General features: G+C 41.5%; 2 pseudogenes; both read left to right on the forward strand.

The window, feature by feature from the left end:
• Nucleotides 1-19,276: 19,276 nt before the first annotated feature.
• Nucleotides 19,277-19,344, forward strand: LOC138845098 (U6 spliceosomal RNA; annotated as a pseudogene).
• Nucleotides 19,345-32,078: 12,734 nt separating this feature from the next.
• Nucleotides 32,079-113,680, forward strand: LOC138844899 (high mobility group protein B2 pseudogene; annotated as a pseudogene).
• The last annotated feature ends 30,499 nt before the right edge of the window (nucleotides 113,681-144,179 follow it).

A 144,179-nucleotide genomic window follows, 5' to 3' on the forward strand; every position in this document is an offset into this window, starting at 1 on the left:
GAATACAAAATTTGGGAAGGAAGAAGGCAAAACCAACTCAGACCCAGAAAACATTTAGGAAATTGCCACACAAGAAACCACAAATCGGCTGAGGCACCCAAAACAATGACAGCAAGCCAGAATTGGAGCAAGCCAACAGCTGTGCCCTGATTGAAAAAGAACCTTCCTCTTGTGCCCTGAACTCCATATTGCAGCCTCAAAACCAAAGCTGACATCAGAAAATTCATTACAAACCATGATAAATAAGAAAAAAGAGAAAAAAGCCAAAAAAATGCAAGAATCCATAATGATATAGGGCTTGATTTAGTCGCTAGGAAACCGGCTGTTCCCGGATTCATCCACCACTAAAGCTGACTGCCTGTGGAATTCTGACTGAATTAACCTGAAAATCGCAGTGAAACTCAGTTTGGAGGCAATTAATATCTGTCACCTCAGCCAAAGTGTTCCATTTTATTTTCATAAACACAAAAACTCACCTTGGTCATGTTACCTGTAGATTTCTAAGCTTCAAACGCGTATTTGTTGTGTTTTTTATTTCATAATGGCTATTCTGTACAAACTCTTCTTTGCATTGCATCAGAATACAAAATTTGGGAAGGAAGAAGGCAAAGCCAACTCAGACCCTGAAAACATTTGGGAAATTGCCACACAAGAAACCACAAATCGGCTGAGGCACTCAAAACAATGACAGCAAGCCAGAAGTGGAGCAAGCCAACAGCTGTGCCCTGATTGAAAAAGAACCATCCTCTTGTGCCCTGAACTCAATATGCCAGCCTCAAAACCAAAGCTCACATCAGAAAATTCATTACAAACCATGATAAATAAGAAAAAAGAGAAAAAAGCCAAAGAAATGCAAGAATCCATAATGATATTGGGTTTGATTTAGCTGCAAGGAAATCGGCTGTTCCCAGATTCATCCACCACTAAAGCTGACTGCCTGTGGAATTCTGACTGAATTAACCTGACAATCGCAGTGAAACTCAAGAAACCAAATTTCAGCTGAGGCACCCAAAACAAAGACAATAGCCAGAATTGGAGCAAGCCAACAGCTGTGCCCTGTTTGAAAAAGACCATTCCTCCGGTGCCCTGAACTCTATATTGCAGCCTCAAAACCAAAGCTCACATCAGAAAGTTCATTACAAACCCTGATAAGTAAGAAAAAAGAGAAAAAAGCCAAAAAAATGCAAGAATCCATAATGATATAGGGCTTGATTTAGTCGCTAGGAAACCGGCTGTTCCCGGATTCATCCACCCCTCCAGCTGACTGCCTGTGGAATTCTGACTGAATTAACCTGAAAATCGCAGTGAAACTCAGTTTGGAGGCAATTAATATCTGTCACCTCAGCCAAAGTGTTCCATTTTATTTTCATAAACACAAAAACTCACCTAGGTCATGTTACCTGTAGATTTCTAAGCTTCAAACGCGTATTTGTTGTGTTTTTTATTTCATAATGGCTATTCTGTACAAACTCTTCTTTGCATTGCATCAGAATACAAAATTTGGGAAGGAAGAAGGCAAAGCCAACTCAGACCCTGAAAACATTTGGGAAATTGCCACACAAGAAACCACAAATCGGCTGAGGCACTCAAAACAATGACAGCAAGCCAGAAGTGAAGCAAGCCAACAGCTGTGCCCTGATTGAAAAAGAACCATCCTCTTGTGCCCTGAACTCAATATGCCAGCCTCAAAACCAAAGCTCACATCAGAAAATTCATTACAAACCATGATAAATAAGGGAAATGTGAAAAAGCCAAAGAAATGCAAGAGTCCTTTGTGATATTTGAAAGGATTTAGACACAAAGAAACTGGCTGTTTCCAGATTCATCCCCCCCTTCCACAGACTGACTTTGGAATTCTGATTGAATTCACCTCAAAATCGCTCTCACACTCCATTTGGAGGGAATTAGAATCTGTCACCTCAGCAGAAGCGTTCCATGTCATTTTCCAAATCGCAGAATCTCATCTTGGTCGTGTTGCCTATGGATTTCTAATCCTGAAAGGGCAATTTGCTGTGTTTTCTTTTATTCTATCATAATGGCTACTCTGTCCAAAATCTTGCTTGTATTGCATCAGAATACAAAATTTAGGAAGGAAGAAGGCAAAACCAACTCAGACCCAGAAAACATTTAGGAAATTGCCACACAAGAAACCACAAATCAGCTGAGGCACCCAAAACAATGACAGCAAGCCAGAATTGGAGCAAGCCAACAGCTGTGCCCTGATTGAAAAAGAACCTTCCTCTTGTGCCCTGAACTCCATATTGCAGCCTCAAAACCAAAGCTGACATCAAAAAATTCATTACAAACCATGATAAATAAGAAAAAAGAGAAAAAAGCCAAAAAAATGCAAGAATCCATAATGATATAGGGCTTGATTTAGTCGCTAGGAAACCGGCTGTTCCCGGATTCATCCACCCCTCCAGCTGACTGCCTGTGGAATTCTGACTGAATTAACCTGAAAATCGCAGTGAAACTCAGTTTGGAGGCAATTAATATCTGTCACCTCAGCCAAAGTGTTCCATTTTATTTTCATAAACACAAAAACTCACCTTGGTCATGTTACCTGTAGATTTCTAAGCTTCAAACGCCTATTTGTTGTGTTTTTTATTTCATAATGGCTATTCTGTACAAACTCTTCTTTGCATTGCATCAGAATACAAAATTTGGGAAGGAAGAAGGCAAAGCCAACTCAGACCCAGAAATCCTTTAGGGAATTGCTCCTCAAGAAACCAAAACTCGGCTGAGGCACTCAAAACAATGACAGCAAGCCAGAAGTGGAGCAAGCCAACAGCTGTGCCCTGATTGAAAAAGAACCATCCTCTTGTGCCCTGAACTCAATATGCCAGCCTCAAAACCAAAGCTCACATCAGAAAATTCATTACAAACCATGATAAATAAGAAAAAAGAGAAAAAAGCCAAAGAAATGCAAGAGTCCATAATGATATTGGGTTTGATTTAGCTGCAAGGAAACCGGCTGTTCCCAGATTCATCCACCACTAAAGCTGACTGCCTGTGGAATTCTGACTGAATTAACCTGACAATCGCAGTGAAACTCAAGAAACCAAATTTCAGCTGAGGCACCCAAAACAAAGACAATAGCCAGAATTGGAGCAAGCCAACAGCTGTGCCCTGTTTGAAAAAGACCATTCCTCCGGTGCCCTGAACTCTATATTGCAGCCTCAAAACCAAAGCTCACATCAGAAAATTCATTACAAACCCTGATAAATAAGGGAAATGTGAAAAAGCCAAAGAAATGCAAGAGTCCTTTGTGATATTTGGCTGGATTTAGACACAAAGAAACTGGCTGTTTCCAGATTCATCCCCCCCTTCCACAGACTGACTTTGGAAGTCTGATTGAATTCACCTCAAAATCGCACTCACACTCATTTTGGAGGGAATTAGAATCTGTCCCCTCAGAAGAAGCGTTCTATGTCATTTTCCAAAACACAGAAACTCATCTTGGTCGTGTTGCCTGTAGATTTCTAATCCTGAAAGGGCAATGCGCTGTGTTTTTTTTTTTTTTTTCTATCATAATGGCTACTCTCCAAAATCTTGCTTGTATTGCATCAGAATACAAAATTTGGGAATAAGAAGGCAAAACCGACTCAGACCCAGAAAACATTTAGGAAATTGCTACTCAAGAAACCACAAATCGGCTGAGGCACCCAAAACAATGACAGCAAGCCAGAATTGGAGCAAGCCAACAGCTGTGCCCTGATTGAAAAAGAAACTTCCTCTTGTGCCCTGAACTCAATATGCCAGCCTCAAAACCAAAGCTGACATCAGAAAATTCATTACAAACCATGATAAATAAGAAAAAAGAGAAAAAAGCCAAAAAAATGCAAGAATCCATAATGATATAGGGCTTGATTTAGTCGCTAGGAAACCGGCTGTTCCCGGATTCATCCACCCCTCCAGCTGACTGCCTGTGGAATTCTGACTGAATTAACCTGAAAATCGCAGTGAAACTCAGTTTGGAGGCAATTAATATCTGTCACCTCAGCCAAAGGGTTCCATTTTATTTTCATAAACACAAAAACTCACCTTGGTCATGTTACCTGTAGATTTCTAAGCTTCAAACGCGTATTTGTTGTGTTTTTTATTTCATAATGGCTACTCTGCCCAAAGTCTTGTTTGTGGTGCATCAGAATACAAAATTTGGGAAGGAAGAAGGCAAAGCCAACTCAGACCCTGAAAACATTTGGGAAATTGCCACACAAGAAACCACAAATCGGCTGAGGCACTCAAAACAATGACAGCAAGCCAGAAGTGGAGCAAGCCAACAGCTGTGCCCTGATTGAAAAAGAACCATCCTCTTGTGCCCTGAACTCAATATGCCAGCCTCAAAACCAAAGCTCACATCAGAAAATTCATTACAAACCATGATAAATAAGAAAAAAGAGAAAAAAGCCAAAGAAATGCAAGAATCCATAATGATATTGGGTTTGATTTAGCTGCAAGGAAACCGGCTGTTCCCAGATTCATCCACCACTAAAGCTGACTGCCTGTGGAATTCTGACTGAATTAACCTGACAATCGCAGTGAAACTCAAGAAACCAAATTTCAGCTGAGGCACCCAAAACAAAGACAATAGCCAGAATTGGAGCAAGCCAACAGCTGTGCCCTGTTTGAAAAAGACCATTCCTCCGGTGCCCTGAACTCTATATTGCAGCCTCAAAACCAAAGCTCACATCAGAAAATTCATTACAAACCCTGATAAATAAGGGAAATGTGAAAAAGCCAAAGAAATGCAAGAGTCCTTTGTGATATTTGGCTGGATTTAGACACAAAGAAACTGGCTGTTTCCAGATTCATCCCCCCCTTCCACAGACTGACTTTGGAAGTCTGATTGAATTCACCTCAAAATCGCACTCACACTCATTTTGGAGGGAATTAGAATCTGTCCCCTCAGAAGAAGCGTTCTATGTCATTTTCCAAAACACAGAAACTCATCTTGGTCGTGTTGCCTGTAGATTTCTAATCCTGAAAGGGCAATGCGCTGTGTTTTTTTTTTTTTTTTTTTCTATCATAATGGCTACTCTCCAAAATCTTGCTTGTATTGCATCAGAATACAAAATTTGGGAATAAGAAGGCAAAACCGACTCAGACCCAGAAAACATTTAGGAAATTGCTACTCAAGAAACCACAAATCGGCTGAGGCACCCAAAACAATGACAGCAAGCCAGAATTGGAGCAAGCCAACAGCTGTGCCCTGATTGAAAAAGAAACTTCCTCTTGTGCCCTGAACTCAATATGCCAGCCTCAAAACCAAAGCTGACATCAGAAAATTCATTACAAACCATGATAAATAAGAAAAAAGAGAAAAAAGCCAAAAAAATGCAAGAATCCATAATGATATAGGGCTTGATTTAGTCGCTAGGAAACCGGCTGTTCCCAGATTCATCCACCCCTCCAGCTGACTGCCTGTGGAATTCTGACTGAATTAACCTGAAAATCGCAGTGAAACTCAGTTTGGAGGCAATTAATATCTGTCACCTCAGCCAAAGGGTTCCATTTTATTTTCATAAACACAAAAACTCACCTTGGTCATGTTACCTGTAGATTTCTAAGCTTCAAACGCCTATTTGTTGTGTTTTTTATTTCATAATGGCTACTTTGCCCAAAGTCTTGTTTGTGGTGCATCAGAATACAAAATTTGGGAAGGTAGATGGCAAAGCCAACTCAGACCCTGAAAACATTTGGGAAATTGCCACACAAGAAACCACAAATCGGCTGAGGCACTCAAAACAATGACAGCAAGCCAGAAGTGGAGCAAGCCAACAGCTGTGCCCTGATTGAAAAAGAACCATCCTCTTGTGCCCTGAACTCAATATGCCAGCCTCAAAACCAAAGCTCACATCAGAAAATTCATTACAAACCATGATAAATAAGAAAAAAGAGAAAAAAGCCAAAGAAATGCAAGAATCCATAATGATATTGGGTTTGATTTAGCTGCAAGGAAACCGGCTGTTCCCAGATTCATCCACCACTAAAGCTGACTGCCTGTGGAATTCTGACTGAATTAACCTGACAATCGCAGTGAAACTCAAGAAACCAAATTTCAGCTGAGGCACCCAAAACAAAGACAATAGCCAGAATTGGAGCAAGCCAACAGCTGTGCCCTGTTTGAAAAAGACCATTCCTCCGGTGCCCTGAACTCTATATTGCAGCCTCAAAACCAAAGCTCACATCAGAAAATTCATTACAAACCCTGATAAATAAGGGAAATGTGAAAAAGCCAAAGAAATGCAAGAGTCCTTTGTGATATTTGGCTGGATTTAGACACAAAGAAACTGGCTGTTTCCAGATTCATCCCCCCCTTCCACAGACTGACTTTGGAAGTCTGATTGAATTCACCTCAAAATCGCACTCACACTCATTTTGGAGGGAATTAGAATCTGTCCCCTCAGAAGAAGCGTTCTATGTCATTTTCCAAAACACAGAAACTCATCTTGGTCGTGTTGCCTGTAGATTTCTAATCCTGAAAGGGCAATGCGCTGTGTTTTTTTTTTTTTTTCTATCATAATGGCTACTCTCCAAAATCTTGCTTGTATTGCATCAGAATACAAAATTTGGGAATAAGAAGGCAAAACCGACTCAGACCCAGAAAACATTTAGGAAATTGCTACTCAAGAAACCACAAATCGGCTGAGGCACCCAAAACAATGACAGCAAGCCAGAATTGGAGCAAGCCAACAGCTGTGCCCTGATTGAAAAAGAAACTTCCTCTTGTGCCCTGAACTCAATATGCCAGCCTCAAAACCAAAGCTGACATCAGAAAATTCATTACAAACCATGATAAATAAGAAAAAAGAGAAAAAAGCCAAAAAAATGCAAGAATCCATAATGATATAGGGCTTGATTTAGTCGCTAGGAAACCGGCTGTTCCCGGATTCATCCACCCCTCCAGCTGACTGCCTGTGGAATTCTGACTGAATTAACCTGAAAATCGCAGTGAAACTCAGTTTGGAGGCAATTAATATCTGTCACCTCAGCCAAAGGGTTCCATTTTATTTTCATAAACACAAAAACTCACCTTGGTCATGTTACCTGTAGATTTCTAAGCTTCAAACGCCTATTTGTTGTGTTTTTTATTTCATAATGGCTACTCTGCCCAAAGTCTTGTTTGTGGTGCATCAGAATACAAAATTTGGGAAGGTAGATGGCAAAGCCAACTCAGACCCTGAAAACATTTGGGAAATTGCCACACAAGAAACCACAAATCGGCTGAGGCACTCAAAACAATGACAGCAAGCCAGAAGTGGAGCAAGCCAACAGCTGTGCCCTGATTGAAAAAGAACCATCCTCTTGTGCCCTGAACTCAATATGCCAGCCTCAAAACCAAAGCTCACATCAGAAAATTCATAACAAACCATGAAAAAAAGAAAAATGGGAAAAAAGCCAAGAAATGCAGGAGTTCTTAGTGATATTGGGCTTGATTTAGTGGCAAGGAAACAGGCTGTTCTGAGATTCATCCACCCCTCCATCTGACTGCCTGTGGAATTCTGACTGAATTAACCTGAAAATCGCAGTGAAACTCAGTTTGGAGGCAATTAATATCTGTCACCTCAGCCAAATTGTTCCATTTTATTTTCCAAAACACAAGAAATCACCTTGGTCATGTTACCTGTAGATTTCTAAGCTTCAAACGCGTATTTGTTGTGTTTTTTATTTCATAATGGCTACTCTGTCCAAACTCTTGTTTGTATTGCGTCAGAATACAAAATTTGGGAAGGAAGAAGGCAACGCCAACACAGACTCAGAAAACATTTAGGAAATTGCCACACAAGAAACCACAAATCAGCCGAGGCACCCAAAACCATGACAGCAAGCCAGAATTGGAGCAAGCCAACAGCTGTACCCTGTTTGAAAAAGACCATTCCTCCAGTGCCCTGAACTCCATATTGCAGCCTCAAAACCAAAGCTCAAATCAGAAAATTCATTACAAACCATGATAAATAAGGGAAATGTGAAAAAGCCAAGGAAATGCAAGACTCCTTTGTGATATTTGGCAGGATTTAGACACAAGGAAACTGGCTCTTTCCAGATTCATCCCCCCCTTCCACAGACTGACTTTGGAATTCTGATTGAATTCACCTCAAAATCGCACTCACACTCAATATGGAGAGAATTAGAATCTGTCACCTCAGCAGAAGCGTTCCATGTTTTTTTTAAAAACACAGAAAATCATCTTGGTTATGTTGCCTATAGATTTCTAATCCTGAAACGGCAATTTGCTGTGTTTTTTTTTTTCTTTCATAATGGCTACTCTGTCCAAAGTCTTGCTTGTATTGCATCAGAATACAAAATTTGGGAATAAGGAGCAAAACCAACTCAGACCCAGAAATCATTTTAGAAATTGCTGCTCAAGAAACCAAAAGTCAGCTGAAGCACCCAAAACAATGAGAGCAAGCCAGAATTGGAGCATGCCAACAGCTGTGCCCTGATTGAAAAAGAACCATCCTCTTGTGCCCTGAACTCAATATGCCAGCCTCAAAACCAAAGCTCACATCAGAAAATTCATTACAAACCATGATAAATAAGAAAAAAGAGAAAAAAGCCAAAAAAAATACAAGAATCCATAATGATATTGGGCTTGATGTACTTGCAAGGAAACCAGCTGTTCCCGGATTCATCCACCCCTCCAGCTGACTGCCTGTGGAATTCTGACTGAATTAACCTGACAATCGCAGTGAAACTCAGTTTGGAGGCAATTAATATCTGTCACCTCTGCCAAAGTGTTCCACTGTATTTTCCAAAACACAAAAACTCACCTTGGTCATGTTACCTATAGATTTCTAAGCTTCAAACGCCTATTTGTTGTGTTTTTTATTTCATAATGGCTACTCTGTCCAAACTCTTCTTTGCATTGCATCAGAATACAAAATTGGGAAGGAAGAAGGCAAAGCCAACTCAGACCTAGAAAACATTTAGGAAATTGCCACACAAGAAACCACAAATCAGCTGAGGCACCCAAAAAAATGACAGTAAGCCAGAATTGGAGCATGCCAACAGCTGTGCCCTGATTGAAAAAGAACCTTCCTCTTGTGCCCTGAACTCAATATGCCAGCCTCAAAACCAAAGCTCACATCAGAAAATTCATTACAAACCATGATGAATAAGAAAAAAAGAGAAAAAAGCCAAAAAAATACAAGAATCCATAATGATACTGGGCTTGATTTACTTGCAAGGAAACCAGCTGTTCCCAGATTCATCCACCCCTCCAGCTGACTGCCTGTGGAAATCTGACTGAATTAACCTGAAAATCGCAGTGAAACTCAAGAAACCAAATTTCAGCTGAGGCACCCAAAACAATGACAGCAAGCCAGATTTGGAGCAAGCCAACAGCTGTGCCCTGTTTGAAAAAGACCATTCCTCCGGTGCCCTGAACTGTATATTGCAGCCTCAAAACCAAAGCTCACATCAGAAAATTCATTGCAAACCATGATAAATAAGGGAAATGTGAAAAAGCCAAAGAAATGCAAGAGTCCTTTTTGATATTTGGCTGGATTTAGACACAAGGAAACTGGCTGTTTCCAGATTCATCCCCCCCCCCTTCCACAGACTGACTTTGGAATTCTGATTGAATTCACCTCAAAATCGCTCTCACACTCAATTTGGAGGGAATTAGAATCTGTCCCCTCAGCAGAAGCTTTCCATGCCATTTTCCAAAACACAGAAACTCATCTTGGTCGTGTTGCCTATAGATTTCTAATCCTGAAAGGGCAATTTGCTGTGTTTTTTTTTTTTCCTTTCATAATGGCTACTCTGTCCAAAATCTTGCTTGTATTGCATCAGAATACAAAATTTGGGAATAAGAAGGCAAAACCGACTCAGACCCAGAAAACATTTAGGAAATTGCCGCTCAAGAAACCACAAATCAGCTGAGGCACCCAAAACAATGACAGCAAGCCAGAATTGGAGCACGCCAACAGCTGTGCCCTGATTGAAAAAGAAGCTTTCTCTTGTGCCCTGAACTCAATATGCCAGCCTCAAAACCAAAGCTCACATCAGAAAATTCATTACAAACCATGATAAATAAGAAAAAAGAGAAAAAAGCCAAAAAAAATACAAGAATCCATAATGATATAGGGCTTGATTTAGTCGCTAGGAAACCGGCTGTTCCCGGATTCATCCACCCCTCCAGCTGACTGCCTGTGGAATTCTGACTGAATTAACCTGAAAATCACAGTGAAACTCAGTTTGGAGGCAATTAATATCTGTCACCTCTGCCAAAGTGTTCCACTGTATTTTCCAAAACACAAAAACTCACCTCAGTCATGTTACCGACAGATTTATAAGCTTCAAATGCCTATTTGCTCTGTTTTTTATTTCATAATGGCTACTCTGTCCAAACTCTTCTTTGCATTGCATCAGAATACAAAATTGGGAAGTAAGAAGGAAAAACCAACTCAGACCCAGAAAACATTTAGGAAATTGCCACACAAGAAACCACAAATCAGCTGAGGCACCCAAAACCATGACAGCAAGCCAGAATTTGAGCAAGCCAACAGCTGTGCCCTGATTGAAAAAGAACCTTCCTCTTGTGCCCTGAACTCAATATGCCAGCCTCAAAACCAAAGCTCACATCAGAAAATTCATTACAAACCATGATAAATAAGAAAAAAGAGAAAAAAGCCAAAGAAATGCAAGAATCCATAATGATATTGGGCTTGATTTAGTTGCAAGGAAACTGGCTGTTCCGAGATTCATCCACCCCTCCATGTGACTGCCTGTGGAAATCTGACTGAATTAACCTGAAAATCGCAGTGAAACTCAAGAAACCAAATTTCAGCTGAGGCACCCAAAACAATGACAGCAAGCCAGAATTGGAGCAAGCCAACAGCTGTGCCCTGTTTGAAAAAGACCATTCCTCTGGTGCCCTGAACTGCATATTGCAGCCACAAAACCAAAGCTCAAATCAGAAAATTCATTACAAACCATGATAAATAAGGGAAATGTGAAAAAGCCAAAGAAATGCAAGAGTCCTTTTTGATATTTGGCTGGATTTAGACACAAGGAAACTGGCTGGTACCAGATTCATCCCCCCCCCTTCCACAGACTGACTTTGGAATTCTGATTGAATTCACCTCAAAATCGCTCTCACACTCAATTTGGAGGGAATTAGAATCTGTCCCCTCAGCAGAAGCTTTCCATGCCATTTTCCAAAACACAGAAACTCATCTTGGTCGTGTTGCCTATAGATTTCTAATCCTGAAAGGGCAATTTGCTGTGTTTTTTTTTTTTCCTTTCATAATGGCTACTCTGTCCAAAATCTTGCTTGTATTGCATCAGAATACAAAATTTGGGAATAAGAAGGCAAAACCGACTCAGACCCAGAAAACATTTAGGAAATTGCCGCTCAAGAAACCACAAATCAGCTGAGGCACCCAAAACAATGACAGCAAGCCAGAATTGGAGCACGCCAACAGCTGTGCCCTGATTGAAAAAGAAGCTTTCTCTTGTGCCCTGAACTCAATATGCCAGCCTCAAAACCAAAGCTCACATCAGAAAATTCATTACAAACCATGATAAATAAGAAAAAAGAGAAAAAAGCCAAAAAAAATACAAGAATCCATAATGATATAGGGCTTGATTTAGTCGCTAGGAAACCGGCTGTTCCCGGATTCATCCACCCCTCCAGCTGACTGCCTGTGGAATTCTGACTGAATTAACCTGAAAATCACAGTGAAACTCAGTTTGGAGGCAATTAATATCTGTCACCTCTGCCAAAGTGTTCCACTGTATTTTCCAAAACACAAAAACTCACCTCAGTCATGTTACCGACAGATTTATAAGCTTCAAATGCCTATTTGCTCTGTTTTTTATTTCATAATGGCTACTCTGTCCAAACTCTTCTTTGCATTGCATCAGAATACAAAATTGGGAAGTAAGAAGGAAAAACCAACTCAGACCCAGAAAACATTTAGGAAATTGCCACACAAGAAACCACAAATCAGCTGAGGCACCCAAAACCATGACAGCAAGCCAGAATTTGAGCAAGCCAACAGCTGTGCCCTGATTGAAAAAGAACCTTCCTCTTGTGCCCTGAACTCAATATGCCAGCCTCAAAACCAAAGCTCACATCAGAAAATTCATTACAAACCATGATAAATAAGAAAAAAGAGAAAAAAGCCAAAGAAATGCAAGAATCCATAATGATATTGGGCTTGATTTAGTTGCAAGGAAACTGGCTGTTCCGAGATTCATCCACCCCTCCATGTGACTGCCTGTGGAAATCTGACTGAATTAACCTGAAAATCGCAGTGAAACTCAAGAAACCAAATTTCAGCTGAGGCACCCAAAACAATGACAGCAAGCCAGAATTGGAGCAAGCCAACAGCTGTGCCCTGTTTGAAAAAGACCATTCCTCCGGTGCCCTGAACTGCATATTGCAGCCACAAAACCAAAGCTCAAATCAGAAAATTCATTACAAACCATGATAAATAAGGGAAATGTGAAAAAGCCAAAGAAATGCAAGAGTCCTTTTTGATATTTGGCTGGATTTAGACACAAGGAAACTGGCTGGTACCAGATTCATCCCCCCCCCTTCCACAGACTGACTTTGGAATTCTGATTGAATTCACCTCAAAATCGCTCTCACACTCAATTTGGAGGGAATTAGAATCTGTCCCCTCAGCAGAAGCTTTCCATGCCATTTTCCAAAACACAGAAACTCATCTTGGTCGTGTTGCCTATAGATTTCTAATCCTGAAAGGGCAATTTGCTGTGTTTTTTTTTTTTCTTTCATAATGGCTACTCTGTCCAAAATCTTGCTTGTATTGCATCAGAATACAAAATTTGGGAATAAGAAGGCAAAACCGACTGAGACCCAGAAATCATTTAGGAAATTGCCACTCAAGAAACCAAAAGTTACTGAGGCACCCAAAGCAATGACCAAAGCCAGAATTGGAGCACGCCAACAGCTGTGCCATGTTTCAAAAAGACCATTCCTCCGGTGCCCTGAACTCTATATTGCAGCCTCTAAACCAAAGCTCACATCAGAAAATTCATTACAAACCATGAAAAAAAGAAAAATGAGAAAAAAGCCAAAGAAATGCAAGAGTCCTTTGTGATATTTGGCTGGATTTAGACACAAGGAAACCAGCTGTTTCCGGATTCATCCACCCCTGCTAGCTGACTGGCTGTGGAATTCTGATTGAATTCACCTGAAAATCGCACTCACTCTCGATTTGGAGGAAATTAATATCTGCCCCTCAGTGGAAGGGTTCTATGTCATTTTCCAAAACCCAAAAACTCATCTTGGTCATGTTGCCTATGATTTCTAATCATCAAAACCCAGTATGTTCTGTTTTTCAATTTCATAATGGATCCTCGTTCTAAACCCTTGTTTGTATTGCATCAGAATACACAATTTGAAAAGGAAAAAGGCAAAACCAACTCAGACCAACAAAACATTTAGGAAAAAGTTGCTCAAAACGAAAAATTGGCTGAGGCACCCAAAGCAATGATAGAAAGCCAGAATTGGAGAGAGCCAACAGCTGTGCCCTAATTGAAAAAGACCATTCCTCTGGTTCGCTGAACTCCTTAAGCCAGCCTCAAAACCACAACCCACATCAGAAAATTTATTACAAACCATGATAAATAAGAAAATGTGAAAAATGCAAAAAAGAAAAAGAAATGTAAGAGTCCTTTGTGATATGGCGCTTGTTTTAGTACAAGGAAACCAGCTGTTTCTGGATTCATCCACCCCTCCCAGCTGACTGACTCTGGAATTCTGATTGTATTCACCTGAAAAGAGAGAACATTTATAAGTATATTGGGACTATGGAAACTGTCATTTACAAATCACATGTTAGACTGAATCATAGACCAAATATAGGGAAGAAATCCTATGCATGTAAACTTTGTGGGAAGTCATTCAGTATTAAATTCTGCCATACCCTCCATCACAGCACTCATATTGTGGAAAACCCTCATGTGTGTAATTATTGTGTGGAAACCACTCACCAGAAGTCAGATCTCATTAGATATCAGAGAATTCACACAGGGTTGAAATCTTACAAATGTAATGACTGTGGGAAGTTCTTTGGCCAGAAGAAACACCTCATAAATCATCAGAGAATTCACACAGGTGAGAAACCTTATGAATGCAATGACTGTGGAAAATCCTTTGGCCAGAAGGCAAACCTCATAAATCATCAGAGAATTCACAGAGGGGAGAAACCTTATGAATGCAATCATTGTGGAAAAGCCTTTGCTGAGAAATCAAAGCTCACAAAGCATCAGACAATTTGTACTGGGGGAAACCTTATGAGTGCAATGACTGTGGAAAAACCTTTGCTGAGAAGTCAAACCTCAGAAAGTATCAGGGCCTTCACACCATGGAGAAAGCTTATAAATGAAATGACTGTGGAAAAGCCTTTGGTCCCATCCTTGCATACCAAGGATAAATCCCACTTGGTCTGGGTGGATGATCTTTCTGATGCATTGTTGGATTCAATTGGCCAGAATTCTGTTGCAGATCTTTGCATGTATGTTCATCAGGGAAGTTGGTCTATAATTACTTTCTTTGTTGCACTTTTTTCAGGTTTAGGAATGAAGGTGATGTTGGCTTCATAGAAAGAATTTGGGAGAATCGCCTCTCTCTCAATTGTTTTGAATAACTTGAGAAGAATTGCAGTTAGTGCTTTAAATGTCTGTTAGAATTCAGCAGTGAAGCCTTCCAGTTTTGGGGTTTTCTTGCTAGTGATGGTCTTTATTACTGGTATCATTTCCATCTGGTTATGTGTGTGTTTACGTTTTCTATATCTTTGTTGCTCAATTTAGGTAGGTTTTATGGATGGAAGGATGGTGGAAAGCCTCTTTGCTGTACTTCATAACTCATAAGATATCAGAGTATCCACACAGGGAATTTTCTACTTGACCTTTTTGTGGAAGTTATATCTCATGAAATATTAGAGAATTCACCAAGGGGAGAAATGCATGAATATAATACATGTGAATAGCCTTTGTGGTGCAAATCAGACCTCATCAAACATAAAAGAATTCTCATGGGGAGCAATTTTATGAATGTAATGACTCAGAGCCTTTTACCATAATTCAGCCCTCATTGTACATCATCAAATTCATATAGGGAAAAACTCCTTTGAAAGTAAAATCCCTTTAATTAGAAGCCATACCTCATACGACAACAGGGAATTCACGTGGGAGAGAAACCTTATGGGTGTAATGAGTGTTGGAAAGCTCTGCCCAAATCTCTCCTTATATCAGAATGCACAACATATATATCTAATGAATGAAATAAATGTGAGAAAGTCATTTCACATAGGTAATGCCTCATAATCCATCATGGAATTTGAACAAGGGAGAGACCTTAACAATATAATGAATGTGGAAGAGCTTTTCTCCAAAATTCATGTAAGTATTGTGACAAAACCTTTTGCTGGAAATCACATCCTATCCAACAGAGACTCATGTAAAGGAGAAAGCTTATAAATATTATTAGAGTCAGAAGTCAATGGTACATCAGAGAATTGACACAGGTGGTTTCTTAGGCGTATACTGATTGTGCAAAAACATTTTCTTTATTTCAGGCTTGTATAGATACAGAATTCACAAAAGGTGGTACTCTTTGCATGCTGTAAATACGATAAAACCTTTAGCCAGAAATTAGACGTCAACAGACTTCAGAGAATTCATAAGGAACAAAAGTCTATGCAATGAATTTGGAAAATGTATTTCTGCTATAAATCAGTCTTCAATTCCCATGAATAGACTCACAAATGAGAAAACATGCATGCATAGAAAAGTTTTGTACCATAAATTATCTCTAGATGGTAAACTAATATATCACACAAAAGAAAAATCATGAGTGTAATGGAATTGGGAATCACTTTGCTATAAGGCAGATTTCCAGAAAGCTTAGCAAGATTACAGAAAAGTCTCTGAAAATGTAACATGTCTGAAAGATTTGTTGGCATCACAAACTGGAGGATAGCTCAAGTGCATGTGTTTTTGTGCCTGGCATCCAAATTGATATCTCTTTTTCTTTGATGAATTCCATGTTTATTTACTTAGCAGATTTAGAGACAAAGGATTCCTGTCCATTGATTTACTACTATATGCCCACAATTGCCATGGTAAGGTCTATGGCAAAAACTGAGTGCTGGGGGCTGTGAATCTGATTCATCACTGATAACATTGAAGACATTGGTTCCTGGTTCTTATGCTGCTATGCATGGAAATGTTTCTCTAATTTCATTTTCAAATAGTTCATTGTTAATATAAAGAAATGCTTCTAATTTTTAAAATTTCATTGAAATAATTTGTGCTTAATGTGTCCTAGTCATGCATTATTACAGGGTGTAGTGCAATATTTGCACACATTTATGCAGTAAAAAGTGATCAAGCTAAGCAACTACAGTTTTATTAAGTTTTTAAAGAGTTATTTATTTGAAAGACAGAGTTACAGAGAGAAGTAGCAGCAGAGAGAGAGAGAGGTCTTCCTCTGCTGGTTCACTCCCCAGATGGCCACAATGGCCGGAGCTCTGCCAATCTGATGCCAGGAACCAGGAGCTTCTTCCAGATCTCCCACTTGGGTGCAGGGACCCAAGGACTTGGGCCATCTTCTACTGCTTTCCCAGGCCATAGCAGAGAGTTGGATCAGAAGAGGAGCAGCCAGGACTAGAACTGGTACCCACATGGGATGCTGGTGCTTCAGGCCAGGGTGTTAGCCCACTGTGCCACAATGCTGGCCCCCAAGCAACTACAGTTTCTAATTCTTCTCCATGATTTGAGACTACCAGCTCCTCTCCTTCAGTTCTTTACACAGAACCTAATATGGTTGAATGTAGTCATCTCATTATATTATGGAACACCAGAAGTTCTTTCTGCCTCTTTGATTTTTGATACCTATTATCCAATCCCCCTCTATCCCTAGCTGCTTCCCTTCTCAGCCTCTAGTAATCACAGTTCTGTGTTCAGATCCATTATTTTCTCTCACTTCCACATGTTACAAGGACCAGGTGACATTTGTGTTCCTGCTTCTGGCTTATTTCAATTAATTTAATAGTTGCCCTGTCCATTGTTTTTCACTGATGGACAGCTAGATTGGTTTCAAATCCTGGCTGCAGTGAACTGTGTTATAGTGGCTGTGTTATGGGAAAATTGCTGTATCTTTGATATGCTCTCCTCCTTTCCTTCTAATAAAATTTCCTTATTCTATATAGCCAAGAGCAAGATAACTCTCACATGGTAGGTCAATTTTTATCTTAGTTTAATTTTTGTTATTTATTTGAAAGAGTTACAATAGAGGTAGAGACACAGAGAGGTCCTCCATTAGCTGGTTCACTCTACAGATGACTACAAAGGCCAGAGTTATGCCATTCTGAAACCTGGAGACAGGAGCTTCCTCTGGGTCTCCCACATGGGTGCATGGGCCCAAGGACTTGGGCCATCTTCTACTGCTATCCCAGGAGATAGCAGAGAGCTGTATTGGAAGAAGAGCAGCTGGAACTAGAACTGGCACCCAAATGGGATGCTGGCCCTTCAGGCCAGGGCTTTAACTCACTGCACAATAGTGCCGGCCCCAATTTTTATCCTTTTTAAGGAATGACCATACTGTTCTGCATAACATCTGTACTAACTTGTGTTTTCACCCACCGTATATGACGCTTTTCTTTTCCCATGTGCTCTCTAGCATTTGTTATTTTTTATCAGTTTGGCATAAAAATGATATAGTATTGTTCATGTTTTTGTGTATTTTGAAATCAGTTAATTTGTTTATTAAATCTTTATTATTTGAAAGGTGGATTTAGAGAGAGAGGGAAAGACATAGATAGCTTTCATCTGCTGGCTCACACCCCAGAGAGTTTCAACAGTTGAGCCTGGGGCATGCTGGAGTCAGGAGCTTCATCCAAGTCTCCCACATGAGTGACAAGGACCCAAGTCCTTCGTCCATCTTCTGCTGGTTTCCCAGGTGTTTAGCAGTGAGCTAAATTGGAAGTGGAGATTCCTAAACTCAAAGTGGAACTCAGATGTTATGCTGGCCTCACAGATTGCAGCTTTCCCCACTTGGCCACAATGCCAGCCCCTCTATCAATTTAATTCCTCAAAAATAGCTCAGTAATGTTGGCATCTATCTCATTTTGTTTTTCTCTGTTATTATTCAACTTATTGATGTCTTATTTTTGTTCACATTATTCCTCTCAATTGCTCTACCTGAGGTGAGTAGGGCTGCTGTGTTGCTTAAATGAAGTGTATGCTTTAGATTACTCATTTAATGAGTGCATGTCATTCACATAGCACTTCACTGAAGTTCTACTATGTCCCAAATCCTCTTCTAGGCACAGAATTTAGACCATTTTTCTCTTAGGCCCAGATCTTGCCTTTAACATACTACTTGGAATTTAGTAGCTCATGAAATCTGCAGACTGCATAAATGAATGAATATCTTAAGGGCTGTGCTTTTGTGGAGGAACTTCATAGGAGACTGAAGGAATAAAATAAATCAAAAGTATCCACAGTATATAGAATGTATACTATTTTACAAGTCACAGAGAAGAGGAAGAAGAAGGAAAGTAGTAAGACTAGAAAGTTTGTAGCAAGACTAACAGGCGCTGGTCAAGAACTTAATAAGCACATTAGGAAAGCAGTAAGGTTTCTTTTTTTTTTTGAGGAAAAGTTTTTATTTCTAGTGATGAAATTGGCTACAGAACATTATGAAAGTTTAAAATTACAAAGAGAAATTGTCTATAATTAATAGATTCAAAATTTGACAATCAGTGAATATCATTATTAGTCATTACCAACAACAGTTATTGATTTGAAAGGCAGAGTGACAGGAAGAGGGAACCACTGTTTCACTCCCCAGACACTTGCAATAGCCAAAGCTTGACCAAGCCAAAACCAGGAACTGGGAATTCATTCTGGATGTCCCATTTGGGTGCAGGGGCCCAAGCACTTCTGCCATCCTCTGTCTCCTCCCAGGGTGCACACTAGCAGAAACTTGCCTCAAAGCAGAGAAGCTACCACTCAAGCCAGGCATTTGTATATGGGATGTGGGTGTGTGGTGGTGATAGCAAGCCCTCATAGATAAAAAAAAAAGAAGACAAAGTTATTTCTATGCCAAGGAAATTACTCTGTAGTCTTTCTCTTATAAACTACGTATTGCTGAACCTAGATAATTTTTCCTTTATTTAACAATGACATGAAAATGTCAGTTGAGTTGGCTTTCCTGAAGACCTTGTTTCTTGAATATTAGTGGCTAGCTGAGATAAATTCTTTTCATCTCTTTCTCGCTTCGGCAGCACATGTGCTCGCTTCGGCAGCACATATACTAAAATTGGAACGATACAGAGAAGATTAGCATGCCCCTGCGCAGTAAGGTTTCTTTACCTCCCTGTAGACTCTGCTCTCCAGAGGTGAACAGGGTCATCTAAACCCACTTGCTGCACACACAAACACCTGAGTGTTGTATTCTCCCACAGGTGTTGGAGACTGATATGGTGTTCTGATTTATATTTACATAATGGCTAGTGACATCGGGCATATTCACATGTTTTGACCATTTACATTTCTTCTGAGAAATGTCTATTCAGATGTTTCTTCACTGTATTTTTTGGAGTTTTTCCAATTCATGTAAATGTTCTGGAAATCTGTAAACATTCAGAGTTTTAATTTTTCCTGCCATCTGTTCATTGTATCTACACTCTGATGTTTACTTTGTTGTGAAGAAGTATCTTAGTTGGATATACTCAAATGTCTCTGTTTTTATTTTTGTGACTATTGCTATTGGAATCTTACCCAAAAGCTATTGTGTGTTGACAATATTTAGAGTTCCCCTATGTTTACTTGGGTTTGGGTCTTATGATTACATTTTAATTCACTGTGAGTTCACTTTCACATAGTGTAAGAGATGTTGGAGTCTCTTTTCAGGCTTCTACATATGGATAATCAAGTTCCTCTGCACCACTTGTGAAAGAGATTCTTCTTTCTCCAGTTCATTTTAGTTCCTTTGTTAAATATGAGTTGCTGGTAGAAATTTGAGTTTATTTCTATGCTACCAAGTCTTTTCCATTGAACTATGTGTCTGTTATTATATCAGTGCTAACACTTCTTCTTTTTTTTTTTGCAGTTTATTTATTTGAAAGGCAGAGTTACAGAGAGGTAGAGGCAGAGAGAGAGAGAGGTCTTCCATCCACTGGTTTACTCCCCAAATGGCCACAATGGCCGGAGCTCTGTTGATCTGAATCCAAGTGTCAGGAGCTTCTTCCAGGTCTCTATGCAGGTGCAGGGGCCCAAAGACTTTGGCCATTTTCTACTTTTTTCTCAGGCTATACCAGAGAGGGGTATAAGAAGTGGAGCAGCTGGGAAACATACTGGCACCCATATGAGATGCCGGCACTGCAGACGGTGACTTTACCTGCTTTGTCATAGTGCTGACCCCTGTAATATGTCTTAAAATATGGTGTGATGTCTCCAGCTTTTTTTTGCTTTATAATATTGCTTTAGATGTTAAGCATCTCTCATGTTTCTATGTGAATTTTAGCATCATTTTTTCTAGCTCTGAGAACATCGTTGGTATGTTGATTGGGATTGCATTGAATTTGCAAATTGCTTTTGGTAATATGGATATTTTGGTATTATTCTTCCCATTCACAAACATAAGTTTTCTGTGAGACTGTCAAAAAGCCTTGACAAAAATTGGAATTTATTACACAAAAATTCATCACTTTTTGGGATCATTTAAATCCATAATTTTGCACTAATATTTGATAAATAATTAAAGACTTTGAGCATTTTAGTAGGAGAAATTAAAATATTTATCAATTTATTCAAATATTGTTTAGATGTGATATTCAAATATTGTTTAGAGCCATTGTCTGTATTCCCTCTAAATTAGGATCTTTTTGCTTTTTGCCTGTTAAACTTGTCCCTTGACTCAACAACCCTTTTTAATGTAATGTAAACTGAAAATGTCATTTCATAAGCTAAAAAAAATGACAAAGAAGGAAAAAGAAGGGAGGGAGGTTGAGTATATAATTATGTTCTCCGAATTTTTTCTATAAAATATATTGAATCATTTAAAAGCTAATTAAAATTAAACTCAAAATTGGACCATTATGACCAATATTTAAAACAAGTGATTAAAAACTGTAGATGTCTTCAATTTTGATTATCATTCTTCTTTAGAATATCTGAAAGAAATCCGGTGTCTCACTTTAAAATATACCAGTGTGTTAGAATTCAGTATTAAATGACTTTGTTTAAAAGTGTTATTTAATCTATTGCTTTAAGTAGTAATACTATGGCCATTGTAAAACAAAATCCTTATCATTTTTCATAAAACAGAAAGGGCCTTTAAAACATCATCACTAAAAATATTAAGAGACCTAAAATATAACATTCTTAAAACCCAAGTGATACCATTCAAAATTTTCAAATATGCAGGGATAGTTCGTGTCAAGTAACTAAATAATTGTGAAGTGTATATATGGAATAGCTTCTATAAATTCTTTTGGCAAGGGCTGGCACTGTGCCATAGTGGGTGAGGCTGCCACCTGCAGTGCTGGTATTCCATAGGGGCATCAGTTCAAGACCTGGCTGCTCCACTTCCTATCCAGCTCTCTGCTATGGCCTGGGAAAGCATTATAAAATGGTCCAAGTCCTTGGGCCCCTGCACCTGCATAGGAGACCAGGAAGAGGCTCCTGGCTCCTGCCTTCCAGTCAGCACAGCTCCAGCCATGGAGGCCAACTGTGGAGTGAACCAGTGAATGGAAGACCACTCTCTCTGCCTGTCCTTCTCTCTCTGTGTAATTCTGACTTTCAAATAATATAAATAAATCTTCAAAAAATTCTTTTGGCAAATAGATGAAGCTACTTGTTATACATTTCAAATAAATAGCAAACATACTAGAAAAATATATTGAATAAAATTTAAGCAACTCATAGCTATACACAGAAATTTCTCACCATAACAACATAGCAACCACTAAATTTCCAAATTCAATTTTCCACAACTTAGAATCTTTAACTCCAGAAGGAGTACAAAATTGACAGAACAGTGGCCTATGTATCAGGATACCTAATGCTAATACAGAATTATCCCTGCCACAACTTACCTATGTGACCTTGAACAGTTCACTTAACTTCTCTGGGGTTGGCATTTAGCATCCTCATGTGATAAAGGAGGCTTGGATAAGATCAGTTGTACTCTATCTTGAGACTTCAATGATCTCTCAGTTTCCAAACAGGCACCTTAAGGGAAAGTAAACCTTTAGATCAAAGCTTACATTTTTAAATCTAAATATATTTTAAACTGTTTCTACAACTAGTACAAAACAACACATTCAAATGTGTACCATGCCACTTTTCAATATTTGGGAATAATTAATGCATCATTTTAGAGCATTGTCTTGAGGCCAGTGCTGTGGTGTACCTAGTAAAGCCACTGCATGCAGTGGGGGCATCCCATATGGAGGCCGGTTCAAGTCCAGGCTGCTCCACTTTCCATTCAGCTGTCTGCTATAGCCTGGGAGAGCAGTAGGAAGTTGGCCCAAGTCCTTGGGCCCCTGAATCTGCATGGGAGACCCTGAAGAGGTCCTGGCTCCTGGTTTCAGATTGGCATATCTCTGACCTTTTAGGCCATCTGGGGAGTGAACCAGCAGATGGAGGACCTCTCTCTCTCTCTCTCTTCCTCTTGTTCAATATCTGTGTAACTCTGACTTCCAAATAAATAAATAAATAAATCTTTTAAAAAATCAAAAGAATATTGTCTGGCACACAGTGAACCACTAAGTACAAGATATTATTAGTAATATTAGATTGAAATATTGAAATAAACTAGGCAATAAGCCTTAAGATGCAAATTAATACCAAGAAATATAATCTCAAATTTCTGTGTTCAACAAGGTAGTCTCTTTTCACTACTAACTTTATACTAAATAAGATATTTTGATATTTTGTTAAGAGTAAATTTATCGGGGGCCAGCGCCGTGGCTCACTTGGTTAATTCTCCACCTGTGGTGCTGGTATCCCTTATGGGCAAAGTGTTCTAGTCCTGGTTGCTCCTCTTTCAGTCCAGCTTTCTGCTATGGCCCGGGAAGGCAGTGGAGGATGGCCCAAGTGCTTGGGCCCTGCACCCGGATGGGAGACCAGGAGAAAGCACCTGACTCCTGGCTTCGGATGGGCACAGCTCCAACTGTGGCAGCCATTTGGGGACTGAACCAATGGAAGGAAGACCTTTTTGATTTCTCACTGTATATAACTCTACCTGTCAAATAAAAAAATTATTAGTTTTTCATAAAAACTGCAGTATTGAAAAAGTTCTAAAATCCCTCTACTTCTAAATGTCTGTGACTGCTAACTCATTAGCACATATTGCATTCTTTACATCTGGGTAATCATGACAATTCACTTTTAAATGATTAACAGATCTGCTGTTATATATAAATACATGCTTTTCCGAAAATCATACAATAAGCAGGCTACATACTTTACTTCAAGTAAAACTGCCATATCCAGTCCTACAATTGTAAATAAGACAGTTTCAATTGTTCAGCATTATCAATTATAAATTCCAATCGTGTAGCAATACTCATAAAAATTTAGGGGGCCGATGCTGTGGAGTAGCAAGTAGAGCTGTGGCTTGCAGTGCTGACATTCCAATTGGGTGCCAGTTCAAGTCCTGGCTACTCAAATTACTATCCATCTTTTTAGGCAAGTAAGACTTACTATCCAGCAGTAGAGGATGACCCAGGCCCTTGGGCTCCTGCACCTGCATAGGAGACCCAAAAGAAGCTGCTGGCTCCTGGCTTTGGATTGGCAGAGCTCCAGCCATTGTGGCCAAATGGGGAGTGAACCAGTGGTTGGAAGACTGCTCTCCCTCTCTCTCTCTCCTTCTCTGTGTAACTCTGACTTTCAAGTAAAATAAATGAATCTTTTTTTTAAAAAGGATGAAATAAAAAGGAAGATGAAGACTACAAAATTGTTTAATATTTTTAATAAATATAAATTTCCAAAGTACAGCTTTTGGATTACAGTGGCTTCCCCTCCCCAAAACATCCCTCCCACCCATAACCCTCCTATTTCCTGCTTCCTCTCCCATCCCAGAAGATTACAAAATTGTATGAAGGACATTTGTACAGTAAACAAATATACTGATTTCCAATGCAATATTTGAATACTTGAAGCAGGAAGGCTAAGTACTTCTTTGCCAAAATAACATGTTTTGTCCAGTGTAAAACCCATTTGCCATCCCAATACACAAAGGGATTTGGGGCAAGAAGGAAAAAAGAAGTCCACACATGCAGAAATTTTAAGCAAAACAAAATAGAGAATGTATTTAGTTTCATGAAAATCACACAAGAATTAATAGTATTCTACCAATTTGCAACAAATATTTTTACTTTAATGAATGAATGAATTTTCAGTTACATAGCAGAAAACTTCTACCCTCTCCCATAAAACTGAAAAAGAAATTTTTTAAAAGTAAAAACTGATGAAAGAATTCTGCAATATATGTTAATGTTAAGTAGCCCAGCAGAGTTTATTTAGAAATACAAACACACACACAGAAAATAAATACATTAAAATCTTACTGAATAGTCCAGTAATAGTTCAGGATCCAATATGTGTGCAAAAGATTCTGGATTTCCCAGTCACTTTGTATAGGAAATGATGTGCTTTGCTATGTAGCATGTACCTTTAGATTCCTGAACACCTCCACTTTGCTTCAATTAATGAGTATAGAAAGTTGTACAGCAAAGACCAAGAATGTCCAAGGGAGTTCAGGAAAATCAATTGAACGAGTCAAACTACTATGAATGTATACTGAATGCTCTGTTTTTAATATGTCTTACTTAACTAAAAAGACATGAGGGCTATTGCTCTCTCTCTTAATACAACTAAGGAGAAGATATCACCAATGCTCAAGAAAAATGAATACACAGCAGAGCTAATACAAAATCCCAAAATTCCAAAATAGAAAAACTGGATATGCACTCCTTACACACACCCTGAAGTGACAATGAAGGAGAACAAATCTAAAATTAGAAAAAATTCTTTTTTTAAAAGATTTATTTATTTATTTGAAAGTCAGAGTTGCACAGAGAGAGGCAGAGAAGAGAGAGGGGTCTTCCATCCACTGGTTCACTCCCCAGTTGGCTGCAATGCCCAGAGTTGTGCCAATCCAAAGCCAGGAGCAAGGAGCTTCTTCCAGGTCTCCTACATGGGTGCAGGGGCCAAGGACTTGGGCCATCTTCTACTGCTTTCCCAGGCTTTAGCAGAGATCTGGATCCATATGAGCTGCCAGCACTGCAAGTGGTGGCTCTACCCACTATGCCACACCACTGGCCCTGAAAATTCTTGTCAAATTAAGAACATTTAACCTTTGTTTTAGAGTGCATTATTAAAATATCTAAACTGGGGGAATACATAATTTCTTTCTTTAGAAATCAGAAGAGAAAAAGAACACTTCAAGCCTACTGTGACATCACACAGAAGGAATGGAGAATCATGACCTCAATTAGCCTAGGGACAGAATAAAAGGGAGGGAAATAGGAACAACAGAATTAAGATGAATAAGCTTTGAGAGCTGAGGGAATCTGAATGTAAAGAAAAGGCATGCAGTTAACTGAAACAATAGAGATAAGTCTGAGAGGAAAAAACATTGTTAAGTCATATTAATGGGGCCAGAGCTGTGACTTAGTAAAGTAAAAAAAAAAATCTAAAATTTGTTTTTAAATTATATAATTAAAAAGATTAAAAAAAGATGTTCAATCTTAAGTCTCTACAGCATAAGATATACATCAATTTTCCCAGGTTCTATTTGCATTTATTAACAAAGTTTCATGGGTATAATCACTGAAGTGGTTCCAATAAGTCTTTTTATAAAAATTATTTTTTATTTTGACAGGCAGAGTGGACAGTGAGAGAGACAGAGAGAAAGGTCTTCCTTTTTCTGTTGGTTTACCCCCTAGTGACCGCTGCCGCCAGTGTGCTGCGGCTGGCACATGGTGCTGATCCAAAGCCAGGAGCCAAGTACTTCCTCCTGGTCTCCCATGCAGGTACAGGGCTCAAGCACTTTGGCCATCCTCCATTGCACTCCTGGGCCATAGCAGAGAGCTGGACTGGAAGAGGAGCAACTGGGACAGAATCTGGCTCTCCCAGCAGGACTAGAACTTGGTGTGCCTGCACCGCAGGTGGAGGATTAGCTTATTGAGCCATGGCGCCTGCCTCCAATAAGTCTTAACCTGGGATGCAACTAAATTTAACAAGGATACTCAATAGGAATTTTAGAAGAATTCCAAAATATGTATCAGAATAAAAATACTTTACTTGGTAGATCTCTTTTTAACTATACTATTGTCTAAATTTCCAAATGTCAGATGTACTAAAAAAATCCCCAAAGCAGCAGAGTTGGTCCGACATGATGAGGAATAAAATAAAGAAAATGAGAATTTGCAGATCCCAGATTAAAATAACCAAGAAGGCCCAATAACAGAAAACTCAATGTCTTCATACACTAACATTTATTACCTCAGATTTATTTAACAAAAAGGTGATTATTCCAGCTACATCCCATTAGGTAGCCCAATTTTACCTGCTAAATCCATTTAAAAAAAGCACCTCATGATATATTACTAAAATCATATTGCTATATGCCATCCACCATGTCCACTGTACCTTATACCTAATGTTAACAGATTTGATGAAAATCAGTAGATAAATGATGTGTTTTAACCAAGTGTGGGAAATGTCTTTTGTTCAACGTTTTTCCAAAAACCCCTCAGTCTCAGTTTGCCTTCACATTGAAAAGACACTTCTGAGGTTTACTAATCAGTCCAGCTTCTTCGGGCCTCCCTCCAATGAAAGGGGCTAAAATCCATCAAAATAAACTCTAGGCACTGTCCTTGTGCTCCCAGTGACTTTTTCACTCTAGGGGCTCACAAACCTTCTACATTCTTTAGATCACCTGTGATGTCCATTAGTTCTCAAAGACTATGATGCAAGTAATTTCCCCTCTTGGAACCTTGTTATTAACTGTGCTGTATGAGAAATGAAGTCTCCTACACACCTTGTGCTTACGATTCTCCAAACCATGTTGCCTGCTAGGACTTTGGCCATGAATATAGGACAGCAATACCTGAACATGATTACTGAGATCTCCTTAATAAAGGATAGACTGGGGCCAGCACTGTGGTGCAGTGGTGTAATCCTTTACCTGCAGTGCTGGCACCCCATATGAGCACCAGTTCTAGTCCCCATTTCTCCTTTTCCCATCCAGCTCTCTGCAATAGCCTGGGAAAGCAGTAGAAGCTGTTCCAAGTGCTTTGGTCCCTGCCAAAATGTGGGAGACCTGGAAGCTCCTAGCTCAGATTGGCCCAGCTGCAGACATTGCAGTCATTAGGGGAGTAAATGAGCATATGGAAGACCTTTCTCTCTGTCTCTTCCTCTCACTGTCTGTAAGTACACCTGTCAAATACGTAAATAAATTCTATATATATATATATTTACAATTATTTATATATATATATTTATGTATATAAATATATTCATATATAAAATATATTATGCTTTATCATATAATATATTATATAATACAGAATAATTATAAACAGATAATATTATATAATTTACTATAACTATTATATATATTATATATTATATATATATATATATATATATATATTATTGAGATGACTTCAATAGCCAGAGTGTGGCCAGGTTGAAGCCAGGAGCTCCTCCTCCAATGTGTGTGGCAGCAACCCAGGCACTTGGACCATCTTTCACTGCTTTTTCAATCCATGGGAAGGAGCTGGATCAGAAATAATTATATATTTATATATAAATAAATTCATATATAATATTTATATATAATTACATATTATATATTTATGATAATTATATGTAATTCTATATTATGTATAGAAATATATAATATATATTATAATATATAAATATATATATGATGGATCAAAATGTGGCATTCTCCATTTGGCAGAAGAGACAGGCTCCAATATCTACTGTCTATGTCAGTATGTCAGTATAATGCAGGAGGTAACCCCTCTACCAAATAAGAAAAGCTATTTCAGTTCAGCTGGACATCATTCTGCTGACTGTTGACCTTATTACTGTTAGTCTGGATGCTTTCATTGGTTGCAATCCAGAGACCCAATTTTCCCATAGATATAAACATCAGCAAACATGAAAATTTGGTAAGAAAAGCTTAAGCTCAGAGTTATGATTAATAACTATTTTAACAAAATTTCTCAGAACCCATCTAATCCAAACCTTGGACAATTGGGAGCTGTTGTACTTAGCCCACCCATAATCAAAATGGATTCTAAATCCTTCAACTGCAAGGAGAGTATCATAGACATTAATGCTCCAAACGGATCCAGTTCCCTGCTAATGTGTCTGGAAAAGCAGCACAGGGTGACTCAAATATTGGGGCTCCTGCACCCATGTGAGAGACCTGGAAGAAGCCCCCGGCTCCTGATATCAGTCTGTCCTAGCCACAGTCATTGCAGCCATTTGAGGAGTGAACAAACCAGGAGGAAGATCCATCTCTCCCACTCTCTCTTTCTAGTGCTGCCTTTCAAATTCATAAATAGACCTTTAAGAAAGTCGATCACTTCAATAAATTTGCCATTGCTCAGTCATGATGACTTTTACTACCTTAAATTCTTTTTCAAAAGATTTATTTATTGGAAAGCCAGAAAGAGGAGCTGGTGGTTGTGGTGCAGTGGACAAAGTTGCTATCTGTTACATTGGCATCCTGTATGTGCACCAGTTCAAGTACCAGCTATTCCATTTCTGATCCAGCTCCTTACCAATGGACTGAAAAAGCAGGGAAAGATGGCCCAAGTGCTGGGATGCTGCCACGCACATCGGAGGAAAAGCTCCTGGCTTCAACCTGGCCACACTCTGGCTATTAAAGACATCTCAAAAATGAATTAGGTGGTGGAAGATTTCTGTCTCTCCCTCTCTCTGTAACTCTTTCAAATAAGTAATTAAATATTTTAATATGATAAAAAAAAGGCAGAGAGACACAGAGACAAAGAGAGAAGGAAAGAGAAGCAGAGAGATATCCCATCTGCTGGTTCACTTTCTATATGGCTACAACTGTGCAAGACCAGGTTTCAAGTCCCCATTGAGGTTACAGTTCTCCAAATTAGATGACAAGAAGGAAAGAATTTGAGCTATTATCCATTTCTTCCCAGGGATATTAACATGAAACTGATTTGGAAGTGGAGTACCCAAAACTCAGATTAGCACTGCAATATATGATGCGGGCATCTGTTGTGATGGTTAACAAATTGGAAATCCTAGAGGAAAAATCAACAGATTCCTGGACATACACAATATACCAAAATTGAGTCATGAAGACACATAGAAAAGCTAAACAAATCAAAAACCAAGAAAGAGATTGGATGAGTAATAAAGACCCTAACAAGAAAGAAAAGTCCAGGATCAGACAGCCTCACTATTGAATTCTACAAGTCTTTTAAAGAACTAATGCTTCTCAAACTATTCAACACAATTGAAAGAGAGACAATCCTCTCAAACTCCTTCTATTAATCTGACAATGACTCATTCTATCATTTATTTATACATAATGTTGAGAAAATCAGAAGTATTTATTAGGACTTCTGCTAAAATGCACTAGATTTATAATTTTTAAATACATCTTTCCTAGATGTAATGCAGTCCTGTGCTACTTTAGAGTATCAGAAATTTAAAATGTTGGACTGGTGCTGTGGTGGAGCAGGTTAACACCCTGGACTGAAGTGCCAGCATCCCATATGGGGGCTGGTTCAATACTCAGCTGCTCCACTTCTGATCCTGCTCTCTGCTATTGCCTGGCAAAGTAGTAGAAGATGGCCCAAGTCCTTGGGCCCCTGTACCGATCTGGGAGATCTGGAACTAGCTCCTGGCTCCTGGCTTCGGATCAGCAGAGCTCTGGCAGTTGCAATCAATTAGGGAGTGAACATCAGATGGAAGACCTCCCTCTTTCTCTCTGGCTCTCCTCTCTGTCTGTAACTCGACTTGTAAATAAATAAATAAATAAATCTTTAAAACAATTAAGAAATTTAAAAAGGGAAAGATTTTTAAAAGATGTATTTATTGTGAGGCAGAGTGACAGATATAGAGAGGAAGAGAAAGAGAGGTCTGCTATCCACTGGTTCACCCCTAAATGGCCATAATGACTGGAGCTGGGCCGATCTGAAGCCAGGTGCCAGAAGCCAGGAGTCAGCAGCTTCCTCCAGGTCTCTCACATGGGTGCAGGGGCCCAAGCACTCAGGGCATATTCCACTGCATTCCTAGGCCATTAGCAAAGAGCTGGATTGGAAGTGCAGGAGCAGGGACTCAAACTGGTGCCCATGTGGGATGCTGGTGCTGCAGGTGGATGCTTAATCTACTATGCCACAGAGTGGGCCCAGGGAAAGGTTTTAGGAAGACATCTTTCATGTAGACTAGGCTGCAATATTGCAAGGTAAGGTTTAGCTTTTATTTCCACACATCAGTATTCATCTTTTAGCAACTATAAATACTGAATATCATACATATAGACATAAATATAGGTAACTGCAGATTTTGTTGTCATTCTTTCTAATTCTCTTTTAATGTCTGCTAATAGGCCATCTTATGGATTATTATATTGATGTTACCTGTACACAACCATCAGGCATTTCCACTGTTGAATGTGTTTATGTGTACAGGTAGTTTTGTTTGTGTGTACATGAATGCACATTTGATGGAGATAGCACTGACAGTAATACTGTGAGAACTCCTAATGCTGATTTCAAACTTTCTATCCTCCGCAGAGATGGCTGTCATTGAAGTAGACCACAGGGCCCCTTTGCTGTTGTGGACTGAAATGTGCCTCCCTAAAACTCAAACACTGAAGTGCTAACCACCAACATAACTCTACCTGAATAAAGTGCTTTTAAGCAGATCAAATGATAGATGTGTCTGTCACATCAGAGAAGGGCTTCTGGAAAAATCGAGCCTATTAGCACCTTGATCTGATATTTTCAAGCTCTACAACTCTGAGAAGTAAAATTCCATGATTTAAATCATATTCTCTGTGGTATTTTCTTAGCAAATTAATATATCCTCATTTCTGCTAGCATTTTCTGCTGTCATCTAGAAGGTCCTTGTGATTAGCAGAGAAATATAGAAAGTAAAAACTATGATTTTAGATTACCAAGTATCTACTAACATAAAAAAGATATCCCAGAAGCAACCTACTACCATCCTCCAGGACCCAGAAAAAAAAAAAAACAGGAATGAGTCAAGTTGTGGGGCAGTAGAAAAGTGAATAATGAAAGATCACAGCAGAAGTAAATAAGGAAGGGTTTGATGCTGTGGTGTAGTAGGTTAATGCCTTGTCCTGCTGTGCATGCATCCCATATGTTGTTGCTAGAAGACCAGGTTCTCCACTTCCAATCCAGCTCCCTACTAATGCACCTGGGAAATTGGTGGAAGATGGACCATGTTCTTGGGTGCTGGCACCCACATGAGAGACTTGGAAGAAGCATCTGGCCTTTCAAATAAAGAAATCTTAAAAAAATAGAAGCAGTGTTAGCACTGTTGGAAAAACAGACACATAGTTCAATGGAAAAAATAGGCAGCTGAAATAAACTGACTTTTCTACAGCCAACCCCTATTTAATAAAGGAAATAAAACAAACAGGAGAAAGAAGAATCCCTTTAGCAAATGGTTTAAAGGAAAGTGATTATCCATATGTAGAAGCCTGAAAAGATACCCCAACACCTCATACACTATGTAAAAGCAACTCAAGGTAAATTAAAAGTCTAAATATAAAACCAAAACCTTGAGAGCTTGTTTTGAGGTTCTAGCAGGGGAGCGCAGCTACTCATATACCCTTGACCGAAGACCGGTCCTCCTCTAGCGGGGAAGGTCGTCCTCTTCGACCGAGCATGCAGCTTCGGGAGGGACGCACGTGGATTGGTGAGGGAGGAAGGGGACACCCGCCTAGCCAGCCAGATCAGCCGAAGCAACCCTGGCGATCAATGGGGTGACAGATGTCGCAGCCAGATCGCCCTCACATCCTGAGTTCACGCCGGAACTGAGGGAAGGAAGCAATGCCGTCGGATCTGGCCGCTCTGCGGGAGTCTGAGGAACAACTCGCACCAGGTGGCCGCCGTTCTGTTGTCATGGGTAAAGGAGACCCCAACAAGCCGAGGGGCAAAATGTCCTCCTATGCCTTCTTTGTGCAGACGTGCCGGGAAGAGCACAAGAAGAAACACCCTGACTCTTCGATCAATTTCGCAGAATTCTCTAAGAAATGCTCGGAGAGATGGAAGACCATGTCTGCAAAGGAAAAGTCCAAGTTTGAAGATATGGCAAAAAGTGATAAAGCTCTTTATGTCAGGGAGATGAAAAATTACGTTCCTCCCAAGGGTGCTAAGAAGGGAAAGAAAAAGGATCCTAATGCTCCTAAAAGACCACCATCTGCCTTCTTTCTCTTTTGCTCTGAACATTGCCCAGAGATCAAAAGTGAACACCCTGGCCTGTCCATTGGGGACACTGCAAAAAAATTGGGTGAGATGTGGTCTGAACAGTCAGCCAAAGATAAACAACCATATGAACAGAAAGCAGCTAAGCTAAAGGAGAAATATGAAAAGGATATTGCTGCATACCGTGCCAAGGGCAAAAGTGAAGCGGGAAAGAAGGGCCCTGGTAGGCCCACAGGCTCAAAGAAGAAGAATGAACCTGAAGATGAGGAGGAAGAAGAGGAAGAGTAAGAAGATGAAGATGATGAGGAAGAGGATGAAGATGAAGAATAAATGGCTATCCTGTAATGATGAGTGTGGAGTGTGCGTGTGTGCTCAGGCAGTTGTTTTGCTAAGAATGTGAATTCAAGTGCAGCTCAATATTAGCTTCAGTATAAAAAAACTGTACAGATTTTTGTATAGCTGATAAGATTCTTTGTAGAGAAAATACTTTTTTTTAAAAAATGCAGGTTGTAGCTTTTTGAGGGGCTACTACATACAGTTAGATTTTAAAGCTTCTGATGTTGAATGTTCCTAAATATTTAATGGTTTCTTTAATTTCTTGACTTGTGTATGGTAGCACAGCAAAGTTGTAGGAATTAGTATCATTTGTAAATTTGGATTTTTTGTTAGGATGTTGCATTCTGTGTTGTTTTTTTAAAAAAATTTGTAATAAAATTATGTATGTTAAAAAAACCCAAAACCTAAGTAAACATATGAGAAACTGTAAAACATTAGCATAGACAACAGTTTTGGGTCAGATTCCAAAAGCACAAGTAACAAAATAAAATATACAAATTTGAGCATATCAAATTAAGATACATCTTCACAACAAAGTAATCAACAGAGTGAAGATACAATGGACGGAATGGCAGGAAACATTGAAAACTCTGACTATGACAAAAGATTGATAGCCAAAACATACTTATATAGAACTGGAAAAACTCCAAACAAGAAGCAAAATGTACAGTTCAGAAATGGAGAATGATCTGAATAGATGTTTCTCAGAAGAGGAAATCTCAATGGTCAAGACATAGATGAACATGCCCAATATCACTAGCCATTAGGGAAATGTAAATCAAAACCAATAGCAGACTCCATCTGTGGGAGAAGACAATGCTTGGGTTTTCATTTGTGCAACAAGTGGGTTTAGAGGACCCTGTTCACCATTAGAGGGCAGAGTCTACATGGAAGTAAAGAATCCTTAATACTTTCCTAATGGGCTTGTTGAATTCTTGACTAGTGCCTATTACCTTTGCCACACCCTTTCCAGTCTCACTACTTTCCTTCTTCTTCCTCTTCTCTATAGCTTGCAAAAACAGTATATCTTCTATATACGGAGGATACTTTTGTTTTGTTTTATTCCTTCTGTCTCATGATGTTCCTCTAAGAAATCACAACCCTCCAAATATTCATTCATTTATGCAGTCTGCAGTTTTCATGGGCTACTACATGGCAAAGTACTAGGTTAAAGGAAAGGTATAGGTCAGGAACTGAGCAAAGTTCACAATGATGTAGCCATTGGGGAAATGAACCTGATGGAAGACATCTCTCTCTCTCTCTCTCTCTCTCTCTCTCTCTCTGTCTCTCCTTCTCTCTCTGTGTAGCTCTGATTTTCAAATAAATAAATAAATCTTTAAAAACTAACTAAATAAATATACTAATAACCTGGTGGCAACACCTTTCTATCAGAACATGTGAAGCACTCAAACACAGTTTGTCCCAGAAAGTCAGCCATAGTTTTCAAGGGCACATCTTCTACTCCATTTGTGGACACCTCTGTGTGGCGTAAGGGGTACTTATTTCTTCCATTCTTCTTTCTTACCACTCTCACAGTTATAACTTCTATTGATGCTTCCACAGAGCAGTCTTTATGAAATTGTAGAACTAATATCCTCCCATTTCAAAAATGTCATGGGTTTAACCACAGAACCCAAAATAAGACAAGTAACTGGCCTTCTTAATTACACAGTGTGGAATGTAAGATTCTCAGTGGAGCACTGGGTAACTGTAAAGTACTGGGCAGAGAAAAAGATGTTACTTATCTGTATTTATGATGTTGTAATTCTCCACTTTATGCAAACTCAGATTAAAAGGGCTCCAGTTAGTGGGCAACACTGTTGCATAGTGGGTAAAGCTACTGCCTGCAGTGTCAGCATCCTATATGGGTGCCGGTTGGGATCCTGGCTGCTGCACTTCCCATCCAGCTCTCTGCTGTGGCCTGGGAAAACAGTAGAAGATGGCCCAAATCCCTCATCTCCTGCACCCACCTATGAGACCTGGACAAAGCTCCTGGCTTCTGGTTTTGGATCCAAACAGCTCCAGCCATCCATCTCTGCTTCTACCACTCTGTAACTCTGCCTTTCAAATAAATAAATAATTATTTTAAAAAACAGCTTCATCCCAGAAGAAGCTCCTGGCTTCAGACTGGCACAGCTCCAGCTGCTGCTGCCAATTGGGGAGTGAACCATCGGACAGAAGACGTCTCTCTCTCTTTCTCTCTCTCTCCTCTCTCTGTGTAACTCTTTCAAATGAATAAATAAATCTTTAAAAAAGTAGCTCCAGTTATTGACAACACAGTAGACTTGCATTAATTTTAGTTCTCTTCTTATTTTGCAAAGGGATCAGTGGCAGGTAAAAAGAGTTGACAGCCTTGCTAACAGGAGAAGAAATAGCTGAAGACAGAATATGAAAAGCAGCCAAATACATCATCAAAGAAAGAGAAGTGGACCCCATCCAACACAAACCTTTAAAAGTGGATGCTCACAATTAATGAGTGAAACAGCTGCCCACTGAAATCTTATCTAGGGAGGGAAGATGTCCTAAGTTCTGCTTCTGTAAACTCCAGTCATAAAGCTATCCTAATAAATCTGTCCCTGGCATCTCTTTTACAAACATACTGGACCCCCTGACCATTGGAAATGTGGACCTAAGTCATGAAGGCTGCCATTTAAACCCACCAATGCTGTAACAGCTAAGAAACTTGAATTTGATGCTCAGTTCTCAGGAAATCATTCCAGCTGAGCCTAGGGCCATTAATAGAAACTCCTTGGATCCTCCACTGTCTCTGTGCCTGTTTGAAAGAAGGGAGTTTTCCCACCCCAGGTTTCTGGAACAGCTTCAAATTCCACATTGGAAAAATCTGATAATTAATATGAGAGGGATCAATGCACACTTCACACTGCTCCCCACCAGGAAGATGAGGTGCAAGATGAGAGCAGTGGGGCAGATCCTAGTCAAATCCTCCTTCCCACCCCTCTGCTGCCCCAGGCTCCCTGCTGAAGGCCACCCAGCCCCACCCTGCAGGAACCAGCCCAGGAAACATCAAGAGACCTGGCCAGACTGCATTCTGAGACCACCCACAGTGGGAACCCAGCTTATTTAACTGTGGAGAGCCGGAGTCTTTCTGCCTTCCTTCCCTGCGTGTGCATGTTCCCAGAATGCTGCCCCCTCTCTCCTGTAACCACTAAATAAAGCACATTAGGGACAGTTTGGGTGAGGTCCTGCAGGAGAGATTCCAGGCACTGGGAGCCTGGGAAGTGGAGGTGGGAGACAGAACAGCCCGGGTCCCAGTCCTGACCTCGGGGGAAGCTGCCATGATCGATGGCACCCTGGCACCCACCCTTCTCCCACACATGCCCCGCCCCTTCCTGCATGCCAAACCTGCAGCAGAAAGTCCCTGGAGCAGGTACCCTTTCTTCCGGACATGCGGGGAGCAATTCGGGAGTGGCGGGAAGAGACTCCCTGGTAAGTGGGACCCACAGGTGGAGGATGAAGAGGGAAGACGCAGCAGGAGGCAGGCTTAGGGTGAGCACTTGGAAACTGCCTGGGATCGCACGTGCAGAGCAGGAAATGGAGTAAATGCCAGAGAAGGAGAAGCACAGCCCCCAGGGCTGACCCTGATCAGGGAATGAACTCCCTCTGTTCCAACTCAGGCCCCAGGGAATGGCAGCAGCACACGCATGTGCACAAGCATTCAGAAGGCATAATACATCCAAGCTCCTGGGAACTCTGGGAAATGGAGTACAGGCCGCAGCATCAGTAGAGACACCAGCTGACCCTCCCAAAGGCTGTAGTCAGGGCTGGGTGCCCACAACCAGAGGGCCTTTGCTTTTATTCAGTCCCTCCTTCCTTTCCTTCCCCCCACCAAAATCTCAGGGATCAGTTGCTTTCTTCCTTTCCTGAATCAAATCTGAAAGAGTGACACTCACTGCTGCTAACTGACCCCAAATCCTGGCTCCCTCATAACCTCTGTCTCTTCCAGAAAAATCTTATTTACTACTTTGGCCCTAGAAATCATAAATGACTATGATAGAATGTAGCTTTTAACAGAGGTGTAGAAGGCATGGTTTAATATCCAGTTTTGAGAATACAATTTTCATTTGTGTTTTATTGATGTTTATAGTTCTTTTAAGATTTATTGATTTATTTGGAAGTCAGAGTTACAGAGAAGGAGAGGCAGAGACAGAGACAGAGAGAGAGGTTTACCATCTGCTGGTTCACTCCCCAATTGGCAGCAGCAGCACAGCACCGACCCCTTATAGTTCTTTTCAAATCATTTTAAACTGTCTTTTTATTCATCTAGTACAGAGACAGAAGAATGGACACAGAGCTAACATAGCTGCGTATTCAAAGAGACAGGTTAAGGGGTTAAATGCCTTATATCATAGCATTTATACCTTAGATTAATTCTGGGGACAGTATTATCTGGAGTTTACAAACTAGAAACTGAATGGAAAGAGCTTAGAAAAGCATGGTGTTTTTTAATATCATAAAAAAGTCTAAGTTAAAGGCCAATCAAGGGGCCAGCACTGTGGCATAGCATGTAAAGCATTGACATTCCATATGGGTGGAGGTTGAGTCCCGGCTACTCTGCTCTCGATCCAACTCTCTGCTATGGCCAGGGAAAGCGGTGGAAGATGGCCCAAGTCCTTGGGCAGCTGCATCAGTGTGGGAGACCCAGAAGAAGCTCCTGGCTGCTGGCATCAGATCAGTACAGCTCGAGCCATTGTGACCAATTGGTGGGTGAACCAAAAGATGGAAGATGTCTCTCTGTCTCTCTCTCCCCTTCTACTCTGTGTAACTCTGACTTTCAAATAAATAAATAAATCATTTTTAGAGAGCCAATCAACATATAACACTAGCTTAAAAATCTTTCTTTTCTCTTGGGTCTCAGTTTTTAAAATCTGATTTATCAAAAGGAAAAAATGTGAGTGAGATGAAGAGTACCTACAAAAATAATTTACTGTAATTATTTACTGTAATAATTTACTGTAATGATGTACTGTAATTTACTGTAATATTTTACTATAAAGAACCACATAGGATTATAACTTGTCTAGAAAACAAAGGAGATTCAAAGTTGCTATTATTTCATGGTTATTTGTTCTTATTTTTAATATCAAGATAGTATATAAATATTATGCACTCCTAGGTATTTGTGTGTTGTTTGATATGTTTTATTTTTTAATCAGAAATTCAAAGAGATAACTGGGTAACATGGAGTTCTGTGTTTCTGATTACTTCTCTCAATTAGAGATCATGGGATTAGAGTTGGTGCTAGATTAAGAATGCTTCAATCTTTATCCACTGACTTCACACCAGCATTTACTATGTTAAACAATATTCTTTGGGTAGATGGCTCTTTCTTGCCAGACTGTAACCTTCATGGGGTCTAGAAACATATTTGCTTTGACACTAAAACTCAGCATCTTGACAGTCAGTCTTTTAGTTGAATAAATACATGATATACAAAATAAATATTTCTGCCCCTCAAGAACTGCCTAAGAGAGAAGAAAATAGAAATCAATTTGATGACTCTCAGTATTAGGTGAATATATAATTTGTCATTCTGACATAAGCTTGGTCATAAAAAGGGCATATGAATAATCACACAGAGTTGAAGTGTATGAACACCTAGGGCCAAGTGGATTAAAAGTTCAGCCTAGCTATGTAAGGCATTCCATGTCAATAGGAGAGGAAGGAGGAAGAGGGGAGGGAGTGTAGGTGGGAAGGTGGTTACGGAGGGAAGAATCACCATGCTCATTACTTAGCAGCAAAGAGAGAATCTGTGATCATTTGTTGCTTACGAAAGGGTGATAGGCATTATTTAATTAAAATGCAGGCATCACTGTTCTCCTGTCTCTGAAATAGGAAGTCTATAACTCAGAATTCCTTGCTGTTTCATCAAAAACAATTCAAAACAAAAACCTAATTAAGCATAAGTGGAAGTTGTGCATTAGAAGTCTATTCTAATCTCTAGGAGGTTCAGGGGTTGGAAAATTCATCTAAAATCTTGCTGCCAAATGTCCCACACATTTTCCATGAACACTACCCTTAAGCATAAGTTTTTTAAAAAAAAGATTTATTTATTTGAAAGTCAGAATTACAGAGAGAGGAGAGGCAGAGAGAGAGAGAGAGAGAGAGAGAGAGAGAGAGAATCTTCCATCTGCTGGTTTACTCCCCAATTGGATGCAATGGCCAGAGCTGAGCTGATCCAAAGCCAGGAGCTAGGAGCTTCTTCCAGGTCTCCCATGTGGGTTCAGGGGTCCAAGGACATGGGCCATTTTCTACTGCTTTCTCAGGCCACAGCACACCTGGATTGGAAGTGGAGCAGGCTGGACTCCAACCGGTGACCATATGGGATGCTGGCACTGCAGGAGGCAGCCTTACCTGCTATATCACAGCACAAGCCCCCATAAGCCCTATCTTCTGCAGAACCAGCACCCCAGACACCAGCCACCACATAGCATCCCATGGCACATTCAACCCTGGCAATGTTCTGCAGCTCTTGCTCCTCTCCACTTTCACTGGAAGAATCTGCAACTCCTTGTTTTCATGCAAGTAATTCTGATTCAGATGATGCCCCTGACACAATTGGCTGGCAAGTTCCATGGCAGGTGTCCACGGCCTAGCTAAATGCAAAGCTGGAACATTTTAAACTTTTCACTGCCATGGTGAGACACGGACTCCATCTAATGAAGTAGGGGATTTTTCAGGGAGTCTAGAGAATCAAATATGACAAAATGATAAATCTTAACCAAAGAGTGCCATGGTACAGATGAAGAGAACCCAAAATGTATTTTTCTATCTTTTCTTTTCTGAGTTAAGTGCCTAAAAACAAAGCCAATGAGGGTTAAACAGACCCATTCTGAAAATTCCTTAACATCTTCATTTTCATCCAAATTAATATATTACTTGAAGGAAATAAATTTTACATAAATGAAAATGCAGTACCACAGACAAGTGTACAGAACATAGCCCTTCAGTTAGCTTCACACCATCTGGGTCCATTAATGTGTTCTTCCAGAACCCAAGCTGCAGTACAATAGAACCACAGCCTCTGACATTCCTCCTCCACCCCGATGGATCTTGGGTTTTCCTCCCACCTCCCCTCTCCTGTGAATACATCAGTAGCAGGATAAATGGAATCCAAAGATACGATGATGTTATTTAACATGGAATAAACATAGTGTTTTAGTCAGTACAATCCTCAATACTACAATAATAATTCCGAGTTCACTGATTATGAAAGTAAGTATAAGAAATCTATTCCTAAGTAATCATAACATCGAGAGCTGAATGTAGACTTTCAGAGGGAAAGAAACAGAGAATTGTGTAGACATGTGTATCTCTATAATAGAGATTTACCGCTGTACTTTATAGAGAGTACACTATGTTTGTATTTTCTTGTTTTTTTTTTTTTTTTTTTTTTTTTTTTTTTTTTTTTTTTTTTGCAGTCTGGAATAGTTTATTACATCCAGCTTGTCACTTTGGAAATTTTATGATTAGACACTAATATACAACAAATTTTGAATCCTTACAGACAATATAGAGCACCCTAGGCCCTCCCAAGGGCAGAAAACAGACCAAGAGCTCATAGACTAGCTGCAACTGCAAGAAGCAGATGAAGATATCGTCAGAAAGATACATATTCCTGCAGTTTGGCTGCTGAGCAGTTCTGCCCTTATGGATCTCATCTCTGTTTCAGATCGTTAAAGAAAGTTACATGCTTTCTGACATTTCTAAAGATTTCAATAATGAGAATCTAATATATGTTCACTATGCTAAGAGCTTCAGAACAGCCCAAAGATGTGGGCCATCTATTGCTTTCCCAGGCCATAGCAGAGAGCTGGATCAGAAGAGGAGCAGCTGGGACTAGAACCGGAGCCCATATGGGATGCTGGCACTTCAGGCCAGTGCTTTAACCTGCTGTGCCACAGCACTGGCCACAACGTAGTATTTCTAATAGAAGATATGGTTAAGTCATTAACTCCTCTAAAATACAAGTTAAGTATTAGTTTTGAAACTCTGATTCATTCATGAGAAAAACAAAAGGTTAATTTTCACTCTTTGCTTCTGGGTATGTAAATTTTCTTCTAAGAAATTAATCATGACTTTTACATCTCAGACCCTATTATGAGTAAGTAGAAAATATTGTGGGGTCATACGCTCATTCTATCAAAGGAACATTTCTCCAATTAAAGAAAACATTATGGGCATCCCATATGGGCACTGGTTTGAGTCCTTGCTGCTCCACTTCTGATCTAGCTCCTGGCTATGGCCTGGGAAAGCAGTAGAAAATGGCCCAAGTGCTTGGGCCCATGCACATGCATGGGAGAACTTGAAGCTCTTAGCTCCTGGCTTCAGATCAGCGCAGCTCCAGCCATTGCAACCAGCTGGGGAGTAAACCATCAGATGGAAGACCTCTCTCTCTCTCTCTCTCTCTGTGTGTGTGTGGGTGGGTGTTTGTAACTCTTTCAAATAAATAAACAAATCTTTAAAAAAAAAAGCCAGGGGTCAGGGAAATTTCATCCAGGTCTCTCGCTTGGGTGCAAGACTCAAGGATTTCTACCATATTCTACTGCTTTCCCAGTATGTTTTCAGAGACCTGCATCAGAAGTAGAACATGCAATGGTGTCAATAGAGGATGCTAGTGCTGCAGGTGTGGCTATAACCCATTTTGCCACAGTGCTGGCCCCGTAACAATTTTTAATTCCTAGTAATTAACAGGGAAGAAAGAAGTATGGCAGGATACCTTTTTTAAAAAAAATATTTTATTCATTTGAAAAAGATATATGGAGAGGTAGAGAGTGAGCTGATCAGAAGCCAGGAGCCAGGAGCTTTTTCTGGGTCACCAACATGAGCAAAAGGGCCCAAGGACTTGGGCCATCCTCTACTGTTTTCCCAGGTGCATTAGCAGGAGGCTGGACTGGAAGTGGAGCAGCTGGGACTCTACCAGCACTCATATGGGATGCCTGTATTTCAGGCCAGGGCTTTAACCTGATGTGCCACAGTGCTGGCTCCAACAGGTGACCTTTTACTCTCAATAATCTCTTCTTGGTATTGGCAGCAGTTTGTAATTTTTTGTTTATTTGCCTTCTTCTTAATCTATATTTTTAAAAAAATTACAAAAAGTTCCAGCACCCTGAGAACCTCCATCACAAGGGCATACAATCAGATGTTTGTCCAGAAAAGGGTGGTGTAGATGCAAGGTGGAAAATGCAAGGTGAGTTGATTCATCTTTCTCAGGCTGTGGTTTCCATGGGCAACTTTTACAACCAACTGCCTTATTCGTTCCTCTTCCACAGAGTGGAAAACATGTTAAGTCATCCTATTTAGCCAAAAGCCGGTTGCAGCACTTCAATATGTCATCAATCCAGGGCCAGCATTGTGGCACAAAGGAGTAAGTTACCAACTGCAACAGCAGCATGCCTTATGGCACTGCTTTGAGACTCACCTCCTTCACTTCTCGTCCAGCTCTTTGCTTGGGAAAGCAGCAAAGATTGCCCAAGAGTTTGGGTTCCTACACCCACATGGGGGACTGGGACAGAGTTCCAGGGTCCTGGCTTCAGCCTGGCTCAACCCAGCTATTGTGGCCATCTGGAAATGAGCCAGCAGATGAAAGATAGATCTCTCTCTCTCTCTCTCTCTCTTCCTTTTACCTAAACATACATTACATACATAAATGAAGATGCATCAATGTAGCAACTTTTTGAGGAAAAGTCTTCTGATTATTGCAGGTACTGTCTCAATGCATAAAAATATTCAGACACAAAAATTATAAACTGATTTATATTTATATTTCTCAACCACATACTTTTCAGAAAAAATTGTCTGCCACTCAGCATCAGGTATCAGTCTGAAAGCATTCATTAAAAATCAAGTAATTTTACTAAACACAAAAACCTCTAGTATAGGCTGCATATAAACCAGTGGCTTCCATGGGTATACACAGATTGATTTTTGTTAATTTACAGGGATCACTGCACTTCCCTGGCACGGAGCTGTCTGAAGAGTTTAAACACTGATGGGTGTGGCATTATTTCTGATATTTGCTTATTATCCAGAGTGCATTTATTCAATATCTATCATGAACTCCACACTCTATATATAAATCTATTTTAAATATGTTGATATTTAATGGTACTTACACACTTAAAAACTGAGCTAATCCTCCTAACTTCTCTCTGGAATAGCTGTGCCTTTGACATTGCCTTTTTTCACACATATGGAAATGCATAATATGCTTCTGTATGGTACTTCAGAATTTATAAAAGGCTTTTCAGGTAAAATTTACATAACATCATGTGAAGGTGGCCAAAGGACACAGTCTTCTCATTACAGAGGGGAGAGGTATGAAGTGACTCTCCGAACAGTTACTCAGATTCTGTCAATCAGGTTCAGAACCTTCTTAGGTATCAGATACACATCTAGATTTTTTCCCTACTGTCTCTTTGTCAGAATTCCCAGCTTATGAGTGAACTTCAGTCTGAATGAATGCTAATATTCAAGGTTCAAAGTGAAAAAGTTACTGAGGTTTGTATTGGTAAGTAAAGCATGTATCTAAATGTTACTTGTATTTAATAATAAGTATTGAATCATGAAACTGAATATAAGATTATGCAAATTTTTAAGATGAAGAGCATATATTTAAAACCACATTCTTACATTTTGCAAACGTGTTGAAACACCTTACTGGAGCATGTGTTTGGCATAGTGGTAAAGCCTTCCACATCCCAGTCAGAATGCTCAGGGCTCAAGCCCTAGCCCTGCTTCTGCTTCTGGCTTCCTGCTAACAGAACCCTGGGAGGCAGCAGCTGATGGCTCAAGTACTTGAGTCTCTGCCACCTGTGTGGGAGACCCACACTGAGTTCCTGGCTTCAGCCTGACCCAGCTCTGGTTGGTGCAGACATTTGAGGAATGAGCAGTAAATGGAAGGGCTCTCTCTGCCTGGCAAATAAACAAAAATAACTATACAGACCTTTTCTTAAGGTGTCTTGTTCACATCTAAATGATTTCCCTTTTCACAGTAAAATGCCTAACTGTCCTCTTTAGTAACAATGCATGTTTTGCTCTCCATGTCCACTCCTGAGCTCCAAGTACTGGCAGCTCACCCTAGCATGCTGACTGGTTCCAATGTTCAAGTACTCATCTCCCATTCTCTTTTGGTGGGTCTACCGGAAAGAAAGGAGAGTATCTACAGTAGTTAATATCTTACTGTTGCTCTTGCTGTCCACCTGCAGGCCTGAAGGATGACCACCTGAATACACACTGTGAAGTTCTGGACGTAGTTTCCAAACTTCAGTCACTTTGCAGTGGAGGGACTCTGTCCTCGTCAATCACCTGAAAGCCTGCAGGAGTAGGGAGAAGCTGTGTTTGAAGAATTCACAAATACAGTGCATTGAAGCCAACCACTACCACCCCCACCACACCCCTACTTCAGGGTTCTGGCAAATCCCAAACCAGGAGTTTGGGACCAGCAGTGGTTCAGGAGGTGACCTCAACTCCTTACTCTGAACAGCTCCAAAGTGCCTGGTGCACCCAGCGGGAGCTCAGTGCCTCGACCTCCCGCCCTCCTGCCCTTGCCACCAGGACGCCCGGCTTCCAGAGCCTCCAGGAGGCCTGCAGCAGACCCGCAGGTCCAGGCGCACTGGGTTGTGCATCCAGAGCAAACCCAAAATACAGGCCCAGCTCAAGTGTCACCTCCCCACAAAGTCTCTGTATCCTACTCCCTCCCGGAAGGCTGCGGGCCAGCACTCAGAACTGGGAGTCGCGGCATTTGGGGTTCACCCATGCTCCCATGAAGGAAGATGCCCCATGGGAACCCCGCTCCACCTGTGGGCAGGGCTAGGGAAGGAGGGCCGAGTCAGCCTCCACCCTAGGACTGCAGCCTGGGAAAGTCCAGGGCCCCAGCGCCCTTGCCGGGCATGGGGTCTCACTAAGTGTGCTCTGAGCCAGGGCCTCAGCCATCAGCAGCTCTCTTGGTTCCAGAATCTGCTGCAGGACAGCTCAGGCTCCGCCCAGTGGGGGAACCTCGGGCCAATCCTTCCTGCCCTGGGGCAGGACCAGTGCTGCCAGACCCGCCCCATGTAGGCTGGCTATAAAGGCGGTGGTCATTGGTGAGCAGCTGGTAGTTGCGGTGTAGGCTGGTGATGTGGGTCGTTTAGCTTCTTGGCTGTTTTGTACCTTGGGGCTAGAATGCAGGTGGAGGCCCCAGAGTCAGGAGGGTCAGGAGAAGAAGAGACAGACCTGGTGAGTGCGACCGCCCACCTCTCCCACCGGCCCTGCTGGCTGAGGCTTGCAGCACGTGCTGAACTTGGGGAAGTAATGAAGGCCAAGTCTCATCAGGAAAACCAAGTGTGCGGTGCTGATTTACTCACTGACACAGCATCTGTGTGGTCTGCATGGGCAGACAGGGGGAAAGGTTTCGTAGGAGGGTGCTGTTGGCACACTGGGCTGCATGCAGCTGCCTGCTATAGGCATCCAGGGCAGCAGAGTCCTGCAGGGTCCCTAGAGTCCTGGCCATGCTGTGCCTTCCATCATCCACCCTCCTGCACTGATGCTGGGGGAAGTGCTTCTGTGGTTGATATCTCATTTGAATCCATGGTCATTTTCTCATGATGGGATGATCTCACACAGTGACAATCATGGGACAAATCACTGTTCTGCAGCATTTTCCTACCAGGAGCATTGCAGGTAGACAGGGGGCAACGGGTGACCAATGGCACCTCCTGTGCATGGTCTCTGGCCCATCCAGGACCGAAGGTGGAAAGGAAAGGAGAGGAGCCGGCTCAAGGCAGTTCTGCTGTGGGTTCCATCAGGTGCAAAATGTCTCCTGATTGCAGTTAACCTTGCAGGGAAATTGTCTCCTTTTGTGGGCCAGAGACAGCATCTGCTTTATTAGCTGTGCAGTGTATTGATAATTAAAATTTGGGCAGTCCTATCTTTAGTCCTCAGAGCGTAGTTACATTCTGAGGAATTGATGAAACTGCTCAGTACTTCGGGGCTGAGTGTAATATTAGATGGGCAAGCCTGTTGTTGGCTTTTGGTTTATAGCTATTGGGCAACTTTATTTGGTAAAAATGCATTCAGGCTCAGTAGTGTATTCAAGGATAACCACTTAGTGAATTGTCTTTTTTTTTAAGAATAAGAGTATTGAAGACCAGGTTGAGCTACCTATGGCAAAACTCCACCATTCCTGGGAAGGCCACAATTGGCAAGAAAAGCAGGTAGCAAGCTTTCATCAAGTAAGTTGAGATTCCTGTGTTTGCAATCTGAAGAGCTCACTGCTGAGCTGGGAGGGGAACTGCTCTGAGCACAACTCATTAGAGAACTGCTCTTGCAGACCTTCCCCTAAGGAAGCACTGTTGTGGTCAGAAGCATTCCAGGAGCTGCTGGCCAGCAACTGTGAATTAGGCTTGAATTGAATCCATTGCAAGTATCACAAGAGTGCAGAAAGGCTGTGTCCTCAAATCAGCAGCTCACCAAGGAGAATTTGACTTAACCTAGAAGGTCTGTTTATCTCCGCTTATTTCGCAGCATATTCATACCAGGTGGGGGAGATAAATCAGCCTTCAGCTCTGCAATGGCAGTGCTCTTGGTTGAGGCTGAGGATGCTTTTCATTGCATGCAGTGTTTGCAAGAGACTTAGTTCCCTGAGGATTTATGCCTCTCCTGTAAATACATTTTTGGCATTAAAACAAACTGAAATATTTCTGTTTTAGTAGTATGGAACCAACTTAAGTATTTTGCCTACAGGCATCTTTGTCTTTAAAGAGCTAAATCCGCAGGATTACAGGGTTGAGTAAAAACTAGAGAATAGCTAATCCTCGTACTAGAAAAGTACAAGGGATTATTTGATCATTAGCTTCCTCATATTCCTCATGTTTCTTTTTATTTTTCTACCTTCTCTTCCCTACATACAGATGGTCTGGCTGTATTGGAGGCTTTTCTAAAAACTGAATTCTGTGAAGAAAATATAGGCTACTGGCTGGCTTGTGAAAACTTCCAAAAAAGATCCACCCACCCCAGAAGCCATCCTTATATGCAAGAAAAATATATACACTCTTCTTAGAAAAAGGCCCAAAAGAGGTAAGACACAATTCCTCATTTCATCATAAAGAGTACACTCTTGACATCAAGAAGCAACAAAAGAAGTAAAGACATAAGACTAAAGCAAGGGCCAGGGAATCTGAAAAGCTTCCTCTCCTGGTGTCCTGTCTTTCAAATAAGTCTCCCCAGACCTGGCAGGTGGAGCTCATCACACATTACCGCTTCTAATTTTCACTTTCAAAGAGCAGAGCCCCCTTCTCTAACAAAGGATAATGAGTGATCTTTGTCTCAGATGAACATGCTTTCAAACCAAAACTCTTATTATCCAAAATATAAGAGAAGCTATGACTCCCAGCTTTACAACTGCCTCGAAAAGTGTTTATTGCTTGATGGAGAATAACTTTCTGAAGTTGTATTTTTTTGCAAGGCAGAGTTACAGAGAGAAAAAGAGAGGGAAAGACAGAGGTCCATCTGCTGACTCACTCCCTAAATGGCCACAATGGCCAGGGCTGGGCCAGGCTGAAGCCAGCAGCTTCCTCCAGGTCTCCCATGTGGGGGCAGAGGACCAAGTGCTTGGGCCATTCTCTGTTGCTTTACCCAGCAAGGAGCTAGGGAAGAAGAAGAGCAGCTGGGAGTCAAACTGGCATCCATGTGGGATGTTAGTGCTGCAGGCAGCAGTGTAACTTGCTATGCCACAACACCAGCCCCCAGAAAGAACTCTTATCCCTGGTCTTTCTTTTGAGTCAGAATGCTACCAGGATTTGTGTTGAAAACCAGAGATCACCACAGAACCCCATGAGAAGAAAAAGGAGGCCCAGAGTAGAGGACATGTTCTGTTTCCTAAGGCAGAAGTTTTTGACTGCCAGAGACAAACATTCAGTTCAGCCTGGGTGTTTGGGAAACATCCCTCACAACTGTTGATTCCAGTTCAGGTAGTAAATCAGGAAGCTGGTGACTGTCCAGGAGATGCCTGTATCAGAACAGCTTCCACCACCGTGAAGACATAGGCAGGAAATACGTGGTCTATTTGGGGTGGGTCTCACTGGAAAAGCAGGACTCTGAGATGGAAGATAATGCAATGGAATGCTGTTGTTCTAGACTCACTTAAAATCAATAGGTCTGGGATTCTGTGGCCTTAGCTACATAGCTCTACATCTTTCCTTAAATCCATCCATATTACCACATGGTTTTAATTCTAGGTTTTAAGTCCAAACTAATGTAACATGTTTATTATGTAGAATCATCCATTCTATTGTTGTGTATTGCTGAAGCTGAAGTGATGTTTGAATTGTTAAATGGTATATAAAATAGTGAGTGCTCATGTGTAGAAAACCACAGTGGCTGTTCCAGTGCCAAAAACTCTTGAAGGCAGTTAAGCTTTGAAGTGGTCTTTGAATATTTGAATACATTTATTTTGATAACTAATGTCATTGAATACTCAGAGTCCAGGTGTGAGTTGATTTGATTTTGGTAACTGGAAATATGACCAACATAAGATCTTTGTAGTAGAGAAGAAGCATGCATTACTGAATCTGTTCAGGGATCACAAAGTGACCTGAATTGACCAGTTTGGGGTGGAAATCCCTAAGGCACGACTGGGCCTGGGCCGGGCTGCTGTCGGTGGGGCAGAAGGAGAGGGGAGATGCCTGGGACATGCGGGCCAAGGCTGCAGGTGTTCCTATTGGCCCCTGGTCACCCGTGGGGCCTCAGCCCCTCTCACAATGGAACCGCACATGCACCTCAGATCGTTTTTACCCCTAATTCCACTTTAAAGAAAAGTTTATCAAGGCTGGCACCATGGTTTGGGGGTGCAACCAGAACTGCAGGGCCTGCATCACAGTTGCTGATTGAAGTCCTTGCCACCCAAATTCCTGTCCCACTCCAGCCAACAGGTGCAGTGGTGATGGACAGGTGCTTGGACCCCACACCACATGGGAGAACTGGAAGGGGGCTCATCGGCCTTCAACCTCACCCAAACATTGGGGAATCAAACCAGCAGATCGAAGACCCCTGTCTCTATGCCTTTCAAATAAATCTCTTAAAATAAATAAAAAAGAAATGCAAAAATAAAAAGAACCAGCTAAATAGAAGTGAACTGTATGGAGACAAACACCAATATTACATTACTCAACTCTCCACTGCTCCAATGAACAAAGAAGACAAATAAGAGGGATATAGGCCTCCCCTTTTTTGTTATGCTTCCCTTGGTTCTAACTAGCATGGGCTTGCAGAAAATGCACAAGGAATCCATTCTCTTCTGTGGTCAATACATGATCTCAGAATTTCCCTTATTCATTTGCCTAACAGATTTTGATTATGTTACTCTAAGGAAAGGGAAGGCAACAAAACTGCCCTTTTCCCCCATTTTAAAAATCTATTATTTATTTGAAAGGCAGAGTTACAGAGAAGTGGTAGAGACAGATCTTCCATCTGCTGGTTCACTTCCCAAATTGGCCTCAGCTGAGCCAATCTAAAGCCAGGTGCTTCTGCCAGGCCTCCCACATGAATGCAGTAGTTCAAGCACTTGGGCCACCTTCTGATGCTTTCCCAGGCACATTAGCAGGGAGCTAGATTGGAAGTGGAGCAGCTGGGAGTTGAATCAGCACCCATATGGGATGCTGGCACAGCAGGCCATGGCTTTACCCACTGTGTTGGTACTGTGTGTGTGTGTGTGTGTGTGTATGCATTTTTATTTCAAAGACTCATTTATTTATTTGAAAGGCAAGGTTAGAGAGGGAGAGACATAAGAAAAGAGATCTTTCAACCTCTGGTTCACTCCCCAAATGTCCACAACAGCAGAGGCTCGGCCAAGCCAAAGCCTGGAGGCTGAACAGCAGATAATCTTTAGTTATTAATTTAAAATGAATAGGCTGTAGCTGGTGCTGTGGCATATAAGGTGAAGCCACCACCTGCAGTGCTGGCATCCCCTATGGGCACTGGTTCATATCCCAGCTGCTCTGCTTCTAATCTAGCTCCCTGCTAATGTGCCAGGGAAAGCAGCAGGAGATGGCTCAAATACTTGGGCCCCTGAATCCATGTGGGAGACCTGGAAGAAGCACCTGGCTTTGGATTAGCCCAGCTCCAGCTGCTTGCAGCCATGTGGGGAGTAAAACAGCATACAGAACATCTCTGTCTATTTCTGTGTCTCTCTCTATAATTCTGTCTTTCAAATTAATAAATAAATCTTTAAAAAGGGTTTATTAACATATACTATAATCCAATCCAGGAACAGTAAGAGAAGCATTAAATATTGCTACCTATATTTTTATTTATTTTTTATTTTTTAATTTTTTAAACTTTTATTTAGTAAATATAATTTTCCAAAGCACAGTTTATGGATTACAAAGGCTTCCCCCCCATAACTTCCCTCCCACCAGCACCCCTCCCATTTCCCACTCCCTCTCCCATTCCATTCATATCAAGATTAATTTTCAATTATCTTTATACACAGAAGATCGATTTAGTTTATATTAAGTTAAGATTTCATCAGTTTGCAGCACACAGAACATAAAGTGTAAAATACTGTTTGAGTACTTGTTATAGCATTACTTCACATTGGACAACACATTAAGGACAGAGATCCCACATAAGGAGTAAGCACACAGTTATTCCTGTTGTTGACTTAACAATTTGACACTCTTGTTTATGGCATCAGAAATCTCCCTGGGCTCTAGTCATGAGTTGCCAAGGCTATGGAAGCCTCTTGAGTTCACTGAGTTCGATCTTACTTAGACAAGGTCATAGTCAAAGTGGAAGTTCTCTCCTCCCTTCAGAGAATGGTACCTCCTTCTTTGATGGCCTGTTCTTTCTACTGGGATCTCACTCCCAGAGATCTTTTATTTAGGTCCTTTTTTTTTTCTTTTTTGCCAGAGTGGCTTTCTGCTGCTCCTCTGCACGCGGAGGAGCCACACCGGACCGGATGCTTGTTGTTCCCTTTTTTTACAAGTCCTTTCTATAGTAAAGTAAGAATAAGTAAACAGCAAACTCCCAAAGCAAGAATGAGTAGAGAGAAGTGAGAAAGAACGAAGTAACGAACTTCCCCGCGAACTCTCCAACGCACTCTCCAACCAACCCACACCACCATGCTGTCTCTCTCCTCCTATATAGTCCTCTCCACCAATCCGTGCTCCGCTACCCACATGCCGAGCGTGCCGCTCTCCTCCAATCAGGAGCAGCTCTTGCAGCTTATCAAGTTGGTAAGGGGCAGCTGGGTAGAAGCTGTACGCTCCTCTCCCAGCGCCACATTGTGGGAGAGCAGATGCATAGAATAAGTCTTAATTCCAGTAACAGTATAGTCCGAGTTGCTCCCCACAGATCCCCCTTTCTTTTTATTTTTTTGGCGTTGATACGCACCTGTGTAAAGTTCAGCGTGATCTTCATGCTTCTGACTGTCTTGTTTGTCGTGCTACTTCAGAGTTCGTTGAAAAATGTCCCATATTCAAGATCCCAGGGATTGGTTATTCATTGTTTTTCTTCCTCAAATAGAGTTTTTTTCTTCTAGCTCTTCTGCTGGTAGGTTTACCAACCGAATTCTTCTCTCAGGGGTCCATATTATTTGTGCCGCACCCTGTGGAAAAAAACAAACGGCGCCTCGTATTCTTCTGAGTAAGGGGAATGGGCCTTTCCATTGGTTGTCCTGTAAATCCTTCCACATTACCCACTGTATTGATTCCTTATCAGCTGATTGAGCATGCATTTCTGCAGGTGTTTTACCGTTCTTTTTCTTGTTCAAAAAATTAATTGTATAAAGAGCTAGGGCCAAGGCATCCTTGTTGGATGTGGCCATTTCCCCTATTCCCCCTTTTTGTTTAATTATTAAATTTTTTAAATATAAGTGAGTGCGTTCTACCACAGCTTGCCCTTGTGGATTGTATGGAATACCGGTAATATGGGAGATTCCGAATTCTTTCAAAAATGCAGCAAAACGAGTTGATGTATACGCTGGGCCGTTATCCGTTTTGATCACATGAGGAACTCCCCAGGCTGCAAAAGCCTGCAAGCAGTGTTGGATTACTTGTTGTACTCCGTCTTTATTCATGGCTGTGGCCATAACTACACCTGAATATGTATCTACAGTGACGTGAACACAGCTTTGTCGCCCAAAAGAGGGGATATGTGTAACGTCCATCTGCCAGATATGTCCTGGTTTAAGGCCACGGGGATTGGCTCCCACAGGAATCTTTGGAACTATGGTAACAACGCACTTTTCACAGGATCTAATAATATCTTCTGCTTGCTTGCGGGGAATATTAAATTTAAAACTTAAAGTGTGGGTGTTAACATGCCATTTAGAGTGATATTCTTTAGCTTGTTCCAAAGCGGTGCATGCAAGCAAGAATCTTGAATAATGATCTGCCATCATGTTTCCTCGAGTAAGTGGGCCAGGTAAATTAGAATGAGCTCTTATGTGGCCTATGTAAATAGCATGCTCTCTTTGATTTAATAACCCCTGATTTTCACTTAAATAAGAATAGACTGAGGAGGATTTAAGAATAAGGCACTGTGTAGCAAGCATCTGAACTGCATTCACCACATATGCACTATCAGACAAAATATTCATGGGTGCGCTCTCTCTGCGTAATACTGTTGCGATAATAGCTAATTCTGCATGTTGTGGAGAAGGGGATGCTGTTAAGACAAAATATCGTTGATTGTTAAATATAGCTGCTCCTGTTCCGCCTTTAGCTCCATCCGTAAATATGGTAACTGCCCCTTGAATTGGATCCCTTCGCACCTTCTGCACCCGTTTTATTGAAACCTGTGTGCAGAAGTTAACAAATGGATGGCGAGGGTAGTGATTGTCAATCTCTATTTGTAGAATGAGAACTATGTATGCCCATTGCCAGCATTCCCTTGTAAAGGCTTCTACTGCCTCTTGAGCAAAGGGAACTACACATCGCTTTGGAGTCTTCCCCGCCATTTCTGTCACCTTTTTTTATTGCTGTTAATATCAAATCAGCCACCGCTATGCCTTGGGTGTATAGTACACGCGGTGCATGTGAATGTGGGTATACAAACAACAAGGGTCCTCCTTGCCAAATGACTGCGAAGGGATACAGCTGTTCCATAAAAATTAATATTTCTAGGGCTTGTTGTGGATCACATCTTTCCATCTGCATTGCTTTAATTTGTTTTTCGATTTTCTGTAACGCCAAGCGGGCTTCTTTTGTCAATCTACGAGGGGAATCAAGCTGGGCATCTCCTTCTAAAATATTGAATAATGGCATCATATCTTCGGTGGTTAATTTACAATAGGGCCTCAACCAATTTAAATTGCCACATAATTTTTGGAAGTCATTAAGGGTCTGCAACCCATCTATTGCAATTTCAAATTCTAATGGGGTCACCTTTTCAGAAGTTACTTAAAGCCCTAAGTACTGTACTACTTCCCCTTTTTGTATCTTCTCTGGCGCTACTTGTAACCCAACTTTTTCCAAATATAATAGCAGCAGCTTATATGCTTCCATAAGGTGACTTTCACTTTCAGCCGTTATTAACAAATCATCCATGTAGTGTAAAATTTGTACTTTTGGGCACTGTTGTCGAACCGGCTCTACTGCCTGGTCAACATATAGCTGGCATATGGCAGGACTGTTAGTCATTCCTTGGGGAAGTACCTTCCATTCATATCTTTTGTCGGGACCTTGATGATTAATGGAAGGTACGGTGAAAGCAAACCTCTGAATGTCTTGTTCATGTAGAGGTATGCTAAAAAAGCAGTCCTTCAGATCGAGTACTATTAATGGCCAATGCTTTGGGATCATAGTAGGAACCGGGAGTCCGGGTTGTAATGCCCCCATGGGTTGCATCTGCTGATTAACAGCCCGTAAATCATGCAACAACCGGTATTTCCCCGATTTTTTCTTTATCACGAATATTGGCGTATTCCATGGGGAGGTTGATGGTTGCAAATGGCCTGCCTCTAATTGTTGTAACACTATATCATTTACCGCAGCCAGCTTTTCCTGGGTAAGGGGCCACTGTGGTATCCACTTTGGCTTGTTGTCCAGCCATGACAATGGCAGCGGCTGCATCTCAGTGGCCCCCACGAAAAACCCGTGTCCTGTCTTTTAAAATCGCCTTTGGGCTGGGCTAGGTCCCTTCTGCCTTCTCTGGAGCCTAATCCTCTCTCCTGATATCCCTTTTTATACATAATACGCCGTCCTGTAGAACTCTCCAATTGGTCCTCATTTGTTAATGTCAGTCCCAATTGTTCTAAAATGTCTCTTCCCCATAATGTGATGGGGAGTGCACTAACATAAGGCTGCACATTTCCCTTGTTCCCTTCTTGATCCTGCCAATGAAGCACCTGAGCACTTCTTGATGGTGTCATGGCCGCACCTAGGCCTACTAAAGTATTATCTCCTGGCTGAAGGGGCCATGACTTCGGCCAATCATTTTCTGAAATTATACTTACATCTGCACCTGTATCTAGCAGGCCCTGAATCGACTTTCCTCTAATGGTTAAGGTCCACAGAGGTCGATCTGCTAAAGATAGGGACAAGGCTGCAAATTTCTCCCCTTGGGGTCCGTGAACATCCTGTGCTCCAATCATGATCAGCATTTGAGCCACAGGTTCTTCTGGCTTGATTTGAATAATACCCTTTGTAGATTGTATTAGCACTTTTAACTTATCAAAAGGTAATTGAATGACTCCGGTAATGACCATTAGGCCTCTTAAAGCATTTGTTTCTTTTCCTATGATTATTCCAAGTCCCTTATGCTCCACTGAAATTGTTTCTGCCCTCACCTCTATGGCTTGTGGCCCCATTTGAGGTGTTAGTACCGAATATTCGGTGTCTCGTAACTCTGCGCAGTAAATATTTGGTTTTTGTATTGTTGGGACCGTGGCACCCACCGATTGTTTTGGCCCCAGGGTGCAGGGGCCCACATTCCGTTTTTTTGCTGTTGTCCATATACACCTGATCTTCTTATGGGGCCCGGCTCATTTGGCATCCTCAGGGGATTGCCTGCGCTTTTCATTTTAAAGTAACATTCACTGACCCAATGATTCCCTCTTCTACAGCGTGGGCAAAGGCCTGGTCTTCTTGAGTTCTCTATGCCCTGCCGATCTCGGGCTGGAAATTTCGCCCTACATTCCCTCATTAGATGCCCTTCTCGACCACATCTAAAGCATTTTCGTCCCCTCATTTTCTGTCTAAATTGTCGGGTTACAGCTACTGCAGCATGTGATCCAGAAGCTACATCATCCATGACATCCCTACAGATTTTCAAAAAGGTAGGGATGTCTTTATGCTGCCATTTTCTAAGAGCTTCACGACATGTTTTATTGGCCTGTTCATACGCCAATCTTCTGACTAAGGGCATTGCTTCTTCCACAGTTTCAAAAATGTTTCCTGCTGCTTCCATTAATCTGTTCACGAAGTCAGCGTAAGGTTCAGTAGGGCCCTGTACTATCTTAGTTAGGCTGTGTCTTATTTCTCCTTTTCTGGGTATCACCTTCCAGGCTCTTCTTGCTATCTCTCTCACTTGTAAGAGGACAGCTGTTGGTAATCGGGCCTGCTCATCGGGATTGGCAAATCGCCCTTCTCCATTTAACATTTCCTCATCCCATGCTTGATTCCCTGCTTGATAGTTCTGCTTTGAATATTCTCGCGTGAATTCTTTATAAGCAGCTAACCATAAGAGGAAGTCACCCCCGCCCAACACCGCCTTTACTAAGTTTCTCCAATCCTCGGGTATTAGGCCTTGCTGCCCAATGTTATCAAGGATTGCCTGAGTGTAACTTGCATGGGGCCCATACAATTGTACTGATTGTTGCAACTCTTTAAGTAATTTATGGTCAAGAGGCGTCCAACCCCTGTTTCCCTGTTGATCCTGAATTACAGGAAACACCTGGCCTGGTTCCTGGTACTGCTCCCAAGCAGGTTTTCTATAAACAGCTCCCCTTTGCTTGCTTTCGGTTCTCGGCCTTTCTATCTCCTCCTGCATACCTACTCCCTCCATCACTCCTTTTTCCTCCTCCCACTCTTCTTCAATCTCATGTGGAAAAAAGGGGCTTTTCTTTACAGGAGGAAACTTTGGTAGTACTAATGGGCGATACCGAGGTGGTGATTCATCCTTTATGGTTGAATTTGCCAGCCTTGTAGGGCCAGGATATATTCTTGGCATCTCTCTCGGGGGCAAGGTTCCCTCTTCAGCTTCCTTCTCCCCCACATAAGCTTCCTGGCTCTCTAAATCCTTCTTTGATTTTCTTCTCACCTGTTTGTTACAATAGCTGCTCGCCTGGCTGCCCTGCCATAATTCTTCCTGCAATTCACTCCCCTCATTAAGCAACAACTCGATCCCTTCCGTGGGGTCCTGAAGCACCTGATCAACGAGTTGCCACAGCTTCAGCACTTCTATCGATTCCCCAGCCTCACGTAATTTCCGTCCCACCTGCCTCCACTGCTGTAGAAACCAGGGGGACATCTCCACGACTGCTCTTACGAATGCATGAATTTTCCTGCCCCCTCGTTTCCCTCGCTTAGAAGAAAAGCTGCGAGGAGGTGGGGAGTAGGAAGAGAGAGAAACCACATTCAGCCCACAATGGATGATCTTTAGGGAGAAATAGAGAATGGTGCCTAGCAGGAGGAAGAGGTAGCCAGTGGGCAAAGAGTAGCCAAAGAACTCCATTGTCTGTACCGTCTGTGACATGTTGGAGCGGTGGGCGTAATGGAAGACTGAGTCTCCCAGACGTTTCCAGTTAATACCTCTTTCCTAGCTTCTAATTTTCTTCCCCCACGGCTTTTTTCCTGGGTTCTAACTAGCTTTTCACCGGCACTCTTTCCGTCCGGCCTTCCCCTAGGCTCTTTGCTAGTCTCTCTCTCCGGTAATTTCCCACTTCTTCCCATTTTTTCCCTCCTAGGTTTCCTATCTGAGTCACGGCACCATTTGCTGCTCCTCCGCACACAGAGGAGCCACACCGGACTGGACGCTTGTTGTTCCCTTTTTTTACAAGTCCTTTCTATAGTAAAGTAAGAATAAGTAAACAGCAAACTCCCAAAGCAAGAATGAGTAGAGAGAAGTGAGAAAGAATGAAGTAACGAACTTCCCTGCGAACTCTCCAACGCACTCTCCAACCAACCCACACCACCATGCCGTCTCTCTCCTCCTATATAGTCCTCTCCACCAATCTGTGCTCTGCTACCCACACGCCGAGCGCGCCGCTCTCCTCCAATCAGGAGTGGCTCTTGCAGCTTATCAAGTTGGTAAGGGGAAGCTGGGTAGAAGCTGTACGCTTCTCTCCCAGCGCCACATTGTGGGAGAGCAGATGCATAGAATAAGTCTTAATTCCAGTAACAGTATAGTCCGAGTTGCTCCCCACAGCTTTCCATACCTAAAATACTCTCATGGGCTCTTCAGCCAGATCTGAGTGCCTTAAGGGCTGATTCTGAGGCCAGAGTGCTGTTTAGGACATCTGCCATTCTACAAGACTGCTGTGTATCGCACTTCCCATGCTACCTATATTTTATATAGTCTAAGTATTGTATAAACTAAAATATACAACACTAGGAGTATGCTATCAGTAATTACACTACCAATCTCAGTGATTATAAATAAGAATTTTAGCAACTATACTGATTCTGAACAGTGATTCAATGTTTCTGTTTTTAAATTTAAAAATGCCCCTGAACTTGAATGTTTCTGTGTAGCTCCTCATAGAACTACAAGCCTTAGAAGTTCTATGCTGTTTAACATTTCATCTTCGGTGCCAACTTGATTTTTACACTGCCAGTTTATAAAACACTTCACAGTCATGTGAACCTTACCATAAGATAGGACTGTGTAGAATAAATCCTTTAACTACAAAGACAATCTTATTTCACAAGGGAGGAAGATCCAGAGGGGTCAAATGACTTGCTAATGTCACTTAGCTCTGTTGGCACAGAAACAAGGAAAGCTCTCACCTTCCTGCCACCTCCCCTTACACCACCTGCCTCAACTAGATGAGCCTGTAATTTTAAGGATGCTCAGGTCCCATGAGTTTAAATGAATTTTTCAAGGTTACATGACAAGTACCAAAGCCAGAAGTAAAAATTATTGCTTCCATCTTTCTCTTCCTTGTCCACAATGGAAGTTTGATGTACACTTATGCATTATTCAAATATCATTTACAACCAAGAAGCATTATTTTTCCCCAAAAATAACAATGACACTACTTTTTCCATTGAGGAAGTTATTTTAATGGATCATGCAAACATACTTGTTTTGTTTTTTACTTTGAGATGCAAAGAAATGAACAAGTAGACAGAGAAGTGGTATTCACCCTCTAGTTAACTGCTGAAATGTCCACAGCAGTCAGGGCTGGCCCAGGAGCAGGGAACCTAATCATCTGAACCATCACTTGCTAGCTACCAGGGTCTACATTATCTGAAAGTTGGAGTCAGGGGCTGGAACCGGGAATCAAACCCAAAAACTCCAATGTGGGACACAGACATCTGAACCATAAGGCTGCACCCTGGCTTCCAGACTTGTTTTTTCACCAGTCCTCTGAAAATTAAAGTTAATTACAACCTGAAATCCAAGACTAAGTAGTCCTCAAGTGTGTGTGTCTATGCAAGTTTATGCATGAGAGTTACTTAGGTTGCCCAAGAGTCTGCAGTTTAGAGAGAACAGAAGAGTGAAACATGTGTCAGAGGATGTCAGCATTGGAGAGGTGGCTGTGCTCTAGTCAGAGGCTGAGGAGGACAAGTCCACAGAGAGCAGCAGCACCAAGGGAGAATGCTATACTAGCAAGTAAGGAGAAAAAATGTTGAAAAACAAATATGTGAAAAGGATTTATTTATCTGGAAGATGGAGTTATAAAGAAGGAGAGACAGGGAGGGGGAGAGAGAGATCTTCCATCTGCAGGTCAACCCACCAAATACTCACAATGGCTGGGACTGGGTCAGATCAAAGCCAGGATCTGGAACTCCACCCAAGTCTCCCTCATGGGTGGCAGGGACTCAAGAACTTGGGTTGTCTGCTGCTTTCTCAGATGCATTGGCAGAGAGCTGGATGGGAAGTACAGCAGCTGAGACACAAACAGTGGCCATATGGGATGCCAGCATCAGTGGCAACAGATTGTCCTAATGCATCACAACACTGGCTCCAACAAATGAACTTAGGTAAACAAGTCCAAATGCCAGGGAAACATCAGATAAAATGCCAAGGATGAGCATTGTGGTGCAGCAGGGTAAACCACTACTTAGGAGGCATACCTCATTCTTAAGTATGAGGATGTCTTTTAACCACTTTTGTACAAGAGAGTACAAGCCAGAACACCATAGCATCTTCCAGATTCGGCACTGCCTGTTCTCAGGGGGCCCCCCACAAACTCCTGTGGTTCCCCTGGGCAGTTTGTTTTGGCTGGAGCCAGCCAGAACCCTGGGGTCATTGGAGTAGGAAATGGGATTAAAGGATTTCATGCTGCAAAACTGCTCCAAGCCAGTTTTTTCACTGAGAGACAGAGACCCAGAATGACCTCCCCGGAGCTCACAAGACCATGCCTGGACACCTGGCAGGGAAAAAGTTGGAAAAAAAAAATCCAGATTCTGGAATCTTCTGGAGCATTCTAGAATATTCTAGAATTTTCCCAGAATGTCCTAGAGATTTTGTAGGATGTTCCAGAATGTTCCAAAATGCCACCTAGTGATCCTAGGGTTATTCTGGGATGCAGGTCTGAGTGGAAATTCCCCAGCCAGGTGCGGCGGGTGTCCTGGTGCTGTGCCCAGCCCGGCTGACATTTACACAGCGCACATAGCCTAAGCACCTGCACACATGGGAGGAGAGTCAAGGGGGTGTGGCCACTCCAGGACATCCTGTGCTGATCTCTAGGGGCTGTAGTAATTTCCAGCCCATCAGAAGAGGTCCTCGGCCCCCCAAGATGGTCACCGGGCAATCTGGAATGTTCTAGGACATTCTACAAAAATCTAGAAATACTGAGAACATTCTAAAAAATTCCAGGACCCCCAAAGACTTTCACTGCATGTTCTGGGAACATTCTAGAAAATTCTGAGAATATTCACCATTGTTTCTAGAACATTTCTAAAACCCCAATGATGCCTACCTGGTGTTCAGGAAAAATTCCAAGAACATTCTGGAAACATTCTGGAAAAATTTCTGAGAGCATTCTTGAAAATTCTGAGTGTATTCTAGAACGTTTTAGTAAATTCTATGATCCCCGAAGACACTCAGCAGGTATTCTAGAAAAAGTTCTAAGAACATTCTAGAAAGTTCTAAAAAAAACTCCATAAAATTCTAGAATATTCTAAGACCTGAGAAACACTCACCTAGTGTCCTTGAAACATTCTAGAAAATTCTGGAAAATCCCTAGCCCCAGAGAATCCATAATGGAAGCTCCTGGAAGCTCCTGGAACATTCTGGAATGCCCCGGGACCTCATCCCATCCCAGTGCCAACCTGGATGTTTGCACAACCTCAGCCCTGCCCACTTCTCCCAAGCCCTGGCTATAAAGAGATGCCTGGTAGCAGCCGGTTCCAGACGACGAAAAGACGATGATGAAGGCTCTCATTCTTGCCCTTGTGGTGGGCGTGGCCTGTGCCCAGGTATCAATCACTCGCATCATTTGTGCAATGTTCCATAATGTCCTAGAATGTTCCAGAATGTTCCAGATGATTGCAATAGACTCTCTAGCAGGCCCTACGGGAGCAACTGGAATGTTCCAGAATATTCCAGGATGTTCTAGAACACATCCAGACAATTCCACAATGTTCTAGAATGTTCCAGAATCTATCCAATTTTGTTTCTAACAATTCTAGGATGTTCTGGAATGTTCTAGAATCTCTCCCCCAGAATATAACAGAACATTCCGGAATGTTACAGACAGTCCCAGTAGACTCTAGCAGGCCCTAGGGAAGCATCCAGAGTGTTCCAGAAAAATTCCATAATGTTCTAGAATGTTCCAGAATGTTCTAGAAAATGCTTCTGGACCGTCCCAGCATGCCCCAGGATGTCCCAGCATGCTCCACAATGCCCTGAAACATTCCACCATGTTCCAGCATGCCCTGGCACACCCTGAATGCCCACCTCTCCCCCTGAAGTTGAAGGCCAGAACTACTTCAAGTTCCTGGTGCAGGAGAATGGCCACATCTTCTTTCTCAATCAGAATGTGGGCACCGATGGCACTGCCACCTGCGTCACCCTTACTGCTGGTGAGCCCCCTGCACACACATGTGGATACAGCCAGCACCTGCTAGAAAGAGAGTCTGACCCTGACTGTATACACAGACCCTGAGTGTATGCAGCCAGTCCAGAGCTTGACCCTGACTGTATACATGGATCCTGAGTGTATACAGTCGGCTCCTACTAGAGACACACATTGCAACCTGAAAGCCTGACCCTGCTGTATACAGTTAGCACCCACTAGAGGGAGATACATTCTGACTGTGACCGTATACAGTCAGTGCCTACTATGCAGAATAACTTTGACCCTGGTGCATCCTAGAGGGGCTTGGCCAGCTGTATACTGGTGGCACACACTAGAGAGAGAGCCTGACCCTGGCTGTGTTCAGGCAGCACCTACTAAATACAAGATCCTCAACCCCAGCACACCCTAGAGGGGGGCTCGGCCAGCTGTATACAGTCAGTGCATACTAAGTAGATCCCATCCTGTCCAGGGTGGGCTTGGCTGACTGTATACAGTCAGCACCCACTAGATGGGGCAAGCACATACAGTCAGCACCTACTAGATATCTGGGGCAGGTTTTGCTGAATGTATACAGTCAGTGCTTACTGAACAGAACCATCCCAGCCCCATCCTATCCTGGGTGATTTTGGTTGACTGTATACAGTCAGCACACACTAGAAGGAGCCATCCTGACTGTGACTGTATACAGTTGGTGCAGACCCAGTGGTAGTTAGTGGGCACCCTCTAGACAGAGGCACCCTCGGTGTACACAGCACGGAGCCCATGCTGCCTGAGGTGCGTCTGGCTGGCTGTATACCGTCAGCGCCCACTAGACAGGGCAAGTGTATACAGCTGGCGCCACCCACAGCCCAGGACCAGGAGCTGAGCGATGAGCACCTGGCACAGTTCTTGGTGTTAATGAAGGAGAACGGGATCCCCGGGAGAACATGGAGTGTGTGGCCAGCATGGGTGAGCTGGGGGTGTGGCCAGTGTGGAGGGTTCATGGCCAGGATGGGCATGGCTGTCATGAGTGAGCCAGGGGTGTGGTCAGGGTGGAGGCATGGCTGTGAGCTGAGGGCATGGCTGACATGGATGAGAATCAGGTGTGGTCTGGGTGGATGGGAATGAACTGGTGGGTGTGGCCTGGGTGGAACATTCCAGGGGGTTCCAGAAAAATCTAGAAAACTCTAGAACGTTCCAGGGAGCCACCAGGCCATCCTGTGCTGACTCAGCCAATTTCTCCTCCCTGACAGACACCTGTCCCCAGTGATGATGCTGACGCCCAGGTGAGCAGTGTGGTGCCAGCCAGTCCTCACACCTTCCCAGGGGAACATTCTAGAGTGTTTCCGAAATATCCCAGAATGTTCTAGATGTTCAGGCAACAGGAATATTCTGGAACATTCCAGAGCATTCTGCGACATTTCCAGAATGCTCCACATTTTTTTCTCATCCCCAACAGGTAAAAAGCCAACGTCTCCCTGCCCCTCACTTGCAATCTCTGCTGGAAGCTTCTGGAATGTTCTGGGATGTTTTCAGAATGTTCCAGAATGTTCTGGAATGTCCCATAAGCCTCTGTCCCCAGCTCGCTCTCAGTTTCTCTTTCTCATTGATGTCATAAACTGATTGCACACGACTGTGGATTCTGTGGTCTCTCTGGAATGCTCCCACATCTGGCTCTCAGAGGCCCTTGGGGCCCCCATGTCTGGCTCAGAATCCCCTGGGAGAAGCCACGCCCTCACTTCTGGCTCCCAGAAACCCCTAGGTCCCCTACTCCAGAGCCATCTTCCCCACCACCCACACCTTGTGGGAACATGGGGTTGGGGATCAGGACTATCAATCACCATAGCCCTGCCCATTTCCAGGCCCCAAGCCTGCACCAGGGGCTGCATTGGTGTCTCTAAAGCTCCATACAGGTCTCCATCTGGGTCTCAAAGGCTCCATATGGGTCCCCAGGGGCTCCATACGGGTCTCTAGGGCTTCATCCGGGTCTCCAGAGCTCTATCCAAGTCCCCATGGCTCCATCCATATCTCCAGGGGCTCCATCCAGATCTCTAAGGCTCCATCCAGGTCTCTAGCAGGTGCATGGGCCCACCAGGAGCTCCATCCAGGTCTCTAGGGCTCCATCTGGGTCTCGGGGGCTACGACCAGTTCTCTAACAGGTGCACAGGGCTCCATCCGGGTCCCCATGGCTCCATCCATATCTCTAGAGGCTCCATCTGAGTCTCTAGCAGGTGCCTGGGGCTCCCAGGAGCCCCATCTGGGTCTTTAGGGCTCCATCTGGGTCTCCAGGGGCTGCATCTGGGTCTCCAGGGATCCATCCAGGTCTCTAAGGCTCCATCTGGGTCCCCAAGGCTCTACCCATATCTCTAGGGGCTTGATCTGGGTCTCTAGGGGCTCCATCCAGATCTCTAACAGGTGCATTGGGCCCCAAGGAGCTCCATCCAGGTCTCTAGGGCTCCATCTGGGTCTCTAGCAAGTGCCTGGGGCTCCCAGGAGCTCCATCCAGGTCTTTAAGGCTCCATCCGAGTCTGCAGGAGCTCCATCTGGGTCTCCAGGGATTCATCCAGGTCTCTAAGGCTCCATCTGGGTCCCCAAGGCTCTACCCATATCTCTAGGGGCTCCATCTGGGTCTCTAGAGGCTCCATCTGGGTCTCTAGCAGGTGCCGGGGCCTCCCAGGAGCTCCTTCCAGGTCTTTAGGGCTCCATCCAGGTCTCCAGGGGCTCCATCTGGGTATCTAGGGGCTCCATACAGGTCTCCAGGGCTCCATTGGGTCTCCAGGGGTTGCATCCAGGTCTCTAGCAAGTGCACCGGGCCTCCATCTGGGTCCCCAGGGCTTCATCCAGGTCCCCAGCAGGTGCCCAGGGCCCCCAGGAGCTCCATTTCCAGTCCAGCTGGAACCCTCCCCCCAAAGCTGGGGACCCCCAAGGCCCCTGGGCCAGAACCGTGGAAAATGCAGAGACTGTGGGAACATGGCTAGGCAACTCCATGAAGGCATCCTCCACGCCTCTGGCTTTCTCTCGTTGCTAGGCAACCCCGTGCAGGCTTGCCCGGGGCTGTGGGGCTTAACCCAGTTGCTAGGCAATCCCTCAAAGGTGCGTTCAGGGCCTCTGGCTTAAGCAAGTTGCTAGGCAATCCCACTCATGCACACTAATTATTTAATTATTTTTTAAATTAATTTTAAAAGAATTTTAATGAATTTATTTTTTATTTTTTGACAGGCAGAGTGGGCAGTGAGAGAGCGAGACAGAGAGAAAGGTCTTCCTTTGCCATTGGTTCACCCTCCAATGGCTGCTGCCGCCAGCGCGCTGCGGCCGGCGCACCACGCTGATCCGATGGCAGGCGCCAGGTACTTCTCCTGGTCTCCCATGGGGTGCAGGGCCCAAGCACTTGGGACATCCTCCACTGCACTCCTGGGCCACAGCAGAGAGATGGACTGGAAGAGGGGCAACTGGGACAGAATCCGGTGCCCCGACTGGGACTAGAACCCGGTGTGCTGGTGCTGAAAGGCGGAGGATCAGCCTAGTGTGCCGCGGCGCCGGCCAATTTTAATGAATTTTTAAATGGAATTTGAATGTCTTTTTACATTTTTAATTTTTACTTAATTTTTAATTTTTAATGAATTTTTAAATGAAATTTTTAAGAAATGTATTTTTAGATTTTCTGATGACAGCCATATTGGAATCTGGCAAATTCTCATTCTGACATCAGCAGCAGAATGTTGGATCCTGGCAAATTCTCATTATGACAGGAATGACAGGCATCTTGGAGGCTGGCAAATTTTTCTGACAGGAGTGGCAGCCATGTTGGAGTGTGGCAGTGTGTTTTCTGATGTCAGTGGTGGCCATCTTGGATTCTGGCAATTGTTTTGACAGGAGCTATAACCATATTGGATCCTGACAAATTTTCTCTGACAAAAACTCAAGGGAGTCCCTGTAAGAAAAGGTGTCTTTCAGACCCAGGACCAATTTGCTGACAGAAACTTGTATGAGAATTAAAATGTTTTTCCTGAGTGACAGGTCTATTCTGAGTGATGGACAGGTTTCTGAGTGATGGACAAGGGTGACTGGGTGATGGACAGGTGTCCCCGCCAAGAGCCCTGGGACCCCCAGAGACCCTCAGAGACCCCCAGAGATGCTGAAAGACCCTGAGAGAACCCCAGAGACAACTGGGACCCACAGAGACCCCCAGGGACCAACAGAGACCCTCTGGGAAGTGACTATAAGAACCTGGAAGTACACCAGAAGTACCCAAAAATGGGTATAAACAGAACCAAAGTGACTGAAAATGGGTATACAATGGCCGGAAGTGGACCGGAAGTGACTTAGGAACCCAGAAGTAGACTAAAGTGAGTCTGAGAACCCCGAAGTGACATAAATTAGCTGGAAGTTAGTGACTGTAGGAATCGGGAAGTTGACTGGAATTGACTCTGGGAATGCAGAAGTGGACTGGAAGTGGGTCTAAAATGACCAGAAGTGGGTTTAGGAAATTGAAAGTGGACCAGAAATGAATGCAAAGAGGGGAGGGAAGGAAGGAAGGGATGAGTCATGCTGAGACTCCTGCTGAGTCATCAGGAAATTCTGCTGAATCATCACTAGCACACACCTCGTGAGCCATCATTATACATACCCACTTAATCCTCATTATCCCAGACCTGGTGAGTCATTGAGAAACTTCTGCTGAGTCACCATTTTATACCTGCTGAGTCATCATTACCTACCAGGCATCCTTACCCACAAAGGTAGACAACTACACCTGCCAAGTCATACTCTTAGGCCAGTGAGTCGCACTTCTAAAATTGCCGAATCATGCTTCCAGACCTCCTGAGTTGTGCTTCTAAACTTGGTGAGTCATGCTTCAAACATGAACCCTAACCTGAATCCCATCCCCACCCTAACCTTGACATCAAACCTAACCTGCTGAGTCATGGCACCAGGCCAGCTGAGTCATGCTTCTACCCCTAAATCTAACCCAAGGTTGCAAGGAAGGAAGGAGGGGCCCCTTGCACCTGCTGGGACTGGATGGAGGTCCTGAGGACCCCATGCACCTGCTGGAAACCAGGATGGAGCCCCTGGGGACCCAAATTGAGCTCTGGAGACCCAGATGGAGCACTGAAGAACCAGATGGAGCCATGGAAACCCAGATGAGGCTCCTAGAGACTGTATGGATCCCTGTGCACCTGCTAGAGACCCAGATGGAGCCCTAGAGACCTGGATGGAGGCCCCGGCACTTGGATGGAGGACCTGGGGACCTGGCTGGTGGCCTGGAGACCCGGATGGAGACCAGGAGATCTGTATGAAGGCCCTAGAGACTGAATGGAGCCCTGGGGACCCAGATGGGGCAATGTATACCTGCTAGAGACTAGGATGGAGCTGCTGGGGACCACCCTATCTCTCAGGACCCCTTGACAGGGCTCAGGTCTCTAAAGAGAACATGTGGGGACCAGGTAGGTGTTAATGATGAGTCAGCAGAAATTTCATGATGACTCAGAAGGTATGGTAATGATGACCCAGCAGAAATTTCATGATGACTCAGCATAAATGGATGGTGCTGACTCAGGAGTGAGGAAATGGATGCACAGGAGGAAGTGGTGGCCCTTTGTGAACTTCTGGCTGTGGGAGACCCTGAGGAAGTGTGCTCCCAGCACTGAAGGATGCAGGATCTCTGTACTTGCGAACTCCAGATAGCTGGGTCTGGGGAGAGTGCAGGGGTGACCTGCGCAGGCCCTGCTGCAGCCACCCTGGGACCTTGAGGCCAACCCATGGGTGCCACAGGGCCCCTCAGGGTCTCTCCTAGCCAGTGCTGTGCCAATCCTCCCTTCTTATCTCTGGCTCTCAACTGATTCTGGGATTTTTCCAACCCGGAGGTGGGGGCACCAGACCAGAGGTCAGGGAATGGTGGGGGGTGAGGGCCACCAGGTGCCCCGTACACCCTGTGGGAGCCAACCCATGACCCCACCACATGGCTGTGGAGGAAGGCTGGCTGCAGGGTTTCTGGAGGCCCCAGGGCTGGGAGTGAACCCTGGTACACATGCCTGCTGGAGGGCACAGAGAATGCAGGTACTCCCCCTCAGTGTGCCTGCCAAGGGTGGAAGCAGATGCTGAGCTAGTCTTAGAGCACTGCTCTCTCCAGTCCTGTTATCCATGGGTTCTCAGTCTGGGAAGACAGGTTTCAAAGTGTTTTCAGAAGACTTGGCATCCTAAGAACTGCTGGAAACTCACAGTCAGCAGTCAGTGTCATTCTAAAGCAAAGGTGCATTCGATGTGAATAACCAGGTTTGTGTTTTGAGTCTGCAATCCTTTCAGTCTATATGTTAGGTCCCTATGTTGTTACCTGTTTCCAAGTGATTGCAAGACATTGCTGTGAAAATTAAAAGAAAAAAAAGACGTGATAGGAAATAAATTGAGATATTAAATTTTGTGTTTTTTATTTTTATTTTTTGGCAAAGTTAGACAGTGAGAGAGAGACAGAAAAATCTTCCTTCCATTGGTTCACCCCCCAAATGGCTGCTACAGCCAGTGTGCAGCACTGATCCAAATCCAGCTGCCAGATACCTCCTCATGGTCTCTCATATGGGTGCAGGGCCCAGGCAGTTTGGCCATCTTCCACTGCCTTCCCAGGCCACAGCAGAGAGCTGGACTGCAAGAGGAGCAGCCAGGACTAGAACCCGGTGCCCATATAAGATGCTGGCACTACATGTGGAGGATTAACCAAGTGAGCCACGGCACTGGCCCCAATTTTGTGTTTTTCCACACCCCCTGGTCCCTCAGTCTTCCAGAGGCAGTCACAGATTTTGTTATGATTATCTGTACTTCTTACTTCTAAAGTAGGCTTTACGGACACATATTAGCCTCAGAGACAAGGAGTCTATCACGTGGCATCTTTAAATGGTGGTTGCTCAATGGAGGCTTTATCATGACAAACAGACAGTGGAGAAGTAGAATTCTGATGCCTGAATGGCCTCCCTAGACACAGTCTTATTCCATGTGCCTTCATAAGTCTCCATCCCCTGTGTCTCCAGCACCTCTTTTTAAAAAAGATTTATTTGAAAATTACATAGAGGGCCAGTGCCATGGCTCACTAGGCTAATCCTCTGGCTGTGGCACTGGCACTCTAGGTTCTAGTCCTGGTTGCTCCACTTCCAGTCCATTTCTCTGCTGTGGCCCGGGAAGGCAGTGGAGGATGGCTCAACTTACTTGGACCCTGCACCCGCATGGAGACCAGGAGGGAACACCTGGCTCCTGGCTTTGGATTGCCACTATGCACTGGCCGTGGCAACCATTTGGGGTGTGAATCAATGGAAGGAAGATCTTTATCTCTCTCTCGCTGCCTAACTCTGTCCAAAAAAACCCCATGAAATTTAATATCTCAAGTTATTTCCTTATCACATAGAGGGAGAGACAGAGGCATAGAGAGACAGAAAGGGCTTCCATCCTCTGGCTCACTCCCCAATTGGTTGCAATGGCCAGGGTTGGGCCCATCTGAAGCCAGGAGTCAGGCCTTTGGAGCTTCTTCTGGGTCTCCTACGTGGGTGGCAGAGGACAAAACAGTAAGGCCATCTTCCACTGCTTTCCCAGGTCTTTGGCAGGGAGCTGGATCTGAACGGGAACAGCCAGCATACAAACCAGCACCCATATGGAATGCCAACATTATAGGTAGTGGTGTAACCCACTGCACCACAATGCCAGACCCTCCATCACATCTTTCCTTGAGTGTCCATCTGTGCCTGCATCCCAAGCCAGCTGTCAGGTCCTCCAGCCCCTCTGCATGAAGCCGTGATCTCCCATCAGTTATCTGCATCTCTACTCCGGAGTATTATCCTGCTACCCTGGAGTGACTTCATAGCCTGAGCCTTCAGCTCATGGCAGCCTTCAGATACCTCTCTGCCCTTTGCTTGAAGTCATTGTCTTCCTTGGGCTTCTAGATCCCCTATGACTTCAGCCTCGGCTTTTTTCTTGTGTCCCCATGCTAAATGCCTGCACCCTAAACATCTCATGTGTCTTCATCTCCTGTTCTCTTCCCAGGGTCTCCATGCACTTTGAAGGTTTGGTTATGTGGTTAACTGTTGAGGAACAATGTGGTTTTCTATGAGATTTAGCCATTGTGAATAAAGCTGCTATATATATTTTCATGTCAGCTTTTATCAAGGCATACGTTTTCACACCAGCTCTGTAAATATATTAGAACATGTATGGTGTATGACACGGTGTTGGATTCCTAATAACATGCCAAGATGTCTGATAAAGCATCTACCCCATGATGCATTCTCACCAGGAATGAATGAGATGTCCTGCTACTCTATCCTTGAAAGCATTTGTAATGTGTGTTTTTAAGTGTAACCATCCTGATACACAGTGTATCCATCTTGTTGCTGTCTAAATGTGCTCTTCCTTTATGTACAGTACATTTCTTTTTCTCAGAATTCTCTAATATTCAGATTGGTTTATATGCTTTTTTATTTATTTGACAGATAGAGTTAGACAGTGAGAAAGAAAGAGAGAGACAGAGAGAAAGGTCTTCCTTCCATTGGTGCATCCCCCAATGGCCACTATGGCTGGAACTATGCTGATCCGAAGCCAGGAGCCAGGTGCTTCCTCCTGGTCTCTGATGTGGGTGCAGAGCCCAAGCACTTGGGCCATCCTCCACTGCACTCCCAGGCCACAACAGAGAGCTGGACTGGAAGAGGAGCAACTGGGACTAGAACCCTGTGCCCATATGGGATGCCAGCACTACAAGTGGAGGATTAACCAAGTGAGCCATGGTGCCAGCCCCGTATATGTTTATTTTATTATGCATTTTACGTGTGTCTCTATGTATTCTGGCAGTAGTTAAATTTGAAGGCATTTATTTTCCTGTTACTGAGTTCTCCAAGTTTTTGTTAAATTTGCATACAATTCCTTCAAGTGTGTATTTTTCTTTTTTATACGATTAATTTATTTATTTGAAAGGAACAGTTACAAAGAGGGAGACACATAGTGAGACAGAGAGACAGATCTTTCATCACTGGTTCACTCTAAAAATGACCACAATGGCTGGTTCTGTGCCAGACTGAAGCCAGAAGCCTGGAACTCCATCTGGGTCTCCCATGTGGATGACAGGGTCCCAACCACTTGGGTCACCTTCTGCTGCTTCCCCAGACACATTAGCAGGGAGCTGGATGGGATGTGGAGTTGAACTAGTGCTCATATGGGATGCCAGTGTCACAGAGCATGGCTTAACCTGCTGTGTGACAATACCAGCCACTGTTTTGCCTTTGATAATAGGCATTCTAACTGGAGTAACTTGGTGTCTAATTGTGGTTTTGATTTGTATTTGTATTTCCCTGTTAATTAGTGATGCTGAACATTTTTCATGTACTTCTTGGCCATTTGTATGCCTTTCTTTGACAAATGAGCATTTAGATCTAATGCCAATTTTAAAATCTGTTCATTTTTCATTGAGTTTTTAAAATGTCTTAAAGGGTGTATACACCTTAATAGGTGTATATTTTCTAAATATTTTCTCCAATTTCATATTGTCTCTTTGTTATGTTGATTATTTTGTTTGCTTTGCAGAAGTTTTTTAACTTGGTAAAATTCCAGGGCCAGTGCCGTGGCTCACTTGCTGCAGTGCCGGCATTCCATATGGGCACTGGGTTCTAGTCCCAGTTGCTCCTCTTCCAGTCCAGCTCTCTGCTGCATCCCAGAATGGCAGTGGAGGATGGCCCAAGTGCTTGGGCCCTGCACCCATATGGGAGACCACAAGGAAGCACCTTGCTCCTGGCTTTGCTCCTGGCATGGCGCCACCATAGTGGCCATTTGGGGAGTGAACCAATGGAAGGAAGACCTTTCTCTTTGTCTCTGTCTCTCACTGTCTATAACTCTACCTGTTAAATAAATAAAAAAGTCCATTTGACTATTTTTGCTTTTTTCTTCTAGTGCTTTGTTGTCGTATCCTTCAAATACTTACTCAATCCAATGTCCTGAAGCATTTTTTTCCTAGTACTTTCAGATCTTACATTTAAGTCTTTAAATAATTTTGAATTGAGTGTAAAATTATTTATTTGAGAGCAGATAAACAAAAAGAGAGAGCTCTCATGTTGATTGACTCCACAAATGCCCACAAAGGACAGGACTGGGCCAAACAGAAGCCAATAGTGTGGAATTCAACCCAGCTTTCCTGCATGGTGGAAGGAACCCAGTACTTGAGTTATCCCTACTCCCTCCCAGTATCTGCATTAGCAGGAAACTGGAGTCAGGAGTCAGAGCTGGGTATCTACTAGGTACTTTGATATGAGACACTAGCATCTTAACTGACATCTTAATGCCTAGGGTAAATGAACACCTTTGAGTTCAGTTTTGTATATGATGAGAGATAAAGTTTAAATCTTCTATGTGTGAATATTCAATATTCAAAGCACCATTCATTGAAAAGACTGTCCTTTCTGCAGTGAATATTCTTAGCATTTCTGCTGAAGATCAGCTCGTAGGAGATGTTTACCTTTAGGCTCTCCAAAATTTTTTATTAATATAAAGAGAACAGATATCATGTATTTTATAAATACAATGCTAAGAAGATATCCATAGTCCCCTCACTCCCTCCATCAATCCCCACTCACCTTTCCTTTTTCTCTATAAGTTTTGCAAAAACATAAATTCAAAAAAACATGATTTCACAATTTTCTTTTGAACCTTGGGTTTAGTGCACCACTAACCATACTATTCAACAAATAAAAAAAATCCAAAACCACAGTTTGACTAGAGTATTCACAAGGGCTAAAAACAATAATCAAATCATAAATCCATTTCATTCTTATTTATTCTTGTATCCTATATTAATCAGAACTTATCAGGGAAGAAATGACATTTATCTTTCTTGAATTGCTCATTTCAATAAGCATAATGGTTTGCAGTTGCATTCATGTATTGCAAAGACAGGGTTTCATTCTTTTTTATGACTGAGCAGTATTCCATACTACTCATTTTCTTTTTCCAGACATCAGTTAATGGGAATCTGATTTGATTGCTTATCTTAATTATTGCCAATTGAGGTGCAGTAAACATGGGGGTTATAAATAACTCTTCCAAAGCCTGATTTCATCTTGTTTGGGTAAATTCCCATGGGTGGGATTGTTGGGTCATATAGTAGATCTATTTTCAGATTTCTGAGGAATATCCTTACTGTCTTCCATAATGGTTGTACTACTTTACATTCCTATGAACAGCGTATAAGTGTGCCTTTTCTCCAACATCCTTACCAGCATTTATTATTTTTTTCATTTTTGGATGATAGACATTCTAACTGGGATGAGATGAAACTTTATGGTGTTTTTGCATTTCCCTGATGGTTAGTGATGTTGAGTATCTTTTCATGTGTCTGTAGGCCATTTGTATTGATTGCATCCTTTGAAAATTTTCTGTGCATGTCCTTTGCCCATTTCTTAACTGCATTATTTTATTGAAGTTGAGTCTCTTAAGATCTTTATGAACATCAGATTGTTGTACCTGAGTGAGTGCAAACAAAAGAGCTCCACAGATTGATAAAATTTGGTGGTCCTTTATTGCAGGTGGTGGAGAGTGGGCTCATGCCCTAAAGAACTCTCGACCCTGAAGCCCAAAGCAACAGGGTTTACAAAGGCAAAAACCACAAAATCGGGAGGGGAATTCATGGTTGCTAGGAATAGGGGGGAATACATGGTTACTGGTTACTGGTTACTGACCTAAAACCTATGTGAAACTAGTATCAATTATAATCTACTATCAATAAGCTAGTATCAATAAGCTAGTATCAATTATAATATTGACAATACCAGTTACAATCTTAACAATTCCAATTATAATCTTGACATTAATCCAGGTATTGGTTTTAATCATACGTAGGACTTAGACAAATTACATTTTTTATCATTAACCCAGGTGTAGTCTATCCACTTCCAAGCTTGAGCGATCATGCTAGGGGGTTTCTGTGCTCTGCCAAGTGAGATGTAGTGGACTGCTATTATTCAACTGTTTTAGATCATAGTCTCAGACCAGAGTGTCATGGTGTGGGGGGGGTACCTTCCCAGAATGGAGTCTCAAGTGCTCCAAAATGGAGTCCCTACTGTCAAGGTGTTACTTCAAGATATTAACCCTTTATCAGTTATATAGTTTGCAAATATTTTCTACCACTCTTCACTTTGCTTAGTGTTTCCTTTGCAGCACAAATCTTCTAAGCTTGATGTAATCCCTTTTGTCTCTTTCTGCTTTCATTGCCTGTGCTTCTGGGGTCTTTTCCAAGAAGTCTTTCCTATGCTAATGTCTTGCAGTTTTCCCAATATTTTCCTCTAGTAATTTGTTGATATCAGGCCATAGATTTAGAGTCATGATCAGTTGTGAGTTGATTTTTGTATGGGTGTAAGTACAGGTTTTGTTTCATATGTCTGCATGTTGAGATCCAATTTTCCCAACACTATTTGTTGAAGAGACTGTCCTTTCTCCAGGGATTGATTTTAGCTCATTTGTCAAAGACTAGTTGGTTGTAGCTGCATGGATTAATTTTTTTGGTTTATATTTTGTTTCATTGGTATACATGTCTTTTTCTGTTCCAGTCCCAGGCTGTTTTGTTTGTAACTGCCCTGTAGTATGTCTTGAAATCTGGTCTTCTGATACTTCCAACTTTTTCTTGTTTAATGTTGCTTTAGTTATTTGGGGGTCTCTTGTGTTTCTACACAAATTTAAGCATTCTTTTTTTCTAGATCTGAGAAGAATGTTCTTGGAGTTTTGATTGGGGTCTCATTGAATCTATAAATCGCTTTGGGTAGTATGAACATTTTGATGATATTATTTTTTCCAGTGCACAAACATGAAATATTTTTCCATTTTTGTGTGTGTTCTTCTATTTCTTCCTTTAATATTTTGTAATTTTCATTGTGAAGATCTTTCAAATTCTTAGTTAAATTTATTCCAAGGTATTTAATTTTTTAGTAGGTATTATGGTTGGTATTATACTTACAAGTTCTCAGCCTGAATTCATCAAATACAAATATATTTAGCTTATCCAATTCCCAAAGGATTCAAAGTTCACTTTTTTGGTACATTATAAAAATTGTATAAGGAGTTGTTAATTATCCATCCCAGATAATAATTCCTTCAGATCCTTCATAGAAAGATACAATTATAAATGTGGATGTTAGTTATAAGTGTAGGTGTTGATGAATCTGCCATAGTTTACTGTGGTATTTTTGGTTAAATTTTAAGTCATTCCTGATTACAAACTGATGAGTATCAACATTTGTGGCAGTGAAGTGTGCTCATAACTTACATTCCTACTTTCTCTGAATTCTGAATGGTTCAAGCTGGACATGGAAAGAAGTCAAAATGTAAGCGTTCTAGCCCACAGAGTTGTTGGTCTTGGTGCTTAGCAACAAAAATTCCTTTCCATTGCCCTAGTACATTACATTGCATCCTTACCTAGTCACTTACAGAGCACAGGTTTTTTGCTAAATTTACAGTATAAAAAAGGGCAGACAAGAACCCATGTTCTCATAGGCATCCTAGAAAAGTGCTAAATAAAGAAAAAGGGGGGTGGTAGCTCATTGCCTCTTTCATCTCTCCATTCATGCAAGTCATTCATAAATCCCACATAGAGGAACAAGTGAGCAGGGGTCAGGAGCAGTGCTCTAATGTTTAGGCATTTTACTTTGTGGAGGGGGTTGTATCCTTGTCAGCCTACATTCAAAAAAGATACTCTGTCCCAGGAAAACAAGAAGACTAGGAAAGTCAGCATACCCAAATTGTTTCTTTTAATTTTAAAGACTCTCTTGTGTCCAACTGTGGTCACTATGCTAAAAGGAATATTTCGAAGACTGTGAACATTTTGAATGTTGAGCAAGGAGTTGCTCTCCTATGACATGGGTGAATCTATTGTAAGAACAATATGCATGAGTACATTCTTATAGAATATTTCTGCAGTGGTTTTTGAGTTCTTACAGATTTGAGTTTTATAAAATGATGCCAAATCATTATATTTACTTGTTTACTCAAGAGACACAAATATTTTTCTTTAAAGTGAAGAAACAAATTGTAAATGTTGAGAAGCAATTAATTTTGGGATGTGGTAATTTGCAATAACCAGTAAGGATGGCTAATATATATATATATATATATATATATATATGTACAAATTTAAAATGCAAACCAAGAAGTGAAAAATGTTTTTGTTACTTTAAAAATGAACGTTATAAATTCTCTCTTTAAACTATATTTCACCGGGTACGTGGCTCACAAGGCTAATCCTCCGCCTGCAGTGCTGGCACCCCAGGTTCTAGTCCCGGTTGCTCCTCTTCCAGTCCATCTCTCTGCTGTGGCCCAGGAGAGCAATGGAGGATGGCCCAAGTGCTTGGGCCCTGCACCCACATGGGAGATCAGGAGGCCATGGTGGCCATTTGGTGGGTGAACCAATGGAAGGAAGACCTTTCTCTCTGTCTCTCTCACTGTCTAACTCTGCCTGGCAAAAAATAAATAAATAAATAAATAAATTTTGCCTTGTACACTCTCAGTTCTTATTCTGAAGATGTTAAAGTGTTTCACATTTTTATTGAGAAGCAAAGAAAAATGTTCCATTTTAGAATATTAAAAACATACAATTTAAATTTTGCTGGACAGTTTCTAATAGTTGAATTTGTATTTTTAGGCATAAATATGTTTTCTTCTTGATGTATTATGACAGATATATTATTTTCATGGTAGTGGAATGTATGAGGTAAATGATCCAACAGATTTGCTTTCATTAGATCAAACTTTCCATGGGGTACCTAAACTTAGAATGAGTTTGATATCACAACACTATTTACATTCTCTGTAAGAAAAATAAAGGACATTTGTCCCTAGATTTCAAATCACAGAATGAGATAGTCCAATTTATTTTTGGTTCTCAGTGAGGTATTGCTCTGTTTTATAACACCATGCTTTCAGGAAAAATAGATTCTTATTCAAAAGTTCACATTTGTACCACATTTTTTTTTCTGTAGGTCTAAAATTTTTCTAAAGGTCAATCTTTCTATAAAAAAGTTCATATGTGTTGCCTGATGTAATCAATTTCTTTTTTTCTAGATTTATTTTTATTTATTTGAAAGACAGAGTTATATAGAGAGGTAGAGACAGAGAGAAAATCTTCAATCTGCTGGTTCTCTTCCCAGTTGGCTGCAAAAGCCTGAGCTGAGCTGATCTGAAGCCCGGAGCCAGGAGCTTTTCTCAGGTCTCCCACACGGGTGCAGGGGCCCAAGGACTTGAGCCATCCTCTGATGCTTTCCCAGGTGCATTAGCAAGGAGCCAGATCAGAAGTGGAGCAACTGGAACTCAAACCAGCACCCATATGGGATGCTGGCACCCTAGGTTGGGGTTTTAACATGCTGTGCCCTGTAATCAATTTCTAAAGTGTATACACTGACAAGAAGAATTACACAAAGTACACTCATCTAACAAGGCATATCTTAGCTAAATTTAAAGACAATGGCTTTACCTGCTACACGTAATGCTAGCCTCAAGTATTTGCTTTGGAGCAATACTCCTCTGCAGCTTTCATAGGTTTTATCAGAAAGTATCATTTGATAGTAAATCCTTTTAGTGAATATATGAAATAGATCAAACATTAAATTTGTGAAAAAAAATGGCTGCCATTCAGATCATGCCAAGTCTAAGGCTTTGCCACTTCATGATTATATATCCTTGGGCAAACCAGTTACTTACCTCTTCATGCCTCAGTTGCATTTTCTTTAAAGTTAAAATAACAGGAGCTACCTCCATTTTTCTGGAAACATAAAATTCAGGAAACATCACCTGGTATAAAATAAATGTTAGCAATTATTATTATTATCTATTCACATTTTCCTAAATAAAGGTATTTAAATATCTGTGCCTTTATGCTTAATGTTGTAGTGTACACATTTAGATACAACTCAAAATTTATTTGAAATTATATACATTCAAGTTTTGTAAAACTTCATATTTTGCTTGACATGGTAACTCAAACTAGATTCAATTCCTTTTAATTTGATGAGTGAGCCATTTCTTATCTAATTCCCTGGATAATGTAACTTATTCACTCATTTGTGCTTTGTGATGATACCTGCCTCTTTGTCAAAACAGTAACTAAACTGCATCATTTTTGGTCAAAAATAAATCAATAGAGTAAATTGGTATTTAAAGAAAGGGACTATTCTTTGGCAGTAATCTTAAACTAGCACATTGATGCACTTTGGTAAATGCATTGGAGACTTGCTGATTGTGTATGTACATTTGTGAATGTATGTATGGTACATGGGTGTGTGTGTGTGTGTGTGTGTGTATGTGCTCAATTTAAAGCTACAATAAAATTGTAGCATTATCCAAAGAAATAATTCTAGAAAATCATAGTTTGCAATGATTTTTGCTCTTTGGAGATTATGATGTTTAGATGATGCCTAAAGTTTCTGTGAATTTTTTTCAGAATTCTAGTAATATACAACACTGAAATTCATAAAGAAGGGGAAAATAGTTGGGTTCAAAGATATCATTAGACTACAGAACCAATCAGCCATAATTCAGGCCTCCAAATTAAACTACTTGTATGAGAAAATTTAAGTAGTTGTATTGATGTCACATATTGTTTGCAAACAAATGTATCTTTTTAAAAATTATTTATCTATTTACTTATTTATTTGAAAGCCAGAGTTACACAGAGAGAGAAGAGGCAGAAAGGAGAGAGGGAGGTCTTCCATCTGCTGGTTCACTCCCCAATTGGCTGCAATGACTAGAGCTGCACCGACCCAAAGCCAGGAGCCAGGAGCATCGTCTGGGTCCCCCATGCGAGTTCTGGGGCTCATGGACTTGGACCATCTTCCAGTGCTTTCCCAGGCCTTAGCAGAGAGGTGGCCCAGAAATGGAGCAGCTGGGACTCAAACTGGCATCCATTTGGGATGCTAGCACTGCCAGGCTGCAGCTTTACCCGCTATGCCACAGTGCCAACCCCAAATGTATATTAACATTACTGTATTTGGTAAGCACATAACATTAGTGTTGGAAGAATAAATAATTATAAACCTCAGTGAAGGCAATTTGTCATTAGGTAACAAAACCATACAACGCATTCAATTGATTTCTAGTCTAGATATTTTTTCATAAAGAAATTTTAAACAAAATTATATTGATGCCAAAATATTCACAATAGAATGATTCCCTGAAGTGCAAACATATGGTAATCATTTACATTGGATGATTGCTTGATAAAATACATCGATAAATTTCATGTAGTCTATCATTTAATAAATCCTTTAAATTAATTGAATTAGTTTGAGGATATGCTTTGAAGAGTGTCTATAAAAAGTGTAGGGCAATAATTTATGCTGACAATCATAACTTCCCCCCCACCCATAACCCTCCTATTTCCTGCTCCCTCTCACATCCCGGAATATTACAAAATTGTATGAAGGACATTTGTACAGTAAACAAATATACTGATTTCTAATGCAATATTTGAATACTTGAAGCAGGAAGGCTAAGTACTTCTTTGCCAAAATAACATGTTTTCTCCAGTGTAAAACCCATTTGCCATCCCAATACACAAAGGGATCTGGGGCAAGAAGGAAAAAAGAAGTCCACACATGCAGAAATTTTAAGCAAAACAAAATAGAGAATGTATTTAGTTTCATGAAAATCACACAAGAATTAATAGTATTCCACCCATTTCCAACAAATATTTTTACTTTAATGAATGAATGAATTTTCAGTTACATAGCAGAAAGCTTCTACCCTCTCCCATAAAACTGAAAGAGAAATTTTTTAAAAGTGAAAACTGATGAAAGAATTCTGCAATACATGTTAATGTTAAGTAGCCCAGCAGAGTTTATTTAGAAATACAAACACACACACAGAAAATAAATACAATAAAATCTTACTGAATAGGTCAGTAATAGTTCAGGATCCAATATAGTATGCAAAAGATTCTGGATTTCCCAGTCACTTTGTATAGGAAATGATGTGCTTTGCTATGTAGCATGTACCTTTAGATTCCTGAACACCTCCACTTTGCTTCTTACCCTGAGTCCCAGCAAATACAGGAACACCGCTGTTGAATCATTCATTTTCTGGATTTGGGAATATCAAAGAATTAATGAGTATAGAAAGTTGTACAGCAGAGACCAAGAATGTCCAAGGGAGTTCAGGAAAATCAATTGAACGAGTCAAACTACTATGAATGTATACTGAATGCTCTGTTTTTAATATGTCTTACTTACCTAAAAAGACATGAGGGCTATTGCTCTCTCTCTTAATACAACTAAGGAGAAGATATCACCAATGCTCGAGAAAAATGAATACACAGCAGAGCTAATACAAAATCCCAAAAATCCAAAATAGAAAAACTGGATATGCACTCCTTACACACACCCTGAAGTGACAATGAAGGAGAACAAATCTAAAATTAGAAAAAATTCTTTTTTTAAAGATTTATTTATTTATTTGAAAGTCAGAATTACACAGAGAGAGGCAGAGAAGAGAGAGGGGTCTTCCATCCACTGGTTCACTCCCCAGTTGGCTGCAATGGCCAGAGTTGTGCGAATCCAAAGCCAGGAGCAAGGAGCTTCTTCCAGGTCTCCCACATGGGTGCAGGGGCCAAGGACTTGGGCCATCTTCTACTGCTTTCTCAGGCTTTAGCAGAGATCTGGATCCATATGAGCTGCCAGCACTGCAAGTGATGGCTCTAAACACTATGCCACACCACTGGCCCTGAAAATTCTTGTCAAATTAAGAACATTTAACCTTTGTTTTAGAATGAATTATTAAAATATCTAAACTGGGGGAATACATAATTTCTTTCTTTAGAAATCAGAAGAGAAAAAGAACACTTCAAGCCTACTGTGACACCACACAGAAGGAATGGAGAATCATGACCTCAATTAGCCTAGGGACAGAATAAAATGGAGGGAAATAGGAACAACAGAATTAAGATGAATAAGCTTTGACAGCTGAGAGAATCTGAATCTAAAGAAAAGACATGCAGTTAACTGAAACAATAGAGATAAGTCTGAGAGGAAAAGACATTGTTAAGACATATTAATGGGGCCAGAGCTGTGGCTTAGGAAAGTCAAAAAAAGTCTAAAATTTGTTTTTAAATTATATAATTAAAAAAGATAAAAAAGATGTTCAATCTTAAGTCTCTACAGCATAAGATATACATCAATTTTCCCAGGTTCTATTTGCATTAATTAACAAAGTTTCATGGGTATAATCACTAGAGTGGCTCCAATAAGTCTTTTTTATAAAAATTATTTTTTATTTTGACAGGCAGAGTGGACAGTGAGAGAGAGAGACAGAGAGAAAGGTCTTCCTTTTTCTGTTGGTTTACCCCCCAGTGGCCGCTGTGGCCAGTGTGCTGCGGCCGGCACACTGTGCTGATACAAAAGCAGGAGCCAGGTGCTTCCTCCTGATCTCCTATACAGGTGCAGGGCGCAAGCACTTGGGCCATCCTCCACTGCACTCCTGGGCCATAGCAGAGAGCTGGACTGGAAGAGGAGCAACTGGGACAGAATCTGGCTCTCCCAGCAGGACTAGAACTCGGTGTGCCTGCACTGCTGGTGGAGGATTAGCCTATTGAGCCATGGCACCTGTCTCCAATAAGTCTTAACCTGGGATGCAACTAAATTTAACAAGGATACTCAATAGGAATTTTAGAAGAATTCCAAAATATGTATCAGAATAAAAATAAATACTTTACTTGGTAGATCTCTTTTTAACTATACTATTGTCTAAATTTCCAAATGTCAGATGTACTAAAAAAATCCCCAAAGCAGCAGAGTTGGTCCGACATGATGAGGAATAAAATAAAGAAAATGAGAATTTGCAGATCCCAGATTAAAATAACCAAGAAGGCCCAATAACAGAAAACTCAATGTCTTCATACACTAACATTTATTACCTCAGATTTATTTAACAAAAAGGTGATTATTCCAGCTACATCCCATTAGGTAGCCCAATTTTACCTGCTAAATCCACTAAAAATAAAAGCACCTCATGATATATTACTAAAATCATATTGCTATATGCCATCCACCATGTCCCCTGTACCTTATCTTAATGTTAACAGATCTGATGAAATCAATAGATAAATGATGTGTCTTAAGCAAGTGTGGCAAATGCATTTTGTTCCAAGTTTTTCCAGAAACCCCTCAGTCTCAGTTTGCCTTCACCTTGAAAAGACACTTCTGAGGTTTACAAATCAGTCCAGCTTCATTGGGCTTCCCTCCAATGAAAGGGGCTAAAATCCATCAAAATAAACTCTAGGCACTTTCCTTGTGCTCCCAGCAGTCATTAGGGGAGTAAATAAGCATATGGAAGACCTTTCTCTGTCTCTTCCTCTCACTGTCTGTAAGTACACCTGTCAAATACATAAATAAATAATTTATATACATATACATTAATTTATATATTTATGTATATAAATACATTCAATATATAATATATTATAATTTAACATACAATATATTATATAATATATAATAATTATAAACAGATATTATATAATTTATTATTAATATTATATATAATATACATATATATTATTGAGAAGACTTCAAAAGCCAGCGTGTGGCCAGTTTGAAACCAGGAGCTTCTCCTCCGCTCTGTGTCACAGTAACCCAGGCACTTGGACCATCTTTCATGGCTTTTTTAATCCATTGGTAAGGAGCTGGATCAGAAATAATTATATATTTTATATAAATAATAAATTCATATATAATTATATATTTATAATAATTATATGTAATTCTATATTATGTATAGAAATATATAATATAATATATATTATAATATATAAATATATATATGATGGACCAAAATGTAGTATTCTCCATTTGGCAGAAGGGACAGGCTCCAACATCTACTGTCTATGTCAGTATGTCAGCATAATGCAGGAGGTAACCCCTCTACCAAATAAGAAAAGCTATTTCAGTTCAGCTGGACATCATTCTGCTGACTGTTGACCTTATTACTGTTAGTCTGGATGCTTTCATTGGTTGCAATCCAGAGACCCAATTTTCCCATAGATATAAACATCAGCAAACACGAAAATTTGGTAAGAAAAGCTTAAGCTCAGAGTTATGATTAATAACTATTTTAACAAAATTTCTCAGAACCCATCTAATCCACATCTTGGACAATTGGAAGCTGTTGTACTTGGCCCACCCATAATTGAAATGGATTCTAAATCCTTCAACTGCAAGGAGAATATCATAGATATTAATGCTCCAAATGGATCCAGTTCCCTGCTAATGTGTCTGGAAAAGCAGCACAGGGTGACTCAAATATTGGGGCTCCTGCACCCATGTGAGAGACCTGGAAGAAGCCCCTGGCTCCTGATATCAGTCTGTCCTAGCCACAGTCATTGCAGCCATTTGAGGAGTGAACAAACCAGGAGGAAGATCCATCTCTCCCACTCTCTCTTTCTAGTGCTGCCTTTCAAATTCATAAATAGATCTTTAAGAAAGTCGATCACTTCAATAAATTTGCCATTGCTCAGTCATGATGACTTTTACTACCTTAAGTTCTTTTTCAAAAGATTTATTTATTGGAAAGGCAGAAAGAGGAGCTGGTGGTTGTGGTGCAGTGGACAAAGTTGCTATCTGTTACATTGGCATCCTGTATGTGCACCAGTTCAAGTACCAGCTATTCCATTTCTGATCCAGCTCCTTACCAATGGACTGAAAAAGCAGGGAAAGATGGCCCAAGTGGCTGGGATGCTGCCACGCACGTCGGAGGAAAAGCTCCTGGCTTCAACCTGGCCACACTCTGGCTATTAAAGTCATCTCAAAAATGAATTAGGTGGTGGAAGATTTCTGTCTCTCCCTCTCTCTGTAACTCTTTCAAATAAGTAATTAAATATTTTAATATGATAAAAAAGGCAGAGAGACACAGAGACAAAGAGAGAAGGAAAGAGAAGCAGAGAGGTCTCCCATCTGCTGGTTCACTTTCTATATGGCTACAACTGTGCAAGACCAGGTTCTCAAGTCCCCATTGAGGTTACAGTTCTCCAAATTAGATGACAGGAATGAAAGAATTTGAGCTATTATCCATTGCTTCCTAGGGGTATTAACATGAAATTGATTTGGAAGTGGAGTACCCAAAACTCAGATTAGCACTGCAATATATGATGTGGGCATCTGTTGTGATGGCTAACAAATTGGAAATCCTAGAGGAAAAATCAACAGTTTCCTGGACATACACAATACACCAAAATTAAGTCATGAAGACACATAGAAAAGCTAAACAAATCAAAAACCAAGACAGAGATTGGATGAGTAATAAAGACCCTCCCAACAAGGAAAAGTCCAGGATCAGACAGCCTCACTATTGAATTCTACAGGACTTTTAAAGAACTAATTCCAGTATTTCTGAAACTATTCAACTCAATTGAAAGAGAGACAATCCTCTCAAACTCCTTCGATTAATCCTGCATCACCTTAGTTCTTCAACTAGAAAAAGATACAGTGGAGAGAGAGTACTATAGAAAAATATCCCTGATGGGGGCCAGTGCTGTGGCACACTGGGTTGATCCTCCACCCATTGAGCTGGCATCCCCTATGGGTGCCAGTTCTGGTCCCGGTTGCTCCTCTTCCAGTCCAGCTTTCTGCTCTGGACTGGGAGGGCAGTGGAGGATGGCCCAAGTGCCTGGGTCCCTGCACCCACTTGGGTGACCAGGGAGATGCTCCTAACTCTGGCTTCCGATTGGACCAGCACCACCTGTTGTGCCATATGGAGAATAAACAAGCAGATAAAATACTTATGTCTCTCTGCCTCTGCCTCTGCCTCTCCCTATAAGTAACTCTACCTTTCAAATAAATAATTCTTTGGAAAAAGTCAACAAACAATAAAGGCTGGTGGAGAGGGAGAGAAAAAGGTACCCTAACCCACTGTTGGTGGGAATGAAGCTAGTACAACCATTATGGAAGGCAGTATCAAAGTTCCTCAGAAATCTGAAAACAAACATACCATATGATCCTGCCATCTGACTCCTAGGAATTTATCCACATGAAATGAAATAGAATATGCATAGGCATGAGTTATCTGTACCTCATGTTTATTACAACTTAATTCACAATAGCTAACATGGAATCAACCCAGAAGTCCATCAACTGGTGACTGGAAAAAGAATATGAGCTATAAATACAGTGTAAAATACTATTCAGCCATAATTGAGAATGAAATCCTATCTTTTGTAACTAAATGGATGAACTGGAAAGAAGTATGCTTCATGAAAGAAGCCAGTCCCCAAAAGACAAATACCATATGTTTTCTCTGACTGGTGGTAATTAATATATAGATAACGAAAAGTAGCATATGAGTTAATATGACATTTTGAGATTTGAGTATTGTTCATAGCACTTTTCTGTACTCTTTGATAGAGTAAACAACATATACTCATTGATATTTCTTCTACTACTTGCTGAATTCTTTATTTTGTAGAGGGTTAAAGCTTGTGATTCTAAAATAAAATCAAAGCATGCAGCTGTCAAAATTAAAAGAAAATAAAATGAGAAGGAGCGAGTTGGAAATATGAGACCAAGGGAAGACAGGATAGGATGTTATCAGTTTGCTCTTCAAACTGTATATATATAAATTACATGAAATTTGTTCACCTTATATGCATTTAAAAATATAAACTTAACACTGGAAGAAAAAGACCTGAGATCAGTGTTTTCTGGATCACCACTAATAAAATTTAGTCTTCATTTATGTCTGACCATATTTAATTTCTTATTTATTTATTTTATAAGAAAATTAACATCACCATCCCTAACAAGCCCATCCTGCTTCATCCATATCTATCAGTTCCCACGATGCTAATAATTTCTCATGAACTTAAATCCAAATCATCTTAAAGAGATGCAATGTGGAGCTGGTGCTGTGGCATAGCAGATAAAGTTGCTGCCTGCAGTGCTGGCAAGCCATATGGGTGCCAGTTCAAGTTGTGGCTGCTCCACTTCTGAACCAGCTCTCTGCTATGGCCTGGGAAAGCAGTAGAAGGTGGCCCAAGTCCTTGGGGCCTTGCACACATGAGAGATCCGGAAGTAGCTCCTGGCTTCGGATTGACACAGACCAGCCATTGCGGCCAACTGGGAGTAAACCAGCAGATGGAAGACCTCTCTGTCTCTGTCTGTCTGTCTCTCTTTCTCTACCTCTCCTCTATTTGTGCAACTCTTTCAAATAAATAAATGAATCTTTAAGAAAAAAGCCTGATTCATGTTATTATTTATGTGTTTTTGAGGCTTTGCAGATGTTGATTACATGTGCCATGAAAACCCATTAAAATGCAAATCCTATAAGAGGCAACACACTGTGCACTAAACTGGTAAAATCCAGTGCATGTGTTGAGAAAAACACACTAGCAATACATTTCAAAAAGCTGTGAAATATTATAAGTGGCTGTCAAAAGCTAAAAATCTGACAATGACTCATTATGTCATTTATTTATACATAATGCTGAGAAAATCAGAAGTATTTGTTAAAACTTCTGCTAAAATGCACTAGATTTATAATTTTTAAATGCATCTTTCCTAGATATAATGCAGTCCTGTGCTACTTTAGAGTATCAGAAATTTAAAATGTTGGACTGGTGCTGTGGTGGAGCAGGTTAACACCCTGGACTGAAGTGCCAGCATCCCATATGGGGGCCGGTTCAATACTCAGCTGCTCCACTTCTGATCCTGCTCTCTGCTATTGCCTGGCAAAGTAGTAGAAGATGGCCTTGGGCCTTGGGCCCCTGTACCCATCTGGGAGACCTGGAACTAGCTCCTGGCTCCTGGCTTCGGATCAGCACAGCTCTGGCAGTTGCAATCAATTAGGGAGTGAACATCAGATGGAAGACCTCCCTCTTTCTCTCTGGCTCTCCTCTCTGTCTGTAACTCGACTTGTAAATAAATAAATAAATGAATCTTTAAAACAATTAAGAAATTTAAAATGTGAAAGGTTTTTAAAAAATGCATTTATTTATTGTGAGGCAGAGTTACAGATATAGAGAGGAAGAGAAAGAGAGGTCTTCTATCGACTGGTTCACCCCTAACTGGCCAGAATGGCTGGAGCTGGGCTGATCTGAAGCCAGGTGCCAGAAGCCAGGAATCAGCAGCTTCCTCCAGGTCTCTCACATGGGTGCAGGGGCCCAAGCACTCAGGGCATATTCCACAGCTTTCCTAGGCCATTAGCAAAGAGCTGAATTGGAAATGCAGGAGCAGGGACTCAAACTGGTGCCCATGTGGGATGCTGGTGCTGCAGGTGGATGCTTAATCTACTATGCCACAGAGTGGGCCCAGGGAAAGGTTTTAGGAAAACATCTTTCATGTAGACTAGGCTGCAATATTGCAAGGTAAGGTTTAGCTCTTATTTCCACACATCAGTATTCATCTTTTAGCAACTATAAATACTGAATATCATACATATAGACATAAATATAGGTAACTGCAGATTTTGTTGTCATTCTTTCTAATTCTCTTTTTAATGTCTGCTAATAGGCCATCTTATGGATTATTATATTGATGTTACCTGTACACAACCATCAGGCATTTCCACTGTTGAATGTGTTTATGTGTACAGGTAGTTTTGTTTGTGTGTACATGAATGCACATTTGATGGAGATAGCAGACAGTAATACTGTGAGAACTCCTAATGCTGATTTTAAACTTTCTGTCCTCCACAGAGATGGCTGTCATTGAAGTAGACCACAGGGCCCCTTTGCTGTTGTGGACTGAAATGTGCCTCCCTAAAACTCAAACACTGAAGTGCTAACCACCAACATGACTCTACCTGAAGAAAGTGCTTTTAAGTAGATCAAATGATAGATGTGTCTGTCACATCGGAGAAACGCTTCTGGAAAAATAGAGCCTATTTAAGCACCTTGATCTGATATTTTCAAGCTCTACAACTCTGAGAAGTAAAATTCCATGATTTACATCATATTCTCTGTGGTATTTTCTTAGCAAATTAATATATCCTCATTTCTGCCAGCATTTTCTGCTGTCATCTAGAAGGTCCTTGTGATAGCAGAGAAATATAGAAACTAAAAACTGTGATTTTAGATTACCAAGTATCTACTAACACAAAAAAGATATCCCGGAAGCTACCTACTACCATCCTCCAGGACCCAGAAAAAAACAGGAATGAGTCAAGATGCAGGGCAGTAGAAAAAAGTGAATAATGAAAGATCACAGCAGAAGTAAATAAGGAAAGGTTTGGTGCTGTGGTGTAGTGGGTTAAAGCCTTGACCTGCTGTGCATGCATCCCATATGTTGCTGCTAGGAGACCAGGTGCTCCACTTCCAATCCAGCTCCCTACTAATGCACCTGGGAAATTGGTGTTCTACGGTGCTGGCACCCACATGAGAGACTTGGAAGAAGCATCTGGCCTTTCCAATAAATAAATAAATCTTAAAAAAATAGAAGCAGTGTTAGCACTGTTGCAAAAACAGACACATAGTTCAATGGAAAAGAATAGGCAGCTGAAATTTACCGACTTTTCTACAGGTAACTCCTATTTAACAATGGAAAGAAAACAAACAGGAGAAAGAAGAATCCCTTTAGCAAATGGTTTAAAGGAAAGTGATTATCCATATGTAGAAGCCTGAAAAGATACCCCAACACCTCATACACTATGTCAAAGCAACTCAAGGTGAATTAAAAGTCTAAATATAAAACCAAAAACTAAGTAAACATATGAGAAACTGCAAAACATTAGCATAGACAACAGTTTTGGGTCAGATTCCAAAAGCACAAGTAACAAAATAAAATATACAAATTTGAGCATATCAAATTAAGATACACCTTCACAACAAAGTAATCAACAGAGTGAACATACAATGGACGCAATGGCAGGAAACATTGAAAACTCTGACTATGACAAAAGATTGATAGCCAAAACATACTTATATAGAACTGGAAAAACTCCAAACAAGAAGCAAAATGTACAGTTCAGAAATGGAGAATGATCTGAATAGATGTTTCTCAGAAGAGGAAATCTCAATGGTCAAGACATAGATGAACATGCCCAATATCACTAGCCATTAGGGAAATGTAAATCAAAACCAATAGCAGACTCCATCTGTGGGAGAAGACAATGCTTGGGTTTTCATTTGTGCAACAAGTGGGTTTAGAGGACGCCGTTTAACATTATAGTGCAGAGTCTACATGGAAGTAAGGAAACCTTAATATTTCCTAATGGGCTTGTTAAATTCTTGACCAGTGCCTATTTCCTTTGCCGCAAACTTCCCAGTCTCACTACTTTCCTTCTTCTTCCTCTTCTCTGTGGCTTGTAAAAACAGTATACCTTCTATACACGGAGGATACTTTTGTTTTGTTTTATTCCTTCTGTCTCATGATGTTCCTCTAAGAAATCACAACCCTCCAAGTATTCATTCATTTATGCAGTCTGCAGTTTTCATGGGCTACTACATGGCAAAGTACTAGGTTAAAGGAAAGGTATAGGTCAGGAACTGAGCAAAGTTCACAATGATGAAGCCATTGGGGAAATGAACCTGATGGAAGACCTCTCTCTCTCTCTCTCTCTCTCTCTGCCTCTCCTTCTCTCTCTGTGAAACTTTGATTTTCAAATACATAAATAAATCTTTAAAAACTAACAAAATATACTAAAAACCTGGTGGCAACACCTTTCTATAAGAACATGTGAAGCACTCAAACACAGTTTGTCCCAGAAAGTCAGCCATAGTTTTCAAGGGCACATCTTCTATTCCATTTGTGGACACCTCTGTGTGGCGTAAGGGGTACTTATTACTTCCATTCTTCTTTCTTACCACTCTCACAGTTATAACTTCCATCGATGCTTCCACAGACCAGTCTCTATGAAATTGTAGAACTAATATCCTCCCATTTCAAAAATGTCATGGGTTTAAACACAGAACCCAAAATAAGACAATTAACTGACCTTCTTAATTACACAGTGTGGAAAGTAAGATTCTCAGTGGATCACTGGGTAACTGTAAAGTACTGGGCAGAGAAAAACTGTAACTTATATGTATTTATGATGCTGTAATTCTCCACTTTATGCATACTCAGATTAAAAGAGCTCCCGTTAGTGGGCAGCACTGTTGCATAGTGGGTAAAGCTACTGCCTGCAGTGTCAGCATCCTATATGGGTGCCGGTTGGGATCCTGGCTGCTGCACTTCCCATCCAGCTCTCTGCTGTGGCCTGGGAAAACAGCAGAAGATGGCCCAAATCCCTCATCTCCTGCACCCACCTATGAGACCTGGACAAAGCTCCTGGCTTCTGGTTGTGGATCCAAACAGCTCCAGCCATCCATCTCTGTTTCTGCCACTCTGTAACTCTGCCTTTAAAATAAATAAATAATTATTTTAAAAAACAGCTTCATCCCAGAAGAAGCTCCTGGCTACTGGCTTCAGACTGGCACAGCTCCAACTGTTGCTACCAATTGGGGAGGGAACAATCGGATGGAAGGTGTCTCTCTCTTTCTCTCTCTCTCTCTCTCCTCTCTCTGTGTAACTCTTTCAAATGAATAAATAAATCTTTAAAAAAGTAGCTCCAGTTATTGACAACACAGTAGACTTGCATTAATTTTAGTTCCCTTCTCACTTTGCAAAGGGATCAGCGTCAGGTAAAAACAGTTGAGAGCCTTGCTAACAGGAGAAGAAATAGCTGAAGACAGAAAATGAAAAGCAGCCAAATACATCATCAAAGAAAGAGAAGTGGACCTCATCCAACACAAACCTTTAAAAGTGCATGCTCACAATTAATGAGTGAAACAGCTGCCCACTGAAATCTTATCTAGGGAGGGAAGATGTCCTAAGTTCTGCTTCTGTAAACTCCAGTCATAAATCTGTCCTAATAAATCTGTCCCTGGCATCTCTTCTACAAACATACTGGACCCACTGACCATTGGAAATGTGGTCCTGAAGGGTTAAAAAGTTAAAAGCCGCTCCCCCCACCAACCTCCTCTGGTGAACTTTCCTGACCTCCTTAGACTTGCTCTGCATCGCCATTCTCTATAAAGTTAATTAGTCAGTAAATTACCCCAATGTGAGCGTAACCTTAGTTTCACCTAAGTAAGATAGAAGAAGTCACCATATATCTCTTTGCCTCCTGGACCCCTGACCCCACCATGTGTCCCTTATCGCCATTCAGCTGCATTCCTAGGTATCATCAAGGCAGTTCCTGCAACCTTGTTATGTTTGTTGTGTGGCCCTCCCTTTTGGCAATAGGAGGCTTTTTGATACTCCCTGTATAGGCCATATGGTTCTCTGAGGTCTAATCAGGCCCTTACTCGATATCCTGTACTCCCTGTATTCATAAATCAACTGGTTGTAAAATCACTTAACTTGTATCAATTGTTTACTCTATACCTCTGTCTGATCTATGCAATGATTGATTTTCTTTGTTTAAACATGTATAAAAACCCTAACCCAAGACTATTTGGGGCCGCTCGCCTGTACTGGGACGGGGGCCCCGACATGTCAGATCATCAATAAACCTTACCCTTTGTTAATTGCATGAGAGAAGGTCTCTTGGAGCGTTTTGGGGGTGGCAAGAGCAATCCAACTCTAACAGTCCTAAGTCATGTAGGCTGCCATTTAAACCCACCAATGCTGTAACAGCTAAGAAACTTGAATTTGATGCTCAGTTCTCAGGAAATCATTCCAGCTGAGCCTAGGGCCATTAATAGAGACTCCTTGGATCCTCCCCTGTCTCTGTGCCTGTTTGAAAGAAGGGAGTTTTCCCACCCCAGGTTTCTGGAACAGCTTCAAATTCCACATTGGAAAAGTCTGATAATTAATACTTGAGAGGGATCAATGCACAAAGCAGCTATTCACGCTTCACACTGCTCCCCACCAGGAAGATGAGGTGCAGGATGAGAGCAGTGGGGCAGATCCTAGTCAGATCCTTATTCCCACCCCTCTGCTGCCACAGGCTCCCTGCTGAAGGCCATACAGCCCCACCCTGCAGGAACCAACAGCCCAGAAAACATCAAGAGGCCCAGCCCGACTGCATTCTGAGACCACCCACAGTGGGAACCCAGCTTATTTAACTGTGGAGAGTGGGAGTCTTTCCGCCTTCCTTCTCTGCATGTGCAGGTTCCCAGAACGCTGCCCTCTCTCTCCTGTAACCACTAAATAAAGCACATTAGGGACAGTTTGGGTAAGGTTCTGCAGGAGAGAGTCCAGGCACTGGGAGCCTGGGAAGCAGAGGTGGGAGACAGAACAGCCCAGGTCCCAGCCCTGACCTCGGGGGAAACTGCCAAGATCTCTGGTGCCCTGGCACCCACCCTTCTCCCACACATGTTGCCGCCCCTTCCTGCATTCCAAACCTGCAGCAGAAAGTCCCAGAGCAGGTACACTTTCTTCCAGAAACACGGGGAGCAAAGCAGGGAGTGTGGGGAACAGAGTCCCTGGTAACTGGGACCCACAGGTGGAGGATGAAGAGGGAAGAAGCAGTAGGAGGCAGGCTCGGGGTGAGCACTCAGAAACTGCCTGGGATTGCACTTGCAGAGCAGGTTATGCAGTAAATGCCAGAGAAGGAGCAGCACAGCCCCCAGGGCTGACCCTGATCAGGGAATGAACTCCCTCTGGTCCAACTCAGACCCCCAGGGACTGGCTATAGCAGGCGAATGGGCACAGCCATTCAGAAGGCAGAATATGTTGGAGCTCCTGGGAACTCAGGGAAACTGAGTCCAGGCCACAACATCCATAGAGACACCAGCTGGCCCTCCCCAAAGGCTGCAGTCAGGGGTGGGTGCCCACAACCAGAGGGCCTTTGCTTTTATTCAGTCCCTCCTTCCTTTCCTTCCCAACCCAAAATCTCAGGGATCAGTTGCTGTTCTTCCTTTCCTGAATCAAATCTGAAAGAGTGACACTCACTGCTGCTAACTGACCCCAAATCCTGGCTCCCTCATAACCTCTGTCTCTTCCAGAAAAATCTTATTTACTACTTTGGCCCTAGAAATCATAAATGACTATGATAGAATGTAACTTTTAACAGAGGTGTAGAAGGCATGGTTTAATATCCAGTTTTGAGAATACAATTTTCATTTGTGTTTTATTGATGTTTATAGTTCTTTTAAGATTTATTGATTTATTTGGAAGTCAGAGTTACAGAGAAGGAGAGGCAGAGACAGAGAGAGAGAGAGAGAGAGGTGTTTTCCATCTGCTGGTTCACTCCCCAATTGGCAGCAGCACCACAGTACTGACCCATTATAGTTCTTTTCAAATCATTTTACACTTTCTTTTTATTCATCTAGTACAGAGACAGAAGAATGGACACAGAGCTAACATAGCTGAGTATTCAAGGAGACAGGTTAAGGGGTTAAATGCCTTATATCATATCATTTATACCTTAGATTAATTCTGGGGACAGTATTATCTGGAATTTACAAAGTAGAAACTGAATGGAAAGAGCTTAGAAAAATACGGTGTTTTTTAATATCATTAAAAAGTCTAAGATAAAGGCTAATCAAGGGGCCAGCACTGTGGCATAGCAGGTAAAGCTACTGCCAGCATGGACATTCCATATGGGTGGAGGTTGAGTCCCGGCTACTCTTCATTTGACCCAACTCTCTGCTATGGCCAGGGAAAGTGGTGGAAGATGGCCCAAGTCCTTGGGCAGCTGCACCTGTGTGGGAGACCCAGAAGAAGCTCCTGGCTGCTGGCATTGGAGCAGTACAGCTCCAGCCATTGTGACCAATTGGTGAGTGAACCAAAAGATGGAAGATGTCTCTCTCTCTCTCTCGCCTTCTACTCTGTGTAACTCTGACTTTCAAATAAATAAATAAATCATTTTTAGAGAGCCAATCAACATATAACACTAGCTTAAAAATCTTTCTTTTCTCTTGGGTCTCAGTTTTTAAAATCAAATGGAAAAATGTGAGAGAGATGAAGTTTACCTACAAAGGTAATTTACTATAGTTATTTACTGTAATAATTTACTGTAATGATGTACTGTAATTTACTGTAATAATTTACTGTAAAGAACCACATAGGATTATAACTTGTCTAGAAAACAAAGGAGATTCAAAGTTGCTATTTTTCATGGTTATTTGTTCTTATTTTTAATATCAAGATAGTATATAAATATTATGCACTCCTAGGTATTTGTGTGTTGTTTGATATGTTTTATTTTTTAATCAGAAATTCAAAGAGATAACTGGGTAACATGGAGTTCTGTGTTTCTGATTACTTCTCTCAATTAGAGATCATGGGATTAGAGTTGGTGCTAGATTAAGAATGCTTCAATCTTTATCCACTGGCTTCACACCAGAATTTACTACGTTAAACAATATTCTTTGGGTAGATTGCTCTTTCTTGTCAGACTGTAAACTTCATGGGGTCTAGAAACATATTTGCTTTGACACTAAAACTCAGCATCTTGACAGTCAGTCTTTTAGTTGAATAAATACATGATATACAAAATAAATATTTCTGCCCCTCAAGAACTGCCTAAGAGAGAAGAAAATAGAAATCAATTTGATGACTCTCAGTATTAGGTGAATATATAATTTGTCGTTCTGACATAAGCTTGGTCATAAAAAGGGCATATGAATAATAACACAGAGTTGAAGTGTATGAACACCTAGGGCCAGCGGGTTAAATGTTCACCCTAGCTATGTAAGGCATTCCATGTCAATAGGAGAGGAAGGAGGAAGAGGGGAGGGAGTGTAGGTGGGAAGGTGGTTATGGTGGGAAGAATCACCATGCTCATTACTTAGCAGCAAAGAGAGAATCCGTGATCATTTGTTGCTTAAGAAAGGGTGATAGGCATTATTTAATTATAATGCAGGCATCAGTGTTCTTCTGTCTCTGAAATAGGAAGTCTATAACTCAGAATTCCTTGCTGTTTCATCAAAAACAATTCAAAACAAAAACCTAATTAAGCATAAGAGGAAGTTACGCATTAGAAGTCTATTCCAATCTCTAGGAGGTTCAGGGGTTGGAAAATTCATTCAAAATCTTGCTGAAAAATGTCCCATACATTTTCCATGATCACTATCCATCAGCATAAGCTATTTTAAAAAAAAGAAAGATTTATTTATTTGAAAGTCAGAGTTACACAGAGAGAGGAGAGGCAGAGAGAGAGAGAGAGAGAGAGAGAGAGAGAATCTTCCATCTGCTGGTTTACTCCCCAATTGGATGCAATGGCCAGAGCTGAGCTGATCCAAACCCAGGAGTTAGGAGCTTCTTCCAGGTCTCCCATGTGGGTTCAGGAGTCCAAGGATGTGGGCAATCTTCTAATGCTGTCTCAGGCCATAGTACAGCTGGATCGGAAATGGAGCAGCAGGACTTGAACCAGTGACCATATGGGATGCTGGCACTGCAGGCGGCAGACTTACCTGCTACACCACAGCACCAGCCCCCATAAGCCCTATCTTCTGCAGAACCAGCACCCCAGACACCAGCCACCACATGGCATCCCATGGCACACTCAACCCTGGCAATGTTCTGCAGCTCTTGCTCCTCTCCACTTTCACTGGAAGAATCTGCAACTCCTTTTTTTCATGCAAGTAATTCTGATTCAGATGATGCCCCTGACACAATTGGCTGGCAAGTTCCATGGCATGTGTCCACGGCCTAGCTAAATGCAAAGCTGGAACATTTTAAACTTTTCACTGCCATGGTGAGACACGGACTCCATCTAATGAAGTAGGGGATTTTTCAGGGAGTCTAGAGAATCAAATATGACAAAATGACAAATCTTAACCAAAGAGTCCCGTGGTACAGATGAAGAGAACCCAAAATGTATTTTTCTATCTTTTCTTTTCTGAGTTAAGTGCCTAAAAACAAAGCCAATGAGGGTTAAACAGACCCATTCTGAAAATTCCTTAACATCTTCATTTTCATCCAAATTAATATATTACTTGAAGAAAATAAATTTTACATAAATGAAAATGCAGTACCACAGACAAGTGTACAGAACATAGGCCCTCAGTTAGCTTCAAACCATCTGGGTCCATTCATGTGTTCTTCCAGAACCCAAGCTGCAGTACAATAGAACCACAGCCTCTGACATTCCTCCTCCACCCTGATGGATCTTGGGTTTTCCTCCCACCTCCCCTCTCCTGTGAATACATCAGTAGCAGGACAAATGGAATCCAAAGATACGATGATGTTATTTAACATGGAATAAACATAGTGTTTTAGTCAGTACAATCCTCAATACTACAATAATAATTCCGAGTTCACTGATTATGAAAGTAAGTATAAGAAATCTATTCCTAAGTAATCATAACATCGAGAGCTGAATGTAGACTTTCAGAGGGAAAGAAAGAGAGAATTGTGTAGAGATGTGTATCTCTATAATACAGATTTACCGCTGTACTTTATAGACAGTACACCATGTTTGTATTTTTTTTTTTTTTTGCATTCTGGCATAGTTTATTACATCCAGCTTGTCACTTTGGAAATTTTATGATTAGACACTAATATACAACAAATTTTGAATCCTTACAGACAATATAGAGCACCCTAGGCCCTCCCAAGGGCAGAAAACAGACCAAGAGCTCACAGATTGGCTGCAACTGCAAGAAGCAGATGAAGATATCGTCAGAAAGATACATATTCCTGCAGTGTGGCTGCTGAGCAGTTCTGCCCTTATGGATCTCATCTCTGTTTCAGATCATTAAAGAAAGTTACATGCTTTCTGACATTTCTAAAGATTTCACTAATGAGAATCTAATATATGTTCACTACGTTAAGAGCCTCAGAACAGCCCAAAGACTTGGGCCATCTTCTACTGCTTTCCCAGGCCATAGCAGAGAGCTGGATCAGAAGAGGAGCAGCTGGGACTAGAACCGGAACCCATATGGGATGCTGGCACTTCAGGCCAGTGCTTTAACCTACTGTGCCACAGCACTGGCCACAACATAGTATTTCTAATAGAAGAGATGGTTAAGTCATTAACTCCTCTAAAATACAAGTTAAGTATTAGTTTTGAAACTCTGATTCAATCATGAGAAAAACAAAAGGTTAATTTTCTCTCTTTGCTTCTGGGTATGTAAATTTTCTTCTAAGAAATTAATCATGACTTTTACATCTCAGACCCTATTATGAGTAAGTAGAGAATATTGTGGGGTCATACACTCATTTTCTCAAAGGAACATTTCTCCAATTAAAGAAAACATTATGGGCATCCCATATGGGCACTGGTTTGAGTCCTTACTGCTCCACTTCTGATCCAGCTCCTTGCTATGGCCTGGGAAAGCAGTAGAAAATGTCCCAAGTGCTTGGGCCCATGCACATGCATGGGAGGCCAGAGCTATGGCCCAGCAGATTTACAACCTGGCCTGAAGCACTGGCATCCCATAAGGGTGCTGGTTCAAGACCGGGCTGCTCCACTTGTGATCAAGCTTTCAGCTTATGGCCTGGGAAAACAGTAGGAGATGGCCCAAGTCCTTGGGCCCCTGCCTAAGTGGGAGACGTGGAAGAAGCTCCTCGTTCCTGGCTTCAGATCAGTGCAGCTCCAGCCATTACAACCAGTTGGGGAGTAAACCATCAGATGGAAGACTTCCCTTTCTCCCTCTCTCTCTCTCTCTCTCTCTCTGTGTGTGTGTGTGTGTAACTCTTTCAAAGAAATAAGCAAATCTTTAAAAAAAAAGCCAGGAGTCAGGGAAATTTCATCCAGGTCCCAGCTTGGGTGCAGGACCCAAGGATTTGTACCATATTCTGCTGCTTTCCCAGGTATGTTAGCAGGGAGCTGGATCAGAAGTAGAACATGCAATTGGTGCCCATAGAGGATGCTAGTGCTGCAGCTGTTGGTATAACCCATTTTGCCACAGTGCTGGCCCCATAACAATTTATAATTCCTAGTAATTAACAGGGAAGAAAGAAGTATGGCAGGATACCTTTTTTTAGAAAAAAATATTTTATTTATTTGAAAAAGTTATATAGATAGGGAGAGAGAGAGAAGAGAGAGAGAGAGAGAGAGAGAGAGAGAGAGAGAGAGAGAGAGAGAATCTTCTGTCTGCTGGTTCACTGCCCAAATGGCTACAATGGACAGAGCTGAGCTGATCTGAAGCCAGGAGCCAGGAGCTTCTTCTGGGTCTCCCACATGAGCAAAATGGTCCTTGGGCCATCCTCTACTGTTTTCCCAGGTGCATTAGCAAGAGGCTGGACTGGAGGTGGAGCAGCCGGAACTCTACCAGCACTCATATGGGATGCCTGTATTTCAGGCCAGGGCTTTAACCTGATGTGCCACAGTGCTGGCTCCAACAGGTGACCTTTTACTCTCAATAATCTCTTCTTGGTATTGGCAGCAGTTTGTAATTTTTTGTTTATTTGCCTTCTTCTTAATCTATATTTTTAAAAAATTACAAAAGGTTCCAGCACCCTGAGAACCTCCATCACAAGGGCATACCATCAGATGTTTGTCCAGAAAAGGGTGGTGTAGATGCAAGGTGGAAAATGCAAGGTGAGTTGATTCATCTTTCTCAGGCTGTGGTTTCCATGGGCAACTTTTACAACCAACTGCCTTATTCGTTCCTCTTCCACAGAGTGGAAAACATGTTAAGTCATCCTATTTAGCCAAAAGCCAGTGGCAGCACTTAAACATGTCATCAATCTAGGGCCAGCATTGCGGTACAAAGAGGTAAGTTGCCAACTGCAACAGCAGCATGCCTTATGGCACTGTTTGAGACTCACCTGCTTCACTTCTCGTCCAGCTCTTTGCTTGGGAAAGCAGCAAAGATTGCCCAAGTGTTTGGGTTCCTGCACCCACATGGGGGACTGGGACAGAGTTCCAGGGTCCTGGCTTCAGCCTGGCTCAGCCCCAGCTTTTGTGGCCATCTGGAACTGAGCCAGCAGATGAAAGATAGAGATCTCTCTCTCTCTCTTCCTTTTACCTAAACATACATTACATACATAAATGAAGATGCATCAATGTAGCAACTTGTTGAGGAAAAGTCTTCTGATTATTGCAGGTATTGTCTCAATGCAGAAAAATATTCAGACACAAAAATTATAAACTGGTTTATATTTATATTTCTCAACCACATACTTTTCAGAAAAAATTGTCTGCCACTCAGTATCAGGTATCAGTCTGAAAGCATTCATTAAAAAATCAAGTAATTTTACTAAGCACAAAATCCTCTAGTATAGACTGCATATAAACCAGTGGCTTCCATGGGTATACACAGATTGATTTTTGTTAATTTACGGGGATCACTGCACTTCCCTGGCATGGAGCTGTCTGAAGAGTTTAAACAATGATGGGTGTGGCATTATTTCTGATATTTGCTTATTATCCAGAGTGCATTTATTCAATATCTATCATGAACTCCACACTCTATATATAAATCTATTTCAAATATGTAGATATTTAATGGTACTTACACATTTACAAACTGAGCTAATCCTCCTAACTTCTCTCTGGAATAGCTATGCCTTTGACATTGCCTTTTTTCACATATATGGAAATGCATAATATGCTTCTGTATGGTACTTCAGAATTTATAAAAGGCTTTTCAGGTAAGATTTACATAACATCATGTGAAAGTGGCCAAAGGACACAGTCTTCTCATTACAGAGGGGAGAGGTATGAAGTGACTCTGAACAGTTACTCAGATTCTATCAGTCAGGTTCAGAATCTTACTGGGTATCAGCTACACATCTAGATTTTTTTCCCTACTGTCTCTTTGTCAGAATTCCCAGCCTATGAGTGAACTTCAGTCTGAATGAATGCTAATGTTCAAGGTTCTAAGTGAAAAAAATTACTGAGGTTTGTATTGGTGAGGAAAGCATGTGTCTAAATGTTACTTGTATTTAATAATAAGTATTGAATCACATGAAACTGAATATAAGATTATGCAAATTTTTAAGATAAAGAGCATATATTTAAAACCACATTCTTACATTTTGCAAACGTGTTGAAACACCTTACTGGAGCATGTGTTTGGCATAGTGGTAAAGCCTTCCACATCCCAGTCAGAATTCTCAGGGCTCAAGCCCTAGCCCTGCTTCTGCTTCTGGCTTCCTGCTAACAGAACCCTGGGAGGCAGCAGCTGATGGCTCAAGTACTTGAGTCCCTGTACCTGTGTGGGGGACTCACACTGAGTTCCTGGCTTCAGCCTGACCCAGCTCTGGTTGGTGCAGACATTTGAGGAATGAGCAGTAAATGGAAGGGCTCTCTCTGCCTTGCAAATAAACAAAAATAAATATACAGACATTTACTTAAGGTGTCTTGCTCACATCTAAATGATTTCCCTTTTCACAGTAAAATGCCTAACTGTCCTCTTTAGTAACAATGCGTGTTTTGCTCTCCATGTCCACTCCTGAGCTCCAAGTACTGGCAGCTCACCCTAGCATGCTGACTGGTTCCAATGTTCAAGTACTCATCTCCCATTCTCTTTTGGTGGGTCTACCGAAAAGAAAGGAGAGTATCTACAGTAATTAATATCTTACTGTTGCTCTTGCTGTCCACCTGCAGGCCTCAAGGATGACCACCTGAATACACATTGTGAAGTTCTGGACGTAGTTTCCAAACTTCAGTCACTTTGCAGTGGAGGGACTCTGTCCTCGTCAATCACCTGAAAGCCTGCAGGAGTAGGGAGAAGCTGTGTTTGAAGAATTCACAAATACAGTGCATTGAAGCCAACCACTACCACCCCCACCACACCCCTAATTCAGGGTTCTGGCAAATCCCAAATCAGGAGTTTGGAACCAGGAGTAGTTCAGGAGGTGACCTCGACTCCTTACTCTGAACAGCTCCAAAGTGCCTGGTGCACCCAGTGGGAGCTCAGCGCCTCGACCTCCCACCCTCCTGCCCTTGCTTCCAGGATGCCCAGCTCCCAGAGCCTCCAGGAGGCCTGCAGCAGACCTGCAGGTCCAGGTGACTGGGATGTGCATCTAGAACTAACCCAAAATACAGGCCCAGCTCAAGTGTCACCTCCCCACAAAGTCACTGTCTCTTACTCCCTCCAGGAAGGCTGCAGGCCAGCACCCGGCACCGGGAGTCATGGCATTTGGGGTTGACCCACTCTCCCTCGAAGGAAGATGCCCCCGTGGGAACCCTGCTCCACCTGCGGGCAGGGCTGAGGAAGGAAGGGCCGAGCCAGCCTCCACCCTAGGACTGCAGCCTGGGAAAGTCCAGGGCCCCGGTGCCCTTGCCAGGCATAGGGTCTCTCTAAGTGTACTCTGAGCCAGGGCCTCAGCCATCAGCAGCTCTCTTGCTTCCAGAATCTGCTGCAGGGCAGTTCAGGCTCAGTCCAGCAGGGGGCCTCAAGACAATCTTTGCTGCCCTGAGGCAGGACCAGTGCTGCAAGACCCGCCCCATGCCAGGCTGGCTACAAAGTCGGTGGTCATTGGTGGGCAGCTGGTAGTTGCAGTGTGTGCGCGTGACATGGGTGGTGTTAGGTTCTTGGCCGTCCCATTTCGTGCCTTGGGGCTAAAATGCCATCGGTGGCCCCTGAGTCAGGAGGGTCAGGAGAAGAAGAGACAGACCTGGTGAGTGCGACTGCTCACCTCTCCCGCCAGCCCTGCTGGCTGAGGCTTGCAGCACGTGCTGCACTTGGGGAAGTAATGAAGGGCAAGTCTCAGCAGGACAACCTAGTGCACAGTGCTGATTTACTCACTGACACAGCATCTGTGTGGTCTACATGAGCAGACAGGGGGAAGGGTTTGGTAGAAGGGTGCTGGAGGTGCACTGGGCCCTCGTGCAGCTGCCTGCTGTAGGCATCCAGGGCAGCATAGTCCTGCGGGGTCCCTAGGGATCCTGGCCATGCTGTGCCTTCCATCATCCACCCTCCTGCACTGCTGTTGGTGGCAGTGCTTCTGTGGTTGATATCTCATTGGAGTCCATGGTCATTTTCTCATGGTGGGCTGATCTCACACCGTGACAATCATGGAACAAATCACTGTTCTGCGGCATCTGCCTCCCAGGAGCATTGCAGGTGGACAGGGGGAAATGGGTGACTGGTGGCACCTCCTGTGCATGGTCTCTGTCCCATCCTGGACCGAAAGTGGAAAGGGAAGGAGAGGAGCTGGCTCAAAGCAGTCCTGCTGTGGGTTCCATCAGGTGCAAAATGTCTCCCGATTGCGGTTAACCTTGCAGGGAAATTGTCTCCTTTTGTGGGCCAGAGACAGCATCTGCTTTATTAGCTTTGCAGTGTATTGATAATTGAAATTTGGGTATCCCTATCTGTAGTCCTCACAGCGTAGTTACATTCTGAGGAACTGATGAAACTGCTCAGTACTTCGGGGCTGAGTGTAATATTAGGTGGGCAAGCCTGTTGTTGGCTTTTGGTTTATAGCTATTGGGCAACTTTATTTGGTAAAAATGCATTCAGGCTCAGTAGTGTATTCAAGGATGACCACTTAGTGAATTGTCTTTTTTTTTTTTTTTGTAAGAATAAGAGTATTGAAGACTGGGTTGAGCTACCTATGGCAAAACTCCACCATTCCTGGGAAGGCCACAATTGGCAAGAAAAGCAGGTAGCAAGCTTTCATCAAGTAAGTTGAGATTCCTGTGTTTGCAATCTGAAGAGCTCACTGCTGAGCTGGGAGGGGAACTGCTCTGAGCACAACTCATTAGAGAACTGCTCTTGCAGACCTTCCCCTAAGGAAGCACTGTTGTGGTCAGAAGCATTCCAGGAGCTGCTGGCCAGCAATTGAGAATTAGGCTTGAATTGAATCCATTGCAAGTATCACAAGAGTGCAGAAAGGCTGTGTCCTCAAATCAGCAGCTCACCAAGGAGAATTCGACTTAACCTAGAAGGTCTGTTTATCTCCGCTTATTTCGCAGCATATTCATACCAGGTGGGGAAGATAAATCAGCCTTCAGCTCTGCAATGGCAGTGCTCTTGGTTGAGGCTGAGGATGCTTTTCATTGCATGCAGTGTTTGCAAGAGACTTAGTTCCCTGAGGATTTATGCCTCTCCTGTAAATACATTTTTGGCACTAAAACAAACTGAAGTATTTCTATTTTAGTAGTATGGAACCAATGAAGTATTTTGCCTACAGGCATCTTTGTCTTTAAAGAGCTAAATCCGCAGGATTACAGGATTGAGTAAAAACAAGAGAATAGCTAATCCTAGTACTAGAAAAGCACAAGGGATTATTTGATCATTAGCTTCCTCATATTCCTCATGTTTCTTTTTATTTTTCTGCCTGCTCTTCCCTACCTACAGATGTTCTGGCTGTATTGGAGGCTTTTCTAAAAACTGAATTCTGTGAAGCAAATATAGGCTACTGGCTAGCTTGTGAAAACTTCCAAAAAAATCCACCCACCCCAGAAGCTATCCTTATATGCAAGAAAAATATATACATTCTGCTTAGAAAAAGGCCCAAAAGAGGTTAGACACAATTCCTCATTTCAGCATAAAGTGTACACTTTTGACATCAAGAAGCAACAAAAGAAGTAAAGACATAAGACTAAAGCAAGGGCCAGGGAATCTGAAAAGCTTCCTCTCCTGGTGTCCTGTCTTTCAAATAAGTCTCCCCAGACCTGGCAGGTGGAGTTCATCACACATTACAGCTTCTGATTTTCACTTTCAAAGAGCAGAGCCCCCTTCTCTAACAAAGGATAATGAGTGATCTTTGTCTCAGATGAACATGCTTTCAAACCAAAACTCTTATTATCCAAAATATAAGAGAAGCTATGACTCCCAGCTTTACAACTGCCTGGAAAAGGGTGTATTGCTTGATGGAGAATAACTTTCTGAAGTTGTATTTTTTTGCAAGGCAGAGTTACAGAGAGAAAAAGAGAGGGAAAGACAGCGGTCCATCTGCTGGCTCACTCCCTAAATGGCCACAATGGCCAGGGCTGGGCCAGGCTGAAGCCAGCAGTTTCCTCCAGGTCTCCCATGTGGGGGCAGAGGACCAAGCGCTTGGGCCATTCTCTGCTGCTTTACCCAGCAAGGAGTTGTGGAAGAAGAAGAGCAGCTGGGAGTCAAACCAGCATTCATGTGGGTTGTTAGTGCTGCAGGCAGCAGTGTAACTTGCTATGCCACAACACCAGCCCCCAGAAAGAACTCTTATCCCTGGTCTTTCTTTTGAGTCAGAATGCTCCCAGACTTGTGTTGAAAACCACAGATCACCACAGAACCCCATGAGAAGAAAAAGGAGCTCCAGAGTAGAGGACATGTTCTGTTTCCTAAGGCAGAAGTTTTTGACTGCCAGAGACGAACATTCAGTTCAGCCTGGGTGTTTGGGAAATATACCTCGCAACTGGGGATTCCAGTTCAGGTAGTAAATCAGGAAGCTGGTGACTGTCCAGGAGATGCCTGTATCAGAACAGCTTCCACCACCGTGAAGACACAGGCAGGAAATACGTGGTCTGAGTGGGGTGGGTCTCACTGGAAAAGCAGGACTCTGAGATGGAAGATAATGCAATGGAATGCTGTTGTTCCAGACTCACTTAAAATCAATAGGTCTGGGATTCTGTAGCCTTAGCTACCTAGCTATACATCTTTCCTTAAAACCATCCATGTTGCCGCATGGTTTTAGTTCTAGTTTTTAAGTCCAAACTAATGTAACATGTTTATTATGTAGAATCATCCATTCTATTGTTGTGTATTGCTGAAGCTGAAGTGATGTTTGAATTGTTAAGTGGTATATAAAATAGTGAGTGCTCATGTGTAGAAAACCACAGTGGCTGTTCCAAGTGCCAAACACTCTTGAAGGCAGTTAAGCTTTGAAGTGGTCTTTGAATATTTGAATACATTTGTTTTGATAACTAATGTCATTGAATACTCAGAGTCCAGGTGTGAGTTGATTTGATTTTGGTAACTGGAAATATGACCAACATAAGATCTTTGTAGTAGAGAAGAAGCATGCATTACTGAATCTGTGCAGGGAGAACTGACAGCCCCCAGAGCTGAGATGAGGGTGGCAAGGAAGATGCTCTTTTCTAAACCTAAGTCACAGCACAACTTTAGAATGACCCAGGGTTAAAATTACTAACAGAATCTTTAATTAAACATAAAGGTCTTTGATGAGAATAGAACATTGACCTAAATCCCTTCTTGAGGATTAAGAACCAGCTAAATAGGAGGCTGCGGTGGTGACCTCGAAGGGGTTGGAGCCTGGGGTCAGGGGTCGTGGGTCCCAATGGCTGGTCCAGAATCATCATGGGCTCCCTGGGTCGTGGGCCGGCACCATGGCTCGGGGCTCCAGAGGTCGGGGGAAGCCTGCTGGGCCCCTTCTTGCTTCCTTCTTTGGGCAGAAGTCAGGCATCACAAAGTGACCTAAAGTGACCAGTTTGGTGCCGAAATCCCTGAGGCACCACTGGAGCCTGGGCCGGGCCTGCAGGCAGGGCAGAAGCAGAGGGGAGACACCGGGACCTGGGGGCCAAGGCTGCAGGTGTTCCTGTTGGCCCCCAGGCACCCGCGGGGCCTCAGCCTCTCTCACAACAGAAACGCACATTCACCTCAGACCATTTTTACCCCTAATTCCACTTTAAAGAAAGGTTTATCGAGGACGGCACCGTGGCATGGGGGTGCAACCACAGCCTGCATGGCCCGCATCATGGGCACCAGTTCCATTCCATGATGCCCTACTTCCTCTCCCACTCCAGCCAACGAGTGCAGTGGTGATGGACAGGTGGTTGGACCCCACAGGACATGGGAGATGGGAGGGGGCTCATGGGCCTTCAGCCTCACCCAAACATTGGGGAATCAAACCAGCAGATCGAAGACCCCTGTCTCTATGCCTTTCAAATAAATCTCTTAAAATAAATAAAAAAGAAATGCAAATAAAAAGAACCAGCTAAATAGACATGAACTGTATGGAGACAAACACCAATATTACATTACTCAACTCTCCACTGCTCCAATGAACAAAGAAGACAAATAAGAGGGATATAGGCCTCCCCTTTTTTGTTATGCTTCCCTTGGTTCCAACTAGCATGGGCTTGCAGAAAATGCACAAGGAATCCATTCTCTTCTGTGGTCAATACATGATCTCAGAATTTCCCTTATTCATTTGCCTAACAGATTTTGATTATGTTACTCTAGGTAAAGGGAAGGCAACAAAACTGCCCTTTTCCCCCATTTTAAAAATCTATTATTTATTTGAAAGGCAGAGTTATAGAGAAGGGGTAGAGACAGATCTTGCATCTGCTGGTTCACTTCCCAAATTGGCCTCAGCTGAGCCAATCTAAAGCCAGGTGCTTCTGCCAGGCCTCCCACATGAATACAGTGGTTCAAGCACTTGGGCCACCTTCTGATGCTTTCCCAGGCACATTAGCAGGGAGCTAGATTGGAAGTGGAGCAGCTGGGACTTGAATCAGCACCCATATGGGATGCTGGCACAGCAGGCCATGGCTTTACCCACTGTGTTGGTACTGTGTGTGTGTGTGTGTGTGTGTGTATGCATTTTTATTTCAAAGACTCATTTATTTATTTGAAAGGCAAGGTTAGAGAGGGAGAGACATAAGAAAAGAGATCTTTCAACCTCTGGTTCACTCCCCAAATGTCCACAACAGCAGAGGCTCGGCCAAGCCAAAGCCTGGAGGCTGAACAGCAGATAATCTTTAGTTATTAATTTAAAATGAATAGGCTGTAGCTGGTGCTGTGGCATATAAGGTAAAGCCACCACCTGCAGTGCTGGCATCCCCTATGGGCACTGGTTCATATCCCAGCTGCTCTGCTTCTAATCTAGCTCCCTGCTAATGTGCCTGGGAAAGCAGCAGGAGGTAGCCCAAATACTTGGGCCCCTGAATCCATGTGGGAGACCTGGAAGAAGCACCGGGCTTTGGATTAGCCCAGCTCCAGCTGCTTGCAGCCACTTGGGGAGCAAAACAGCAGACAGATCATCTCTATTTATGTGTCTCTCTCTATAATGCTGTCTTTCAATTAAATAAATCTTTAAAAAAGGTTTATTAATGTATGCTATAATCCAATCCAGGAACAGTAAGAGAAGCATTAAATATTGCTACCTATATTTTTATTTATTTTTAGTTTTTAATTTTTTAAACTTTTATTTAGTGAATATAATTTTCCAAAGTACAGTGTATGGATTACAAAGGCTTCCCCCCATAACTCCCCTCCCACCAGCACCCTGCCCATCTCCCACTGCCTCTCCCATTCCATTCACATCAAGATTCATTTTCAATTATCTTGATACATAGAAGATCGATTTAGTTTATATTAAGTTTTCATCAGTTTGCAGCACACAGAACATAAAGTGTAAAATACTGTTTGAGTACTAGTTATAGCATTAATTCACATTGGACAACACATTAAGGACAGAGATCCCACAAAAGGAGTAAGCACACAGTGATTCCTGTTGTTGACTGAACAATCTGACACTCTTGTTTATGGCATCAGAAATCTCCCTGGGCTCTAGTCATGAGTTGCCAAGGCTATGGAAGCCTCTTGAGTTCACTGAGTTCGATCTTACTTAGACAAGGTCATAGTCAAAGGGGAAGTTCTCTCCTCCCTTCAGAGAAAGGCACCTCCTTCTTTGATGGCCCGTTCTTTCTACTGGGATCTCACTCACAGAGATCTTTTATTTAGGTCCTTTTTTTCTTTTTTGCCAGAGTGGCTTTCCATACCTAAAATACTCTCATGGGCTCTTCAGCTAGATCTGAGTGCCTTAAGGGCTGATTCTGAGGCCAGAGTGCTGTTTAGGACATCTGCCATTCTACAAGACTGCTGTGTATCACACTTCCCATGCTACCTATATTTTATATAGTCTAAGTATTGTATAAACTAAAATATACAACACTAGGAGTATGCTATCAGTAATTACACTACCAATCTCAGTGATTATAAATAAGAATTTTAGCAACTATACTGATTCTGAACAGTGATTCAATGATTCTGTTTTTAAATTTAAAAATGCCCATGAACTTGAATGTTTCTGTGTAGCTCCTCATAGAACTACAAGCCTTAGAAGTTCTATGCTGTTTAGCATTTCATCTTCAGTGCCAACTTGATTATTGCACTGCCAGTTTATAAAACACTTCACAGTCATGTGAACCTTACCATAAGATAGGACTGTGTAGAATAAATCCTTTAACTATAAAGACAATCTTATCTCACAAGGGAGGAAGATCCAGAGGGGTCAAATGACTTGCTATGGTCACTTAGCTCTGTGAGCACAGAAACAAGGAAAGCTCTCAGCTTCCTGCCACCTCCCCTTACACCACCTGCCTCAACTAGATGAGCCTGTAATTTTAAGGACACTCAGGCCCCATGAGTTTAAATGAATTTTTCAAGGTTACATGACAAGTACCAAAACCAGAAGCAAAAATTATTGCTTCCATCTTTCTCTTCCTTGTCCACAATGGAAGTCCGATGTACAGTTATACATTATTCTAATATCACAACCAAGAAGCATTATTTTTCCCCAAATTTAACAATGAAACTCTTTTTTTCCATTGAGGAAGTTATTTTAATGGATGATACAAACATACTTGATTTGTTTTTTAATTTGAGATGCAAAGAAATGAACAAGTAGATAGAGAAGTGGTATTCACCCTCTAGTTCACTGCTGAAATGTCCCCAGTGGCCAGGGCTGTCCAAGGAGTAGAGAACCCAATCATCTGAGCCATTACTTGCTAGCTCCTAGGGTCTATATTATCAGGAATTTGGAGGCAAGTACTGGAACTAGGAATCAAACCAAGAAACTCCAAAGTGGGACATAGGAATTTGAACCACAAGGATACACCCTGGCTTCCAGACTTGTTTTTTCACAAGTCCTCTGAAAAGGAAAGTTAATTACAACCTGAAATCCAAGACTCTGGAGTCCTCCGGTGTGTGTGTCTATGCAAGTTGATGCATTAGATTTACTTATGTTGCCCAAGAGTCTGCAGTTTAGAGAGAACATAAGAGTGAAACATGTGTCAGTGGATGTCAGCATTGGAGAGGTGGCTGTGCTCTAGTCAGAGGCTGAGGAGGACAAGTCCACAGGGAGCAGCAGCTTGATTTAGTCACAAGGAAACCGGCTGTTTCTGGATTCATCCACCCCTCCCAGCTGACTGGCTGTGGAATTCTGATTGAATTCACCTGAAAATCCCACTCCCACTTGATTTGGAGGGAATTAATATCTGTCCCCTCAGTAAAAGGGTTCCATTTCTTTTTCCAAACCACAAAAACTCATGTTGGTTGCATTGCCTGTAAATTTCTAAGCATGAAACACCAATTTGGTTTTTTTTTTTTATTTCTTACTACATTATTTCATAATGGATCGTCTGTCTAACTTCTTGTTTGTACTGCGTCAGAATACAAAATTTGGGATGGAAGAAGGCAAAAGAAACTCAGACCAAGAAAATATTTAGAAAATTGCTGCTCAAAACCACAAAGCGGCTGAGGCACCCAAAACAATGACAGCAAGCCAGAATTGGAGCAAGCCAACATCTGTGCCCTGATTGAAAGAGACCATTCCTCCGGGGCCCTGAACTCCATATTCCAGTCTCAAAACTAAAGCTCACATCAGAAAATTTATTACAAATCATGATAAATAAGACAAATGTGAAAAAAGCCAAAGAAATGCAAAAGTCCTTTGTGATATTAGGCTTGATTTAGTCCCATGTAAACTGGCTGTTTCTGGATTCATCCACCCCTCCCAGCTGAATGGCTGTGGAATTCTGATTGAATTCACCTGAAAATCGCACTCACACCTGATTTGGTGGGAATTAATATCTGGTGCTGGTTCTGCGGGCTGGGGCTTTAACCCACTGTGCGATAGCACTGGCCCCTGTAAGTGGTTTTCTTAATTATTCCCAGCTTTCTGTCTGTTTTGTTTTTAGATTTATAAGAATTTATTAATGAAAATGGATGTAGGAAGGTAAATTTTATTCTCAGGGAATATATAGAAACAAGATGTATGATGAATTTGTCATGACTATCAATCATTGCATTTATCCAAGGAAAGGCAATGTCATCTCTCATTTTCTGTTGCCATAGCAAAATATATATTTGTTATATGATTTCAATTGAAGTCAAGGACAATATTCTAAATTTTGGGGTCATAATGTCCAACACATTCTTTACTGTTATACAGATGATGTAGTGGGCAGTGTTTTAGTTCCACCCTGGAAATAAACACTTAGCATTCTGCAAGAGAATTACTTACCTAGGGCTAAACCACAAATCAGTGACATTTATTATTTTTTTGACAGGCAGAGTGGACAGTGAGAGAGAGAGAGACAGAGAGAAAGGTCTTCCTTTGCCGTTGGTTCACCCTCCAATGGCCACCATGGCCGGTGCACTGCAGCTGGCAGACTGTGCTGATCGGATGGCAGGAACCAGGTACTTATCCTGGTCTCCCATGGGGTGCACGGCCCAAGGACTTGGGCCATCCTCCACTGCACTCCCTGGTCACAGCAGAGAGCTGGCCTGGAAGAGGGGCAATTGGGACAGAATCTGGCACCCTGACTGGGACTAGAACCAAGTGTGCCAGCGCCACAGGCGGAGGATTAGCCTAGTGAGCCGCGGGGCCAGCCGCATTTATTTTTTTAATTGTTAGAGTAATGCAGTCCTTAATAGTTTGAGGAGATGAACTTGATTCCCAGCTAGAGTAAGAACACTGTGGGGAAAATAATCTACTGCATGTTCTTTCAGGTTTTAAGATTGTATTTAACAATTTATTTATTTGAAAGAGTTACACAGAGAGAGGAGAGGCAGAGAGAAAGAGAGAGAGGAGAGATCTTTCATTCAACATTTCACTCTCCAATTGGCTGCACTGGCTGGGCTGCACCCATCTAAAGCCAGGAGCCAGGAGGTTTTTCTGGGTCTCCCACACAGCTACAAAGGCCCAAATCCATGGGCCTTCTTCTACTGCTTTCCCAGGTCATAGCAGAGAGCTGGATCAAAAGTAGAGCAGCTGGGTCTTGAAACGGTGCCCATATGGGATGCTGGTGCTTTAGGCCAGGGCATTAGCCTGCTGTGCCACAGTGCCAGCCCCAAGGTTTATTTATTAACTTATTTGAAAGGCAGAGTAATAGAGATAGGGAGAGATGGGTAGTGAGAAAGAGATATCTTCCATCTGCTGGTTCATTCAACAAATGGCCACAATGGTTGGCCAGGCCAAAGCCAGGAGTCTGGAACTCTATCTGGGTCTCCCATATTTGTGGAATTGGCCCAAATACTCAGGCCATCTTTCACTGCTCTTTCAGCCACTTTAGCAGGGAACTCAATTGGAAGTGGAGCACTAAGGACTCAAATTGTCTGTCCACATGGGATGCCTGAATTGCAGGTGGAGATTTACCTGCTGTACCACAATGCTGGTGCCTACTGCAGGTTCTCAAACAAAGCTCTCTGTATTTCCCTCAGTCACAAATGCAGATTACAGTACAGAATTTCTCAGGTTCTGTTCTTGGGTAAATAACTCCATAGCTTTTACTTTAATTTGTTATCATGTTATTTCAGTTCTTTAAATGTTTATGAGTAGAATAATTATAGAAAAAGCAAAAGCTACTTTCTATTCTTTCTTGAATCTCCTCCCTTACTTAAAATATTTATGAGCCTGATAGAGAAAGAAATTGATGCAGTGAGAGAAATCTAGAGAGCTCCCATGCACTTCTTCACTGCCTAAATAAAAATATCAAGCAGAGGTGGGGCACAACTGAAGCCAAGAGTCAGGAATGGAATCTAGGCCTCCCTCTTGGTTGGCATCACCATTGCTTCCCCTGGTCTGCATTAGCTGGGAGCTGGAAACTGGAGCTGGCACTGAAATCCAACTTTGGAAATTTGATGCAGAGAGAGAGTATCTGAGCTGGCATCATAAACACTAAGTTAAATGCCTACTGTCTCTTTTAAAAAAATTTTTTTCTGCCATAATTGCAAATCCCTGCATAACTTCCCAGATGGTTTCTTGTCTTTTTCCCTGAATACTTCTACATTCTTCTGAACACTGCTCATTCCAGAGTGACTCTTGTCCCCCTTTCAGCCTACTGTGCAATTGCCCTTGATATAGTCTGGCCTTTGTGAACAGAAATTCCTGTTTCCCTCCAGCTTGGGCAATTTTCACAGCCTTTATACCATAGGTTTGATCCCCTGTTGAATGCTTCTGTGTGGCTGCCCAAATGCTCACAAATCTGAAATGAAATGGCATTCTTGCTTCTTCATCCATACCCATGTAGAAGATATGCAACTGCCATTGTTTGTTAGGTGACAGAGTTGACATGTTGACCAGGAGTGTTCTGTCACAGGGGATGATAGCATTTGAAGACCTGGCTGTGTACTTTACCTGGGAGGAATGGCAGAACATGAACCAAGCTCAGAAAATCCTGTACAGGGATGTGATGCTGGAGACCTACAGCAGCCTGTTCTCCCTGGGTGAGTGACACTCATCACATGCCCAATGGTAACATTTTCTTGCTATTTGACAACTAAGTGAGCACTATTCATAAAGTTGAATGAGGGACAGGTATAGAATTTGAGTCCATGAAGAATCTGAATATCTACCACCTGGGAAGGATTTCACATTGGAACATTTGTTGCATAGCTCCTGGACCAAGCTGTACTCCTTTCATTAACCCAAGATAGTGATTTCACAAAGTCTATATTGTTTCCATTAGTAGGGCACTGCAGGACCAAACCTGACTTGATCTTCAAGTTGGAGCAAGGAGCAGAGCCATGGATGGGGGAAGAATGCCTACATCAGAGCCTTCCATATCAGTGTGTACATAACGGGCAGGGAGGCCAAAGCAGAAGCAGTGCAACAGATATTGACTGGTGTTCTTTCCACGAGTTTTTCCCAAGTCTTACTCCTGAAGACAGCTGGTCCTGTGATTCAGACACAGACATTCTACAGTATCTATGGAGATCAGTATCTCTGGTAAAGGCAAAGGAAATGAAGTTTTCTGTGAAAATCAACAAACCTCCAGAAACTCAAATTATCATAGAGGAGTGTTTATAGAAAGAAACAAGAGGAGGTAACCAGGGCTGACGTCTTCACAATGAGATAGAAATCAATTTTCAATAATTGAGCAGACTCTGGGTTGCAGGAATAAATTATTTCAACTGGTGGGAATGTATAGCCAAGGTGGTATATTGGAACTTTCTGTAACTGTTGTAGTTCTAAGAAGATTAGGATGTCAGGTTTCCTTAGAAATATGGGGAAACCATAATAGTGCAGATAAAACAGAGATTTTCATTAGAAAAATCCCACAAATGCTGTTTGCCTGGGAAGACAGAACACAAGACAACCACATATTCAAATCTTGTCCCATGAATGTGATCCTGCTTAGAGTATAGACACATTTCACTCTTTACCTTCAAGGAAATGATCTAGTAAAACTTCCCCATATTTATGGTTGAAATATCACAGAAGTACAAAACCCACAATTTTTAAAAAATGAATTGAAAAAGGGGCTGGTGCCGTGGCTCACATGGTTAATCCTCCCCCTGCAGCACCAGCATCCCATATGGGCCCCGGGTTCTAGTCCTGGTTGCTCCTCTTCCAGTTCAGCTCTCTGCTGTGGCCCGGGAGGGCAGTGGAGGATGGCCCAAATGCTTGGGCCCCTGCACCTACAATGGAGATAAGGAGGAAGCACCTGGCTCCTGGATTTGGATTGGCATAGATCCAAATGTATTTGCCATTTGAGGGGTGAGCCAATGGAAGGAAGATCTTTGTCTCTGTCTCTCACAGTCTAACTCTCACAAATAAAGAAATAAAAATACATTAAAAAATGAACTGAAGAAGTGAACAGGGAAAAATTGGTTTCTAGATTACAGGTGAATATATTTATTAAATATTAGTCCATTCTGTGAAGCCTTATTCATTTTTGTGAAAGTAGAAAGTGAGAGAGAAACAGTGAGGAATAGATCTTCTATTAACTCTCTCCCCAAATACTATCAACAGTTATGACTAATCTGAAGCCAGAAGCCTGGAATTTCACCTACTCATCTCTATCACAGGGTCCCAAGCACATGAACCATTATCTGCTGCTTTCCAGTATCTATTATCTCAGAGCTGTATTGGAAGCAGAGTAGCCTCGGCTTAAACTGGCACTGTTTTGAGATACAGGCATCCCAAGCAGTGACTTAAGACATCTTACCACAAAAACCATTCAATCATACTTGGAAAAAATTCTGGTAGTAAACAGGATCATGGATGAACATTGGAAAATCTATGGATACAATTTAATATATTAATGTATAATGGAGAAAACCTGTATATTCATAAATATGTATCTTCTAATCATTTTTTGAAAATCTTATGATGGAACGAGGATATAAGCCTGAGCCATTCTCCCTCATTGCCCAAAGTAGATAAACTTTGGAATGCATTCCTTGCCCTTGAAACTCAATTGGGTCTCACAGCCTATTGCCTTCATACCCCACCCTGCATTATTTTCCAGATTCCTAAGGGCCCCACCCAGTTCCTGGAATTCCCCTCCACTGCTGCCCCCTACCCTTATGCCCAGCCTTAGCCCTCCTCAAAAAGGTCTGGTCCCTGGGAATTGGGGCCTTCATGCTCCATCTTGTACAGACAGGCAGTTGGTCACCCACCTCTGTGGATTAATTTTCTCTGAATAAATTCTGTCTGGCTGTAAATTCATACACTTTCTCCTCTATTCTACAACTCTTTTCCTAACATTTTGGTGCCCTGTGTGAGGAGGCACAAATGCAGAACTTTTCCTAACATCTTATCCCTCTTAAATACAAATAACTTCATTCCTTTTACACGAGTATGCTAGAAGAAACAATTATATTTGATGTAGTGACATCATTTTTTTTCTCACTTCAGTTGCCATGAAACTGGATGAACTGATTAAGACCAATGAGAAAAATCTGGAGAAAAATCTGAATCAGGATGTTATGACTAATATGAATTCAGAAAAACACTTAATTTAAGTATAAGCCATATTCCAAAACTGAGTATCAAAAAGAGAATCTATTCAGGAATAAAACCTGAAGAATGCAGTATATGTCACAATATGTGTCCCCATTGTGGGCCTGATCAACTACAAGCTGGAGAGAAATTTTGTGCTACTAAGGTACCTGGGAACACTCTCCAGTTCTGTGAACCTCTTAATCAACAGCACAATATTCAGACCATGGAGCAGGCACTTGAACAAATTGGACAAGGGAAAGTCTTCAAAAGCAAGAATATATTCTGTGAATCTGAGAAGCTTTTTATGGTAGAAACCTGTAATAAGTCAATTGCCACTATTGGCAAGACAACTCAAATAGTACAAGATTTCCATAAGAATTCTAACCTCAGTATACATCAACAAAGTCCCAAAAGAGAGAACGTTTATAAGTATATTGGGCCTGTGGAACCTGTTATTTACCAATCACATGTTAGACTGAATCATAGACCAAATATAAGGAAGAAATCCTATGCATGTAAACCTTGTGGGAAGTCATTCAGTATTAAATTCTGCCATACCCTCCATCACAGCACTCATATAAGTGGAAAACCCTCATGTGTGTAATGATTGTGGAGAAACCACTCACCAGAAGTCAGATCTCATTAGACATCAGAGAATTCACACAGGGTTGAAATCTTATAAATGTAATGACTGTGGGAAGTTCTTTGGCCAGAAGAAACACCTCATAAATCATCAGAGAATTCACACAGGTGAGAAACCTTATGAATGTAATGACTGTGGAAAATCCTTTGGCCAGAAGGCAAACCTCCTAAATCATCAGAGAATTCACACAGGGGAGAAACCTTATGAGTGTAATCATTGTGGAAAAGCTTTTGGCCAGAAATCAACACTCACAAATCATCAGAGAAGTCACACAGGGGAGAAACCTTATGAATGCAATGACTGTGGAAAAACCTTGGGCCAGAAGTCAAACCTCATAAATCATCAGAGAAGTCACACAGGGGATAAGCGTTTATGAGTGCAATGACTATGTAAAACTATTTGGCCAGAAGCCAGACCTCATAAATCATCAGATAATTCACACAGGGGATACGGCTTATGAATGCAATGACTGCAGAAAAGCCTTTGGCCAGAAGGCAAACCTCAGAAAGCATCAGAGAATTCACACAGGGGAGAAACCTTATGAATGCAATGACTGTGGAAAAACCTTAGGCCATAATTCAAACCTCAGAAAGCATCAGAGAATTCACACAGAAGACAAGCATTATGAATGCAATGCCTGCGGAAAAAGCTTTGGCCAGAAATCAACACTCACAAATCATCAGAGAAGTCACACAGGGGAGAAACCTTATGAATGCAATGACTGTGGAAAAACCTTGGGCCAGAAGTCAAACCTCATAAATCATCAGAGAAGTCACACAGGGGATAAGCGTTTATGAGTGCAATGACTATGTAAAACTATTTGGCCAGAAGCCAGACCTCATAAATCATCAGATAATTCACACAGGGGATACGGCTTATGAATGCAATGACTGCAGAAAAGCCTTTGGCCAGAAGGCAAACCTCAGAAAGCATCAGAGAATTCACACAGGGGAGAAACCTTATGAATGCAATGACTGTGGAAAAACCTTAGGCCATAATTCAAACCTCAGAAAGCATCAGAGAATTCACACAGAAGACAAGCATTATGAATGCAATGCCTGCGGAAAAAGCTTTGGCCAGAAATCACAACTCAAAATGCATCAGAGAAGTCACACAGGGGAGAAACCTTATGAATGCAATCATTGTGGAAATGCCTTTGCTGAGAAGTCAAAGCTCACAAAGCATCAGACAATTTGTACTGGGGGAAACCTTATGAGTGCAATGACTGTGGAAAAACCTTTGCTGAGAAGTCAAACCTCAGAAAGTATCAGAGCCTTCACACCATGGAGAAAGCTTATAAATGAAATGACTGTGGAAAAGCCTTTGGTCCCATCCTTGCATACCAAGGATAAATCCCACTTGGTCTGGGTGGATGATCTTTCTGATGCATTGTTGGATTCAATTGGCCAGAATTCTGTTGCAGATCTTTGCATGTATGTTCATCAGGGAAGTTGGTCTATAATTACTTTCTTTGTTGCACTTTTTTCAGGTTTAGGAATGAAGGTGATGCTGGCTTCATAGAAAGAATTTGGGAGAATCGCCTCTCTCTCAATTGTTTTGAATAACTTGAGAAGAATTGCAGTTAGTGCTTTAAATGTCTGTTAGAATTCAGCAGTGAAGCCATCCAGTCCTGGGGTTTTCTTGGCGGCGAGGGTCTTTATTACTGGTATCATTTCCATCCAGTTATGTGTGTGTTTAGGTTTTCTATATCTTTGTTGCTCAATTTAGGTAGGTTTTATGGATGGAAGGATGGTGGAAAGCCTCTTTGCTGTACTTCATAACTCATAAGATATCAGAGAATCCACACAAGGAATTTTCTACATGACCTTTTTGTGCAAGTTATATCTCATGAAATATTAGAGAATTCACCAAGGGGAGAAATGCATGAATGTAATACATGTGAATAAGCCTTTGTGGTGCAAATCAGACCTCATCAAACATAAAAGAATTCTCATGGGGAGCAATTTTATGAATGTAATGACTCAGAGCCTTTTACCATAATTCAGCCCTCATTGTACATCATCAAATTCATATAGGGAAAAACTCCTTTGAAAGTAAAATCCCTTTAATTAGAAGCCATACCTCATACGACAACAGGGAATTCACGTGGGAGAGAAACCTTATGGGTGTAATGAGTGTTGGAAAGCTCTGCCCAAATCTCTCCTTATATCAGAATGCACAACATATATATCTAATGAATGAAATAAATGTGAGAAAGTCATTTCACATAGCTAATGCCTCATAATCCATCATGGAATTTGAACAAGGGAGAGACCTTAACAATATAATGAATGTGGAAGAGCTTTTCTCCAAAATTCATGTAAGTATTGTGACAAAACCTTTTGCTGGAAATCACATCCTATCCAACAGAGACTCATGTAAAGGAGAAAGCTTATAAATATTATTAGTGTGAAAAGGTTGTTTGTCAGAAGTCAATGGTACATCAGAGAATTGACACAGGTGGTTTCTTAGGAGTATACTGATTGTATAAAAACATTTTCTTTGTTTCAGGCTTGTATAGATACAGAATTCACAAAAGGTGGTACTCTTTGCATGCTGTAAATACGATAAAACCTTTAGCCAGAAATTAGACGTCAACAGACTTCAGAGAATTCATAAGGAACAAAAGTCTATGCAATGAATTTGGAAAATGTATTTCTGCTATAAATCAGTCTTCAATTCCCATGAATAGACTCACAAATGAGAAAACATGCATGCATAGAAAAGTTTTGTACCATAAATTATCTCTAGATGGTAAACTAATAACTCACACAAAAGAAAAATCATGAGTGTAATGGAATTGGGAATCGCTTTGCTATAAGGCAGATTTCCAGAAAGCTTAGCAAGATTACAGAAAAGTCTCTGAAAATGTAACATGTCTGAAAGATTTGTTGGCATCACAAACTGGAGGATAGCTCAAGTGCATGTGTTTTTGTGACCTGGCATCCAAATTGATATCTCTTTTTCTTTGATGAATTCCTTGTTTATTTATTTAACAGATATAGAGACAAAGGATTCCTGTCCATTGATTTACTACTATATGCCCACAATTGCCATGGTAAGGTCTATGGCAAAAACTGAGTGCTGGGGTCTGTGAATCTGATTCATCACTGATAACATTGAAGACATTGGTTCCTGGTTCTTATGCTGCTATGCATGGAAATGTTTCTCTAATTTCATTTTCAAATAGTTCATTGTTAATATAAAGAAATGCTTCTAATTTTTAAAATTTCATTGAAATAATTTGTGATTAATGTGTCCTAGTCATGCATTATTACAGGGTGTAGTGCAATATTTGCACACATTTATGCAGTAAAAAGTGATCAAGCTAAGCAACTACAGTTTTATTAATTTTTTAAAGATTTATTTATTTGAAAGACAGAGTTACAGAGAGAAGTAGCAGCAGAGAGAGAGAGAGGTCTTCCTCTGCTGGTTCACTCCCCAGGTGGCCCCAATGGCCGGAGCTCTGCCAATCTGATGCCAGGAACCAGGAGCTTCTTCCAGATCTCCCACTTGGGTGCAGGGACCCAAGGACTTGGGCCATCTTCTACTGCTTTCCCAGGCCATAGCAGAGAGTTGGATCAGAAGAGGAGCAGCCAGGACTAGAACTGGTACCCACAGGGGATGCTGGTGCTTCAGGCCAGGGTGTTAGCCCACTGTGCCATAATGCTGGCCCCCAAGCAACTACAGTTTCTAATTCTTCTCCATGATTTGAGACTACCAGCTCCTCTCTTTCAGTTCTTTACACAGAACCTAATATGGTTGAATGTAGTCATCTCATTATATTATGGGACACCAGAAGTTCTTTCTGCCTCTTTGTATTTTGTTACCTATTATCCAATCCCCCTCTATCCCTAGCTGCTTCCCTTCTCAGCCTCTAGTAATCACAGTTCTGTGTTCAGATCCATTATTTTCTCTCACTTCCACATGTGACAAGGACCAGGTGACATTTGTGTTCCTGCTTCTGGCTTATTTCAATTAATTTAATAATATTTTGTTCTTTTTTGTATCTAAATGAAGTTCCCCTGTCCATTTTTTTCATTGATGGATAGCTAGATTGGTTTCAAATCCTGGCTGCAGTGAACTGTGTTATAGTGGCTGTGTTATGGGAAAATTGCTGTATCTTTGATATGCTCTTCTCCTTTCCTTCTAATAAAAGTTCCTTATTATATATAGCCAAGAGCAAGATAACTCTCAAATGGTAGGTCAATTTTTATCTTATTTGAAATTTTTGTTATTTATTTGAAAGAGTTACAATAGAGATAGGGACACAGAGAGGTCCTCCATTAGCTGGTTCGCTCTACAGATGACTACAAAGGCCAGAGTTATGCCATTCTGAAACCTGGAGACAGGAGCTTCCTCTGGGTCTCCCACATGGGTGCATGGGCCCAAGGACTTGGGCCATCTTCTACTGCTATCCCAGGAGATAGCAGAGAGCTGTATTGGAAGAAGAGCAGCTGGAACTAGAACTGGCACCCAAATGGGATGCTGGCCCCTCAGGCGCTGCACAACAGCGCCGGCCCAATTTTTATCCTTTTTAAGGAATGGCCATACTGTTCTGCATAACATCTGTACTAACTTGTGTTTTCACCCACCATATATGACACTTTTCTTTTCCCATGTGCTCTCTAGCATTTGTTATTTTTTATCAGTTTGGCATCAAGATGATATAGTATTGTTCATGTTTTTGTGTATTTTGAAATCAGTTAATTTGTTTATTAAATCTTTGTTTATTTGAAAAGTGGATTTAGAGAGAGGGGGAAAGACATAGATAGCTTTCATCTGCTGGCTCACACCCCAGAGAGTTTCAACAGTTGAGCCTGGGGCATGCTGAAGTCAGGAGCTTCATCCAATCTCCCACATCAGTGGCAAGGACCCAAGTCCTTCGTCCATCTTCTGCTGGTTTCCCAGGTGTTTAGCAGTGAGCTAAATTGGAAGTGGAGATTCATAAGCTCAAAGTGGAACTCACATGATATGCTGGCCTCACAGATTGCAGCTTACCCCACTTAGCCACAATGCCAGCCCCTCTATCAATTTAATTCCTCAAAAATAGGTCAGTAATGTTGGCATCTATCTCATTTTGTTTTTTCTCTGTTATTACTCAACTTATTGATGTCTTATTTTTGTTCACATTATTCCTCTCAATTGCTCTACCTGAGGTGAGTAGGGCTGCTGTGTTGCTTGAATGCAGTGTATGCTTTAGATTACTCATTTACTGAGTGCATGTCATTCACATAGCACTTCACCGAAATTCTACTATGTCCCAAATCCTCTTCTAGGCACAGAATTCAGACCACTTTTCTCTTAGGCCTAGATCTTGCCTTTAATATACTATTTGGAATTTAGTAGTTCATGAAATCTGCAGACTGCATAAATGAATGAATATTTTGAGGGCTGTGTTTTTGTGGAGGAACTTCATAGGAGACTGAAGGAATAAAATAAATCTAAAGTATCCACAGTATACAGAATGTATACTATTTTACAAGTCACAGAGAAGAGGAAGAAGAAGGAAAGTTGTGAGACTAGAAAGTTTGTGGCAAGACTAACAGGCACTGGTCAAGAACTTAATAAGCCCATTAGGAAAGCAGTAAGGTTTCTTTGTCTCCCTGTAGACTCTGCTCTCCAGAGGTGAACAGGGTCCTCTAAACCCACTTGTTGCACACACAAACACCTGAGTGTTGTATTCTCCCACAGGTGTTGGAGACTGATATGGTGTTCTGATTTATATTTACATAATGGCTAGTGACATCAGGCATATTCACATGTTTTGACCATTTACATTTCTTCTGAGAAATGTCTATTCAGATCCTTGCCTGTTTCTTCACTGTATTTTTTGGAGTTTTTCCAATTCATGTAAATGTTCTGGAAATCTGTAAACATTCAGAGTTTTAATTTTTCCTGCCATCTGTTCATTGTATCTACACTTTGATGTTTACTTTGTTGTGAAGAAGTATCTTAGTTGGATATACTCAAATGTCTCTGTTTTTATTTTTGTGACTATTGCTATTGGAATCTTACCGAAAAGCTATTGTGTGTTGACAATATTTAGAGTTTCCCTATGTTTACTTGGGTTTGGGTCTTATGATTAGATTTTTCATTCACTGTGAGTTCACTTTCACATAGTGTAAGTGATGTTGGAGTCTATTTTCAGGCTTCTACATTTGGATCATCAAGTTCCTCTGCACCACTTGTGAAAAAGATTCTTCTTTCTCCAGTTCATTTTAGTTCCTTTGTTAAATATGAGTTGCTGGTAGAAATTTGGGTTTATTTCTATGCTACCTAGTTTTTTCCATTGAACTATGTGTCTATTATTATATCAGTGCTAACACTTCTTCTTTTTGTGTTTTTTTTTTTGCAGTTTATTTATTTATTTGAAAGGAAGGGTCACAGAGAGGTAGAGGCAGAGAGAGAGAGAGGTCTTCCATCCACTGGTTTACTCCCCAAATGGCCAAAATGGCCGAAGCTCTGTTGATCTGAATCCAAGTGTCAGGAGCTTCTTCCAGGTCTCTATGCAGGTGCAGGGGCCCAAAGACTTTGGCCATTTTCTACTTTTTTCTCAGGCTATACCAGAGAGGGGTATAAGAAGTGGAGCAGCTGGGAAACATACTGGCACCCATATGAGATGCCGGCACTGCAGACGGTGACTTTACCTGCTTTGTCATAGTGCTGACCCCTGTAATATGTCTTAAAACATGGTGTGATGTCTCCAGCTTTTTTTTTGTTTTATAATATTTCTTTAGATGTTAAGCATCTCTCATGTTTCTATATGAATTTTAGCATCATTTTTTCTAGCTCTGAGAACATCGTTGGTATGTTGATTGGAATTGCATTGAATTTGCAAATTGCTTTTGATAGTATGGACATTTTGATATTATTCTTCCCATTCACAAACATAAGTTTTCTGTGAGACTGTCAAAAAGCCTTGACAAAAATTGGACTTTATTACACAAAAATTATCACTTTTTGGGATCATTTAAATCCATATATTTGCACTAATATTTGATAAATAATGAAAGACTTTCTCTGAGCATTTTAGTAGGAGAAATTAAAATATTTATTTTATCAATTTCTTCAAATATTGTTTAGATGTGATATTCAAATATTGTTTAGAGCCATTGTCTGTATTCCCTCTAAATTACGATCTTTCTGCTTTTTGCCTGTTAAACTTGTCCCTTGATTCAACACCCTTTTTTAATGTAATGTAAATGGAAAATGTCATATCATAAGCTAAAAAAAATGACAAAGGAGGAAAAAGAAGGGAGGGAGGTTGAGTATATAATTATGTTCTCTGAATTTTTTCTATAAACCGTACTGAATCTTTTAAAAGCTAATGAAAATTAAAACTCTAAATTGGACCATTATGACTAATATTTAAAACAAGTGATTAAAAACTGTAGATGTTTTCAATTTTGATTATCATTCTTATTTAGAATATCTGAAAGAAATCCGGCTTCTCACTTAAAATATACCAGTGTTTTAGAATTCAGTATTAAATGACTTTGTTTAAAAGTGTTATTTAATCTATTGCTTTAAGTGGTAATACTATGGCCATTGTAAAGCAAAATCCTTATCATTTTCCATTAAACAGAAAGGGCCTTTAAAACATCATCACTAAAAATATTAAGAGACCTAAAATATAACATTCTTAAAACCCAAGTGATACCATTCAAAATTTTCAAATATGCAGGGATAGTTCATGTCAAGTAACTAAATAATTGTGAAGTGTATATATGGAATAGCTTCTATAAATTCTTTTGGCAAGGGCTGGCACTGTGCCATAGTGGGTGAGGCTGCCACCTGCAGTGCTGGTATTCCATAGGGGCATCAGTTCAAGACCTGGCTGCTCCACTTCCTATCCAGCTCTCTGCTACGGCCTGGGAAAGCACTATAAAATGGTCCAAATCCTTGGGCCCCTGCACCTGCATAGGAGACCAGGAAGAGGCTCCTGGCTCCTGCCTTCCAGTCAGCACAGCTCCAGCCATGGAGGCCAACTGTGGAGTGAACCAGTGAATGGAAGACCACTCTCTCTGCCTCTCCTTCTCTCTCTGTGTAATTCTGATTTTCAAATAATATAAATAAATCTTTAAAAAATTCTTTTGGCAAATAGATGAAGCTATTTGTTATACATTTCAAATAAATAGCAAACATACTAGAAAAATATATTGAATAAAATTTAAGCAACTCATAGCTATACACAGAAATTTCTCACCATAACAACATAGCAACCACTAAATTTCCAAACTTAATTTTCCACAACTTAGAATCTTTAACTCCAGAAGGAGTATGAAATTGACAGAATAGTGGCCTATGTATCAGGGTACCTAGTGCTAATACAGAATTATCCCTGCTACAACTTACCTATGTGACCTTGAACAATTCACTTTACTTCTCTGGGCCTTGGCATTTAGCATCCTCATGTGATAAAGGAGGCTTGGATAAGATCAGTTGTACTCTATCTTGAGACTTCAATGATCTCTCAGTTTCTGAACAGGCACCTTAGGGGAAAGCAAACCTTTAGATCAAAGCTTACATTTTTAAATCTAAATATATTTTAAACTCTTTCTACAACTAGTACAAAACAACACATTCAAATGTGTACCATGCCACTTTTCAATATTTGAGAATAATTAATGCATCATTTTAGAGCATTGTCTTGAGGCCAGTGCTGTGGTGTAGCCAGTAAAGCCACTGCATGCAGTGTGGGCATCCCATATGGAGGCTGGTTCAAGTCCCAGCTGCTCCACTTTCCATCCAGCTGTCTGCTATAGCCTGGGAGAGCAGTAGGAAGTTGGCCCAAGTCCTTGGGACCCTGAATCTGCATTGGAGACCCTGAAGAGATCCTGGCTCCTAGCTTCAGATTGGCATATCTCTGACCTTTTAGGCCATCTGGGGAGTGAACCAGCAGATGGAGGACCTCTCTCTCTCTCTCTCTTCCTCTTGTTCACTATCTGTGTAACTCTGACTTCCAAATAAATAAATAAATAAATCTTTTTAAAAATCAAAAGAATATTGTCTGGCACACAGTGAACCACTAAGTACAAGATATTATTAGTAATATTAGATTGAAATGTTGAAATAAACTAGGCAATAAGCCTTAAGATGCAAATTAATATCAAGAAATATAATCTCAAATTTCTGTGTTCAACAAGGTAGTCTCTTTTTCACTACTAACTTTATACTGAATAAGATATTTTGATATTTTGTTAAGAGTAAATTTATTGGGGGCCAGCGCCATGGCTCACTTGGTTAATTCTCTGCCTGTAGTGTGGGTATCCCATATGGGCAAAGGGTTCTAGTCCTGGTTGCTCCTCTTTCAGTCCAGCTCTCTGCTATGGCCCAGGAAGGCAGTGGAGGATGGCCCAAGTGCTTGGGCCCTGCACACAGATGGGAGACCAGGAGAAAGCACCTGACTCCTGGCTTTGGATGGGCACAGCTCCAACTGTGGCAGCCATTTGGGGAGTGAACCAACGGAAGGAAGACCTTTCTGTCTTTCTCACTGTCTATAACTCTACCTGTCAAATAAAAAATTATTAGTTTTTCATAAAAACTGCAGTATTGAAAAGGTTCCAAAATCCCTCTAATTCTAAATGTCTGTGACTGCTAACTCATTAGCACATATTGCATTCTTTACATCTGGGTAATCATGATAATTCACTTTTAAATGATTAACAGATCTGCTGTTATATATAAATACATGCTTTTCCAAAAATCATACAATAAGCAGGCTAAATAATTTACTTCAAGTAAAATTGCCATATCCAGTCCTACAATTGTAAATAAGACAGTTTCAATTGTTCAGCATTATCAATTATAAATTCCAATAGTGTAGCAATAGTCATAAGAATAAAGGATCCGATGCTGTGGTGTAGCAAGTAAAGCTGTGGCTTGCAGTGCTGACATCCCACATGGGTGCCAGTTCAAGTCCTGGCTACTCAAATTACTATCCAACTTTTTAGGCAAGTAAGACTTACTATCCAGCAGTAGAGGATGACCCAGGCCCTTGGGCTCCTGCACCTGCATAGGAGACCCAAAAGATGCTGCTAGCTCCTGGCTATGGATCGGCACAGCTCCAGCCATTGTGGCCAAATGGGGAGTGAACTAGTGGTTGGAAGACTGCTCTCTCTCTCTCTCTCCTTCTCTGTGTGTGTAACGCTGACTTTCAAGGAAAATAAATGAATCTTTTTTTAAAAAAAGGACGAAATAAAAAGGAAGATGAATATTATAAAATTGATTAACTTTTATTTAATAAATACAAATTTCCAAAGTACAGCTTTTGGATTACAGTAGGTTCCCCTCCCCAAAACATCCCTCCCACCCATAACCCTCCTATTTCCTGCTCCCTCTCATATCCCAGAATATTACAAAATTGTATAAAAGACATTTGTACAGTAAACAAATTTACTGATTTCTAATGTAATATTTGAATACTTGAAGCAGCAAGGCTAAGTACTTCTTTGCCAAAATAACATGTTTTCTCCAGTGTAAAACCCATTTACCATCCCAATACACAAAGGGATTTGGGGCAAGAAGGAAAAAAGAAGTCCACACATGCAGAAATTTTAAGCAAAACAAAATGGAGAATGTATTTAGTTTCATGAAAATCACACGAGAATTAATAGTATTCCCCTCATTTCCAACAAATATTTTTAAGTTTAATGAATGAATGAATTTTCAGTTACATAGCAGAAAACTTCTACCCTCTCCCATAAAACTGAAAGAGAAACTTTTTAAAAGTAAAAGCTGATGAAAGAATTCTGCAATACATGTTAATGTTAAGTAGCCCAGCAGAGTTTATTTAGAAATACAAACACACACACAGAAAATAAATACATTAAAATCTTACTGAATAGGTCAGTAATAGTTCAGGATCCAATATAGTGTGCAAAAGATTCTGGATTTCCCAGTCACTTTGTATAGGAAATGATGTGCTTTGCTATGTAGCATGTACCTTTAGATTCCTGAACACCTCCACTTTGCTTCTTACCCTGAGTCCCAGCAAATACAGGAACACAGCTGTTGAGTCATTTATTTCCTGGATTTGGGAATATCAAAGAATTAATGAGTATACAAACTTGTACAGCAAAAACCAAGAATATCCAAGGGAGTTCAGGAAAATCAATTGAACAAGTCAAACTACTATGAATGTATACTGAATGCTCTGTTTTTAATATGTCTTACTTACCTAAAAAGACATGAGGGCTATTGCTCTCTCTCTTAATACAACTAAGGAGAAGATATCACCAATGCTCAAGAAAAATGAATACACAGCAGAGCTAATACAAAATCCCAAAAATCCAAAATAGAAAAACTGGATATGCACTCTTTACACATACAATGAAGTGGCAATGAATTAGAACAAATCTAAAATTAGAAAAACTTCTTTTTTTAAAGATTTATTTATTTGAAAGTCAGAGTTACACAGAGAGAGGCAGAGAAGAGAGAGGGGTCTTCCATCGACTGGTTCACTCCCCAGTTGGCTGCAATGGCCAGAGTTGTGCGAATCCAAAGCCAGGAGCAAGGAGCTTCTTCCAGGTCTCCCACATGGGTGCAGGGGCCCAGGACTTGGGCCATCTTCTACTGCTTTCCCAGGCTATAGCAGAGATCTGGATCCATATGAGATGCCAGCACTACAAGTGGTGGCTCTACCCACTATGCCACACCACTGGCCCCAAAAATTCTTGTCAAATTAAGAACATTTAACCTTTGTTTTAGAATGAATTATTAAAATATCTAAACTGGGGGAATACATAATTTCTTTCTTTAGAAATCAGAAGAGAAAAAGAACACTTCAAGGCTACTGTGACACCACACAGAAGGAATGGAGAATCATGACCTCAATTAGCCTAGGGACAGAATAAAATGGAGGGAAATAGGAACAACAGAATTAAGATGAATAAGCTTTGACAGCTGAGAGAATCTGAATCTAAAGAAAAGACATGCAGTTAACTGAACCAATAGAGATAAGTCTGAGAGGAAAAAGCATTGTTAAGACATATTAATGGGGCCAGAGCTGTGGCTTAGTAAAGTCAAAAAAAATCTAAAATTTGTTTTTAAATTATATAATTAAAAAAGATAAAAAAGATGTTCAATCTTAAGTCTCTACAGCATAAGATATACATGAATTTTCCCAGGTTCTATTTGCATTAATTAACAAAGTTTCATGGGTATAATCACTAGAGTGGCTCCAATAAGTCTTTTTATAAAAATTATTTTTTAGTTTGACAGGCAGAGTGGACAGTGAGAGAGAGAGACAGAGAGAAAGGTCTTCCTTTTTCTGTTGGTTTACCCCCCAGTGGCCGCTGCGGCCAGTGTGCTGCGGCCGGCACACTGCGCTGATCCAAAAGCAGGAGCGGGGTGCTTCCTCCTGATCTCCCATGCAGGTGCAGGGCCCAAGCACTTGGGCCATCCTCCACTGCACTCCTGGGCCATAGCAGAGAGCTGGACTGGAAGAGGAGCAACTGGGACAGAATCTGGCTCTCCCACCAGGACTAGAACTCGGTGTGCCTACACCGCAGGTGGAGGATTAGCCTATTGAGCCATGGCACCTGTCTCCAATAAGTCTTAACCTGGGATGCAACTAAATTTAACAAGGATACTCAATAGGAATTTTAGAAGAATTCCCAAAATATATTATCTGAATAAAAATAAGTACTTTACTTGGTACATCTCATATTAACTATACTATTGTCTAAATTTCCAATTGTCAGGTGTACTAAAAAAATCCCAGAAGCAGCACAGTTGGTCCAACATGATGAAGAATAAAATAAAGATTTTCAGTTACAACTTGCCTAGAGAAAATGAGAATTCGCAGATCCCAGATTAAAATAGCCAAGAAGGCCCAATAAAAGAAAACTCAATGTATTCATATACTAACATTTATTACCTCAGATTTATTTAACAAAAAGGTGATTATTCCAGCTATATCCCATTAGGTAGCCCAATTTTACCTGCTAAATCCATTAAAAGAAAAAAGCACCTCATGATATGTTACTAAAATCATATTGCTATATGAAATCCACCATGTCCCCTGTACCTTATATTTAATGTTAACAGATCTGATGAAAATCAATAGATAAATGATGTGTCTTAACCAAGTGTGCAAATGCATTTTGCTCCAAGTTTTTCCAAAAACCCCTCAGTCTTAAGTTTGCCTTCACCTTGAAAAGACACTTCTGAGGTTTACAAATCAGTCCAGCTTCTTCAGGCCTCCCTCCAATGCAAGGGGCTAAAATCCATCAAAATAAACTCTAGGCACTGTCCTTGTGCTCCCAGTGACTTTTTCACTCTAGGGGCTCACAAACCTTCTACATTCTTTAGATCACCTGTGATGTCCATTAGTTCTCAAAGACTATGATGCAAGTAATTTCCCCTCTTGGAACCTTGTTATTAACTGTGCTGTATGAGAAATGAAGTCTCCAACACACCTTGTGCTTATGATTCTCCAAACCATGTTGCCTGCTAGGACTTTGGCCATGAATATAGGACAGCGATACCTGAACATGATTACTGAGATCTCCTTAATAAAGAATAGACTGGGGCCAGCACTGTGGTGCAGTGGTGTAATCCTTTACCTGCAGTGCTGGCACCCCATATGAGCACCAGTTCTAGTCCCCATTTCTCCTTTTGCCATCCAGCTCTCTGCAATAGCCTGGGAAAGCAGTAGAAGCTGTTCCAAGTGCTTTGGTCCCTGCCAAAATATGGGAGACCTGGAAGCTCCTAGCTCAGATTGGCCCAGCTGCAGACATTGCAGTCATTAGGGGAGTAAATGAGCATATGGAAGACCTTTCTGTGTCTCTTCTTCTCACTCTCTGTAAGTAAACCTGTCAACTACATAAAAAAATTCTTTATATATATATTTACATTTATTTATATATTTATGTATATAAATATATTCATATGTAAAATATATTATAATTTATCATACAATATATTATATAATATATAATTATAAACAGATAATATTATATAATTTATTATATGTATTATATATATATAATATATATATATTATTGAGATGACTTCAATAGCCAGAGTGTGGCCAGGTTGAAACCAGGAGCTTTTCCTCTGATGTGTGTCCCAGGAACCCAGGTACTTGGAGCATCTTTCACTGCTTTTTCAATCCATTGGTAAGGAGCTGGATCAGAAATAATTATTTATATATAAATAACAAATTCATATATAATAATTATATACAATTATATATTTATAATTATTATATGTAATTCTATATTATGTATAGAAATATATAATATAATATATATTATAATATATGACTATATATATGATGGACCAAAATATGGTATTCTCCATTTGGCAGAAGGGACAGGCTCCAATATCTACTGTCTATGTCAGTATGTCAGCATAATGCAGGAGGTAACCCCTCTACCAAATAAGAAAAGCTATTTCAGTTCAGCTGGACATCATTCTGCTGACTGTTGACCTTATTACTGTTAGTCTGGATGCTTTCATTGGTTGCAATCCAGAGACCCAATTTTCCCATAGATATAAACATCAGCAAACATGAAAATTTGGTAAGAAAAGCTTAAACTGAGAGTTATGATTAATAACTATTTTAACAAAATTTCTAAGAACCCATCTAATCTAACCCTTGGACAATTGGAAGACATTGTACTTGGCCCACCCATAATCAAAATGGATTCTAAATCCTTCAACTGCAAGGAGAGTATCATAGACATTAATGCTCCAAACGGATCCAGTTCTCTGCTAATGTGTCTGGAAAAGCAGCACAGGGTGACTCAAATATTGGGGCTCCTGCACCCTTGTGAGAGACCTGGAAGAAGTCCCTGGCTCCTGATATCAGTCTGGCCTAGCCGCAGCCATTGCAGCCATTTGAGGAGTGAACAAACCAGGAGGAAGATCCATCTCTCCCACTCTCTCTTTCTAGTGCTGCCTTTCAAATTCATAAATAGATCTTTAAGAAAGTCAATCACTTCAATAAATTTGCCATTGCTCAGTCATGATGACTTTTACTACCTTCAGTTCTTTTTCAAAAGATTTATTTATTGGAAAGGCAGATAGAAGAGCTGGTGGTTGTGGTGCAGTGGACAAAGCTGCTATCTGTTACATTGGCATCCTGTATGTGCACCAGTTCAAGTACCAGCTATTCCATTTCTGATCCAGCTCCTTACCAATGGACTGAAAAAGCAGGGAAAGATGGCCCAAGTGCCTGGGATGCTGCCACGCACATTGCAGGAAAAGCTCCTTGCTGCCATGCACATCGGAGGGAAAGCTCCTGGCTTCAACCTGGCCACACTCTGGCTATTAAAGTCATCTCAAAAATGAATTAGGTGGTGGAAGATTTCTGTCTCTCCCTCTCTCTGTAACTCTTTCAAGTAAGTAATTAAATATTTTAATATGAAAAAAGGCAGAGAGACACAGAGACAAAGAGAGAAGGAAAGAGAAGCAGAGAGATCTCCCATCTGCTGGTTCACTTTCTATATGGCTACCACTGTGCAAGACCAGGTTCTCAAGTCCCCATATAGGTTACAGTTCTCCAATTTGACGACAGGAATGAAAGAATTTGAGCTATTATACATTGCTTTCCAGGGATATTAACATGAAGCTGATTTGGAAGTGTAGTACCCAAAACTCAGATTAGCACTGCAATATAGGATGTGGGCATCTGTTGTGACTGCTACAAATTGGAAATCCTAGAGGAAAAATCAACAGATTCCTGGACATACACAATATACCAAAATTGAGTCATGAAGACACATAGAAAAGCTAAACAAATCAAAAACCAAGACAGAGATTGGATGAGTAATAAAGACCCTCCCAACAAGGAAAAGTCCAGGATCAGACAGCCTCACTATTGAATTCTACAGGACTTTTAAAGAACTAATGCTTCTCAAACTATTCAACACAATTGAAAGAGAGACAATCCTCTCAAACTCCTTCGATTAATCCTGCATCACCTTAATTCTTCAACTAGAAAAAGATACAGTTGAGAGAGAGTACTATAGAAAAATATCCCTGATGGGGGCCAGTGCCATAGCACACTGGGTTGATCCTCCACCCGTGGAGACGGCATTCCATATGGGTGCCAGTTCTGGTCCCGGTTGCTCCTCTTCCAGTCCAGCTTTCTGCACTGGACTGGGAGGGCAGTGGAGGATGGCCCAAGTGCCTGGGTCCCTGCACCCGCATGGGTGACCAGGGAGATGCTCCTGACTCTGGCTTCCGATTGGACCAGCACTACCTGTTGGGCCATATGGAGCATAAACAAGCAGATAAAATACTTATGTCTCTCTGCCTCTGCCTCTCCATCTCTGTAACTCAATCTTTCAAATAAATAATTCTTTTGAAAAGGTCAACAAACAATAAAGGCTGGTGGAGAGGGAGAGAAATGGTACCCTAACCCACTGTTGGTGGGAATGAAGCTAGTACAACCATTATGGAAGGCAGTATCAAAGTTCCTCAGAAATCTGAAAACAAACATACCATGTGATCCTGCCATCTGACTACTGGGAATTTATCCGCATGAAATGAAATAGAATATGCACAGGCATGAGTTATCTGTACCCTCATGTTTGTTACAGCTCAATTCACAATAGCTAACATGGAATCAACCCAGATGTCCATCAGCTGGTGACTGGAACAAAAATATGAGCTATATATACAGTGTAAAATACTATTCAGCCATAATTGAGAATGAAATCCCATCTTCTGTAACTAAATGGATGAACTGGAAACAAGTATGCTTCATGAAAGAAGCCAGTCCCCAAAAGACAAATACCATATTGTCGCTCCCCCTCTTCATGGAGGAACGACACTGAACCCTGCCTAGGCTTCATATCCGAGTCACGGCACCATTATGTCGCTCCCCATCTTCGTGGAGGAACGACACAGTACCCTGTGCTGTTCTTTCGTCTGCTCGGCCCTCCCCGGGTTTGCTGCTGGTTCTTCCCGGGTTGGCTACTGTCCCTTCCACCTCCGTGGAAGGGCGGTTCCCCCTGCCACCTTCCCCACTTCCGTGGGGGAGCGGCACACCACCGGCCGGCTCTCTCGGGGGCTGCACAGGTGTTCCCCTTAGATGTTCCCCTTAGATGTTCCTGGTGCATGCCGTCTCTCTCCTCCTTTATAGTCCTCCTCTGCCAATCCCAACTCGGCTGCCCAAATTCCGAGTACGCTGCTCTCCTCCAATCAGGAGCAAGTCCTACAGTTTATTGGCTGAACTGGAGGCAGCTGTGTAGAAGCTGTTTTCTCCTCTCCCAGCGCCATATTGTGGGAGAGCAGATGCATAGAATAAGTCTTAATTCCAGTAACTTAGTCTAGTCCGAGTTGCTCCCCACACCATATGTTTTCTCTGACTGGTGGTAATTAATATATCGACAACAAAAAGCAGCATATGAGTTAAACTGACATTTTGAGATTTGAGTATTGTTCATAGCACTTTTCTGTACTCTTTGATAGAGTACACAACATATACTCATTGATATTTCTTCTACTACTTGCTGAATTCTTTATTTTGTAGAGGGTTAAAGCTTGTGATTCTAAAATAAAATCAAAGCATGCAGCTGTCAAAATTAAAAGAAAATAAAACAAGAAGGAGGGAGCTGGAAATATGAGAACAAGGGAAGATAGGATAGGATGTTATCAGTTTGCTCTTCAATCTGTATATATAAATTACATGAAATTTGTTCACTTAATATGCATTTAAAAATGTAAACTTAACACTGGAAGAAAAAGACCTGAGATCAGTGTTTTCTGGATTACCACTAATAAAATTTAGTCTTCATTTATGTCTGACCATATTTAATTTCTTATTTATTTTATAAGAAAATTAACATCACCATTCCTAACAAGTCCATCCTGCTTCATCCATATCTATCAGTTCCCACGATGCTAATAATTTCTCATGAACTTAAATCCATATCATCTTAAAAAGATGCAATGTGGGGCTGGCGCTGTGGCATAGCAGATAAAGTTGTTGCCTGTGGTGCTGGCAAGCCATATGGGTGCCAGTTCAAGTTGTGGCTGCTCCACTTCTGAACCAGCTCTCTGCTATGGCCTGGGAAAGCAGTAGAAGGTGGCCCAAGTCCTTGGGGCCTTGCACACATGTGAAAGACCCTGAAGAAGCTCCTGGCTTCAGATTGACACAGACCACCCATTGCGGCCAACTGGGAGTAAACCAGCAGATGGAAGACCTCTCTGTCTCTGTCTGTCTGTCTCTCTCTCTCTACCTCTCCTCTATTTGTGCAACTCTTTCAAATAAATAAATTAATATTTAAGAAAAAAGCCTGATTCATGTTATTATTTATGTGTTTTAGAGGCTTTGCAGATGTTGATTACATGTGCCATGAAAACCCATTAAAATGCAAATCCTATAAGAGGCAACCTTATAGGTAAAATCCAGTGCATGTGTTGAGAAAAACACACTAGCAATACATTTCAAAAAGCTGTGAAATATTATAAGTGGCTGTCAAAAGCTAAAAATCTGACAATGACTCATTATGTCATTTATTTATATATAATGCTGAGAAAATCAGAAGTATTTGTTAAAACTTCTGCTAAAATGCACTAGATTTATAATTTTTAAATGCATCTTTCCTAGATGTAATGCAGTCCTGTACTACTTTAGAGTATCAGAAATTTAAAATGTTGGACTGGTGCTGTGGTGGAGCAGGTGAACTCCCTGGTCTGAAGCGCCAGCATCCCATATGGGGGCCGGTTCAATACTCAGCTGCTCCACTTCTGATCCTGCTCTCTGCTATGGCCTGGCAAAGTAGTACAAGATGGCCCAAGTCTTTGGGCCCCTGTACCCATCTGGGAGACCTGGAACTAGCTCCTGGCTCCTGGCTTCGGATCAGCACAGCTCTGGCAGTTGCAATCAATTAGGGAGTGAACATCAGATGGAAGACCTCTCTCTTTCTCTCTGGCTCTCCTCTCTGTAACTCGACTTGTACATAAATAAATAAATCTTTAAAACAATTAAGAAATTTAACATGTGAAAGGTTTTTAAAAAATGTATTTCTTTATTGTGAGGCAGAGTTACAGATATAGAGAGGAAGAGAAAGAGAGGTCTTCTATCGACTGGTTCACCCCTAAATGGCCAGAATGGCTGGAGCTGGGCCGATCTGAAGCCAGGTGCCAAAAGTCAGGAGTCAGCAGCTTCCTCCAGGTCTCTCACATGGGTGCAGGGGCCCAAGCACTCAGGGCATATTGCACTGCTTTCCTAGGCCATTAGCAAAGAGCGGGATTGGAAGTGCAGGAGCAGGGACTCAAACTGGTGCCCATGTGGGATGCTGGTGCTGCAGGTGGATGTTTAATCTACTATGCCACAGAGTGGGCCCAGTGAATGGTTTTAGGAAGACAGCTTTCATGTAGACTAGGCTGCAACATTGCAAGGTAAGGTTTAGCTTTTATTCCCACACATCAGTATTCATCTTTTAGCAACTATAAATACTGAATATCATACATATAGACATAAATATAGGTAACTGCAGATTTTGTTGTCATTCTTTCTAATTCTCTTTTTAATGTCTGCTAATAGGCCATCTTATGGATTATTATATTGATGTTACCCGTACACAACCATCAGGCATTTCCACTGTTGAATGTGTTTATGAGTACAGGTAGATTTGTGTGTACATGAATGCACATTTGATGGAGATAGCACTGACACTAATACTGTGAGAAATCCTAACACTGATTCCAAACTTTCTGTCCTCCACAGAGATGGCTGTCATTGAAGTAGACCACAGGGTCCCTTTTGCTGTTATGGACTGAAATGTGCCTCCCTAAAACTCTAACACGGAAGTGCTAACCAGCAACATGACTCTACCTGAAGAAAGTGCTTTTAAGCAGATCAAATGGTAGATGTGTCTGTCACATCGGAGAAAGGCTTCTGGAAAAATCGAGCCTATTTAAGCACCTTGATCTGATATTTTCAAGCTCTACAACTCTGAGAAGTAAAATTCCATGATTTAAATCATATTCTCTGTGGTATTTTCTTAGCAAATTAATATATCCTCATTTCTGCCAGCATTTTCTATTGTCATCCAGAAGGCCCTAGTGATTAGCAGAGAAATATAGAAACTAAAAACTGTGATTTTAGATTACCAAGTATCTACTAACACAAAAAGATATCCCAGAAGCCACCTACTACCATCCTCCAGGACCCAGAAAAAAAACAGGAAGGAGTCAAGTTGCAGGGCAGTAGAAAAAAGTGAATAATGAAAGATCACAGCAGAAGTAAATAAGGAAGGGTTTGGTTCTGTGGTGTAGTGGGTTAAAGCCTTGATCTGCTGTGCATGTGTCCCATATGTTGCTGCTAGGAGACCAGGTGCTCCACTTCCAATCCAGCTCCCTACTAATGCACCTGGGAAATTGGTGGAAGATGGACTGTGTTCTAGGGTGCTGGCACCCACATGAGAGACTTGGAAGAAGCATCTGGCCTTTCCAATAAATAAATAAATCTTAAAAATATAGAAACAGTGTTAGCACTGTTGGAAAACAGACTCATAGTTCAAAGTAAAAGTATAGGCAGCTGAAATAAACCGATTTTTCTACAGGCAACTCCTATATAACAAAGGAAAGAAAACAAACAGGAGAAAGAAGAACCCCTTTAGCAAATGGTTTAAAGGAAAGTTATTATACATATGTAGAAGCCTGAAAATATACCCAAAACCTCATACACTATGTAAAAGCAACTCAAGGTGAATTAAAAGTCTAAATATAAAACCAGAAACTAAGTAAACATATGAGAAACTATAAAACATAAGCTTAGACAACAGTTTTGGGTAAGGTTCCAAATCTCTTTTACAAATATACTGGACCCATTGACCATTGGAAATGTGGTTCTAATCATGTAGGCTGCCATTTAAACCCACCAATGATGTAACAGCTAAGAAACTTGAATTTGATGCTCAATTCTCAGGAAATCATTCCAGCTGAGCCTAGGTCCATTAATAGAAACTCCTTGGATCCGCCACTGTCTCTGTGCCTGTTTGAAAGAAGGGAGTTTTCCCACCCCAGGTTTCTGGAATAGCTTCAAATTCCACATTGGAAAAATTTGATAATTAATACTTGAGAGGGATCAACACACAAAGCAGCTATTCACGCTTCACACTGATCCCCACCAGGAAGATGAGGTGCAGGATGAGAGCAGTGGGGCAGATCCTAGACAGATCCTCCTGCCCACCACTCTGCTGCCCCAGGCTCCCTCCTGAGGGCCATCCAGCCCCACCCTGCAGGAACCAGCCCAGGAAACATCAAGAGACCAGGCCAGACTGCATTCTGAAAACACCCACAGTGGGAACCTGGCTTATTTAACTGTGGAGATCAGGAGTCTTTCTGCCTTCCTTCCCTGTGAGTGCAGGTTCCCAGAACGCTGCCCCCTCTCTCCTGTAACCACTAAATAAAGTGCATTAGGGACAGTTTAGGTGAGGTTCTGCAGGAGAGAATCTGGGCACTTTGAGCCTGGGAAATAGAGGTGGGAGACAGAGCAGCCCGGGTCCCAGCCCTGACCTCGGGAGAAGCTGCCAGGATCGCTGGCACACTTCTCCCACACATGTCCTCGCCCCTTCCTGCATGCCAAACCTGCAGCAGAAAGTCCCTGGAGCAGGTACCCTTTCTTCCGGACACACGGGGAGTGAAATTGGGAGTGTGGGGAAAAGAGGCCCTGACATGTGGGACCCACAGTTGGTGGATGAAGAGGGAAGAAGCAGCAGGAGGCAGGCTCAGGGTGAGCACTCAGAAACTGCCTGGGATCGCACATGCAGAGCAGGAGTTGCAGTAAATGCCAGAGAAGGAGCAGCACAGCCCCCAGGGCTGACACTGATCAAGGAATGAACTCCCCTGGTCCAACTCTGAGCCCCAGGGACTGGCAGTGGCAGGTGCATGCCCACAGGTATTTGGAAAGCAGAATACCTCGGAGCTACTGGGAACTCTGGGAAATGGAGTCCAGGCTGCAGCATCCCTAGAGACACCAGCTGTTCCTCCGAAAAGCTGCAGTCAGGGGTGGGTGCCCACAACAAGAGGGCATTTGCTTTTGTTAAGTCCCTCCTTCCTTTCCTTCCCACACCAAAATCTAAGGGATCAGTTGCTGTTCCTTTCCTGCATCAAATCTGAAAGAGTGACACTCACTTCTGCTAACTGACCCCAAATCCTGGCTCCCTCATAACCTCTGTCTCTTCCAGAAAAATCTTACTTACTACTTTGGCCCTAGAAATCATAAATGACTATGATAGAATGTAACTTTTAACAGAGGTGTAGAAGGCATGGTTTAATATCCAGTTTTGAGAATACAATTTTCATTTGTGTTTTATTGATGTTTATACTTCTTTTAAGATTCATTTATTTATTTGGAAGTCAGAGTTACAGAGAAGGAGAGGCACAGAGAGAGAGAGAGAGAGAGAGAGGTGTTTTCCATCTGCTGGTTCACTCCCCAATTGGCAGCAGAACCACAGCGCTGACCCCTTATAGTTCTTTTTTTTTTTTTTATCATTTTTTTTTTACATTTTTTTTTTATCTTTTATCTAATGAATATAAATTTCCAAAGTACGTCTCATGGGTTACAATGGCTTTCCCCCCCATACCGTCCCTCCCACCCACCACCCTCCCCTTTCCCACTCCCTCTCCCCTTCCATTCACATCAAGATTCATTTTCGATTATCTTAGTATACAGAAGATCAGCTTAGTATACCTTAAGTAAGGATTTCAACAGTTTGTTCCCACACAGAAACATAAGGTGAAAAATAATAGATGATTTTTTTTTTTAAATGATGATGAAATCAGATCAGACCTATTGTCATGTTTAATCCCAGTGAGAGTCAAGTTGGGAATTGATAGTTTCTTTTCTTTTTTTTTTTTTTTAACAGAAGATCAGTTTAGTGTACATTAAGTAAAGATTTCAACAGTTTGCACCCCCATAGAAACACAAAGTGAAATATACTGTTTGAGTACTCGTTATAGCATTAAGCCTCAGTGTACAGCACATTAAGGACAGAGATCCTACATGAGGAGTAAGTGCACAGTGACTCCTGTTGTTGACTTTACAAATTGACACTCCTGTTTATGGCATCAGTAATCTCCCTATGCACCAGTCATGAGTTTCCAAGGCTATGGAAGCCCCTTGAGTTCTCCGACTCTTATCTTGTTTAGACAAGGTCATAGTCAAAGTGGAGGTTCTCTCCTCCCTTCAGAGAAAGGCACCTCCCTCTTTGAAGACCTGTTCTTTCCACTGGGATCTCACTCACAGAGATCTTTTTGCCAGAGTGTCTTGGCTTTCCATGCCTGAAATACTCTCATGGGCTTTTCAGCCAGATCCGAGTGCCTTTAGGGCTGATTCTGAGGCCAGAGTGCTATTTAGGACATCCGCCATTCTATGAGTCTGCTGAGTATCTCACTTCCCATGTTGGGTCACTCTCCCCTTTATTTATTCTATCGGTTGGTGTTAGCAGATACTAGACTTGTTTATGTGCTCCCTTTGACTCTTAGTCCTTTCATTATGATCAATTGTGAACTGAAATTGATCACTTGCAGTAGTGAGATGGCATTGGCACATGCCACCTTGATGGGATTGAATTGGAATCCCCTGGTATGTTTCCAACTCTACCAATTGGGGCAAGTCAGCCCGAGCATGCCCCAAATTATACATCTCTTCCCTCTCTTATTCCCACTTTTATGTTTAACAGGGATCACATTTCAGTTAATTTTCAACACTTAAGAATAACTGTGTGATAATTACAGAATTAAACCAGTCATATTAAGTAGAACAGACAAAAAAAAATACTATGAGGGATAATGTATTAAGTTGTCCATTAGCAGTCAGGGCTATGCTGATCAAGTCACCATTTCTCATAGTGTCCATTTCACTTCAGGAGGTTTCCTTTTTGGTGTTGAGTCAGTTGTCACCGATCAGGGAGAACATATGGTATTTGTCCCTTTGGGACTGGCTTACTTCACTCAGCATGATGTGTTCCAGATTCCTCCATTTTGTTGCAAATGACTGGATTTCGTTGTTTCTTACTGCGGTATAGTATTCTAAAGAATACATATCCCATAATTTCTTTATCCAGTCTACCATTGATGGGCATTTAGGTTGGTTCCAGGTCTTGGCTATTGTGAATTGTGCTGCAATAAACATTAGGGTGCAGACCGCTTTTTTCTTTATCAATTTAAACTCCTTTGGGTAAATTCCAAGGAGTGGGATGGCTGGGTCGAACGGTAGGGTTATATTCAGGTTTCTGAGGAATCTCCAGACTGATTTCCATAGTGGCTTAACCAGTTTGCATTCCCACCAACAGTGGGTTAGTGTCCCTTTTTCCCCACATTCTCGCCAGCATCTGTTGTTGGTAGATTTCTGTATGTGAGCCATTCTAACCGGGGTGAGGTGAAACCTCATTGTGCTTTTGATTTGCATTTCCCTGATTGCTAGTGACCTTGAACATTTTTTCATGTGCCTGTTGGCCATTTGGATTTCCTCTTTTGAAAAATGTCTATTGAAGTCCTTGGCCCATCTCTTAAGTGGGTTGTTGGTTTTGTTTTTGTGGAGTTTCTTGATCTCTTTGTAGATTCTGGTTATTAACCCTTTATCTGTTGCATAGTTTGCAAATATTTTTTCCCATTCTGTCGGTTGTCTCTTCACTCTCCTGACTGTTTCTTTTGCAGTAAAGAAACTTCTCAATTTGATGCAATCCCAATAGTTGATTTTGGCTTTGACTGTCTGTGCCTCCCGGGTCTTTTCCAGAAATTCTTTGCCTGTGCCAATATCTTGAAGGGTTTCTCCAATGTTCTCTAATAACTTAATGGTGTCAGGACGTAGATTTAGGTCTTTAATCCACGTTGAGTGGATTTTTGTGTAAGGTGTAAGGTAGGGGTCTTGCTTCATGCTTCTGCACGTGGAAATCCAGTTTTCCCAGCACCATTTATTGAATAGACTGTCCTTGCTCCAGGAATTAGTTTTAGATCCTTGATCAAATATAAGTTGGCTGTAGATGTTTGGGTTGATTTCTGGTGTTTCAATTCTGTTCCATTGGTCTATCCATCTGTTTCTGTACCAGTACCATGCTGTTTTGATTACAACTGCCCTGTAGTATGTCCTGAAGTCTGGTATTGTGATGCCTCCGGCTTTGTTTTTGTTGTACAAGATTGCTTTAGCTATTCGAGGTCTCTTGTGCCTCCATATGAATTTCAGCATCATTTTTTCTAGATCTGCGAAGAATGTCTTTGGTATCTTGATTGGGATTGCATTGAATCTATAAATTGCTTTTGGGAGAATGGACATTTTGATGATGTTGATTCTTCCAATCCATGAGCATGGAAGATTTTTCCATTTTTTGGTATCCTCTTCTATTTCTTTCTTTAAGGTTTTGTAATTTTCATCGTAGAGATCTTTAACGTCCTTGGTTAAGTTTATTCCAAGGTATTTGATTGTTTTTGTAGCTATTGTGAATGGGATTGATCTTAGCAGTTCTTTCTCAGTGATGGCATTACTTGTGTATACAAAGGCTGTTGATTTTTGTGCATTGATTTTATATCCTGCCACTTTGCCAAACTCCTCTATGAGTTCCAATAGTCTCTTAGTAGAGTTCTTTGGATCCTCTAAGTACAGAATCATATCGTCTGCAAAGAGGGATAGTTTGACTTCTTCCTTCTTGATTTGTATTCCTTTGATTTCTTTTTCTTGTCTGATGGCTGTGGCTAAAACTTCCAGAACTATGTTAAATAGCAGTGGTGAGAGTGGGCATCCCTGCCTGGTGCCAGATTTCAGTGGAAATGCTTCCAACTTTTCCCCATTCAATAGGATGCTGGCTGTGGGTTTTTTATAAATTGCTTTGATTATATTGAGGAATGTTCCTTCTATACCCAATTTGCTTAGAGTTTTCATCATGAAAGGGTGTTGAATTTTATCAAATGCTTTCTCTGCATCAATTGAGATAATCATATGGTTTTTCTTCTGCAGTCTGTTAATGTGGTGAATCACATTGATTGATTTGCGAATGTTGAACCATCCCTGCATACCAGGGATGAATCCCACTTGGTCTGGGTGGATGATTTTCCTGATGTGTTGTTGTATTCTGTTGGCCAGAATTTTATTGAGGATTTTTGCATCTATGTTCATCAGGGATATTGGTCTGTAATTTTCTTTCAGTGCTGCATCTTTCTCTGGCTTAGGGATTAAGGTGATGCTGGCTTCATAGAAAGAATTTGGGAGGATTCCCTCTTCTTCGATTGTTCTGAATAGTTTGAGAAGAAATGGGATTAGTTCTTCTTTAAATGTCTGGTAGAATTCAGCAGTGAATCCATCTGGTCCTGGGCTTTTCTTTGTTGGGAGGGCCTTTATTACTGTTTCAATTTCTGTTTCAGTTATGGGTCTATTTAGGTTTTCGATGTCTTCATGGTTCAATTTTGGTAGATTGCATGTGTCCAGGAATCTATCCATTTCTGATAGGTTTTCCTGTTTGCTGGCATACAGGTCCTTGTAGTAATTTCTGATGATTCTTTTTATTTCTGTGGTGTCTGTTGTTACGTTTCCTTTTTCATCTCTGATTTTATTGATTTGGGTCTTTTCTCTTCTTTTTTTAGTTAGTTGGGCCAATGGGGTGTCAATTTTGTTTATTTTTTCAAAAAACCAGCTTCTCGCTTGGCTGATTTTTTGTAATGTTTTTTTGGATTCAATCCTGTTAATTTCTTCTCTGGTTTTAATTATTTCTCTTCTCCTACTAGATTTGGGTTTGGTTTGCTGCAGTTTTTCTAGGTCCTTGAGGTGCGCTGAAAGCTCATTTATTTGGTACCTTTCCAATTTCTTGATATAGGCACCTATTGCTATAAATTTGCCTCTCAATACTGAGGCAGAGACAGAGAGAGAGAGAGAGAGAGGTTTACCATCTGCTGGTTCACTCCCCAATCGGCAGCAGCAGCACAGCACTGACCCCTTATAGTTCTTTTCAAATCATTTTACATTGTCTTTTTATTCATCTAGTGCAGAGTCAGAAGAATGGACACAGAGCTAACTCTGTCCAAAATCTTGCTTGTATTGCATCAGAATACAAAATTTGGGAATAAGAAGGCAAAACCGACTCAGACCCAGAAAACATGTAGGAAATTGCCGCTCAAGAAACCAAAAGTCAGCTGAGGCACCCAAAACAATGACAGCAAGCCAGAATTGGAGCAAGCCAACAGCTGTGCCCTGATTGAAAAAGAACCTTCCTCTTGTGCCCTGAACTCAATATTGCCGCCTCAAAACCAAAGCTCACATCAGAAAATTCATTACAAACCATGATACATAAGAAAAAAGAGAAAAAATCCAAAGAAATGCAAGAATCCATAATGTTATTGGGCTGGATTTAGTCGCAGGGAAACCGACCGTTCCCGGATTCATCCACCGCTCCAGCTGACTGCCTGTGGAATTCTGACTGAATTAACCTGAAAATCACAGTGAAACTCAATTTGGAGGCAATTAATATCTGTCACCTCAGCCAAAGTGTTCCATTTGATTTTCCAAAACACAAAACTAACCTTGGTCGTGTTACCTGTAGATTCCTAAGCTTCAAACGCCTATTTGTTGTGTTTTTTATTTCATAATGGCTACTCTGTCCAAACTCTTGTTTGTATTGTGTCAGAATACAAAATTTGGGAAGGAAGATGGCAAAACCAACTCAGACCCAGAAAACATTTAGGAAACTGCCGCTCAAGAAACCAAAATCAGCTGAGGTACCCAAAACAATGACAGCAAGCCAGAATTGGAGCAAGCCAACAGCTGTGCCCTGTTTGAAAAAGACCATTCCTCCCGTGCCCTGAACTCCATATTCCAGCTTCAAAACCAAAGCTCACATCACAAAATTCATTACAAACCATGATAAATAAGGTAAATGTGAAAAAAAACAAAGAAATGCAAGAGTCCTTTGTAATATTTGATTGGATTTAGACACAAGGAAACTGGCTGTTTCCAGATTCGTTCCCCTTCCACAGACTGATTTTGGAATCTGATTGAATTCACCTGAAAATCGCACTCACACTCAATTTGGAGGGTATTAGCATCTGTCCCCTCAGCAGAAGGGTTCCAAGTCATTTTCCAAAACACAGAAACTCATCTTGGTCGTGTTGCCTGTAGATTTCTAATCCTGAAAGGCCAATTTGCTATGTTTTTTTCTTCTTTCCTAATGGCTACTCTGTCCAAAATCTTGCTTGTATTGCATCAGAATACAAAATTTGGGAATAAGAAGGCAAAACCGACTCAGACCCAGAAAACATGTAGGAAATTGCCACTCAAGAAACCACAAATCGGCTGAGGCACCCAAAACAATGACAGCAACCCAGAATTGGTGTAAGCCAACAGCTGTGCCCTGATTGAAAAAGAACCTTCCTCTTGTGCCCTGAACTCCATATGCCAGCCTCAAAACCAAAGCTCACATCAGAAAATTCATTACAAACCATGATACATAAGAAAAAAGAGAAAAAAGCAATAGAAATGCAAGAATCCATAATGATATTGGACTTGATTTAGTCGCAAGGAAACAGGCTGTTCCCGGATTCATCCACCCCTCCGGCTGATTGCCTGTGGAATTCTGACGGAATTAACCTGAAAATCACAGTGAAACTCAGTTTGGAGGCAATAAATATCTATCACCTCAGCCAAAGTGTTCCATTTGATTTTCCAAAACACAAAAACTCACCTTGGTCGTGTTACCTGTAGATTTCTAAGCTTCAAACGCCTATTTGTTATGTTTTTTATTTCATAATGGCTACTCTGTCCAAACTCTTGTTTGTATTGCATCAGAATACAAAATTTGGGAATAAGAAGGCAAGAACCGACTCAGACCCAGAAAACATGTAGGAAATTGCCACTGAAGACACCACAAATCTGCTGAGGCATCCAAAACAATGACAGCAAGCCAGAATTGGAGCAAGCCAACAGCTGTGCCATGATTGAAAAATAAGCTTCCTCTTGTGCCCTGAACTCAATATGCCAGCCTCAAAACCAAAGCTCACATCAGAAAATTCATTACAAACCATGATAAATAAGGGAAATGTGAAAAAGCCAAAGAAATGCAAGAGTCCTTTGTGATATTTGGCTGGATTTAGACACAAGGAAACTGGCTGTTTCCAGATTCATTGCCCCTTCCTCAGACTGACTTTGGAATTCTGAGTGAATTCACCTCAAAATCACACTCACACTCAATTTTTAGAGAGTTAGAATTTGTCCCCTCAGGAAAAGGGTTCCATGTCATTTCCCAAAAACAGAAACTCATCTTGGTCGTGTTGCCTGTAGATTTCTAATCCCGAAAGGGCAATTTGCTGTGTTTTTTTTTTTTCTTTCCTAATGGCTACTCTGTCCAAAATCTTGCTTGTATTGCATCAGAATACAAAATTTGAGAATAAGAAGGCAAAAACGACTCAGACCCAGAAAATATTTAGGAAATTTGCACTCAAGAAACCACAAATTGGCTGAGGCACCCAAAACCATGACAGCAAGACAGAATTGGAGCAAGCCAACAGCTGTGCCCTGTTTGAAAAAGACCAATTCTCTTGTGCCCTGAACTCAAATTGGAGGCTCAAAACCAAATCTCACATCAGAAAATTCATTAGAAACCATGATACATAAGAAAAATGAGAAAAAAGGCAAAGAAATGCAAGAATCCATAATGATATTGGGCTTGATTTAGTCGCAAGGAAACCGGGCGTTCCCGGATTCATCCACCCCTCCAGCTGACTGCCTGTGGAATTCTGACTGAATTAACCTGAAAATCTCAGGGAAGCTCAGCTTGGAAGCAATAAATATCTGTCACCTCAGCCAAAGTGTTCCATTTGATTTTCCAAAACACAAACTCTCACCTTGGTCATGTTACCTATAGATGTCTAAGCTTCAAAAGTCTATTTGTTGTGTTTTTTTTATTTCATAATGGTTACTCTGT

The sequence above is a fragment of the Oryctolagus cuniculus genome, chromosome 13 (genome assembly GCF_964237555.1).
Source record: "Oryctolagus cuniculus chromosome 13, mOryCun1.1, whole genome shotgun sequence".
In the NCBI taxonomy this organism is placed as follows: Eukaryota; Metazoa; Chordata; class Mammalia; order Lagomorpha; family Leporidae; genus Oryctolagus; species Oryctolagus cuniculus.